Source organism: Apus apus, chromosome 3 (genome assembly GCF_020740795.1).
Source record: "Apus apus isolate bApuApu2 chromosome 3, bApuApu2.pri.cur, whole genome shotgun sequence".
Classification (NCBI taxonomy): Eukaryota; Metazoa; Chordata; class Aves; order Apodiformes; family Apodidae; genus Apus; species Apus apus.
In genome coordinates, this window is record NC_067284.1 from 68,681,820 (window position 1) to 68,801,649 (window position 119,830).

The 119,830-nt window shown below is 36.9% G+C and overlaps 1 protein-coding gene across 2 annotated transcripts; it reads right to left on the reverse strand.

Moving 5' to 3' along the window:
• Positions 1 to 16,652: 16,652 nt before the first annotated feature.
• SYT14 (synaptotagmin 14) lies at positions 16,653 to 76,532 on the reverse strand. Of its 2 annotated transcripts, none has more exons than XM_051614857.1 (6): positions 76,406 to 76,532; positions 69,583 to 69,801; positions 42,724 to 42,992; positions 40,540 to 40,989; positions 21,665 to 21,854; positions 16,653 to 17,422 (listed from the first exon to the last, which is right to left on the reverse strand). In XM_051614857.1, exons 1-6 carry the CDS (start codon positions 76,515 to 76,517, stop codon positions 17,109 to 17,111), a joined length of 1,554 nt encoding a protein of 517 aa, XP_051470817.1. In that variant the 5' UTR covers positions 76,518 to 76,532; the 3' UTR covers positions 16,653 to 17,108. The 2 variants fall into 2 exon arrangements, with proteins under 2 accessions (XP_051470817.1, XP_051470816.1); XM_051614856.1 differs by lacking the exon at positions 76,406 to 76,532 and adding an exon at positions 74,217 to 75,401.
• Positions 76,533 to 119,830: the final 43,298 nt, after the last annotated feature.

Here is a 119,830-nt window from a genome sequence, read left to right on the forward strand (position 1 = left end):
TTTACAGTATATTGATACTTCAGTGCCCATATTCTCTTTCACCTCAGATTTTGCAATGCACTCTGGAGATCAACAGTGACTCTTTTTGTCAAAAGGAGAGAGATTTTAAAACTTCACTATCACTTAATCCATCAAAACAGCATGAAAAACTGAATAATGATCAGCTTCAATTCAATTATTCAGACGATTCATTTTTGTCATTGCAATGAAATTGCAATATGAACTTGAAAATAAAATTTAGATCTCATGTTAAATCTCTGAAGTACTTTTTAGCTCTGGCTTAGGTGCTGCTCCAGGATAATGAATTAAAGATTAATTTCCTTCCCATGTCTACTCTTGCCTGACACATTCCTGTTCACCACCCCTCTCCATTACACCTGCTCTCTGCCTTTCATAAAAGGAGAAAAAGACTTTCTTCTCCTCTCTTCCAAGGACCAGACAGTGCCAGCTCAGCTCCCGTTGAACAGTTCCTCAAGCTCATCTCACTCCATGAATAGTTTATCTGAGCACAGCAGGACCACTCAGACTGAATAAAGTTGGCGAGAACCTGGCCTGGAGAAGAAAGATCCAGTCAGTCCAAAGGCAAAAACAAGCTTGCAGCAATGTTGCAGGGTACAGCTCTGAGAGTCTCCAGCCCAACTTGAGGATGGCCAGAAGCAAGGTGCCAGGTTTCTGCTGCAGCCTGGGAGAAGTTTGTGCAAGGTTACCAGAGGGTTACACAGAACTGGAAGGGAGATTGGCTGGCCATAGTCTGCTCAAGCAATTAATTATTATGAACTAGGGAAATACACCCCAGTTGTCTTAAAAAGGGGTACCTTTGAAGAATATATAATCTTAAAAAAGAAATCCCACCAGCTAAAAATCTAGATGCAGAGAAATTTCCCATTCAATTACAAAGTAAATTATATGAGCCTCCTGTGTGTGGTTCTGCTCTCAAAAAGCCTTAGCAACTTCCTAATAATTTACAGCAACAAGACTAATTTTTTTAGAGAAGCACAGTAAATCAGAAATAAAAGGCCATCAAGAAAAAAATCTAGGCAGCAGTTCCTAATCTGAGGGGCACAAAAGGAGTTAAAAAACAGCTGAGAATAGCCAAAGATTGGGAAATAAATTGGTAGGAGAAATTGTTCTGGGAGCCAGAGTGGGTCACAGTAAATTAAACCGTAGACTATGTTTGTTGTCTGAAATTATTCCAAAAACAAAAGTATTCCAAGAGAGAAGGATAAATATCTTTGAATAATCCAAACCAAAAATCAAATGTAAAAGCAAGAATATAATTTAGTTGGATTCCAAGTCCATGTCATCCTGAAAGAATTAACCACTCACCCAGGTTTTGCTCTCTATTTGTTTTTAAGTACAGAGGCTGGAGAGGAAAACATTAGGGCAACACAGGGAATCTCAGGCAGGACACTAAAATTAAGTTTCTTATTCAGTTTACATACAGTATATATTTTAAAATAAAGTTGGTTTTGCCTTCCCTCCAATCCGAGTAATATGGGTGAGGGAGGTGATTCTGCTCCACTGCTCTGGTGAGGCTGCACCTGGAGCCTGGAGGGCTCTGGAGCCCTCAGCACAGGAAAGACATGGAGCTGTTGGAGAGGGTCCAGAGAAGGGCCACCAAGATGATCAAAGGGCTGGAGCACCTCTGCTGTGAAGACAGGCCGAGAGAGTTGGGGCTGTTCAGCCTAGAGAAGAGAAGGCTCCGAGGAGACCTTGTAGCACCTTCCAGTACCTGAAGGGGCTACAGGAAAGCTGGGGAGGGGCTTTTCATCAGAGAGGGTAGTGATAGGACAAGGAGTAATGGTTTTAAACTGAAAGAGGGGAGATTCAGGTTAGACATCAGGACAAAATTCTTAACCATGAGGGTAGTAAGGTGCTGGAGTAGGTTGCCCAGGGAGGTTGTGGAAGCCCCCTCCCTGGAGGTGTTCAAGGCCAGGTTGGGTGAGGCTTGTGCAGCCTGGTCTAGTGTGAGGTGTCCCTGCTCATAGCAGGGAGGATGGAACCTGATGATCTTTAAGGTCCCTTCCAACCTTAACAATTCTGTGATTCTGTGTTTCAAAGTCTACTTGTACAAAGGAAGTAAACACTTTCATAAAAGCCCAAAGTTATATACTTAAATTTGAATGCAGATTTTAGAACTGGGGTTCACTCCTAGGGCCACTGTACCCTGCAGCAGGGTACCAGTCAGCCTGAGTCGGATTCACCTGGTACTGCTTTAGCAATTCCATACACAGGTATAAACATTAATGTGTAAACATTAAGGCTTTACTAATTCCAGAGTAGGTAATTAAACCACTTAAAGGTGATCTAGTATGTACAGTAACTTACAGTTTGGGGTTCAGCAGACTGACACAATTCTTTTCATCTGGAGAGCTTCAAAGGCAAACAATTCCAGAACCTGTAAACCATCAATTTTCTTTCATTTTTATGCTGCCAAGAACTCTTCCAGTTATGTTTGTGGGTTTTTTTAACTTTTTAAAATTTTTTTTCTTTCCCCCAACTATTAGTAGTATACAGAAATAAATATATAAGAAAGCCAAAAGAACAAACAGATATGGAAATAGCCATCTAAGGAAAGCAGGAAGTCTGGAGACCTTCCTTTTGTCCACTCTGAACAGCTTAATACACCTCTTTGAAATTATTCTACTAATCAGCAAGATTTTTGAGACAAAACCTTAATTGAATTCAGTTTAGTTCAGGATTTCTTTACTGGCTTAGTGGCTATTTCTCACAATTGGTGTGAGGGTTATTACTAAAATACATGACCCAGCTACTCCTCCTACAGGTCAACACATTGAGATCTTTGTTGAGAAGAAAAATGGTTCTGGTGTTTCAGAAGGTGGCATTTGTTTTCCACACTGATAGGATACAATGCTGCCTGTAATCAGGAGGGAAATGAGATCTTCTGCTATCCATAGCAGAAGAGATGAAACTGTGATCTCAACTGTTTGCATTCATTAAAGATCCTCAAACATATTTCATAAGAGTAGGTTCTTTAACCTCAAGGCTTTGGCCAAATTCCGACTCAATTGCTGTCTACCTGAAAGTTCTCCCATTAAATTAGGATTGATGCATTTGTCTCTTCCCTTAAACTGGTATTCAGCAGTGGCTTGAGCTAAGAGCTTTCTAGGATTCATCTCCAAAGTGGCTCATGTCAGGGTTATGTTAAGAATATCAATACATCAACTTGACACAGGACTAGATACTGCAATCAGTATTTGTTAAATCTTTCAATATCTACTGAGAAAAGGAAATACTGAAGTGAAAAACCCAGCTCCACATTGCATCCAGCAAAGAAACCAGGTAAGATCATGTGTAGTAACTTAAATAAGAGTCAGGGGATAGTTCAGGCTGAAGACCTAACTGCAGACCACCACGATGTGTTAATATTTTTCCAGATCCACCCCTTGCATAAACTACAACATTTCTACACTTGTACAAAGCAGAAATTGTCACCAGTGGTTACATGGACAAATAAATTCACTGAATCATTTTACAGCCTATGCTTGTTTGATTGCATCAGTCACTGGAGATGCTTAATTTGGATTGCCCAGGATGACAATGAACAGTTTAAGTATCTTCTGTGTTTCAGACTGGTGATGTAATAGATCTTACACCCCATGTCTACCTCTTGAGAAAGCTTTCAGTGAAATATTATGCATAATTAGAGAGTGTGGGATATGAACTCAGCAAACAATTCTTTGAAATATTTCTGGCAGTGAAATCCTTGCCCTATGGTGCATCACCCCATTCCACGGAAAAGCCAAGAAGGAAGTGGAGGAATGAATCTGTGAGTGAGATGTGGGGTGACTTGGGTACCAGCATCCTTGTGTCTTTACAGATTTCTGGAAACACCTGCTTTCGAGTTACCTTCAGCAGCTGTGCTCTCTCTAGTGGTGCTGGTGCTCCCACATGAGTTCTGCACCACCCCCCTTCCTCTCAAAGGGCTCCCCAGGGTCCAAGAACTGAAGAACTGGCAATCCTTCTACAGTGAGTCAGGTGTCAGATAACAAGGGCAACCTATGTCCTTGAAGGAGGTCCTGCTGTGGGATGTGCCCTCTGAGGGTGGAAGAAGGGTGGGGGGTGGAAAAGAGGGATTGTTGTTGGAGGTTTGGGAGAACCCCCGAAATAACATCAACCATATTAAATGTATATAATTTTAAATTATTACATTGCTATACAATTTCTAATGGGTCTTTTGAAAGGATGCATTATACCAGAACCAAGTAGCAATTTCTGTCCATCAAAATTACTTTCTATAGCTGTTCAAAAGTATTTAGAATGGTTTCTGCCTGCCCCTACGAGTTTATCTTCTAACAATTTTTACAAGATTATTTCAAAATAAGATGAGAACTCATTGGCTAGATTCCTCACAGGCAACAGTCAACCATGTCAGATGCCTCCATATTCATAACAGGTTTCTCAGGTAGTGGTTTCAGCATTGCATTTAGCTGAGCTAAGGGTGGGCTGCCAGGGAAAGGACAGCTCAGCGCTTCCAACTCCCCTCCTTGTGCTGGCACTGGCACTCATTTAGGCTGGAATTCAGGCACACTGGGCAACTGATCTCACAGAAAACTTTTAAAAAATATTTTTAAGACTTTATCCTGATCCTTCAGTTGACAGCAAGAATCACAAAAAGACCGTGTAATGTAGCTATTCAGCAGACATGCTTAGCATGTTTAAGCATAAGCAGAGAAGCAGTCTTCTGAAGATAGTGCCACGTGCAGCAGTTTCTATGCAGTATTGCTCTAGAGAGAGCACTCCGTGCTCTCCTTCCTCAGAAGAAAAGACAGGCATCTAAACTGATTAATTTAATAGTATGGCAGGCCATTTAGTGCCTACGTGTATCAGTAACATGGAGGAAACAGGAATTTTGGCAAAAAGGACCAAGTAAATCAGCTAAGCTACAAAACCAGTCTGCCTCAAACATGGAATTAAAGGGTATTCCCAGTCCCATGCTTAGACCAACGAATGCCACCACACCCTCATCCTGCTTTATTACCAGGTCTGCTCAAGAGTCTGGAAACAGCCTGATTGCCATTTCCCAATCAACACGACTCCTTAACAACGTATCTGGGTGCTGTCGCTGACAGTCACTTGTATTCCCTGGCAAGCCTTCTGTGAAGCACAGTTTAAAAGCCATGTGCTTGGAAATAAGGGAACATATAGAACGACTTCATCCCAACTGTCGGCTTGGCTGTGTGTGTAACAGATGGTGAAGGCTGAATGGTTAATGCTGTTCCTTAGCCTCTTGGCCTGGCTTGTGTGCTTCGGTGTTTTATACTGTCTCAGAAAACTGCAACAAGCTTGTGCGATGATCTCTCATTGAGGCTTAGACCTGCCTGCACTTATACGACCTTTAAGCCTGGGCTGACTGATTTGGGACTTTTAAAAATACCTGATCAAATGCCTTTTCTTTTTGCTGCCTTTTTTTTTTTTTTTTTAATATATAAAAATATGAACCATCTCTATGTTCTGTATCTCCCTGATTTCCTAAGAATGCCAGACATTTTCTGGTGAAGGCATTAATTAGCAAAGGCTTGTGTGACTGACATTTTAGTCTATTGGTACATTAGGTCTCTGCACAGGCAGAGGAAAATGCTGTGATTTCATGTAAAATGTGTACTTAACTCTTATAAACACATGGGGTACAAATCTGGTCTCCTTTGGCACGTTTGAGCCTGTTCCCTTTCTGAACTGTTGAACCACTGCAACAGGAACTGATACAACAGGATACAACTTAAGCTTTAATTATTGACTGAATATTCTATTTTTTTCTTTTATTTAGTTACATTTATAAAGCCAAGTTGGCCTGGTATTCTGAATTTCTGTTTGCAATTAAACTTTAGTTGTAAACAGTAGGCTATACAGATTGAACTATCTTTATCACAGTTCTTGAAACCTGGACTTTCTCATCCAGGAATGAAAGATGATTTGAAATTTATTTCTTTCACACTAGCAAAATTAAAGGCAGAGCATCATTTTGGTATAATCCAAAGAAATAATCAGATAGACTACGAGGGGAGGTTTTATTCTGCTTCTAAAATACACACATTAGTTTAACAAGATCTTACACAATTTGACAAGAGGATTTTCATTATTAATAAGATGAAATGTAAGGCTTCTAATTAAGTGGAAAACAAACCAGTGTAAACTACACTCAGGACACACAAACATATTAGGTTTTGAATTTAATAATAAATCATTTATCTAAAGCCCAACTGATTTGTTGCATGATCTTACTAGATGAGAGCTTATTTCATTTCTGCATTTTTTGCTTCCTTCTGTCCTTACTCTTCTTAATGCTGATACAACAGCAAATTTGGTTTATAGAATCCCTATGCCAAGATGTAGCTACTTAAATGATAAGCAGGTAAAAAAATGTCTTAGTAATAGTCTCATTAATTTTGGGGAAGCAGAGTAATTTACAAGTAAAATGAAATGGCTAATATGAATTGAACACTAAATTAGACCTGCACTGCTGGACTGGAAAAAACAAAAATATGGGAGAAAGAAAATGCATGCTACACATTTCAGAAGGAAAAATGCTAAATAGCCCTTACCTTTGGGAGCTTTTGGAAACAACTAACTAGTGAGTTCAAAGCCATTTTAAATACTATCTAATGTGGAATTTGCCACATGAAGACAACTAATCAGAGAAAACCTTTGACAGGCAAAGGTGTATCTGCACAGAAGTGATGTAACTTGGCTCTACCTGTCTGAAGCAATTACTGTTGCACAAAAAACCCTATTTAACAGCTATGAGCACTACATGTAATTCCGCTCAGCTACATGCATGAAACATGGGTGACTGAAAGGTGCCACGCATGCAGCTGGAAGATGAATTTCATTCACAAGTGTATTAACTCTTTTTTCTGTGATCTTGTGAGTAGAAAATGGCTGTTCATAAATGGTGAACAACTATCACCATACAGATAATGTATCCATTTCACTTATTCTGCCTTGTTTTCACAGCTTCATAAATCCTCATTCTTCAGACAAATATCTAGTAATTCATGTTATCACCTTTTAATAGATCTCACACGATCCAGAGAAAAACATTCGTGGTTTTGTTGTGGTTTTTTTTTCTGACAGACAAGGTTATCAAATGTCATGTGACACCTAAAGAATATGGACACAATGTAAGTGTTCCTCTCAAAGTTTCTCAAGTATCACATACGTACCAGTTTCCATATGGAATGACAAGTTATTTTTAAGTGTATAGCCTTTTGAAAATGCCAGACTTAACTACAGCAAGTACCACACTAGAAGTCCTAGGATTTGCAGAGATGATGAAGATGGGTCCAGATTATCAGGATCATATAGCAAAGAAATGCACCCCTCTCTCCACTTTGATTTGGTAAAAATCACTGGGCTATCCTCCTTTCATCTGCAGAAATGGGAATTTATACTGTCCCATGCTTCAGGATAGCAAAAATGTTTTAATTGTTGTACCAATTCTTTTTTTAATGTATGCTAATATGTATTAAAATGCACATATATCCAGGCACATCCGAAAGCAGAGCTTCCATGAGAGCCCTGAAAGCTTTTTTCTAGCATGTAACACAGAAATCATTAGATAGTACAGAAGACCTAAGCTGGGTCACAGTAAAATTATAATAATTCCTTATGGAACATGCCCTTTCATGTTTAAATAAAACCTCAATTATTTCAGCCTACTTATTTCTTAGAAAGTGGAAATTAAGCATAAATAGATTAGATCTTTTCTGAGATAAATACGTGGGATAAAGAAGCAGAAGGAATGGCAGATGACCCCAGAAGAAAACTGTATTAAGTCAATCAGAACAATCACCTGAGTGTCTCTTTATTTGCCAGTACACACATCATATTTGTCAGAATGTTACCACACTGATTAATTTAAAATTCTCTAAGCAGAAGATTCATGACATCAACAAAGACTGTGAGGAACAGAAAGGGAATTGGGGCAACTTAGGAAATTTGGAAATGGAGCCAGGAAGTGTGTAAGGGCTAGGATTAATTAGCTTGCCAAAATAAAAAAATAAAAATAAAATTTAAAAAGTTTTTCTTCTCTTTAAAGCAGACAGCAGTCCACATGGTTGACCAAGTGTTACTATCTTCTGAACAGTGAAGTCTACTACATTTGTTCACAGTCTAATGAATTCCAAAGGAAAGTGACAACAACTGGTTTTAAAAGTGATTTTTCCTTTTTTTGCAAACACTTTCCAGCAATTAAGTTCACATGTGAAAAGCTGGTTTCACGTACAGAAAATACTTTGAAATAACCAAAGGATACCCATTCCAGTTCTCAAATTGACAAAAATACATTTCACAGAGTAATCAATACAAATAGAGAGAGCAAACAAAATACAAATACACAGTTGCAAAGTTTCATGTACCCAAAATGACGCATGTCACTAATGCTGTGACAGATCCATGGTTTGAAAATATACTATAGTAGGTTTTAATCAAACTAACGTGGGATTAAAGTTACCTGTGCTGTACAGGTAAATATAACTAAAACCAGCAGAAGGCATTCTGCCTCTCCCTAAAATCAGAACAGTAACGGGATGCATATGCCTAAAGTCCAGCTTCTTTTACAAAAAGAGAACTGACAATGTTAAACTAATCACTGGAAAACCCAAGGTTAATACACAGTAGCACAAAAATGACAAAATGTTTTTTTGCTAGGTAATAATAGAGAAAGCAAAACAACAAGTGTCTGACAACACACAACTGGAGATACTGTAGATACAATGTGACACTTAATTATAAATCCCTCTGGGGATTTATAATCTGACATCCAAGATGCAGATCTGCACATTCATCGCCAGAACTCCTGTCTTCACCTGCTGTGGACTGAAATGCCACGAAATGTATGTCTTCATCTGGATTATAATGACAGTTTCAAAGTCCTCAGACTTTAGTAAGCTGCATAAACAGTTCCAAACAGTCATTAGCTCTAATTATGTTACTGTCAAAGTGTAAACAAAAAAATCAGAGAATTTTAGCTGGAGCTAATTCAACTTAAAACATAGCAGAAAAGAAAAGAAGCTCAAGGAATTCTGAAAACATGAAAACAAAATAAGCAAATTCAAGAAAGGAAATGAGCACTGGTGTTTCACCTTTAAAAACTTCAACAAAAATGCTTTTAAATAAATGCATATAATTAAAAGCACGGCTGATAACATGATTGCAATATACTCATTTTCTACAATCTTTGATTGTTATATAAAAATAATTCTCTGACTTCTGTGCCAAACCTGCAAATATAACCTGTTCCCTTTAAAACTGTGCTTGGTGTCTTAAACATTTAAGGCTACACATGCACTGAAATTTAAGGAATTTCAAGTTGAAACAGTAGTTGAAAACTATGTCCTATTAAATAAACTATACAATGAAAGGATACTGGTAGAAAATGCACCTACAAAGCAGCATAAGTCTGTTTCTGTAAGACCAGCATACACTAGACAGTTACTTTATTATATCAGGACTTCAGACACAGAAAAGTCAAATCTGTTTTCAAAGTTGCACACTTCAGATATAGGTATAAAAGGGGTAAAACAAGCTAACTTGACAGCACTCACTTACTTATATTTTTTGCTCATTATAGAATTTTGATAAAAATGCACAAAGAAATATAACTCAAACACTTTGCTACTGGCACAACAGTGCACAACCAGTCAGAAAAGAGGTATCTTGAATTCTCAGCTGTGAGTCACATTTACAGAAGCTTATTCTATATTTGTTCAAAGAGATCCATTATATCATTTCTGTCTTTAAGTAATAGCAAGTCCAAACATTGTTTGTCCAAAGAATTAGAAACAGACTTTGTTCTTTGGTTAACACCATGTGACTTACATCAGACACAGGAATCAATTAAGAATAAACAGTTGCATGAGGAGGTTTCTTGGGAAGGCAGGTGAGGAAGGAAAGGGGAAAACTTCAAATTCAAAGAAATTCATTGTGTTAGACTGAACTGCCACTTGAGACCCCCTGTACTAGGACTAAATAATCAGGGTAAGACATCTCTTCAGTTGCAGTGACATTGCTTGCACAGCATAACTTCACTTTCTCTACATATTAGTTTTATACAAAAGAAAGAAGGCACCGAGTGCATCGGTGGCATCCAGGCAGTATAAAAGTATGCAAGAAAATGCTACATCCTGTATATTCCACACACTTGTTAAAAATGCAACGAATGTGTGCTTCTCTGTGCAATATGGTGTTTCACAAATCCAATTCCTTATATCCCAATGAAAGAATGAATTAAGATGCAAAACACATTTTAATAACCTTGCTGATAACAGCATGATTCAATATTGGTATTCACTAAGATCAGTTATTAGCTTATAGTCACCAGAAAACAAGTTTGAAATTACTGAAGATCAAGGGAACTATTATCTATACTTTTGGGACAGAGCCAGCAGCTTTTACTCATGACAGATGTAGGAATGGAGAGGAAGCTGTTTTACCACTGTTATTCATGCTAATAGTGTCTTTCTCCAAGTCATGCTGGATAAATAGATGGAACTGCTTACAGGGAAAGGTACTACACATCATGAAATAGGCATGGTTAAACCAGGACCTGAGTAAAAGGCAGTAGGTTCAGGCCCTTAGTCATTATATTAGCACTTTAGATTGTGTAACAGTGATATAGCTTGCTCATAGAGCATTTAATTCTATATTGTTAAATCATCTTATATAAAAATAGGTAAGAAAGCTCTGTAAGAAAGTATATATACTATATAAGGAGAAATCTCTCCTTAAAAAAAGCAAAGAAAGGGAAAAATTGAATAAAAGGTTTCACTAATTACACTTTGTCATGAAAATCACATTAAAAACAGTTACCGTAAACGAAACAGTACTGAGCACTGATGAACCTTGTGGTTTACTGGAAAGGACAGCAAACTAGCTGTATAGTAAGAAAAGATCATCGCTCTATGTCCTTCTTTGTAAATATCCCTAATACATTCAACTGCTCAGAAATGTTCTTGAAATGTCTTAATAAGCCATTTGTAAAATTTACTATCAAAACTTGTTCAAAGCCCTGCTCCTTGCTCACGCTATGGCCTAGAGATTACATCTCAAAGCTCTGATTATGCTTCTAGGTTAATTCTGTAAGTTCATTCAAACTCATGCTTTGGAAATAAACCAAAAGTTAAAAAGCAATCCACTTTATATTCTTAGCATGCAGTGAATGTCCACAGGATTTGCAAAACACCGCCAAAAAATTAACTTGATACAATGGGCAAGACTCCCATCCTCAGACAAAGGAGAACAAAGGATGATATTAATTACATCCCTGCATGTCCATGAGGTATTCCTTCAATAGTATATTACTGCTTCTGCTCCTCTAAGTAGGACCCTCAGAGACAGGCAGCTTTTGGATGCTTTACACCAGCTCTACCAGGATATGCTTCCAAGGAAGTGAACAAATTCTTCTATTAGGCCACCCTCGCCCATTTTCTGGGCACAGTTGTTTCCTGGCCTTCATTCCTACAGGAGCAATACTACCTGCTTTCCTGTCTCCTGGCACATTCCTTTGCATAAAGGTCATATATCTGTATTATACCAGCATAAGCCTGCACAGCAAAACCTGATCCAGCACTTACCAGACCAATTTCTTAATTCAGCCACACCATGTTCCATATGAACTAAGCTTGTCAGCATTAATACAACTGTGTCATATTCAGGTAGGTATAATATAAGCAGATACACTGGGTGCATAAGATTTCTGCACAGGTGGAGAAAGAAACCCTGCTTGAAATTAAGGAGGGGCAGTGATAAGTTCTTAAGGCTAAACAAATCCATGTCACTGTAGGCTAGCTGGCACACACCCCACTCATCCTAGGCAAATAAACACTTTCTACCCTGCTTACAGCTGCAAAACACACTAAGTTGGAAGCCATGAAGTGCCCACGCAGACCTGTGCTGCTTTGAATGTATAAACTCTCACAGTCCATGTGACATCGTTCCTCTGAGTAGGGCTCTCTGAGAGCCACAAGGCTCCAAGAGTTGAATTTGAGTCACTGTTGCTGCCGCTGTCTGAAGCCATCTCTTATTTTAATGCTTCTGCTCTCAGATGACATCTCTTCATCAGTCACAGATACACTGAGAAGCAAACACTCCTGTGACTTTCCCCACAAAACCTACCATCAGAACAAAGTAGTCTGAAATCCAGCTGTGATGCAATACAAAATCTGGCCGTTGAGTTAAACAGACCGAAATACACAACATTCTCAATGGCTTGTTCTAACAATAAACTTTGCTGAATGTTCCAGTTAAAATGATCAAGATGTTTGGGGATTGCTTTACCATTTTTAATATTAAGTTTTAAAAACATTTCAGAAGATGAGGAAAAGAAGAACCAAAACCAAGAGATAATTATTAAATAACAAGTCTTTGACAGTATCTGGGTCCTTGCTTTTTTACTTCTGTTCATAGTTGAAATCATCTTTGACTCTGTTGTGGGTGCCATGCTGTATCTCTGCTCTAACCTACTGATCCTACTGCACTTCACACTTTGAGGGTCATGCTTACTCTCCTGCTGATGTCCATGGTGTCCCTCTCATTAACATTAATGGCAAGTAGAGGCATGCACATCAGTGAGAGAACTGAATGAATGTTTAGCTGATAATGAGAATTCAGCTTCAGGAGGAAGTCATTCTGCCTTACAAGTGACAAGCCATCATCATTTTAAAGACTGCTTTAGACAGGACAGCTTTTTTCCTCCCAAAAAGTGTGATGAGTAAGTAACGGGCTCAATACAACTCACAGCTAAATGAAAGGGCATTCTGTTAGTTTCAAGTTGCAACAGCTCAAACCAAAAGGTTTCCCCTCAAACCTCAGTCTCTGATTTTACCACAGATTTTTTGTTAGAACTTGTATGTGTAAGAGCACTCTGTATACAATTCCTACATCAAAATGCCCCCTTCAAAGAAAAAAGTCTTCTGCTTAACCATAATAGAACCAATGGTTTGCATTTCAGAAATCTTAGGAAGTTGGACAGGTCACAGAAATTTTGAACTAGTACCTTACTGTAAGAGGTGCAGAGTGCACTTGACTTCTAAGGCCCAGTGACTGTCACAGACAGCTTTTCAGGGTGTTGGGGAGTTTGCAGGAGGAAATCATTAGGGAGAAAAGAGAGTACATCAGTAACACAAACACAAATTTTAGACAAAAAAAAAACCCTACAAAGGTGTGAAAAATGGCCGGGTATTGATGCTGGCACTGCATTTGCCATCAGGAATAGTTGCAAAAATTTACAGGTGAAAATCTCTCATACAATAAATGCCAGTTCAGCTCAAGTATTCTCTTAATTGATACCCAATATCCAGCTTCACTGAAAGCACATACATTTATTCCAAGGGCTCACCATATTTTTAAATCTAATTCTTAATTATGTTAAAAGATTTTAATTGGATTTAGAAATGACATGGTATTTCTCCAGTAGCAGAATTTACACCTTGCCTAACTTCTGCCTTTGCAGTCAGACCCTGCAGTGTGGTTACGTGGCTGTCTCAACTCCTGACCACTACAGGGACCAACCTCCCAATCTTACCAGCACTATTCTCCTTCCCTGTGCTGCCTGACTGAACTGGAAACAAAAGCTGCTGACTCCCTGCCTCCACATATGTGGGAGATAGTGATGTCCAGCAGATGCTGTACAACCTCTCATCCTTCTTTGCAGTGATTTCATGCTTGCCTGTACTGCCTTTCACAACATTACTGTTATCACAGAAAGAAACTACCCAACTTTTCTCATATTTATAATGCTTTAGGAAGACCTATGTGAAATATTCTAAACATTAAACCAAACAGATCATATGCAGAAAGGATGCAGTGTTCTCAAGAATAGAACCTGTAAGAACGTCACTGTTCTGTAATTATTTAAGGCTACACTGTCAGAAAACAGATTCGGTTCAAGAATTGTAATCTCTACGTGGTATACTGGCACACAGAAAAGTAATCAAATAATTTTATAAACTCTTCCAAGTACTTCCTGTACTTCTGAACAAAGGTAAACAATAAAAAGCTATGGAAAAAAAAGCACAGGAAAACACAAATGCCCCTTGCTAATATGTTGTTCTTTAGAAATTCTGCTCCATGCTTAAGACTTAACTGAATGCACAAAAACACACTGTATGTATAAGCCCTTTTGTTGGGTTAAAAAAACTCCAATATCTAAAGGTAGATTTCAAATAAAAAAGTATAGGTTTGCAAAAAGCAGTAAGAAAAACAAAGTAATGAAAAAATAATAAGAGTGAGATCTAGGAAGAAAAAACATGGCAGCTATTGGTACTATAACGAATTTATAAAAACCCCAGGGTGAATCACATTATTTGTGTGACTGGTTTGGTATGGCATATCCATGTACCCATGCCTCTAAATTAAACATTCATTTCCATTCTTTATACAATCAGTTCCCAGCCTTTGTACAGTATAAATGCAAGTAAGTCAAATCTCCTTCTGTGAAGCACAGACTGGATCTGGTTACCTTGGGAAAAGTCACATCATCTAGAGGGAGATTCCTCTTCCCAAATGTGCCCAACAGCAACTACTATAAATCTGCTGCATCAAAATTAAGATTTCAGTGTTTTAGAAATCTAACTGGTTAGATATAAAACTGAAGTAATGCAACCCACAAACAGAAACCCAAGTCATAACACAGTTTAGTTAGTTTAGGTCTATAAGAGGTTATTTGCTTAATCTCCCAAACTGACTTCTTCATTTGTTCAATGGTGATGGTTCAGTATATTCTCCACTGGAATTATTTCTTCAGTTTTTGCTGTTAAATACTATGCATTCCTTTTTAAAGCAAAACTTATACAAGGGGACAATCATTATGAGACAAATTTCAACTTCAGGAAAGAGCACCAAAATATCCACAAACAGAATGAGTAAAACCACTTCCACATCCAGTAAAAAACTGCTTTTGGTCAGCTTTTAAGTCAATGTTTCTACTATAAGGAAATAGCTGGAAACGGGGAAAATTTGAGCATTTTCCTTATGCATATCAAATTAATATTGATTTTTTACTAAATTCTACATCAACATTACATTTCACAAACTGAGCAACAGCAAGGACTGAAAGAGACAACTTGTATTACTGCAAGACCACTCCTGTTTAAAGTTTTTGTATTATTTGTATTTAGTAAATAAAGCTTCTGTAAAGGAAGTATCACGCAATACTGGGAAAAAAAAGAGCTTGTAATAATGTTTTAAATCTTTGAATCAATTAAAATTGAAAGCCTGGCTCAGCAAATAAACCCCTCAAAAGGCACAAAATAAACCACAAAGTGGAATTACAATATCCTTTAAAAAGGACTTAATGAAATTGTTAAGTAGTGTGAGAATTTGAGAATCATGTGAAGTAACTTTATTATAGCATACTCACTGTCTCCTCACTGTACTTTGCTGTCTGTGTACCCTAAAGCCAGGATTGTTCAAAGGTATTATAAAGAAAGCAAAGAGAAAAACATTTGTTCTAATGAGAATGCTCTAGGCTACCACTAATTCAATCCTCAACAAAATCTGTAACTTCACTCTTCTACCCACCAAGTGCTACAACAGTCAGTGCGGTCTCGTACTTGTGAGAAACCACAACCATTTCTAAGAAAAAAAAAACCCTGCTTGTTTTCCATACAGCAACAAATAAAAGTAAATGAAACTTACAATTACAGGCAAAAAGAATATTTGAAGTGGGAAGCTTTTTAAAAAAATATGCTTACTCAATAATCCACAATATCAGTAACATAAATTTGATTCAGCAGTCAGCAAATTAGTGTGATTCCCATTAAAATATCTGGGACAAACAGGAACCTCAGAAGCACTGATATTTCCCTAATTTCCGTGGAAGCCATCGGTGTTTATCTGATGGCAAACTTTTTTGTGATGCTGTGGCTTCTCAATTATGTCACTAGAAGCTGTGTTTCCCAACCTGAACATAAGCAAAGCAAACTTCTTTTATGGGTGTGAACATACATTCAATTACTGGCAAATCACTAGAAAAATAACTTACTGATGTTCTCTTCTCCAAGAAGAAAAGTAAAAACTCCCAGTCTACTCTCTACTTCCAACAAATGGCATATGGTAATCCCTACAACAGCTCAGAAGAGACTCAAATGGATACCTGTTTCAACCAAAGTCACAGTATTTCACACTCATTCAAAGAAGTTCAGCTAATGCCACTTCCTTCACAGTTGTTCAACCTAACTTCCAACTGTGGACATTTTAAATAAATCTGTATCAATTTGTTTAATGAAAATATATTTTAGTAAAGTCATGCTCCATGAGCTTCCTACATTGGAATACGTGGATACAGGAAGTGCTTTCAACAGAAAGTTACATAGTTTTACAGTACAACCTGTCTAAGAAGATTTGGAAGGACCAAAGTAATGATCTGGTCTCTTTGGATTAGGCAGAAGTACAGGCAAGAGGGAAAAACCCAGTTTATGCCATATATAGAGCTTGTTCCTGTCACAGATTTAAGAAACATTAGTTTGATGTCAAAGCTCACCTGATGCCCAAATGCTAGTATTTTTCAAACCAACTGCATATCAAAAAATGCAAACTTACTTGTACTAAGCTCCTGGAAAGAAACTCAGTGTAAAACAACACTATATTAATATTTACTATATTACTAAGTGTTCTCCACCAGTGGATTTTTCTTTTCTTTTGCTCCATAGATCACTAACATTTTCTTGAAGTGCAAGCTATTGACCTTTAATCTGAATGCAGGCAGGTCAGAAGCTACAGTATTAGAGCAATACAAAAAGTAGACAAGAAGGAGTTTACATTAATTTGGAGAACCTTATATAAAATGTTTCTGAATTGAAAACCACAAAACAAACCCAAACAAATACAGCATCAGGTGGATGGGAGAGGGACCACTAACATATCTGTGTACAGCAAGGCTTCTCTGACACCAAGAAGTGCCTGACACTAACAAGTCAAGGTTATACATTAAATCCCACCATGTTGCATGTTGTGCATCCTTTACGATGGAATGTTGACTTCAGTTTTCATTTTTTACTTCCGCCAGAAATCTGCTGATTGTGACTGGGGACGATCATCTTCTTGAAGACCAAACACCCTTAAAACCATCACTTTACCATTCTAGTCCATTACGATTCTAGTAAAGTATGCCATCTACATACTTGCTGTCCTTTAGATTCTTTCATTTCAGTCCAGTGATTGAGTTCATCTTCTCCTGAGCTGTTGAGACCCAAGGAAATCCACCCTATCATCTCTTTTCGTTTCATGCTGCGCTTATTATATACAGATAATATGAGTGTCACATCTGAGAGCTGAAACAGTGCCACTTGGAAAACGAAGGTTTCTTTGTATACTGGATTTGGCTGTCCTCGGCGGACCGAAGTTTTGCATTTGGACATCTCTTGCCCCATCGAGTTCAGCAGTGTTAACTTAACATATGTATCTACAAAATAAATCATATTTTGGAATGTCAGATATCTTGAAGTTTTTGAGAAGGAGGTATTTATAAGATACAAGGATATGGTGTATACCAGGCTGACTGAACACAGCTTAGTTTAGACACATGGAAAGATGACAAGTAAGCAAAATATTACAAACACACTAATAAATTAACTAGCTTTAGTACTATATAAATGGGTTAAGCTAAAGGTATACCGCATAATCCTTTTCCCATTGACCCCCCTTATTTGGTCTAAACAAACTTAAATTGCATTAACACTCAGCAAGCTCCAACTAGCCAGGACACTGTAAAGCATACCACTGAATTTTCAGAGAATAAGAATAAACGAAGTAGAATGAAGGCAAATAATGAAACAGAAAAAAAAAACAAACAGTTGATCTGCAGTGACGATATCAAAACAGCCAGAATGAAATGCTTAAGAGTAATCTCTGCATGGATGTGGTTCTCACTTTGGGTTTTTAAATTTTTATTTTAAAGGCCAAAATGTAGCAAAGTGCATCCAAAGGTGGAAGTTTACACAACATAAAAAACAACTTAATCCCTAGATTCATAAAGAAATAAATTTAATGCACCTTTCGAGAGAAGTAGGTTTTTGCATGATTCCAGATGGGTATTTAAAACATAGCTTGTACAGTGTGCTTAGGAAGTACATTTAAGAAGCTGATGGAAGTAAATACGGTTAGCACACACTGGCTGTTAGTGTTTGGGAATAAACCCTTATTTTTGAAGCTCTGTTTTCATTTGGCTAGAAGCAATAAGCCATGCTCCTGCAGAAGGACATTTAATGAAGTTACTGATTTTAAGAAATATGAAGTGTATATATAAAACAATCTGGCATTTCATTCTTTATTCCTGTCATATTCATGTTAATGAATAATATTATTAAAAGACTGGAGTTTATGTAAACAGAAACACATTGAATATTTTCACTTTGCAGGTGCACTGAAATTTCCACATCCATAATCAGAGATAAATGCAACTTTTGCATTAGAGAGTGACACAAATAATAAACATATACTTTTATAAACCAATATGGTAGGCAGCCGTGGATAGCTTTACTGCTGGCAAGTTTTCTTTTGCATGAAAAAGACAACATCCAATTAGTTTCTACAGGAACTCACCTCGGATTATATAAACCTGTCCACCTATCAAGTGTTTTAGACAACAGAACAGTCCGTCTGACAACAGGGGGTGGAAAGCAGTAAAAGAAATAACGACCAGATGTCAATAGTTGGGTGAGAGAGGATCAAAGGTTAAAGTTTAAGAGGAAACACTAGTCACTGGAGTGGAAGAACACAAAACCTTAGCAGCACAGGTCAGAAAAAGGATTGAACAAAAGGATTGTTGGGTAAAATTTACTGAAACGAAAATTTTGTGCAGTTTTTATGTAATCTTTTACACCACTTACATAATGGATTGTCTTAGCTCTTCTAGCTACGGGGTTCAGAAGCACACTCAACATGGAAAGAATCATGCAAACGATTAGGTTATAGAAGACTGGGTAGAAATCACTGTCTCCTTTTTATCAAACCTAATGCTTTTTCATGCAAACTCCAGCATATTAAGAAAAATTGTGCACAGTAATTATACTTCATATATTACAAGCAATAAAATGAAAAATCACTGAACTGAAAACTAAGCTGGTTTTGCCCTTAGCTTTTAGAGATGCAAATATTTGATTGTAATACTTGAGTTCTCAGCAGTGATGGACTTGGGCATGAGAATGACTGATTTTATCTCTAAAAATAGCTGAGGGATGCTTACATCTGAAATTCAACCATGGGCCTCTATTTAAAGTTTAAAGATCTCACTTGTTAAAATCCATGGATTTATGGATTTAATGTGTGTGTGCATGCATCCACACACATGCATTTAATGTGCAAAAGCTCATACCTCATTTCAACAAAATTTTGAAGGATACTATGAAGCACCTTTTTTTTTCAGACAAAGTATTAACTCACACAGAGAAATGAAGGCACATTCTAACATCAGCTGTTATTACCTGCAGGATTTGGTCTAATTTGCCTGTACTCAGTTGCTAAATTAGTTACTATATAACACAAAAAAATGCAGCAGAGGAGTATATACATACTACCATGTAGCAGAGATGTAGAACTTAATCCATATCATTTCACAAAAATTGCATAGGTTCATAACCCCTAAACTACAGAAAGTATTGCATGTAGGAAAGAATAATTGCTTCCCTTTCTATTATAGTATCTCAAGACCTGAATGAAAACCAGCCTGTGCATGTACACTGCAGCACTTCTCAGGATTTTGGACCACTGGTGGTCCAAACAACAAATCTGATCAGAGCATTTCATCATCAACCCTATGTGCCTTAGTTTTCATTTCATTTTGTGGAAATCATGGCACAGAGAGCAGCAGGTGTGTCCTACAATGTACTTGAGAGGAAGTTAGGAAAGGGCAGTGGTAAGCACCTGGGTCCAGGAGTTTACAAGAAGGTGCTACCAATGTCAGTGGGGAGGGAGATGGCACTAAACCGCCCACAGGAGAAATCTGGATTCCACAATATTCTGTACATGCTCTTACCAGACCCAGAAAGTGCATTAGTTTCCAGATTTCTAGAAACAAGAGAACTGCAAATCCATATTTGACTAAACACAACTGGACAATAATTAAGAATATCAAAACTTCCCCCTGTCCTTCATAGGGGATGACAAAAGGTAACACACAGGATCTTCCCTCCAACAAGTTCAGACAGACCAAGGCTATGTGCCACATTCTATGCTGCTTTCTTGCAATCTGAAAGTGATTTTTTTACCTCAGTGACACACACAGCTGTTAGCCAGACACCACGGGCCGACAGAGCACATTTTGGGAATTAACATACCAGGGAATGAACATACCTGTCTTCAAAACAAGTACTGGACCCCCACCTAATTTGTATATTCTAAATACTAAGAAAAACTTGCCTTTCTCTAAAGACTCCAGAAAGGTAAGCATAAGCCACCTACTGTTTTTTGCTCTATGGGAACACATGGTCTCAGCTCTCCATGATCTGTCTCCTGCTCATTCCTCTCCCATTCCAGTGTCCTTGGGCCTTCTTGGCTTTCCCCATCTAATTCTACACTTTGTCTCCCAATAGGTGACTCTGCGGCAGCTACCTCATTAGACAGAAGTGTAAGAGATTCTTCGTTTGCGTTCCTTCTCTGTGCACATTAACAAAGTCTGGCTCCATCAGTATGAAAAGTACAGAGAAAGCAAAGCAGAGTAAGGCTGAGCCAAATGTGATTAACAAATGGAATAAAACATCGGTCAAGAAAAAAAGAGGAGAGCATTATTCTCAAGTTGTTTGGCTTACTTCCTAAACTCTGAAGACAAAGTGAAATGTGCAAACCACTTATAAAATGTTGGCAGCCTGATACATAATCTAGTAGTGCCAGATAATCTGCTATGCCATACAAATCTGGGGATTAATAAACAGAAAACGGGGCTAAAACGTGAGCCTCCAGACAAAATCAAGAACAGGTAGGTATGACTGGCTACAATTTATGTAAATCAGACTTGTAATCTAAAAAACAATAAAAAATAATTAAAAAAAAAGTTAATTACTGAAACTTCTCAAGCTATATCAAAGAATTCTGTGTGTGTGACATTCCATCTGGCTTCAATTTAGAAGTATATAACATTCACAGATATTTCCGACAAATGTATTTTTGAACAAATGCTTGAGCACACAGTTCAAGTCCTTTCCAATGGTGAACAGTCCTGCACAGTAAATATGCCAAAGGTCTTGATTTGTTTCTCCATTGTCTTCACTGACATTCCCAAGTTACTACCACATATACACAGACATGTAGGCAATTAAAGACCACAGTATCAACCCCACTAGGAAAGCAGTAACTGCCGAGTGTTTATATTAATATTAGCTGGCATGTACTTTCTCTTTAAACACTAACTTAATTCTTGGCCTATGATGTGAGGCATTAGTAATTTAGCAATTAATCATTATGAGAAAGGTAATTTATTAGTCAGTCATCATGAAAAATTAAAACAGTCTTGTCAACTTACAATTAATATTTTGAATTTTAGATTTTTGCTATTCCCCAACTGACGAGAAATATAAAACATGAAACAGATTAGTTGATGATTGCTCTATTTCATTTTGATTGGGTAAGACTAAATGATAGGTTTGAAGTCCTTGCTACTGAGAGCCCCACCAGTACAGAAGCATTAGGATGAAAAAAGATTTTCACTCACTGGGTGGTCTGTTTGCTGCCAAATTTTTGAAGTGGCTGCCTTTTATCACTTCTGCTGATAATCTTCCAGTCGTAGCGTTATAAAGGAGGCCAATGAGGATTTCTGGAGCTGAGCCATGTACCAGAGACTGACAAGAGGAGGTACTTCCACTGCAGGACACTTCTGACGTGCTCATTTGAGAGTCACAACCCTATAAAACAGATCAAAAGCTTTGTCTATTTTATGGAGTGATGTTACTGGGAAGTCCATTTTTAGCATAACACATAGAAAATTAGGAAAGCAACTTACTGACAATAACAGAAAGTCCATTCAATCACTCAATAAGCAATGTACATCCTTAATATATACTCAGTTTGCACATATTAGAGGCAACAAATACTAAAGCGGTCTAGAATTAAAATAATTCTTAATTTTGTGTTTCAGTTACTTCATAATTCAGGAGAAATAATAGCAGAAGAGGAAAAGCAGCCTATTTACTTCAATTGCTAAAATAAGAACTGCAACATAGTTTGTCAGCATCCTGGAGAACTTTGGATCTTTTACTTTCCAAAAATGGAAAATACTAGTGGAACTTTGAAGGTAATAAAATGCAGGAAATTCTTATTCATGTTTTGTAAAGGTTATTCTCTAGACTGAGAATTTATGAGCAGCAAAATAACAGAACACATGCAAGTAGAAAAACGCACTCTGACTAGAATAAATTAGCTTACAAGGAATTTAACTGATCCAGGGATAGAGAACTGCAATAGACCCTTCTTCTTGGATAGGAAAGGAATAATGCCATCCTAAGGCTCAGCAAGTGACACTTTAATTTCCACCCTAGAAGCTGCCAAAAAATTCAGATCTCTCATGCATTTTCACCATGTCATATCTTTGACAGGAGTTTCTAATATTCATTTTTATCATTTTAACTCCTCATTACTGGCTTTAAAAAAAAATAAATATTAAAAAAATATAGTAATGCTTATCATACCCTAGTTGTTTCTACTTTGACTTCTTGATTTCATGCACTGGCACAGAAAAGTTGTAGCACTGAGAACAAGAAACTGGATGGAACCTAGTTTCCTAGTTCCCTGCCAATGGCAAAGGAATTTTATTGGTACCCAAGAAAATATCTGTGAATTACCAGTACATCCCTTCAGGATTCTCTCAGAAAAAAAAAAACATAAATTGGATCCAGAGATTTTTCAAGCATGGCTTGACTCATATGGGAATCTGGCAGCACTCTTTCAAGGAGTCATGATGGTTTTGTGAAGTTGATTCTTCCAGATTCCAAATGTCTCTATCAGTTCCAGCAAGAGCTGACATAGGCACAAGATCAGTCCTAAAACCTAAATAGCACAAATCCTCATCAAGATGAAAGTTAACTTTAAAAGCAAGGAACTTAATCTGACATATAAACCCAAATGCATTACAGAATCTCAAATTATAGAATACACAATACCTACAGGAATAAATTATGAACCTACAATAATATCCTTCATATTGACATTTTAATTAGTACTTCTCAAAAGAACATTTCCAAGAAATCTGGCAGAAGTTGCAAGTAGCAATCCAGTTCCTCATTAATAAACACTCACTCTTGTTAGCAAATATGTTCTTACTACTCAAGAAGGAGCTCAACAAAATTCTGACTTCTATACCTCAAGCGGTAAATTCTGAATTTTAAAACTCTGGTTATTTCTGCGAAAGTTCTTCATTCAATTTTGAGAATAAATTTCAAATGGGTTGCAACTTGTGAATTGCTGGAAATGAATGACATTTACAATTATACATTCATTCTCTGGATCTTGGCATTCACAAAACAGAATTTTTTAGTCCTAACTTCAACATTCAAAAGCAAAATGGACAATTTAAAAGAAAGATGACTTCGTTCAGCAGTCAAAAGTACATACTGTACACCTGAAAGCTTCAGCCTGTGACAACTGCATATATTACTTCAGTTTTCTGGTTTTATAAAATTGTAATACATTATCCTTATGGTGCTTATTCACCTTATTATTTCTGGGGGGCAGGAAATTGACCAGAGTCAACCTGATACCATTCAAAAGCTTAGGTCTCAAATTTCATTGTGGTCATGCTGCAAGTCTACAAGAAAGACTTAACCAAGTGAGCAGCTAGGTAACACTCCCTTACAAACCATCGGTACTGAGAGGGGTGATGATACCACTTTTTCCCAATTGTGACTTATTTGTACAGTTTACAGATGTTCTAATAGGGACTCAGTCTAAATCACTTTTTGACAGAGTTGAACTGATTACAGTGGGTATCACAATAAGGTTTAGAATGCTAGAAGTAGTAAACAGTAAATGAGTGATGATGGAGAAGGAGTGAGTCCAGAGGTATCTTGAAAGGGAAGACAAGTAGCTTCTGTGTGATAAAACAGAGAAGGGGGAAAACAACTGAAAATGCAATGAGTGTGACATTACAAAGTTACGTAAGGAAGGGCTAGAAATATCATTCCTTTATAGCAGAATCCTGAGTGGATGTGAGAAGGACAAGACTGCATTTGTGAAGGCTGGCAAAAAGGATCTCACATTCTCAGTTGAATGGTGAGATAAGAAGACCTAGGTGATGCTTCAAATCTATAAGTGGACAGAAATGCGACTAAGTGGCTGTACCTTAGAACTGTTTCACAGAAAGAACTGGTAGATCTAGCCTTGAAGAAATTCTGGAGAGAGGGTCTAACTTAATGCTTTGCTACAATATTTTCTAACAAAAAATATTTGCCTCTTGTTACAAGACAGGTGGCAGGTTTGAAATGAACAAAAACATATTGTTTAATCCTTAGTGTATAATAAATTTACAAATCTCCTTCCTACAAAATCTTGTGGCTACAGAATCTTAACGACATTAAAACAAGGTAACCAAATTCACTGAAGAAACAATCTTAACTTTTTTTTTCCATTTCACAAAAAAAATACTCCAAGAAATTTTGTTTCATGCTGACTCAAATATATTTTTAAAAATACTCTCTTTTTCAGTTATGAATTGAAAAATACCAATATAAAAGAAAGTGAGACATTAAGAAGAAGAAAAATAAAAAGGAGTAAGGTGTGAGGCAGATCAGAGGACAGACTTATATTACTGGGTAAAAGCGACATTAAATTACACAAGCCACAGTATAATTTCTGTGTGTATGATAAGGGAGAAAAGAGAGAATTCAGGGGCAAATTATGTTTACATGAGAAAAAGGGGAAGGTGAAGTTGTATGTTGTCAGTTTTCTTTTGAAAGAAAACAGGAAGACCCTATGAGGAAGAGAAGAAGAAACAGGAATCAGGGAAGGTAAAGACACAGCTGAGATCAATAGGGCTCAGATCAACAACAGAATAAAGACTTTTCACTGCAGGACAAAATTAAAATCAGAGATACTGAGTATTACATGTCTTCTTAAATGTACTTTCTCCAGAACAGTTTATTGTTCACATTGTGGAAATTCATTAATTGCTTTAAGTGAGATATTCTGCGATAATCACGTCTGCTGGTAGGTATCCTGACTTTGCATTAAGTTCGTAAGATGAACTAGAATTGAAAATAACCTCTCTGATTAGAGGGTTTTTCTGTGTACACAGTCAAAATTGAAGAAGAGTGCTAACAAACCCACCATGAAAAAAGCAAGACAAGAAGTTACATTTTTACCTGCTCAAAATATAACCTTCATGATCATGTGCCAAATTCTAATATATTAACACTGAAATTGCTAATTGCTACAACATGAATATAAACTTAGCTAGAATGAAGCTTTCAACTCACAACAACATTATAGTGCTACCAGATGCTTTTCATCTCTATACAGATCTGCATTCAATCTATCTGTAGGCCACTTTGATACTGCAGCTTCACTGGGGGAAACATAATATTTAGACCAAAAGATACTATTTGTTTGAAATAATCTGTCTACATAAGTTTATTTTTATAACTCTTTCCTCTCTTCCCCTATAAACACTGTGTATATTTTAATAAGCCGGGGGGAAAAGGGCTAAGGTTCAATAATAGCAAAAGCCTTTCAAGGTCAGTGAAACACCAGAACAACCCAGTAAGAACTGTTGCAAAACCTAATGGCAGATTATTAAGAACTTAGATGAACTGTCAAGGTATTGATGATCTGGCCACAGTGCAAAGACCTGTCTCTTGAGGTTGTCTCCAGAGATTAATGCTAAATCTCTAACCTATTTTTGTCAATTTAGCCATAACAAAAATTATTAACAGTAAACACAAGCAAAAAAAAATAAAATCAAGTAAAGTCTACTCCAAATACATGGTTCAAGGATCAGTCTTACTACAGTAAATTATAATTTTTCAGCTTTTCAATTCTATAACACAGAGTTTTTAGCAAATGGCTTAAAACTTTCCCATATATTATAAATAATATATGGGAATATATTTTTTATAATAAAGTTAGGTGGATTTTTTTTTGTCAACACTTCACAGAATAACTGCTTTTCACTGGATTATAAGATGATTGTGTTATATTCTACAAAAATGTAATTCCTAATTCTCCAAACTATTGTCATTGATGAATTCTTTGCATATGATATCTGAGAAAGAAACATAATTTTTTAATAAGTATGTAATAAAAATATTCCCATTAAGTTGTACATGAATTTCACATCTTCCTACTGTACAAAAGTTGGCCATCAAAAAAAGAATACTCTTTTTTTCTTAGTGCAAATGGAAGTGAAAACCTGTAATGCATGACACCAGACTGGAATGCCTATGAAGTATTTTCAATAATATTTTTCTCTGTTCTCTGACAACATACAGAATCCTCTATTTGAAACAATGATAATATATGTAAAATGTATTTATTTGTCTTTCTTCACCATAATTCCATGGAAACTGGGTATTTGCTATTTACATATTCATCTCCTACTGTTATTTTTCTATACCCTGAAGTTCTGCTTAGAAAATCTGTTCTTAAGCCAACTGGAGTTAACCACAGGGAATAATGTGGTCATGCTCTGAGGGCAGTTAAAAGTTCTTTTTCCTCATTGCACAGGTTAAAATCATGCCTCCATAGGCTTATGAAACAAGAACATCTGATTCTCTTGCCTTTTCAAAATATACACAGGAAAAGATGAAACCTTGCTGACAATCCTTCAGCAACAAAAATCAGATTCACAGCATGTTACTTGTCAAAATGTCTCTCTCAAATTTTAAATGTTAATGTTATAACACTAATCTCTTAAAGGACTTTTTTGCACATTACTTTCTTCTACTTCTATATCAATGCAACTGAAAGGTTAGGGAAGTAAATTTGAATCTTAGTAGGCAAAAGGGAACTGAATCCAAGTATCCTGTATTTTAGATAAAAGTATTCTTCTCTCTTTATCACCAGTCCAGTCCTGAACCCTGAAGCTACTGCTCCACTTTGAGACAAATGCTTGCTGAGGTGATGAGAGCACTCAGGCATCAAACAGGCTCCAGACCAGCTCTTTAGCCTGGAGCCTAGTCCCTACTTCTGCTCTGAGAGGCAGAGAGGAGGAGAAAACTGAACCTTGAGGCTCCACATCCTTCATTATTGGCTTAAGCACTAGATAATTTATAAACACATGTTTCAAAGCTAAAATACTTTTGAAAAAATATCAAGATCATTCCTGGGAAAGAGAAATCAAACCACCTAAAGAACTCAGTCTTGAAAACAGAAGGATGCAATATAATTAGGAATGTCAAAGAATGTAACTTTATAATTTTGAATTCTGTTAGCTAAATCTCACTTACGTGCTATACTGGGTACTCTGATGCTTTTGCATAGTTGTTTGCCTCAGTTCTTCGTCACTTTGGCTTCTTCTTCCCCTGACTCATGGAAGAACTGTGAGAACCAACATACTTGAAAAAAGGGAAATACTCATAACAATAAAGTTCCTGAAACTAAACAATTCATACTCTTTCTGTCTACTAATACCTGCAGGAAGTATCAACTTTTTGTTTCTAAAGGTAACTCAAGTATTACACGATGCTCAAAACACTATTAAATGTTTGAAATAATAAGACTCATTATTAAGATTAATACTGAAATTTAGCAAAGATATTGCAAAATAAGACTTAAATGAAGAAGCAAGTGTCAAAAAAAAAGTTCTTTATTTTTGTGTATGTTGTCATTTTGAGTCTTTGGTGATTTTAAAAAATACTTGAATTTAAATGGTGTCAATGTGGTTCTAGGGGGGTTTTATTGTTTGTGTTTGCTTTAGTGTGAGTTTTTTTAAAAAAAACAAACACTTTAGAAATTGTACAAAGCTACCTATCATCACAACATGTTAGGTAGGAAATTCCAATTCCTATTGGTTAGTGGTCCTGTATAGTAAAACGAAGAGAACACGCAGTTATCCATGTATCATGTATCAGTATATGCTTTTAGCTAATAACCTGAACTTGCAAACACTGAAACATCTCTTTAGGCACCTCACAAAGATTCAAGTTTAGGAAAGCATCATTATTTATGACAGGTAATTATTTGGTTGTTCTGCTTAATAGCTTCCTTGAAGAGCATGCCAATTAAGTATAATGTGCATTTTTATTCATGTAGTTCACACCTTACAATATTAATATCGAAGTCAACCTAAATAACAAACACGAAAGTTAACATTCTAATAATATTTCCAGCATGTGACTTGATTTTAGGAGAAAAAAACACTCTTATTTGGGGTAGGATGGCATGTTTTAAAAGTTACCAGGATTTCCTATTCACAAATTCCAATTGAAAAATCTTGGGCAAAAACCCACATCCAACATTGATAGTATTCGCGTAAAATATGGAATTGTTTTGGTTATTAAGCTACTATTAATGTAGCTGAAAATCAGATTATCTGAAGTGATAAAACTCACATTTCTCATCAAAAGCTTCTGCTCAACCTCAGTTTTTATTCTCAAGAGAAAAAAAAACTTCTGGACGATAATTTTACAAACACACCATTTTCTCACAGAGGAAACACTGGAAAATGGAGATCAAATAAAAAATAATAGTTCTTTCATTCACTGCAGTCAAGGGACTAAAACCTTCAAAATTAGATGTACAACTTTAATTTATCTTATATAATAATGTACAGAACTATAAAAACCTCCTTAGATACCTGATGATACTAAGCAAATTTCTATTTTAAAGTAATTTAAAATGAATTTTTATTCTATGACTTCTATTTGTCTGCATTAAAATTCTACCTTTGGCTTCCTTGTCACATTATGGAAAGTCCTAGTTGTTTCATAGACTAAACTGGCCTAAAATTTGCACAGCAAACCTGAGCAGCAGTGGAGGCAATTGAAAATGAATGTACATTGGAATTTACAGCATTTACAAAAGTGCTGTGTTTTCATATTACCAGCTTTTTATACTGCCACAGGCAAGGGGAGGAAAAGAGGCAAGAGGCCTTTTATTATTGAATTCTGTTTTCTGAGATAACACATGTAGCATAAAGAAACATTCAAGCACTAAAAGCTGTTAAGATGTTTGTGCTAGCAATTTTGTTAAGAACATCTGACACAAAAAGAAGACATTCTACCTGCACTCCTGATGAAGATACGCTAACAGCTCCTACTGAGACTCACTCACACCTCTCCCTCTCTTTACTCCTGTCAGACCTGTAAGACCATGGAGATGTTACTGCAGGACAGCTTCCATGACCACAGACTTCTTTAAATTACAATGCTCTGTCCAGATGGAGTTACCCTTTATGTGTGTTGGAGTGACCAATAGCAAGTAATTTAATTTTTCTCTTTTCTCTCTTGATTACACTCTTTTAAAGTGGGAAATGAGAAAAAGATTCAATGATCTAAACAATAAGCATAATTTATGAGTAGTTGATCTATGGACCAATATTTGATTGCATAAAAATTAATGCAATTATTTTTGACAATGAACAAATCCCTAACATTAAGGGTATGTTTATAATGCATTTGTCAGCTATACTATTTGCAATAAACAGTTCGGCTCTAATTTAAACTGCTAGTGGTACCCCTTTTGATTTGTTCAGGTCACATTTAATCTCAAGATTGGAGGACCACCAGGTGGAAGTTGGAAGGGATCTGCATGAAGTGAATTCTTAGAGCTATCATACACACCACAAAGAAGGGCAAGAAGTGGACATACCCTGGATTCTCCTGGGGCCACCTGACAGCTGATTAGCCCAGCAGAAACACAGAAGCTGTGAAAGCTGCAGCTCAAGGTCAGACAGTAAGAAGGCCAAGCCTGACAAGAGGCTAATGCACTAAGACTAAAAGGATCCCTTGCTAAAGGCACCCTATGAACAGATGTTTGTCTGATACCAAATACTGGCTGCTTGAATACACAAAAGAAGTGATTACTGCATGATCCTCAAGTCTGAAATGAAGAACACTAATGAACACTTACTGCAAAGCCCAGGAGAATAAGAATCACCCAGTAAGTAAACCAGAAATCAAAATGACAAGTTCCCTAACTGTGTAAGTTACAAAACTGCAGACTAGGTAACTTCATTTGTTTGTGTAACATCTCTGATTTGGATTTCCCCCAATGGAAAGAAATTAGAGGAAAACTGTGCACATGCTTTTGCTGCAGGGTGTTCAAACCTGCCAAAAGAACTTGTTTTGTGTTTTTCCTTTTTGTTGTTTCCTTGAAAGACAGGAATAAAAGTGAGATGATACAAGCAAACAATAAAGAATTCAAATTATAAGAAAATAAAATAGTTGGGAAACTTGGTATCTCTAAGGGAAACCGAAAATTAACTTGGATTCATAAGTTAAAGAATATATCACCAAAGAAAGAGTTGCTTGAGGAAGATTTAAGCAGCAGCTTGTAAACTTCAAAAGTGGAAATTTCATGCCAGTAACAATCTTGATAATCTTTACTTGAAACTCCTACAAAGCCACTTCTGGGAAATTTACAATATGTTTTTACAGCATGATTATTTTCCTTACTGCTCTTTGAAATTGCAGTCCAGGTTGGGAAATCATACTTATTCCACAGAAAATGATCATCTGAGTATCTCACAGATACCTGACAAAATTCTCATTTTTCTAGCTTTATGTATTGATGAGCTTCTTCCATTTTATTTTTTTAAAAGATTATCAAAACTAGACATACAATTTGAGGCAATCTGTTTGTCACTGATGGACTGGCTTTCTGAGGAAAATATTGCTCAAGAGGATTACTTTCATTTAATCTAAAACAAAAATTCACAACTTGTCATTTGACTGGAGGCTTTGTAGAGACTGAAAAGCATCATCATACACTTAAAATAGTCTGAAACACAGTTTTCAATATTTGCTGATCCTAATGCCAAAGGTTGTGGTGATCAAATTGAGTAAATAACTTTTTTCAAGGAATTCATTCATTAAACACAAAAGATGACAGTTTTTAATTGTTATTTTACTCAGTGCACAGATAATGAGACAACACACAACCTTTATTCTGGCTATGTGACCAACCAATGATTTAGAGAAATAGATTAAATTATTTACATTGCTGACATCAAAGAATTTTCCCTGTATCCTACATTGAGGGTCATGGTAACAGATCTAGTTACCAAATTAGGAACTTGCCTCCTATCTGGGTATCAGCAAGGTAGTTGAAACCTAAAGTTGAATTGAAGTTCTAGTTTTGCAAATGCTTTTAAGAAAGCCCTGGTGTTATGCTGGCAGGTGGTTTTTTTAAAAAAAAAAACCCTGTAAAAACTTGAAGGCCAGGTGGACTATATTAACTCTGTCTTGGCAGTGGCATCTATATTCAGAATGCTTTGACTGTCCCCATTGGCCAGTATATCTCAAGAAAGGTATACAAGTACTACTTTGAGAGCATTTTTATTAACTCTGTTTTCAATGACTGTCAGCAAGAATTGGAATCAAACTGTTCGCCTTGTATCTTAGAAAAAAAGTCCAGCAATGAAGGCTAGAAATGCAACCTAACTGAGAATTGTGGTGGATGTACAACATTCAAATAAGGGCTCTCAGAACCTCATAAGAAGTCAGAAGCTTGTTTCCAGAGAATTAGGATTTTTCATTAGAAAAAGCTTTATACTTTAATTTAAAGAAATTACTGACAAAACAGGAGTCACAATCCTAGCTAGCCTAGACATGGCAAAATTACAAACTCTGAATTGTTGCTCTGTGGAAAGCTTTCTGAACTGATCTTGAACTTGATTTTCAATGGATGAATAGCAGCAATATGGCCTATGCCTAAGGTGGTATCAGACAGAGTATTCTGATGACAAAGATCCTTCTCTTGATCACAGTGGAGATAGCAAATAACCCACAAAAGAGCTGAAGTAGTGCATTTAGTTACAGAGTTTAAAGCCACTTGCAAGGACTATTGCCTCTTACTGTGGATTCAGAGTAAGACTGAAATAGTATCACAGCTTCAATGCCTAGTTCAGTGCTTTGCCATGACTTATTAGATGTGTTTATGTAAGAAAAAAATCAGGAGTAAATAGTCCTGATTTGGAAAGCCAATTTTTAAACTGTGACAACTGAACTGAACTTATCTAGTCAGAGATTCTTATCTCATCAGATTCTGAGTTCTTGAAACTTGCACCTGCCAGAACAGTACAGACACACCACTGGCTTTGGAGCATAGCAGCTACAGTAGTCTTTGTGTTCTCCACCCCCCATATCCTCATGAACACCTGAGCCAAGAGAGCCATGGGCTAGAGCTTATCTGCTCAGCTGCCAGGAGCAGTGCTTGGGGAACACCACACAAAGGTGCCCAAGTTGAAGCATGACACCATGAAGACAATGGCTGCTGCTTGCCAATACTGCTGGCAAAGCCTGTGCAACCAGTCAAATACAGGAAGGCCAATTCCTCTGCCCAGTACTGTCAAGTTCACCTGCAGCCTCAGTAACATAATCTCCGTTTTCCAATCACCTTATAATTTTTTTCAAAGAAATCACAAGTCATCTTTCTTTTTGTGTCAAAGGACTAATTCTGATCTTCCACTAACTCAAATGAATTCAGCTAGCTATTCCCAAGATAAGAACTTGCTCAGAGTTTAAAGATAATTGCCCCTTATTTTGATGGACATAATTTTTACAAGCTAACTGAAAGCATTTATGCACCATCACATGGGAAGTGATCCTTTTAGTTAGAATTCTAGTTAAATAAAATAATGTGAGCAAAATTTTTTTAGTTTGTTTTTTTTTTTCTCCTCTCTAGACAAGTCTTAGTAATTTTTTCATTAGCTGTTCTAAATTATCATACTGGTAGCTACTACTTACTAAAGATATGTTTACAGATATTAATTTTAGTGTTCAGCCTTCCAAATAGGATCCTGAATAGGCCACAGCATAAGAACACAGTAGTAAATTCAACAATAGGCCCAAAATATTAGGATTGGCACAAAACCTGAGAGCTCGGCTCTGTAACAGCCACAAATTCCCAAGAAAGGAATGCCACCCTGACAGCTTTTCCCCCAAATATTATAAATGAATAAACATCCATTAGAAAGAATACTGCAGGTATGCCACACAAAGGGCAATACGGAACAAATGCCTTAAGCACAGTACATACACCAGTGTATACCAGATGATTAACCACTGTCCTCGAAGTGGACAGAGCAGGCAGATGAATGAGCAGGAACAGGCATTCTTAAACACTGAATGTATGATACATGCCTTCACTCAAAAAATTACAACTAAAATAATTCTCAAACACTGGATATTTACAGTAAACATACACAAAATAATATTTTACACATGAATGAATGTCTACACCATTCTTTATCATAGGGATCATATCGGGAGTTCAGTAAGTTTGAAATGGAGAACATTACAGAAAGAAAGTAAAAGCAATTTAATCCTCCACAGCAAACAACTTGTTATTCACAGCACACAATGAACAATTACTAGATTTGCTTAGCAGGAAGAGGTGTGTTTCAGTTGTCAAAATTGTACTTCAAAAATAATAATAATAAAAAAAATCTAAAATGTGAATGTTTTTTGTTATTCTATACCAAAAAGCAACCTGTAGGACAGTGAAGAGGTTTACACTTGTGTTGGTATTTTTTTCCAAACAAATTTCAATCAATGAACCTCTTGTATGTTTTTCTAATCGCATCATACTGGAGGTTGTTGTTCACTGTCAGGAAAATTTATTTCCTTGAGAAGAACGAAGAGCAACTAAAAACACATCCACAGGGATTTCCTGAAGAAATATAAACAACACCACAATGGAAACCAAACCCAAGGCAGGTGAACAAAAATTTGTCTAGCATTGTAGACTAAAAGGAGAATTTCTCCAAAAGGATCAGCAAAGGTCACAGAATCACAGAATCTTAAGGGTTGGAAGGGACCTCGAAAGATCATCCAATCCAACCCCCCTGCCTAGAGCACATCACACAGGAACGTGTCCAGGCGGGTTTTGAATGTCTCCAGAGAAGGAGAATCCACAGCCTCTCTGGGCAGCCTGTCCCAGTGCTCTGTCACTCTCATAGTAAAGAAGTTTTTTCTGATGTTTACATGGAACCTCTTATGTTCCAGTTTGCACCCATTGCCCCTTGTCCTATCACTGGCTCCATCCTCCTGACACTCCCCCTTAACATATTTGTAAACATTGATGAGGTCGCCCCTCAGTCTCCTCTTCTCCAAGCTAAGGAGACCCAGCTCCCTCAACCTTTCCTCATAAAGGAGATGTTCCACTCCCTTAACCAGTTTTGTGGCTCTGTGCTGGACTCTTTCAAGCAGTTCCCTGTCCTTGAACTGAGGGGCCCAGAACTGGACACAATATTCCAGATGCGGCCTCACCAAGGCAGAATAGAGGGGGAGGAGAACCTCCCTTGACCTACTAACCACACCCCTTCAAATGCACACCAGGATGCCATTGGCCTTCTTGGCCACAAGGGCACATTGCTGGCTCATGGTCATCCTCCTGTCCACCAGGACCCCCAGGTCCCTTTCTCCTGCACTGCTCTCCAGCAGTACCAACCTGTACTGGTACATGGGGTTGTTCTTCCCCAGATGCAAGACTCCACACTTGCCCTTGTTGAATTTCATCAAGTTTCTCTCCACCCAACTCTCCAGCCTGTCCAGGTCTCATTGAATGGCAGCACAGCCTTCTGGTGTGTCAGCCACTCCTCCCAGTTTAATGTCATCAGCAAACTTGCTGAGGGCACACTCTGTTCCCTCATCCAGGTCGTTGATGAAAATATTGAATAGTACTGGTCCCAGTACTGACCCCTGAGGGACTCCACTAGTCACAGGCCTCCAACGAGGTTCCGTCCCACTGACCACAACTCTCTGACTTCTTCCTCTCCACCAGTTCATGATCCACCTCACCACCTGGTCATCAAGAGCACACTTCCTCAGTTTATCTATGAGGATGCTGTGGGAGACAGTGTCAAATGTTTGACTGAAATCAAGATAAAACACATCTACTGCCCTAACATCATCTATCCACCTAGTTACTTCCTCACAGAAGGCTGTACGGTTGGTCAAACAAGACTTCCCCTTGGTAAAACCATGTTGACTGCTCTTAATGACCCCCTCATCCTTGATATGCCTAGAGACAGTGCCAGCAAGAAGTTGTTCCATCACCTTTCCAGGAATGGAGGTGAGGCTGACCAGTCTATAGTTCCCTGGGTCCTCCTTCTTGCCACTTTTGTAGACTGGAGTGACATTTGCTATCCTCCAGTCCTCAGGCACCTCTCCTGCTGCCCACGACTTATCCTCAGCACCCGCAGGTGTATTCCATCTGGACCCATGGATTTATGAATGTCCAGATTGCTTAACTGATCCCTAACCCAATCCTCATCTATCACAGCAAACTCCTCCTTTATCCTGACTTCTTCTGGGGCTTCAGGGATCTGGGGCTCCTGGGGAGTGTCTGCAGCAGTAAAGACAGAGGCATAGAAGGCATCAGCACCTCTGCCTTCTTTATATCCTCTGTCACCAGGGCTCCCACCTCATTCAGCAGGGGGCCTATAGTGCCTCTAGTGTTTTGTTCTATCTGCAATGTATTTGAAGAAGCCTTTTCTATTGTCTTTGACCTCCCTAGCAAGGTTTAGTTCCAAGGAGGCCTTAGCTTTCCTTATTGCCTCCTTACATCCTCTGACAACAGTCCTATATTGCTTCCAAGTGGCCAGCCCCTCCTTCCATGAACCATAGATTCTCTTTTTCCACTTGAGTTTGCCCAGCAGTTCCTTGTTGAACCATGTGGGTCTCCTGGCTCCTTTACTTGATTTCCTACCCATTGGGATGCTCTGACCCTGAGCTTGTAAGAAGTAGTCCTTGAATGCTTACCAGATATCTTGAGCTCCTTTACCATCTAGCACCCTGTCCCATGGGACTTCTCTTAATAACTGATGGAAGAGGCCAAAGTTGGCCCTGCCGAAGTCCAGGGTTCTGGTCCTGCTGGGTGTTCTGTTCCTCCCACACAGGATCCTGCACTCCACCATCTCATGGTCACTGCAGCCAAGGCTGCCATTGACCGTCACCGCTTCAACCAGACCCTCCTTGTTGGTGAGTACAAGATCCAGCAGTGCTCCTCTCCTAGTTGGTTTGTCCACCATCTGTATCAAGAAGTTATCATCGATGCATTGGAGGAACCTCCTAGACTGGGAATGGCTGGCTGTGTAGGCCTTCCAGCAAATATCTGGGTAGTTAAAATCCCCCATGAGGACCAAGGCCTGTAGTTGCAAGGCTGTTTTCAGCTGCCTGTAGAAAGCCTCATCAACTCCCTCGTCCTGATCAGGTCTGTAACAGACCCCCACAACTGTATCACTCATGCTAGTCTGCCCCTTAATTCATACCCTCAGACTTTCCACTTGCTCGTCATCAGCCCCTGGACAGAACTCAATACATTCTAGCTGCTCTCTCACATAAAGAGCAACTCCACCACCTCACTTTGCGGACCTGTCTTTCCTAAAAATGACATAGCCATCCATGACCACATTCCAGTCATGTGAGCTGTCCCACCATGTCTCTGTAATTGCCACCAGATCATAACCCTTAGAGCACACACAGACTTCTAACTCCTCCTGTTTATTCCCCGTGCTGCCTGCATTGGTGTGCAGGCATTTCAGGGAGCAAGCTGAGCAAGCTGGTGGCACCCTTGGGAGGCGGGAGGCCTTCTGGTCTTCATTAATACTAGAACAATGCCCCACTAGTTCAAACCCAGTTACAACCCCCTCCCACTTCAAATCTAGTTTAAAGCTCTGTGAATGAGCCCTGCTAACTCCTGCCCTAGGACCCTTTGTTCCTTGCGGCACAGGGTCTTCCCATCCAATGCCAGCAGGCCCGATGTCCTTTAAATCAAGCCATCCAGGAGTTTTGTCCCCTACCCCCATCAAGTCTAGTTTAAAGCTCTCTCAATGAGCCCCACTAACTCCTGGCCAAGAATCCTTTTCCCCCTTGTTGACAGCTCTATGCCATTGATTGCTAGCATACCTATCATCTCCGTGATAAAAAACCCAAAGTTCATCCAGCAGCACCAGCCTCTAAGCCATTCATTAATCACTTGTGTTTTCCTAGTCCTTTCAGCTTTTCCTGCCACTGAAGGAACTGAGGAAAAGACCACCTGTGCTCCTGATCCTGCAAGCATTCAACCTAGTTCTCTGAAATCCCTTTTCATTGCCCTGGGACTTGCCTTGGCAACCTCATCAGTGCCCACCTGCATGACCACTAGTGGGTAGTGATCAGAGGGCTGCACCAGGCCTGGGAGTTTCATGGTAACATCCCTGACCCGGGCCCCAGAGAGGCAGCAGAACTCCCTGAGGGTTGGGTCTGGCCAGTATATAGGGGCCTCAGTTCCCCTCAAAAGAGAATCTCCTACAACAATTACTTTCCTTTTGTTCTGAGCAGAGGCAGTCCTAATGCATGAGACAGATTGCCTCGGCAACTCCCTGGACAGACCTTTGTCAGTAACCTCAGTTACCAGATTTTCCTGATCCAGGGCCATATACCTGTTCTGTAAGGGCACACATGAAGGTGAGGGAAGCCGGGAGCAGGTTTGCCTGTTGCCCCGAGCAGGGACCCGCTTCCAGTTCCCCTCTTCTCTCAGGTCCCCTACCTCTGCCAGGTCTTCCTAAGCAAACAATACTCAGACAAAATCACAATGTACAGCCCTGTTACTAAGTTTTGATGCAATGATCACTTTCTATTAAATCTGGAAGGGACAGTCTCAGATTACAGTGACAACCACATGGGTTCTGTTGCTTCTTCCTCACTCAAACATACACTGATCTTGGAAGAAAGGGTGTGATAAATAAGGAGGGTGAGGATACTGCCTGAGAAGGAATTCCCTGTTATGTGGGAGAACTGCAACAACACAACACTGTTAAAGACTAACAGACTTAGGACTGTGGATAGTAACTGCTAATGTAAGACGTTATATACAATATAGGAACCATTCTTATACAATCAGAAGGCAGACAATTAGCTAATCAAATACATAACTATAAGATTAGCAACAGATAGAAGCAAGCAAATTGTTTCAGCAGAAGAGATTAGCATAGACCTTTCAATGGATCAGGAATTTTCCGTGACAGAAGGTATATTTAATACATAAAATCCATATAATGAGAAGCACTGTAAAAAAATAGGGCAACTGTCATGTGCCCAAGAAATATCTTTGTAAAAATGCTGTCAAATATAAGCACTTCATAGCAACAAAACACTCTGAAGCTGAATAATGCAAATTTAATTCAGAATTTACCATGTACCTCATCACAGATTTTATAATTACAATTATTCCTGAACAGCTGGATCTCTCCAAGTTGAAATAACACTTACCTTCTTCTGTTTAATAACTCCTGCCTGGTATTTATGCCTAGTTGGACACAGAGATTGTTGTTGGTCTACTCCAGCAAAAGAACAATTAAGAAGGAGTACGACCAATGTGTATAAGTAGAACCAGAGGCAAACACTGGAGAAGGGTAAGAACTAATGAAGCTCACGGACCACGTGGGCATAAGAACAAATGGTTATAAACTGGTCATGAAAAAATTTGAATTGGAAATTAAACAACCCTATGTTTTCAGATGAAAATTCACAAATGTGTGATCAGGATGACCTGGCTGTTTAGCAATAACAAGGTCTTGGACTCAAGTGACCCAGGATACCCCCCATTTCCAGTCATAAATCCTAAAAACAAAGTAAAATTTAACACTCTTGCAAAACAACTAGATGTTAAATCCTGTAATAGATCTGCTCGCTGTTAAAATATGATACATGCTTTTAAATTAAAACATAAAAATACCTATAATCTCAGATGTGAAAGAATTTCCAAAGCTTTAAAAATTCATTTGTATAGTTCCAAAAAACATGGATCCTCATTCAAGCTATAGACTATGAAGGTTCTTTTCCAGCAACAGGTAGGTCTGAGATAAATCTGCCTAAACCTCATTACAGCAACAAATTTAAGAAGATACTTTCACTTCCTTCCTATTTTCCTTGTTTCTTTCCCCCCAAAATGAGACCCTTTACCATCACATAAAATAAATAACAATGTCAAGAAAACAATAGAGAAGAATAACCAACGAACATATGGTATATACCAATCAATCAAAAGCCTGGCCCTTTCATTTGCCTCTTCCACTGACTTTGATAAATTTTATACTAGAACCTATTGATAGCACACAAAAATTTAGCAAGTTCATTTAGAATAGTCAATGTTTTGTTTCATAGGGTGCTTTTTGCACTAGCTGTGTAGCTAGGAAACTCTGCATTAGTGAAGTTCACACTGGTAAGCGAACCACTTCCATCCTTGGAATAGACTGATTTGTACTTCTTAAGGAATCATAAAAAAAGATGTTCTAATGCTAATTGATCCTTCATGAGAGCCAAGTTTTAGTCTCCGCTTTTACTAAGTCTAATTAATATCTTTTTAGTAATTAAATAACAATTTAGTAATTAAATACAATGGCATCTTATTTTGAGTGTATTTCATAATACTCAAGTTCAAAAGAAACGGAATTTCAATTGACCTAAAACTTTTCTGAAAATGCAGAACAAATTAATGACTTTGTTACACATAAAAAATATTTTCCTTTCTTTCTCCTCTTTTTCTTTTATTGATAGTATTTTCTTTTATTGATAGTTTAAAAACAAACAAACACATATGAAATAAGGATGTCCTTGCTAAATCACCTTCTCTTTCCCCAAGAGCAAATATGCAGCTCTAAAGCAACATTCAAGCACTCCTAGTGTAGGAAACTGTGACCACAACAACACAAACATTCTTTTTCTAGACAAAAGCAGACTTAAATACTTACAAAATAGAAAAAGGAGAAGCTGATTACTGCCTATACAGTGATTTGTGCTATTTCATAGTGATACCTAGATTTACACTTAACTACTGTTGCTCTGGTTTATTAAAAATATTAAATTATTTTGGGGGACAAGCAGGTGTCTTTTTTAGCAGAGAAAGATCCTTTTCAGTTTGAACTACTTTTCACACTATTTTTCACTTCAGACTCAACCAGAAATCAATTATTTACAAGGTTCTAACCTGAAGTTACTAAAAATGGCCTTGTGCTTTCAAAACTCCTCTTTCTTCTTTCTTGAAAGAAAAAAAAGAGTATTGCAACCAAGATTTAATTGCAACAGAGGGAGGGCATTCACCAGTGTAGTGGTTTTTTTTTAATTGAAATGCTGGGGGTAGCAGAGTAAAAACTACACTATCAAATATATATATATATTGGCATGTATACATATGTACAAATATTCACCACTATATCCCTATTTATAAGCCGGACATTTCTCAATAATTGGAAAGAAAAATATGGGCAGCTTTTGCAGGTAGAAAATGAATGTACTTACAGAAGCTATAAGGAAATTATCATTGTGCTAATATGGGGCTGTGACTGTTGAAAAAAATCGAGTGGATGTGATGACTCTATAAATATACACACTATTCTTACAAAATTCACGCCATTGTACATCACTGTATTCTTATTCCGCCTCATTTAATACTCACAGACAGACTGTAAGAAGGTTCCAGTATCACTGGCACTGACATCTTCCCTTGAAGGTTCAATTTTGTTAAGTAAAAAATCTTTTCTCCCACAATCCTCTCTTTTTTCATACGACGTATGCTGTACAGTCTAAAGCGAACTGCATAATTCCCAATCATCTCAGACTCAACGTGATTAAATTTGAATGTCTCTGTGAAGACAGGGCACGGTCCCCGCTGGATGCTGGTTTTTGCTTTCTGCTTCTTTATAGGAAGAAGAACTAGGTGTACTTGCCATGAGCTTCCACCTGTCCTGCTGTATGTGGGAATGTCTGTGACAGCTGTCACTGTCACCAAAAGCTTCTGTTCCTGTGAGTCATAGTCAAAAGTCACATCCAGTGTGCCATATTTAGCTACTGGCTCAGGATCAAAAGGTTTAGGAAGCTGTGAAGATGATCCTCGAGCTGACATATCCTGAAGAAGAAAAAGCAGCTTTGAATTTATTTATTTATTTATCATATTCTATTATTAAATCTAGCCTGCAAATACATAGCTTTCTCTAAGCAATATGAAGCGACTATGATCTTACTGTTCATTCCATAAACAAGGTAATTAAACATCGAAAGCCTGAGGAGATGGCTGACTAGCAGCCAAGAAATCAAAAGACTTTACCTGGCCAATACTGCCAAAAGCCAGGAGCCATTCAGACAGAGATCAGACTAAATTAGGCTGCATTCATGATCTCTGCTTCTGTGCCCCACATGTTAAAACACATACACATTTGTTAAGATATAACTGCCTTATTTCACTGTGAGCATATGCACATTTTTACGTTAACATTATTACAGTGCTTTAAGATCTGGATACTGATTGAGAGCACAGTGAGATACCAGCAAATATAGGCATTAAAACACATGCAGCTCTTCCATACTTCTATAAATATCCCACAAATTATCATGGCTTTACTAAACCATGTATTTTTAAAACAGCTAGTTTGATAAGTGACATTGAAACACTAAATATTTACAAGTACAGGTCAACCCACTGTTCATATAATAAATTATTCCAAGTCAGTAAAACATTACTTTCCAGGGTACTTCCGTATAATCAAAGATATGCTTGTTCATGTACATGAATAAATGCTGTAAGAGAGCCTTTTGGATTAAAAAAAGTTACACTTTTGTTTTAAACTGGTTGCTACATGGCCATGGGAATTCATTCCTCTGAAAGCTTCATTCTTCAAGTCGTTAAGTAGCTGTAAAAAGGTTGGCAATATTCTCACTTCTTATTGGGTACACAAAGAGGAAGAACCAGGATTAGATTTGCTGCCATCCGTTAGAATTTGAGGACCACATGTACAGACTGTGTCTTTACCAGCAATGAAGTTCATACAGATTGTGGTCCTACCTGATCATCAGGTAACATGCAGACAGGTACTGGAACACCTTGCATTCACCTAGCAGGTGGGTCTTCCAGATGTTGCACCAACCCGCCAGGTATTCTAAATCAACTTACCAAGAGGTCTACCAAGACAGAAACAGCTGCTGACACATCAGGACTAAGCCCTAATATGCACTTCAAAACTTCAGATAGAGTCAAAAGACAAATCTATACCAAAAAGACTCTCATGCACATGACATCACTAATGTAGACTTATCCACAGATATTAGTGCACTAAGTGTTTGTTAAAGACATTTCAGAAAATACATGTCAGAAAATATTATTTCTACATAGTAAAAATAAATAGCTATCATTACAGTTGATAGCAGAAAAGGAAAATTAAATTGAACAAATCACTATATCAACAATTTTTAAAAATTATTCGGCTTGGTTTTTTTTCATAAAAGATTTTTTACATTATGGAGTGTTCAGTTTGAAAAGTTTTAATAGCTTTTCTTTTTTTTTCTGGCTGTTCAAAAAGCTATGTGAAAGAAAAACAATTTTAACTTCAGTTCTTATAGTGTGACAAGTTTTCTAAATTGTTAAAAAAAAAACAACACTCTTATTAGGAGCTTGTTTGAAAGTTAAGGGGCCATAAAGGACAATCTGAAATCCTATTGTAATATTTTCTGACAAAGTTTGTTGTTTTTTTTAATGAATGAGCTGCAAGATTAGTGTACATATATCTTTAAATGGATTTTAAAAAAAAAGATCTCTCAGACAATTGCACTGCAATATGCTTCAGAACACTCAACCGTTTTCATTTACCTCTGGACTAAGGACAGCTGTGCTGTCACTTGGTACATCCTCTTCGTATCCTTTGTTATGAAAGCTTTCTATTTCATGTCCCGTGCTTCCCTCACTTGGGCACTTATATGAACATCTTGGGCTGTTGCTACACTGGGAATATTCACATTTACTGTCTCCGACTTCAGAAGGTGTACATGAAAGATGAGGAGAACCACTATCATCATGGTATGGAGGCGGCTGCAGTTCGTCTAGTGGAGGTGTTCTTCTCATCCTCTGAATGCAGTTTGCTGAGAATTAAGTGAAAATTCTTTACTTACTTTCTGATTATTTACTGCTGAATGGTTCATTGGAAAATGCAAAGTCCAAGTACATGGACAGAGTATTTAAAATCTACAAGTGTCCTTTTTTTTCTACTTTACATTTTAAATTATATAATAAATACTACTGAAAAATATTGATTTTAAAAGGAAGACAAATGCTCTCTCAGATGAAAGAGATGTGGGAAAAAGCAAAGTATTAGAAATACAGTCAGAATGGGGTGTGTGAACCATATATATAATAAATACAGTACGAATATGACATGACAAAAATTCTAGGCTTGAATTTCAGGGATGCTTACCTTGCAAAAATCTGTGGGTATCTTAAGTCAGATTCTGTGCAGGTGCTAAGGAAACAAAACGCCTAATGCCACAGTATCAAACTTCTGATTACCGCCCATGCTGTTGCTCACCCACAGAAATATGAAATTGAACTTTGAAGACAAATAAGGCACTAATAAAGACGGGCACAAGCCTTTTCACACAAGTGAACTCTGCTCACCAGTGAATTTAACATGGGAAGCAGTGTCTCAGTTTCCTTATTAAGGACCAGCATCTGTAAGTTAGACATTAGGTCCAGTCACTGAAGACAGTGGAAAAAGGACAATGAGCAATCTTGTGCTTGGGATGTGTAACTGATGCTGACCATCTTTGCTTCTCACTTACACTAGCTAGATAGAAAGAAATGTAGCTATATATCTACAAGGATGTAGATCCTTGTATCCATACAAGGATGCATGGCTATGGATACATATAGTTAATTCAAAATAATTACATTCCAATTTTTTATCTCATATTTTACTATGCAGCATTATACAATTGACTGGAGTTGAGAAAAGACAGCAATGTGTGCAGTAGTTGAAAGGAGTATCCAGCATCGGTAAAACCTTTTCACATTTTTTTTACATCTTCCGTAGAGATTTTAATGAAGACTTCGACGTCCCTTCACATGTAGAATTAACTTATACACAAAAATTTCAAAGTAACAGTTTTCTGGTGTCAGACTTTCACTCACAGAAAAAAACCTACCAAACAAGGAAGTTAACAAAAGTATTAATATTCAAACTATTTAGGCTTGGGTTTCAGAATTTTTTTTTCCCACATGATAAAGATGGTACATTTGAGTTTCACCACCAAATTTTTCTATACAGGATTTCCCTGCCTGTGTCCTATATTCTCACCAGGTACATCCATCTTCTAACTGCTTCAGAGGTAATACCAGTTGTTCAACCTATCACATAAACAGATTATGCATAAGGGTTACTCATTACACAGCAAGGCTGAAAACACAGTAATGTGGCTCTACTGGGAAATAAAGTATTCACAACAGGCTCTCTTTTGCTTTCCTTTCCATTGGAAGTCTGGGAATGACTGTGGAATGCAGGAACATTTCACAGCTTCTGGGACTTGATGTAAGCCCAAACCACCACAGCTGCAGTGCACACCTTCCATGGGAAGCAAAGCCAGACGTGTTGGCAAGGAGGGAGGCAATGTGCACTGCAGATCCCCAAAGCTGGGAAGAACATGGACACGGTATCTCCTGCACAGATAAATACAGGCTGCAAAGATAACTGGGGCTCTTCTCTAGTTGGCTGCTCACTGGGCTCCTAAAGGAACTGCTTGTAGCTTTAGTTAAGGCAAATGAGTAATTAAAACAATGCAAAGCACTCCTACCAGAGGATACCATGGCCAGGAATCTTCTCTTCTCTGATAAACCCATCAGAGTCAGTCTACCACTCAGAGTGATCCCAAGGCTCTCTTACAGTACTCATGCAAAAGGTCTACTGTTGTTAGCTAGCCCAGTGCCACTAACTCTTGAAGCTCCAAGTTCCATAGGGCTGAAAAGGAAACAGCAGGCAGGGAATCCTATACTTGAAACAGTCATCAGTCTGGCAGATACACATAAAACCTTACATATAAAATGGAATTATGTGGGATAGTCAGAATCCTGAAATTGCCACACAGGAATAGTGAGAAAGCTGTATTTGCAGAACATGGAGAGATCTGGGAAAGCAGCTTATATACATATACACACACACACACATTAGATAACCTGAAGACAGGACTTCCTTTTCATAATGTATATAATTGAATATTCTAGCAAATTTAGAGCAACAGCCCTTCAGCTTGTTGTTGCTAAAATGCTACAAACAGCCTTAAACGAGACAGTAACGATCACATAGCTATCACTTAATTTCTTTCTTTCCACTTGTAGTCTAGTCTGCAAGGACTTTTTAACTCCCAGCTTTTCCACAATCAAAAGAAATGAAAGCATGTCTGGGTAACTATCAACACCATTATTGTCTTACATGAGTAAATAAATGACTGTGTGACTCACTTTTTTCACTTTCATTAACTCCATTATATGTTCCTATGGGAAAACTGCACAGGCTGTGTGACACAAAAGATACTTTTAATGTAGGTGGGGAAGAAGTGAAGAAAATAAAATTCTTATTAACCAGCTGTGATTAAAAAAAAAAACTCAGAAAAAGCTAAAACACTGGGGCTGGTTTTAACTATTTATTTCTGAAAGTTTATTTTACCAAACAGAAATAGCATGTAGATTCTTAAAATAACTAAGTGGGTTTAAAAAACCTACAGAGATCTCTGCCTAAACAGGCATAAACTGTTTATGAACACAAGACTTCTTTAAATAAAAGTATCAAAGTTTTCGAATTAATTGTTAAAGTGAAAATGCCTGATTTTTAATAATTTCCCCCTCCCCTCAGTAAATGATCCAATAAAATGATCATTTCACGTTAGGATTCTCTGAAAATACTGCAAATTTGAATGACATGAAAACATTCTGATGACTGACAATATCAAAGACAAATGATAACACAGACAGAAGTGAATACTGATACTAGGTATTTTCCTTAAAAATACATAGAAGTAACAACAAACATAAATAATTCATTCGTTAACAATATTTTGCGTATGTATCAGTTTAAAATGAAAAAAACCTGCTAAGGCATGCTGGTCTATCACTAATTGTACTGGAGAAAAAGATTTGGAACCGAAAGGAAAGCCTTGCTCTCAAGTGCTGCATATTTACGTACAGAACCACTATCTATAACACACCTTGTACCTTTAACTTAAGGTGTAAACTTCCAAAGTTACACTTGTGCATATCTGTATACCACGGCAAAGCCAAAGGACACCTTCTGAAGACCACTGAACATGGCTAAGAACATCTGCTAAAGAGTTACTTTTATCAAGCAAATGTTTACTCTGAAAATCTAAAATGAATTGTTGTGTCAATTCTATGCAAGCTTCCCAAGAAACTTTCTGCTCCCAAACCAGACAGAAAATAAATGTTGCCAGTTTCCCCAGTGAAAATTAATCATATTAAATTACCATACAATTTTGGACAAGACAGGGTGAACAACAAGCCAACACATATCACAAACCTGAAAGAAAGGAATAATCAGATAAACCAAATCAGGTCTATCCTGAGGTTCTTACCAGCTACAAAACCACACAAAGAAAGTTAACGGGATGAAGATCCCACATTCAGTTTTCTACCTAAAATATGTGAGATAATGGTGCATTCTCAGAGCACAAGTGAAACCAAGTTATTAACAGATACTTAGTAAACTCTAAATGGAGAACACAGTGCATTGTTGTCAACAGGCAGATCGGAAAAGTCAATCTTTGGGTTAACTGCTTTAATTAAAATTTTCAGCCTTCTGTCAGGGGCTGGGAAAACACTCATACTGTAGTAACAGTAAAGTCCTTGCTCAACAGCTGAAGAAGCCTGAATTATAAGTGAAATACCTGGCAAAAACAGATTAGCATTCTGCTGGTACACTCAGAAATTACAGCATGTAAACAGTCATTAGCACATTTTAGTCTGAAGTAAATAAAGATCGTATTTTTAATACTGTTTGTGAAACAATGAAGGTTCATCTGTTTTCATAAGTCCCTTTACAGGGTACTGACCAAAAGCCAAGGGGTGAGGGTACATATTCTTGCCACCAACTCAAGGGACTGTTAGTAAAACATGACACAGTAATCATGGTCAAAATGAGTATTTTTCCTGGAACGTACTATTGGTAACTATGAGAAAATACAGAAACTTTGCAGTCATTTGTCCAGTTTAAAGATACATGAACTTACTTGAAGAAAGTATTTTTCTTTAGATTTTCTGTTACTATTTGAACTTTCTGCTCCCAATGCTCCTCACTTCTCCTCTCTGTCCTGGCACCTTGTGGACCATGCTAGACTGTACAACATTTCACCATGAAGCTGGTGATGTTCCTTTCCATGTTTACAATGTTTAGACTTTGCTATCTTAATTAATTTTCCCAAAGGGTGTCAGCAGCAGCAGCACGAACTTAAGCTTTCTTAGCCCATATTTTCTGAGTAATTGCAAGAACATTCAACTCTTATTATATGAGAAAGGAAACTACACTTGTGGTTTTAATTCCACTGTCTCCTAAGCAGTAATTAACTACACTTTTGCCACTTGGAGTTTCTCATATATACTACTTCTTTAAATATTCATACTATTGTGGGAGACAGCATTAATGCAAAACTTCTTTGGGAATCTAATTTCCAGTTCCTTTAAAACAAATAATCACTATCGATATTAATAAATTTTCTTAGTCATATTTTGTAATTGTCGCGATATCTTCATACTGAAACAGTAGCTTTTCTTCCCCTAATATGTCTCCACATACACTATGCTTCATAATTACTTTTTTTTTAATCTAATGTAAATCTCAAGTTTTCAACCCTTCAAGGGTTTCTATGTAAATGTTAAGATAATTTAAATAAAACATAAAATTAAAAAATTTAAAAAACCTTTCTTATTCTGAATTATTAAATATCCTTAGAGATTTCTGGTATGCAGCACAGACAGTCCAAATGGAATTTCCATGTTTGAACTTTTCTACCACCCAAAAATATTACGTTGACTGAATTAACCCACATTATGAGGAGTATAAAATATGAACATTAAATATTGAATGAAACCTCAGGGCTCCCCTTCCTTTAAAATGAAAAGCTTACATGCATTTCTGTGAGGAAAAAAATACATTCTTTCACAACAAAATAAATTATCTTAGCATTATTCTGTGTCTTTTCCAAAAGAGTTATGGCATGAGTCTTGCTTACTGAAAAAAGGGGAATACAGGATTAGTATGGGGTCACTATGGACAACTGGAAAAAACCCAACAGTTTTCTTTTTGTATTTGCCACATTTTTTACTTTTATTCACAGTTAAATTTTATTCCACATTAAGCAACTCATTGGCAAACAAAAAAAAGTAATCATATCTGTTTGGGTTTCTTTTTTTCCTTCCTTAGTAAAAAAATAGTTCTCCTTTGTTACCTAATATTTAGAAAAATCCATGCACTATGAGCCTCATCCCAGACTAGCAGAAATCAAAACAGCATTGCTGACATTTATATTTGATATCACATTAAGTTCTTAGCACTGCATTTTCCTCACCTTCTAAGGCTAATTCTACTGGTCATTCATGCAATAAAAAGGTTGTCTTCTGTGTTTTAATAAAACTAATCCAAAATTGCTGAATTATCTTTAAATTCAATCCTTAACACTTCAATTTTCTTCCTCAGGAAAGGCTGAAGACTAACTGAAGCTACTGATACTCACATAGTAGTTTTTAAAATTTTATTTATCTGTTTACGTAATGAGCCTGCAGATCTACAGCTTGGTTTTGTTTCCTGACAATAGAAATGTGCTCTTTTCTGCACCTATTAGAGCACTTCTGATTTCTACAATTTTTCATTCTATTTTACAGAGCAATACAGAAAAGTGATGCACTGCTGAAAAACTGCAAGCTTTCTCTTTCCAAAATTAGCCCAAATTAGAATATTTGAACTACAAATACATTATTAAAGCATTATAGTGAACTAACTGTCAAAGACATTCTTTTGTTTCCTTCCCAAATATTTTGGTCGTCTTTCAATGAAAATTATATATTAGCATCTCTTGAACTAATTTTCTTTCAATTTAAGTATCATTCTATGACTCCTTATACAGTATTCCATGAATTTGACTAGGAAGGAGTTCTGCTACCTGGTTCTGTATTTATACTTTCCAGCTGTCCAAAATACAGCTAAATACTGATTAATCCTATTGGTTCAATATCTTAATCTCTTATTGATGCAAATATATCCATAAATCAAGGTTTCTGGAAGTTATTTTTTATGTGTGTTTATTTTATTTTTTAAATTTATTTTTTTTTACTCTTCTTTTCTGAGATCTACATCCAGCTCTAAAGCTTTTCTGGAGCAGTCATCTTTAAAATTGAAATTGTAAATTTATTTGCCTTCCTTTCCATAATTACATTTCCTTAGGTAAAGCATAACTTCTACTAAGCATATTCATTCACCTTCTTAGGTACAAAAACTTAATTTCAGTTTTGTTAAGATGGTGGTTTCACTTTTACTGTTTATGTAAGCAGCCAACTTTCCTTTATACTACCTCTCAGATCACTATATTGGCTAACTCCTTTGCACCTCTGTTCACTTTTCCTAAGTTATCAAAATTGTTAGAAAAATACCACTTTCAAAAATAAAGTAAGTTCAATAAATTCATAGCATCTTCCTTTTTTTTTTTTCTTTCCACCATTTTAAAATACACAAGAGGTTCTCCTTGCTGAAGGTGATTGACAACTGGCTTTGAAATCTTAAAGAGCGCCTTAGTGACAAGGAAATGCTTTTTATAATTTCTGGGAAAATTCACCCAAATTTGGCTATCTCACCAGCATTTACAGATGCTTAACAGAAATTCAGAGCATGTAAGATATAAGTTTTGAAACCTGTACCCACTGTACACCATGTCAGGGCTCTGAGAATCCCCATTTCTGAACAGTGTGTGCATACTAGCATCCCCTTCATACCTCTGGACCATAGCAGCTGGATGTGGGCTCAGAACGTACATTCCTGTCATTTCTATGCTTCATTTGAGTACATTTTTAACTTTAAATTATAGTTCAAAATTCAGTCCAGTTTAATACTTCTACAGCTGCAGTATAAGGTACAGAAGTCGAGTAGCAGAATAAAGTGCTGAAAAGGTGAAAAAGATCCCACAGATGGCTAAAATCAATTCCCAGCAAAGCATTGCAACTAACAGCTAATATTCCTGTAATGTTTCTGCTCTCATTCCCAAATTAGGAAAGAAAGCATGATTAGAAAGTAAGATCAATGTGTTACGTGTAGCATTTTCTCAAATATTTTAATATTTTTGCAGCTCATTTTGGGCACATTCATTTTTTTATTTGAAAAAAAAACAACAAAGTTTTCAAAGCAACACAGGAACACCCTCTAAGTTCTCAATAATTATTCATTTGATTATATACACAAGATCCATTCAGCAGGATATACTGCACTTGTGTGTTACATAATTATTAGAATAATTCTTTTTTCCATGCTTCTACTTTAAGTAAGACTACTTCTTTCACTAAGAACCCCTTCTGCAATTTAAAAGGCACTAACTTAATAGTTTCTTAAAACCGCATTTTATAATTCTTTCAAAAAAACTTTGATAAGTTTCCTAGTATTTCAACTCTGTTCGTTACTAACCTAACTGGTGAAAATGTACCAGGAAAGATATCTTCTATCCACAACTGCTTCCAGAATAGGAATACAAAGCCTGCTTTGATTTTATAGCAATTTTGAGAGCAAAGGATGCTCTGTTAGAGTGAATCACTAACACACAGCAGCATTACAATGATTCTGAATGAGCCATTTCAGTAGGGCATGAGTTAAATTTTCTGCCAACCTACTTAAGATATGTATATGCTCCCAATTTGGATATCACATAACTGTTAATAGATATTATGGTAAATACCAGTACTACTATAACAGCAGAAGTTAAAGTGTTTGGTACTTTATAGATGGAGAACTAAAGTACGGGTTTAAATAAGACATAATAAAGATGGCTGTGAATCTAGCTCAGAAGTGCTTATAATCATGGAGAGCTTCCAATGAAGTGTGGAACTGAAACCAAGCCTTTTAAGACTAGTATTCCAGCTGTTTCACCTAGGGTTTTTTGTTGTGTTTTTTTATTACTTCAAGCATTCTATATTATTATCCTAAAATTCACCTGAATTGTGTACCAACAACAACAGGGAAACCTCCAAGCCAATAGCTTCTTAAGAGATTTAACCCCACAGAATTTTCTGTTATCATCAGCTCTGCAGTGGAAGAGAAGGAAGAGAAACAAAAAATATAATATAAATATTAAATTAGGGTGGGGAAAAAACTAAAGGCAAGAGGAAATTTTTTTAAAAGGCAAAAGGAGGAAGTAGCTGCAATGATTCAGAAAAAAGTGATAGGTTGTTGGTAATGAACAAAGGAAAGAAATAAAGGGAGAGAAGTTTCATAGATCTGTATAGAAAATGAGAAAAAGGGCAGAGAGAGAAATAAAGAGCAGACAAGATGCAAACAGGAATGAAAAATTAAAAAATGCAAAAATAACGAAAGTAAAAATGATAGAAAAAGAAAGGTGAAAGAATCAGGAAAACAAAACAACACATGACATGTAAAAAAGCAGTTCAGATCTGAGAAAAAAGCAATGTCAACAAAGCAAAGAGATAAAAGAGAAACTGGTGATGTCTGATGGGTGGGAATATCTGTAGTTGTAGGTGAAAATGTGCACAACCTTGAGAACACAGCTAGTTTCATTCCAGGCAAGAAGTTTCGCAGAATAAGCCCTTTTAGATGTATTTTTTAGATTTATTATTATTTTGCCTTTTGAGTAGGGAGATGGTAGCAATCATTTATTTAGAACCTGAAAATCGAAAGGACCTTGATTTCTCTTATTTCTCCAGGAACTTTTCACCCTTCTTTCCTTGACACACTGGCTCAGTGACTTACTTTAGTAAAATGGACTGTATTTCCTGCAGTATGTTAAGAGTATTCCTGCAAAAAGGATTCTAGAAAACTCAGAAGTTTTTCCTGCTTTTGAAATAGGTCTTGTAAGTTATTGACCTAATAGGTCAAAATTAGAAGAAATTGTCTAAATATGTTCAAGAACTCTTCTAAAACCTTTTCGATATTAGTGCCCATAGAAAGTATGTTTAGGAATAATGGCACTAGTACCACTTTTGGGGCCAACTGTTCAGATAAAGAATGGCAAAATAGACACTGTGAAATCACAGGAAATGAATGTGCTTTGAAACTAAGGTATCCTCCCTTCACACACAGTGAGAGGGCTACAAATTCACAGAAAAGGCAAGGATTAAGCAGCAGGGAGCATGTCAGGCTGTTCCACTCACTCCAGCAAGACCTCAAACAAATTTCTCCAGGCATAAAGAAACACAATTACTCAAAACTAAATTCCTTGCACTTATTTGCAGTGCTTCTGAGACCTCCCACTGTCACAGACAAGCTGCTTTACTGGGCTTATATGTAATATATGATGTAGTTGCTGTTATGTTTCCACAGTTGTCATATAACTCACAAAACAGGCAATCTTCTACATTTTGGAAGGAGTTGATGAATATGAGTCTGGCTGCTGAAGATACTTTCATTCAGTCATAGCACGAGTCATAAGAGCTATGCAAGAGCTTCTGAGGATGAGAGAACAGTGGCCAATGAGCATACTGCATCGAGGGCATAGGGCCTACAGAAAACGTAGGGTATTCACCCTCAAAAACCAGTAGGAGAGGAACTGTCTTCCATGTTATTCATCCAAAGAAACCACAGTGCTGCACAATCAGGGATGAGAGTGCAGGATACCATTCACAAACCATTTCACTTCCCACAACACTAACTGGAAAACCGTGTTGTCGTGAACATGGTGTTATACCTACAGTATTAAACTTTCTAGCCACTGTGACAGAGTAAAAACATGCATATCAACAAATTTTTTTTTTTCTCCTGGACTTATGCTAGCAAAAAATTGTACCTAATTTGAAACTACTGTTTGATGCTGCTTGTTGAATAAGAGACTTAAAGGTGGTGCACAACAGTCAATTAGCAATCAAAGTCTGATAGCTACAGCTGCAAAATATTTGTATGATAATTTCAAAACTGAAAATTATTTATTTTACTCTCGATGAAATTAGTGTACCTTCATTAGAAAGTCAGTGATTATCTTGAGAAGTACTACTGGAACATTACAGGAGCTTTGCTGCAATGTCAGAAAGAATACAACATACCTCCAGACCTATTACCATCCTCCTCTTTCTCATAATTTGGTGTCAGCAAAGTTTTTAAGAGTATAATTGAAAACGTACTCAGCGGAATGATGTTTCACATGGTTCATAACCAGAATGCTGATTTTTTTCAAACCTCAGCATCAAGAATTTTAACTACTTTATTAATAAACTACTTTTTTAAGCTATATGTAAAGCAAATACATGACTGATCTATATGCAACAAAGGAAATTCTGATTAAGTATAAGGAAAAAATAAATAAATCAGAGAGGCTATAGATTGGAAGAGGTTACCCAGAGAGGTAATCAACGGCCTCGCAAGTTTTATAAACTCTCCCGGCTAGGGTCCTCAGCAACCTGGTCTAACTTTGAAGTTAACTCTCTCTCAATTAGGAGATCAGACTAGATGACCACCACAGGTCCCCTTCAACCCGTTATTCACTGTTTCTACAATACATATTGAAAACTTCAATTTGATTGTATTAGGATTATAATACTTCAGGATTGGGATAATCTCAAATACAGGTATCTCAAATATCTATAAAGCTCCTTCTATAATAGAACAGTTCAACAATTCACTCTGCACATACTAATTACATTACTGCAACCTGCATTAATACATCTACCAGCACACTACCTTCATTGCTAAAAATGAACAAACAAACAAAAAAAAAACACTCAACCATCACCACCACAAAATAACCAACCAGACTCAACAAATAATACAAGAAGGAAGAGATTCAGAATACTTTGTTAACTGGTGACATTCCGCTGCAGTATACCTTGCAGCTGACTAGTTTTAGACAGTGTAGTATCACTGAAATGTTTATTTTGATAAAATGAACAAGTCAAGACTTTTAAGTTAAAAAAATCCTAACAGTAGTTTACACACCAAAACACAGACATATACAGAAACACACATATATACATACACTCTCTGCCCCCCCCCCCCACGGCTATGTATCAGTGATAGGAACAACTTCAGTTTTATGAAATATTAAATATAATTAAGATTACACTGAGGAAGTGATATTCATTACAAAATGCTGATGTTGCTAGACAGCAAATATTGACCTTTATAATTTATCAAGTGAAAAAGCCTTAAATTGCCCGTTATTCAAACTTTAACAATAAGTAAGATAGCCTAGATGGCAGAAGGAAAAAAAAAAACACCACACACAATTTGCTATCACTTTGCACTAACATTTTGACCAGTCAACAATTCAGCAGTGATGAAATGTGCAGTTTGATTTAAAGACAAGGCTATTTACATAACTCAAAATAAGAAATGGCTATTGAAACATTAGAATTTTGATAAGCGATCACAGCTGCACTAGAATTAGTTTCTATAGCAACAGAGGAAATAATGTGAATTGCACTGCAATACAAGATGGATTCCTTACTAACGCTGCTATTGAAATAGAAAACTTTACAATCATTCACTGTATTCAAATATTTCTATTAAAATGGTTATTCAAATATCCTATACTTTGTATTTCATACATTGTTCTATTTTTATTCTCCAGGATTCAATTCTCATCCATCCATTCAAGTTCCATAGCACATTTTCACACTTTCCCCCATTCCTTACCTTCCTATTTTAAAATTAATTAAAGTGACTTTATCTGAAGAATACTGTATCTTCAATCTCAAACTCATCTGCATTTTCAGTTTTGTGGGTTTTTTTATTTATTATTCCTACATGGAAGCAGTTCATTGCATTTCTTTTTCTAGCAATGCACTTGTAAGACATAAGAGAATGCTTTGCATGTGCTATTCATAAGAAGCTGCATCACAGCCAGAAGAATTAACATCACTATGGAACTTCTGAAACTCGTAGTCATATGAGACTTGCACTAGCTTTTATCAGTGTGCGCTCTCATGTCCTAAGCATGATTAAGAAACCATAGCAAATCTATTAGTATTCATGGACTGAATAGCCATAAGATGGTAAGATAAAAGCCTTTCGGTTGAGAACATCTTTAGATTTCAAATGTTGCCCATTTCTAACACTAAGAGTTATTGTTTCATTGCATCGTCTCTGATTCGAGCTATTTTTGTCGACTAATTAAAAGCATATGCCTGAACCTTTTATGTATTTTGTCCTTATAATGAGACCTATTACTCTGGCTTATTCTATCCCTTTGAGTTCCAAAGTATCTTTCGAGTTTCCATGGATACAAGCGATATGCTTTCTCCCACAACTGCTTTGTGTGCCTTATCAAACACCAGAAAACTGACACCATAGGAATCTGAGCCACCTATGCAGGATGAATACCTAACCTCTTGGAAGTGTTCCTCTTCCCGGCGCCACCTCCCTCCTCCCCACCAAAAAAAAAAATAATTAAAAAAAAAAATTGAGGTATGCCATACAGTAACATTTGTAATGAAACAGACACGCAGGTTCTTTTCTATTTAAAATCTAGCACTTTTTTCTCAAGGGAAACAAAATGAAAGAAGGCGCAAGTATAAAACAATTTAATCTGATGAGCCCTGAAACAGTGTTAAAAAGAAAATGAGAGTACACAGCTTTCTGAGTTTGCTGTTTATTTTGAATCAATTGAAACAATAGTTTAAGCGTTTCTAGATATAGAATATATCCACTGAAGACGTAAAACAGAAAACGGTAGCGAGCATTTCTGAAAAGAGTTGCAAAAACATCATATGCAACTCCAAGATTACGCATAAACTAGAGTAAATAAAACTCCCTTAAACAGAAATTGTTAGGCCTCTTTATACGAGTTTATTATGGGCATTTTCAAATGCAAATTGCATTCTAACAAGCTGGGAATAATTTGTACTAATCAGTGAAGGAGAGGGCAGTTAGTAAACTGATTTTCCCATTATGTTTCTGTATTCTGACCTCTTCTTAAAAACAAAAGACCCTCCCACTCAGGCAGCAAAATTTACACAGGATTCAAAAACCAAGTGCTGATACTAACATAATCTGAATTAATGTATGAGAAGTAGAATAACTAGAAGTAAAAATAGATTACTGTAATATGAACTTGATATAGATTCATTCAGATCCATCTCTCAACACTCATTCCACTGAATCTATGAAAAAGCATCAGCTACATAAATGAGTGCCACAAAGGGAACTAAGAGAGAGAGAAGAATGGGTAGGCAAATGTTCTTGCTCCTTATTCTCCGTTACCTAAACTTCTCTCAGCATTACAGCAAACCACTCAACAAAAAACTTAATTGCCTTGTTCATATCCATAAGCTCAGCCTTGCTCTAAAATACGGAGATTCTGAAGAATAGTATCTGAGCCAGAGACACTGAAGCATAAAACCCAGACACTTACCCTTGTTTGTATTAACATTATGAAATAACTTTCACCTTCTGCTAAGTTTTCTACATATGAAATAAAGACATTATTAAATGGTTTCATTTTTCTATCAGTGTCACTGTAGACTAGACTTAGATTTGCATGGATTTCTTAAGATGTAATTCTTTTAACTTTAAAATGTAACTTTGAACTGTCTCAGATTCTGATACTCTCTTTTGGAGCCAAAATACATGCACATAATTTTTACTGTGAACATTCAATTATTATTAATATAACTAACTCCTCCCCCCCCAAAAAAAATTTAGAAGTCATTGAAAACTAGAGAACAATGAAGACGAATTAAAAATTGATTGCTACATTGTGGTATTTATAGTAATTCATTTGCATTATCAAAATATTGCTAGTTATGCAGTTTAATGTTGAAACCACTCACAAAAGTATTAGCATCTGGAACAGCAGAGGTATTTACACAACAGCTGTGTACTCACACTCACCTTTACACATGCTACAGACACATCTTCTCTGTGTAACACTCCTGGATTACCTACACTGTGCACAAAAAAAGCACCGAAGAGATCCCTCATCTCTCTCTGAGTAGAAAGAGTAAAAACTAGTATTTTTAAAGAAATAACTACCATTGTTACCACTCTTCATAAGCATGGCTATGTTATAAACACAATCTCAAAGTTGTCTGGAAACAGCCGCTGTTGCTGCCTGTACCTCTGAGGCAGACAGGGTGCCTCTAACACTAAGGAAAACTAATGTTTTTATTTCCACATATTTCTTCTTTTAAAGCCCCTTTCTGTTAACAGGAAGGAAAATAGCACCAGTAAGAGCAGATTATTCAAATCAGTGGTTCTCACTCCCAAGGAAAGGAATCTCGCTCGGAAAACAGTCAAAGATAACAGCAATTATCAAGTAGGATAAGTTTCTCTGAGGCAGAGCATTAGACACCAGCCTCTAAACAGAGAAAGTATTCCTCAGATATAAGGAAGAATGACCATCAATTTCAAATATCTTTTCAAATTTTACCAGACCTACACAAGAGTTATCTTTTGGCCAAATTTTGTGTGTATATACAATTCATGATTCAAGATTTGACAGGAAAAGAAAAAAAAAAAAGTCAGAGCAGTACAATCAACATCTTCAATAAGAGCTTTTAAGTCATGTATATACTTGTAATTTTTTTATAAATTCTATGCTAAAATGTAAGCAAATACTGTATAGTTTGAGGAAAATGCATTATTCTTTCCCATTATTGTCACAATCTAAAAAAATAGTTCCATTCTGGCACCATGTGCAGAATTTAACATGGCCAAATCTGAAGCACTCCAAGCAAAATAATTTTGAGAAGGCAGTTATAAATTAATGCAAAATTAAGACTAGTTTTCCAGTTGGTATCTGTAAGATCTTGAAAGTGCAATAGATTTTTTTTAATTTTTACTCAACTCACCAAATTGCCACAAATGCTACATATGCAACAGAAACACTTCAAAGTATAATAAATCCTTAAAAATGCGACATAGATGGCATTGTACTTTTAATTTCACAGTTGTCTTTTTCTTCTATTACAATTCACAGGTAATTGGACAACATTTGAACAAGATACTGGTTTGAATTGTATTAATGCAGTGTTTTTAGGGCCAAGTATTTAAAAATAAAGTTTCAGAAGTCAATATACATATCACCAAACTACAGATTGCTAAAATACACGGCTAAACAACGAGATCAGATATAACAAAAACAGGAACTATGAGATACTGAAAGCCACAGAAAGTTTGAGTAAAATACAGTAACATTCTAAACAAGATTTCTTGAAGATAGGAAGAAATTAGTTGAATCACTAGTGTTAATCTTGACCAATTTTAACAAGAATAGATGCTGCCTCTCTTTTTTTTGCATAAACATGCAGTGCTGGCCCTGACCTTTCAGTTATGAGTGTGTTTTCTGGTACAGATGTCAGCTCTTAGCAGTAAACAACAGCAATCATGTCACCTGTTCAAGTCATATACATAAGGTGTATTTGCTCACGCTGAGCATTTTCAAAGAAAAGAAAATCACACCTGAAGTCAGCTTCTCGAAGAGATGAACCTTTTGTAGTTTCATTCGCCAAGATTCGGATTTTTCAGATACACATGCTCTTATCAGCTCTATTTTTAACCTGCCGCTCATATAGGATACTTAAAATTCTGAACATGTTTACATTATCCATCCAGCAGGCTAATGGAACTGCATACCAGACAGTCATGCATAATTCAAATCAATATCCTCAGGCTTGCAACTCTAAGTCAAAGCTGCCTTTAAATAAGCTGGGTGTGACTTTAACATGAAAAAAATGTATCTAATTTTTAACCTTCGTTTGACAAATTGATATATTTGTGAAGGAATGTCATAAATCTTCCCTAAAATTGAAACAAATAAAAAAATCACAGTAACTGAAAATATTTTTAAAAAACACTTTTAAGGCCAAAACTTAGAATGGTTCAACAAAACTGAGCACAAAGGTTTCAAATAGAGAGCCAAGTTATTTTTATGCTGGGTTTTTTTTTAAAGCAAAATGTACAAATATATACGTAAAATACACGCTAACAGAATCTTAAGTAGTATAGAAGGTGAATGTAACAGGATTTCCTCTTTACAAATTTAAAGATCAAATGTTAATTGAATTGGGCATAGGTGACTCCACACACAAAATCTTATACCCACTTAAGCATGTCTGCTAGCTCCTCTCCAAGGAACAGAATCAGAATTTCCATAATAAATAATTTTCCCTTTGAGTTTTCCTATGTGCTTTCATGAGACCATGATTCCGTCATAGAAGATAACATTCAGCCTCACTGAAATGACCAGAGGCATGGTAATTACACTAGCTAAAGATCTATTTTCAGGTTAATTGTACACAGAGAGGAAGAAAAGTAACTACCAACAAAGAACTCGCCCCCCCCAAAAAAAAAAACCCCACCCCAAACCAAAGGAATACACACACAAAAAAGACTTCAAGTTACACTATTTATCATGCTTTCCCTTTTACTCGAGGAAAATACTCCAATAATTTGTAAAATTTAGGACAACTTTATAACACAGAAGAGTTTTAAATAGCACATAGGAGCTTATTTTAACAAGGAAAAAAAAAAAAAAGGCAGATCTTTGCTTCTACAGAAGTTACAGACACAATTTCATGTTGTTTACTTAGCTATGATACAGTCCCAATATATAATATACACAATTAAAGTAGCTATGAAAATAGTAATCCTAACAATAAAATGCATGTTATTAGATGAAAACTGTAACATTTTTCATCTTGTACAAAGTAGTTACTAAATAATTCCAAGAGAATACTCATGATATAGTTCTAGCATGTCTATGAAATTTTTACCTATGCATACAGAAAAATCATAGAATGGTTTGGAAGAGACCTTAAAGATCATCTTGTTCCAAACCCCCTGCCATGGGCAGGGACACCTCCCACTAGACCAGGTTGCTTAAAGCCCCATCCAACCTGACCGTAAACACGTCCAGGGATGAGACATCCACAGCTTACCTGGACGTGCTGTGCCAGTGACACACCACTCTCATAGTGAAGATAATCTACACTGAGAATAACATACATTGACTAGATAAAAAACCAAAAATAATTCTGTTATTAAAATAACCCATTGTTCTTCTTTTACGAAAGAGATGGATAACAGATAATTTGATCAGATTTTTAAAGAGAGTCCTAATGGTAACTGGTCTTTAATCTAGGGAGAAAAAGCACAGCTAGGAGGCAGACATGAGTCTCAGGCTAGAGTTAAAAATCTTTTGATTTTAACATTTAAAGGTAAGAACAATCCATTTACCCATGGGTGCAGTGGAGGAAGAACAGATAATATTTTGTAATATTTTTAAGTAAAGTTGTAATGACATTTTTAGTTCTTATATTTATATAACAAGTGCAACATTCTGCTGATCAGGTAACATGACTGTTCTCAGAAGGCAAGTAGAGTACTGGGTAAAATTCCTTCTTCCAATGCACCTAATAAATGTCTACTCGGAGATTTCCCATCTTCTGTTCAAACCTGTTTCTTAGGCACTCATTCCATGATGCAGCCATGGGATCTCTGCAGTTAGGGTTAAGACTAATGAAAACCTTATCTTCTTTTGTCTATTCTGTGAAAGCATTTCAGAAGAAATGCCTTACAGTATACACACATAAAGCTCAAAGAACCTGCTCCCCTATATCACTAGGTGTTACCGTAATACCATGAAGGCTGCCCCATAGCCAATAGCTTTAAATCACATTAGTACAAGAAAATACGGAGTTTTCAGTGTGAACTCTCTGGATCGGCAAACTCACCAGGATCATCAAGGAAGTTATCTTCTTTGCTCTGATCTGTACTATTTCTTGTGTTTGTATCATGTTTTATTCATGTAGAACATCTATAACACATACAATGCCACAAGGAACTACTTCAGCCACAAATATGTATGCTAACTTTACCAGTTAACAGACAGATCTTGAACCTTTCATAAATTCCAGATTTAAACAGATGAGAGACTCTTGAAAATAATAAGTTTACAATAAAATGGAAACTTTCCTGTAATTATTAATGTATCATTTACATTGCTTCAGAGACATCACATTGCTAAGGGTGACTTTCTTCAAAGCCTTCACATCAACACAGAGGGTATTTCTTCAAAGACTTCAAAACGCTGGCAGGAGGAACCTAATTTGTGAGATTGCTTTGCTCACTTGTGCACATCAGGAAAAAAAGCCCTTTCCCATTGGAGGTCGGTTTTTCCTCATCTTTGGAGTTGGTCTAGTTGGAAAAATAATTTTCTTGTTGAAAATCTTACCATCACCACCGACTTTGTGTTTTGTCGCTAGTTTTCTCCACTCAGCAGTGGATGACATGCAGGCTTTAACAACGTATTTTTCCAGTATCTCTGCTGTTAATCACAGGGTAAATCCATAATTCCAGAATTATTCAAATTAATTCATTCGAGCACTCTCATGTCTTTACTTTAGTTGACAAGATGTTTACTGTCCACAACTTTTATATGGTCTGCCTTAACTTTTCAACTCAAAAGTTTTCAGACACAAATCTTTGCATTTAAGTCTGACATTTACTTCTTGCCATCTCTGTAAAATTTCTCATAAAATTACGAGAATAATAATTGGATTACATGTGTACTTTCTACCCATTTCAGTGTATTCTGCCCATTCCAGATGTCCAGACACTGTAAACACTATGCTTGTCTGCCTTTCATACTGGTAAAGAATGATAACCTCAAGATGATCACAGCCTAATACGTGAATTACTTACATGAAACGTTTCTTATTATCAGGAACCTTTCAAATGACAAAGGGCAACACTTGCATTGCATGGCAAGGTTTTGGTAGTGGGAGGGGCTAGAGGGGTGGGTTCTGTGAGAAGCTGCTAGAAGCTTCCCCAGTGTCCAAGTGAGCCAATGCCAGGTGGCTTCAAGATGGACCCACCACTAGCTGAGGCCAAGCCCATCAGCGATGGGATAACATATTTTAGAAGGGGGAAAGGAAAAAAAACCTGCACAAATGCAGCTGGAGGCAGAAGTGGGAATATGCAAGAGAAACAACTCTGCAGACACCAAGGTCAGTGAAGAAGGAGGGGGAGGAGGAGCTTCAGGTGCCAGAGCAAAGATTCCCTGTGGCCTGTGAAGATCATGGTGAGGCAGACCGTGCCCCTGCAGTCCATGAAGGTCCATGGTGGAGCAGATATCCACCTGCATGCAGAGGACCCCACCCTGGAGCAGGTGGATGCCCCAAATGAGGCTGTGACCCTGTGGGAAGCATGTGCTGAAGTAGGGTCTTGGCAGGACCTGTGGACCCATGGAGAGAGAAGCCTATGCTGGAGCGGGTTTGCTGGCAGGACTTGTGGCCCAGTGGGGGACCCACACTGGATCAACCTGTTCCCCAAGGACTGCACCCTGTGGAAGTGACCCACAGTGAAGCAGTTTATGAAGAACTGCAGCCTGTGGAAAAAGACTCACCTCACAAAAATTTGTGGACAACTGTCTCCCTTGGAAGGTACCCCACAATGCAGCAGGCGAAAAGTGCAAGGAATCCTCCCCCTGAGGAGGAATGAAGGGCAAAAATAATTTGTGATTAACTGACAACAACTTCTATTCTGCAACCCCCTGTCCCTGTACCCCTGCACCACTGCAGGAGAGGAGGTAGAGAATTTGGGAGCAAAGTAATTTGAGCCCAGGAAAAAGAGAGGGGCGGGAACTAAGGTGTTTTTAAGACTTGGATTTCATTCTCATTACCCTATTCTGATTTGATTGGTAATAAATTAAATTAATTCTTCCTCAAGTCAAGTGTGTTTTGCCCGTGATGGTAACTGATTAAAGATCTCTCCCTGTCCTTATCTTGACCAACCTGCCATTCATTATGTTTTCTCTCCCCTGTCCACCTGGGGAACAGGAGTGATAAGCAGCTTTGGTAGGCATCTGGTCTCCAGCCAGGGTCAACCCACCACAACTTCCTTGGAAAGCTAAAAAGATCTGAATTCTGTAAAACTGAATGAAGAGCAAAAGTTTGTCTTTAAATTAACCTAAAGTCTCTGCAATGCCCCCCTGACTACATTTTTAAGAAAAAGGCATCAGAATCTCAAATACTTATCAGATTTACTGTCTTCTACTATTATAGAAGAATAAAAGACTAGCATAATGCACTAGGAAGATATTTTGAAACTCTTAAAAAAAAAAAAAAAAACAGCATCAGAGCAATTAAATATCAAGCAAGGCAAATCAAATTAGGTCTGGACAGTACAGATCCTTGAATTACAGTTACCTTTGGCACTACAGAAAAGCATCCCTACAACATTCTCTTGATATAGATACAGACTAAAACTGCCACACTGCCCAGGGGCTTTAAAATCACAAATTCTTTTTCTCCAGTTTTTAATGGCTTGGAGCCAATGAAGACTCACTCCAACTTATGAGTAAATAGGAGGCAGAGACACAATCAAGGATCAAACCTTTGTATCATTATTTTTGCACTGTCACATTTTTTCCTTTATTACATTAAGATTTTGAATTATTATTAAAATTAAAAGTGTAAAGAGTAGATGATAACATAATAGAAAAGAAGCATAAGGAAGCTGGATCAACTCAAGAAATGTTGTAAATAAATAAAGAAAATAATATCTTCTTTTTTTCTCCCAAAAATCTCTAAAAAGTGCATCAAGAATTATAGCAACTGATAGTACACATGTACTATCAGCTGATATACATGTATGAATATCTAGAAGCTCTCATGCCTGTAATACTACTCAGCCTTCAAAACTCATTGGAATTCTTGAGAAACACTGCTCTAAAGATTGCTTAAGACCTGTCTTTACTGTAGACAGTTTGGAAAGCATCGTTACGAACACACTATTTGAAGAACTAGGTCTCTCAAAAGCTGCAGGCCAAAAAGAGTATTTTCTTTCAATAGGTAATGGAGAAATCTCACAGGTAATCTGACAGAGACACGTGAGAGAAAGATGGGTAACCACCTTCTTCCTAAACAATCTAATTAATTTCTTTAAAGCACAATAGAGGAAAAAGAAGACAAATATTTACTTATTATATAACTTATGGTTAAGTTATATTTAAATTATGATTTAACTGAGTTTTCAGTCTCCCAGTCTGAATAACAGTTCATCATTCTTATTCCACATAAACCATCTTTGCCTTTAATCCTCAGCAATGTACAGACAGATAGACCAAATTTAAAAGAGCCTTGTGGCTTTATTTTGCTGAACATGATACAACCATACTGAGGCCCTCATTCCATGATTTTGAAACAATAAGTCTTCACTCACACTTGGCTTGAAGACAGATAAATGCAAGGAATTATGACAGAAACTAAACTGAAAAATATATGTTTATCAGGTATTCACTGGGGAATCCATTCTTCCTCTCAGTCTGTCCAGTGGCTTTCACGTTAACCTGACAAGGCTGAAGATGTAGGATCCTTCTTTACAGAAAGCACTTACTGAGGAAAACTCCTGCAGATTGCTTAAACAAAGTGGGAAGAATCACCTGCATACCAGTTTGGAGGTGCTTAAGAAACAGCTGTTGCTGTTCATGATGGGAAGATAATGAACAAAAATCCCTGTATACTCCAAATAGTTCAGTTAAGAGACTTTCTCCAAGACATGAAAACTAAGAAGAAAAAAAGGCAAAAAGCTGCATAAAGAATCAGATCCAAGAGATTCCAGAAGAACAGTCGCCTTCACGTGCAAAGATTGACACTGAGGAGCAAGGCAAACATATGTCCAACAGACACATCAACATAAAGTGCTGAAAGCCTAGAGAAGAATAAAAGTAGAAAAGATAAACTACAAAAATAACATCATACTCTACCTTCACAATATGGAAAAGATGGATAAAATCCAGTAGCATATGCCTGCTAGAGCAGCAGATTCTCATTTAATAGAACTTATGTTTTCTCACTGCAGTCTTTTAGTGCTTCCATATGTTTCCAAAAAACCTTGTGAAATGTAAGGCACTTGGGCCAATCTCAGAAATTGAGCCCCTGAACAAACATGTCTTCGGCCACAGGGCTTTATCAATTAAGAAGTTCGCTAAGACTTCAAAATAGGCTGCAGTTGGAACCTGTAGTGTTACTGAGCCGGTAAACTACAGCTAAATAAAGTATACCTAAACATACTAAGTAAGCAAGTGAGCTTACTACTTTTTCCATCATTATGTCACTTACTTTTCCTCAGAATTGAGATCAAGCCCCCTTGCTTGCTTGCTAATCTAGAATTTTGCACTGCTGTTAAAGCAAATAAGATTTCAAACTTTGAGCTGACTCTAGAAGTCTAGGTCTAAGCAGAAAGACTGGGTGAAGTCCACACATAGTTATCACAAAATGCTGTAACTATATACAGAGATAGATTTTCTGTGATTAAGAGTTATGAGCCATTTGTGCAAAAGTTGGAAACTTCAGGTGTAAATATATCTTCTGCACCATTTTACTTTGCCATTTGTACCATTTTACCATGATTGTACCATGTTATTTGATTTTCTAATGAACTTGATTTTCATTTAGAGGTACTCTGGAATCAAGCCTTCTGGGAAGCGCTCACTGTAAATGTTATATATTTACAACAACTTGGAGTCTGTAGAAATACTTGCATCTAAGCACAATATTATTCTTTTTTTCATTTAAATATATATATATTAAAACTCATCAACATCTAAGTGCATCAAATGTTCTACACAAATATATGGAGTAGATCAGATACTGGTCATAAGCAGCTATTTTTTGAATCAAAATTTTAAAATCTAAATTTCATAGAATGAACTTAAGTCCTACTAGAACATTCCCTCATCAAAATACACCAACAAATCCCCACAAATTATCTTGCTTTCTTCATTTAACTATTAAAAACATTACGCAAAATTCCATGTCAGTTCCATATAAATATGTTGAAAAGAAAGATTAACATGGCCATCTAGAGGAGAAAAGAATGATGTGAAAACATGCCACACACATTTTCAGGCTTCAGAATAAAAGATTATTAGTGGTGTATAGCCAGAAAATAGATGTAATAAATTCGCTACGCAATTGATAACATGTGAACCTTAATATAATATCTTCATGTTGGTGGTCTTAGTAATGCAAACATATTAATATTATTCATGTTTTTAGCAATGCAAGCAAAGCCTACAGGGTGAATCAATAAAGACAAGATATTTTGTCTCATTGTGAAATATTGTGTGTGCACTGTTAACCGCAGACACACCTAAACAGACAGATTTTAGAAGTGAAGATCAAAGTGCATAGTAAACAATTATTAGTCGACTGTTTACTGACTCCTTTGAAAACACACAGCACACAGTTGCAAGATATAACATGCGATAGAAATTAACCGCTGAAGAGAAACATAAAATTTTAAAAGAAAAAAAAAAAAAAAGTGATTTTCATTGCTCATATTACTCTACCACTGATGGAATTTTTAATTATATCATCAGAGGGTGGTTTACTAGCAACGAGCTGGAGGGAAAGAGAGATGAGACAAAAATATATTTTCTCCTGTCATCACTTTACTGTAACACTACCAGGTCCCTGGTCAACATATGGACTGATTGGTGCCTTAAGCTCAAAGTACAGCTCCAATGTTTAAGTCTTAGAAGTAGAAATGATAGAAAGCATATGAGGAAACAGAAGCACACAAAGTTAAATACATTGTCAGTTGTTTCATAAAGTACATAGGAACACTGCTTGTTCCCTCTCCACTATAAACAATCAAGAAATGGTTCTATCATTTACCTTTACAATTCTAAAAATATAATTCTACATTCATAAAAAAACCACAAGTATTTAATTAAACACTTCAGGATTCCTATGGCATCACATATTCTATAAATTCATTTTGTGAATTTTAAGACCAGTAAACTTTGAATTTTTAAAAATTACACTGAGACATCTAGAAAGCTGATGCTCTCCACTTCTAACCAAAGATTTTTAAACTCATCTGTTCAGTGAAGTAATTTGCTGAACACATATAAACCAGTAGCAACAGCTAGTCTCATTTATTTTTGACTGCAGGCTTCTTCATGAGGTTTCCATCTTCTTGTCAAAGTTCCAGTCTAGGCATCTTTCCCTCTGTAATGATCATAACATACAAGGAGTACTCTATCTTTTTCTCTATTCTGACACATTTTTATCATTGTGCAAAGCTTCTTTCTTTTATGTTTTAAATAATTAAGGAAGAACATAAAAAGTAGCACCTCTAATTATTCTAGTGTGCCACCTTCAGGTCGCTGAAAAGTGAAAAACACTAGGTTGTTAATCTGTTGCTATGTCCAATACCACAGAATTCTACTGAACTTCTTTTTTTTTTTTTTAGATTAATGGATTACAAAAATGAGACAAAATAATCACTGAATTTGGCAAGTATTTTGCAGAAAACTGTTGTATGACTGCAGGCTGCCATGTGATAACATTACTGATTCTCCACTCCATGTAAAATACGAGAAGAAAAGGCTCTCTCACAAGCAGCAGCAAGAGCGGAACACTGACAGCATTAAAGCTTTTTTGCAACTACAAGTATGTAGTTGAAAACTTACCATTTTCTAAGTTAGGATATCTTCTGTTTTTTTTGCTTTAATTTTTTTTTCCAAACCCTGAATGTTCTTTTATTGTAATAAAGTCAATTTGCATATTAATTTTAGAGTATGTGTGTGCATGTATATAAATAGCTCTTACATCCAGCCAGCTCTCTGAATGGAAAGACCATTGACAAGGGACAGCAGATGGTGACAGGTATCTTTAGCAATAGAAGAAAAAACAAAAAAGGAGGAGAGGAGAAACAATAACTTTCTTGATGCAGTTTTGAACTTGCCAATAGGGTTCTTTTGTCTTAGATTCTGACCGTGATGTAGATTTCCGCACGGGAGTTCTCATTCCCCAGGAGAGGTTAAAAGTCAGTGACTATGAATTTTGATGATCTGAGAGGATGATACGGACAATTATTGAACAAACAAACAAAACTTGATACAGACTAGCACAATGCCTTTGCAGTTTAAGTCTTACAGGGACAAAGTGAAAAGCTCAGATGACCTGGGAACTTTTCACAGACAAGATTAACTAAGGAGGATAAAAAATGTGAACTGTGAAATAGAAAGAGGAATGTCAAATGTTCCTTTCAACATTAACTATTTTACGACTGTTTCAACAACTGGCCTCAATAGTTTGAAGAGAGACAAATACATTTTTTATGTATCTGGAAGTGGTCTCCTTGTATAAGTTGTATCTGGTACTATTTGCTAGCAAATACAATTGAGTTTTCCATCACCTGTTAATATACATCACCGTTCTTTCCCAACATTGACAAAAGTCATCCAAAGTATCAGTATCTTGGCTTTCATATTGCACCCACCAATGCTGTTGATAGATCTCAGTAGATACAAAAAACCAAACATGATACTTTCACTATCTCTTTTCTTTGTTGTCATCCTCCACCACAGTGTCCAAGGATTGTTTCTCACCACCTAACATCACCTCTGCATCTCCTTCTCTATTAGCTGGAACTCAGAGTCCCAACCAGTCCTACAGTTTAACAGCAGAGGAAAGAAACAACATTTCTGATTATTAATGAAGACTTCTTACTTTGCAACTATATTCAAACATGGTTTTCATGTCCCTTGTGTCTCAATTTGGAATGACAAATGAAAATCCACTATTTTCAAACTTCAGTGGTAAACACAGTTTTGTATAATTTAAATACATCACACAGCAGAAAATTTAAAAATTTTCAAGCCTTTCTGGACTGTATATAACATTTAAGGACAGATATGTTCTAATTACATGTATCCACTTTTTATAAGAAAATATCAATCTTTAAAAACCTTCGCATTTTAACAGATCAAAGGGAGACCAACTAATAGCATACTATAGCACAGCACCTATATTAGAATTAGACTTCCATGTAACTTCAATCAGAGTTCACTTTTCATGTTAAAAAACGACTACACAGTTCTCACATAGAGCTATTTTCAAGCACAAAAAGCACATTCACAAAATATTGACAGCAGAATACTTAGCCTCTGTGTCAGGCTGTGCCTCTAACTTTCACCACAAAAGAAAACATCCATTGTTCAAGTGCAACTTCTAACACCATGGAAATATTATATTAATCTCATATTTTTAATAATTTCTTGGTGATTTCAAGACAAGAAAAGATACAGAACATTCCAGTAATGCACACAACAATGATCATACACACCATAACCACTAATCAATTCTATGTACTTTGCTGTTATGACAGCTTGCCAATGGAGGAATAACAGGTCTTCTTTCTATTTATAATACCATAGAATTCGTCAAGACTGCCATTTTTTCTTCTTCAATCAAAACAGTTTAAATTTCCTCCAATATAAAATAATGATAAAGTTATATTAAATCTAATATAAAGAGATATATAATTTGCATTATTTACAGAAGAAACTGCACAAGTCTGTGCCATTTTTTTGAGCATGCACATATATAAAAAGATATCTGGATATTTCTTGCAGACATTGACTATTTACAAGTCAAGCTGTCCTTGTCTAGGACTTATTTATCCAGAACACAATTCTGAAATTTAGAATAAATGGAATGCTTTTAAATCACTCTTACCTTCATCTATTGAGGCTTCACTACTGTATCCATCATATTCTGCAGACAGGGGACTATATTTTTGTCTGGTTTCCCACACATAGTTTTTTTGCTGTCTGCCATCCACCACTGGCAGCCTTGAACTCTGGGTTCTAGACAAGGCCTCATGATATTTACCCAATGCTTCATCTTCACTCTCAGATGATGAACCATGCTGGTCTTTATTCATATATGAGTTGTCTGTTTGAATAAAATAAAGCAAATCAACTACAGCTCAAAATAAAATACATGAAAATAACCATAAAGGGTTATAATTGAAGATGTTTAAGCTGTTTAAATTAAAATGTCAGCAATATTTTAAAAGTATACTCTTGTTCCAATTTTAAGTATTATGTGGTTTGGTAATTGGTGAGAGCTATTTTTATTTTCTAGAAAAACTGAAAGATCATTGAGCCCCCCAAAATCATACTAAAACTTATTCAACAGAAAACGGATCTATTTAAGTACAGTAGCACACATGGAGGATCTTTAAACCTTTCATTAGGTAAGAAAATGCACAAAATAATTTATGTCAAGTAAACCCAGCACTGCTGCAATATTATATTTGGATAGCAAAAATCAGCTTTTATTTGAATCTGATCTGAAGCTGATTTTTGCTGTGAGTATGCAGTATAACATAGAAATTAAAATTATTTATAAAGAGATGCCTATAACAAAATCATTTTAAGATCTCTACATCAGTAGTACTTAAACTCACCAAAACAAATGGCAAAATGTTACTGAAAGATGTTTGCATGCATAATTTTGTTTAACTTACAATAAACAGCCCCTTGTTCAATAACTGAAATTAATGCAGATTCTCACTGCAGACATCTGGCAACAGCAAAAAATTGCACAGAAGAATCCATCTAGTTAATTCTTTTATAAGAGTTCCTCTGTAACGCCCACTCCTTTGGCTAACTTTTCCAACCAAGTATAAGTCCCTCTCACAAGCCAAAGATTCAGCTGCATTTTTATTACTGTAAAATGAAATCTTCCTCCTCCCTTTTCCAAACTTCAAATGGATTCTGTCCAAATGTAACACGCCGTGCATTCTATAGATCTCAACCTCTAGCAGGCATTGGAAGTGTTCATGTAAACTCAATAGTCAGCATTACCACCACTCTGCGAGCGAGCCTATGGTCTATGATTAATCAATGGATTTCCATTACCAGCAGAGCTCTGAGATGCCCTTAATAGCATTTTTCAGATCCTGATTCTGTAAGGAAATATTGTCTAACACATGCTACCTAGCCATGCTCAACCACTTCTCCCTTCCTTGCTTTTCTGCTCTCCTTCCAGTCCCTGTCCTAACTCTAATTCTGCATTTCTGCTCACATTAGTCTCTGTCTTCATGCCCAGACAGTCTCACTTCTCCATCTGGGTATTGTGACTAAAGGAGGGATTCAGCATACCCACAATTCAGCCATTTAAAATTAAAGTAACTCAACCTATGCTAGCCATCTAGGCCACTTCTATAGTCAAGTGTTTGCCTCTTCCTACTATAGCAGTCATTCCGTCCCACTTTCAGGTAAGCTTCTCGAGTAGATGAGTGAAATCACTTTTCCTTGAGCTCTGTTTCTCCTTGGTACTCATACAAAAACCTTATGCTTCAAGTTCACATGAAACATCTTCTGCAAAGCTACATTTATACAGAATCTTATTCTATGTTCCTATCTCCCAGTCCCATACTCCAGGTTCCTGCTCTAAGTACCCAGTTTTGGTCTCTTATGGGGATTTCCTCTTTATTCTCTTTGTCTATTAAATTCCAAATTCTCTTTACAGGCACCTAACTAACTACTCATGTAACCTTAGTGTTCCATCCTTAGTCTCTCCACCTTCTATACTATCAGTTCTCCCCATAGCTGTCACCCACCCTATTTCACATCCCAGTCTACCACTTGCATTGTGTCACATTTCTTCAGGAAGTTTATGTCCTCACATAAGTAATCTTTATTCTCAATTCTTCTTTTCAATTTTTCAGTGTCCTTCAGTAACCATTACTACCAAAAGCAGAAGATCTGCTCTGTTCTTCAGCCCCTACAAAGAAGCATGAGTGCAAAGGGGATGGTCAGCGAATTTAAAAAACAAGCAATAAGAAATGTTTATTATGCCTTTTCCAAAGGCAAAGTTTCCAAGGATTTGCAATTTGGTCAAACTTACATATTTTTTTCATTGAAAAACATAGAATCATAGAATGTATTGGGTTGGAAGGGTCCTACAAAGGTATCTAGTCCAACCCCCCTACAATAAGCAGGGACATCTCCAACTATACCAGATTGCTCAGAGCCCCATCAAACCTGATCTTGAATATCTGCAGGGGTGGGGCCTCCACCACCTCTCTAGGCAACCCATTCCAGTGATCCATAACTTTTTCCTAATGTCCAACCTAAATCTACCCTTTCCTAACTTAAAATGATTACCCTTTGTCCTATTGTTACATGCTCTTGTGAACAGTTCTTCCTCAGCCTTCTTACAGGCCTCTTTCAGGTATTGGAAGGTCCCTCCAGAGTCTTCTCTTCTTCAGGCTGAAAAACCCCAATTCCCTCAGCCTGTCTTCATAAGAGAGGTGCTCCAGCCCTCTGATCATTTTCATGGCCCTAAGAATCACAGAATGGTTTGGGTTGGAAGGGACCTTAAGGATCATCTAGTTCCAACCCCTCCTGCCATGGGCAGGGACACCTCCCACTAGACCAGGTTGCTCAAAGCCCCATCCAACCTGGCCTTGAACACTTCCAGGGAAGGGGGCATCCAAATCTTCTCTGGGCAATCAACATGGGCATTTCTTGACAGAGAAAAATTGCTCTCCCGCACCTCAAGCACATACTCCAATATAAAAAGGTGACAAAGCATCTTAGTGAAGCAGATGTGAAATCTACTTATTTTTTGCACAGATAACAAGCATGTTTTTTGCATACTCAGTTCTTGGAAGCAGCTAAAAATTTTAAACTACTGTTTAAAAAAAAAAATCTCAGACATAAAGCATGCCCAACTTTTATCTCAAATACTTCAAATCTGGCACACAGTTGTACACAACTGTAAGTAAGGCAGGGGATACCAGAACTAACATATACTGCCAGACTTCAGTATTAGATGCATAAATGATCATTAAAAGAAATGTATTCACAAATATGAAATCAGGCTCATTAACCAGTCTGCATACAGAATAAGAAATGAAATAGTATAAAAGACAGTAGGAACATGTTTGAAAGAAGTGTCGGAAGTTATGTCTCTAATTATACACTGATGTTTGTAAGCATCCGGAAGTTCTCAGTCATACCAGCTATTTTTTAGCCTGGTTTCTAGCATAAGAGAAAAAGAATGAGGATGTATGCTATTATTACAAGTCATGAAACAAGACTTCTTCAGAGGACTTAAAAACCTCATTGAAGTTAAAACACAAGTTATCCATGCAAACATTTTTTTAAATTAACAATACAAATCTGTTTCAGTTTCTTAAGAAAAAATAGCTTCCTGCACATTAAAAAAAAAAAATAAAAAATCCTCAGGGCTTTATGCTTCTTCTTGCCACTTCTTTTTGTTTCTTATATGTTAGATGGAAACTTGCCTAAGAAAATGAATATTCTTATTAAAAACTTTGCTTTATTTGGCTAACACAGGTCCTACTCAAAGTTATTTTTTTGCTTATTAAAATGCCATTTTTTATAAAGAATATACTTTACAAATATTGTATTACAAGAAGAAATAACATATAGGACCACAGAAACATGGTAACCACCTCCTAAATCAAAGTTAAAAAAAAAAAACAAACAAATAAAACCCAAAAAACCCACAAAAGCCAACAAAATGAATAACAGGAATTTTCAGATAAACCACACACACTAAAAAAAAAGACAAACTGGTTTCTATTATGAAATCATTCATTTCTCCACAGATACAGAATCTCTAGAAAAGCCTGTGCTGCTTCCTAAATACTCACTACACAGGCTGCAAAACCGTTGTGCAAAGGTTTACTTCTTATTCAAAAACTATTATTGCACTCCCATTGTGATACTGTTTGAGATTGGATATTGAAGATGGCACACACAGCATCCATAACAACACATATGTTTTCTTTGTAAGACTTCAACTAGGACAAGCCTCATTCAGTTCCTTCTATACTTAAAATCCCTTAATTGCCACTTGTCATTACATTTTGTTTTGAAATTACTATCTTACGTATCCTAGAAATACATTCTGAAGGTTTACTAAAATGTAACAGAAGTTATTTTTTTCTTTATCATCTTATCACATTTTATGCTTTTTAAATACATAAAAAACATTTTCACAGAACAAGTGTTAATTTCCAGTATTAATTAGTTCATAGCTTTCAACAGAAACCACACAAGGCACATTAGAAAAGGTAAGAAAATCCGTATATAGAAAAAGTCAGAACATAGGAAAGGCATTTATTAATCAGTTCCTTTAATTAATACTTTAAAAAGTAATTAACTTCCAAGAAATATCAACATAGTTAGAGAATAAAGCACTGACAACACAGACCTACTTTCAACCACAGGAAACACTATTATTAAATGTGTAAATTAGGTGAAAAAAGTAGGAAGTATAAGTTTCAGGAAAGGCTGAAGAATGCAGTTTGCTGATGGACTCCTCACCTTTTCCTGCTGTCTTCTTATTACATAGTTCTCTTGAATTCTTTTCTGATTCCTTTGAGTTTTTCCTTTTACCTACTTTTGCAATTGTGGTTGACACATTGTCTTCACCCTTTGACAGAGATTTTCCTTTTCTGTCAAAAAAGGCTTTAGATTTCTTTTCTTTGCCTTCATTAATACAATTGTGATGGTCGTGTGTCTTCTTCAAGCTGGAGTCTGATAATCTTTGTTTCTGTATTTCAAGTTTTGTTTCTAAATCTTGGGGAACCTTCATACTGTGCACTTCTCGAGAATTCTCAAAATCAACTCCAGGTGACTGTGGTTTAATTTTTCTATGCAAGCGATTCTTAGAATTATCTGATACTGCATATAGGGAATTATCTTGTTCTTCAACAGATTGCTCCATTGTAAATTTACTACTTTTCAGGTTACTACCCCTCAAGAACTCATAATTTACAAAACACTCATTTCTTCCTACTGCTTCCCTTTGAAAATGTCCTCCTACATTCTTCAAATCCTGAGGTACTTCTGTATGACTTAAATTATTATTACTCCCTCTGCCTTTTAACTGGTGCTGCTTTTTGTCCACAACACGGTCAGGTGCTCCATCTTGACTTGTATCTTTTCTTACAAAATCTAATGAATTAGAATGAGTCTCCTTATGTTCTGCAATACCTCTCTTTGCTTCCATACTAATTTCCTGAGAATGAGTTAATGATGTTGTATGTTCCTCTCTCCCTTGCACAGGATTATCACTCTGTATTTTGGAGCTATCATCTTCTGCACGAAGGCCATTTATCATGCTAGTTACTTGTTCTGTTACTGTATCAGCTACATTGTAGCCGACTTCTCCAACAACACTGGTCAGCTCATCCACAGCACTGCTAAGTGTGTCAACCAAAGACGACACAGAGGGAAGGCTCAGATTTTGTTGGAGGTTTCTGAAAAACGCCATTTGTCCAGCCTATCCAGTGACAACCTTTAATATGGAACTATCCTGCGCTTCGCAAACATATCAGCTCTGTTGCTCCAAGTTCAATTTCAGACCTGTTTGCTTTTGCTGCCTCAAACTCAGCACACTTAACCCACAGAAGCTGCAGCTTTGCTCTTCCATTCAATACGCATTGAAAATAGTAAGAAAGCAGCTAAGTAAATATCTTGATATGAAACCAGCAAAATCATAGTCTTTCATTAACTGCAACATCAACTAGCCATAATAAAATTCATCATTTTCAAAAATACGGTAACTGTGTGAGTTGAAAATATGGGGGGTTTATTCTAACCTGCAAAGAAGAAGTTGTAAGACATTTAAATTACATACTTTCATCAATGTCACACAAGCTTTTAAGATAATAGCTGCACAAAAGTCTTCTTCACCCCAAAGTAGTTGTTGTCTTTTACATAAGCTAAGACATTCTGAAACATGAAGACCTGTTTTGCAGCAAAAAGGAAGTTAAGATGACAGACCTAATTTCCAGGGGGCACACAACCTTTTCTGTCTCCAAGAAAACAGAAAATAAAAATTTAGCTACCTTTAGCTACCTTTTCAAGAGGTAGGAGGTAAGAAAACCTCTGAAATTTCCCATTCTGCTTTCTGGTGTCTGTCTCTTCCTCTCAAGTCAGCTAATAAAGCCCATTTGCTTTGCACAGCCCGAAAGCAGAAAGAGGTTTTTTTACCAACCCTCAATATCTTTTGGAGGTCTTTTTTTTTTTTTTTTTTTTCATTTGACAGTATCCTTAAAGACCTTGTTGTATTAAAAAAATATAGAAATAATTTCTTAGTCAGAGATAAGATGTCTTCAGCTTCTAAAGTTTTACTTCTTTACAATTATTTTCCCAGTTGAGTAAATGCATGACCTTCTTCCAAAGGCAGCTGAAGGCTTTTTATAGGATGAGTGAAAACTCAATAATCCCATTCACAAATTTACTTGAGAAGATTTAATTATAAACAATTATGGAATGTTTAAAATATGTTTCAAGAGTATTCTCACAGTGAAAGAGAAATATCTTCACTTAAATAAATGTCAACTTCTTGCTTATATAGCTGTTGAATTTCTGCACAGTCAGGGGAAAATTCAATATTGTGTGTTTTCATCACGTGAGTCAAGTGATCATTTGTGTATTTCTAGACATCCTTGCAAAAATGTGCATTCTTATAATTAACTTTAGTACATTGTATTTCAGATACTTACAAAGTTTATCTTGTGAATTTTTTCTTGTAGTATATCCTGAATCAAGATCTGGGAAACCACTAACATTTTCAAAACACATCTTCTTATTAATATATAGGAATAGTAGCAACATGAGAACAATGAACACTCCAACAGCAGACAGGAATCCAATTGCTTCAGGAGATACTAAAAGAAACAGAAAGAAACACATTCTAATAAGTCTTGTGGAAGTTTAACTCATAATAGTTACAATATTTATCAGAAGTAATCACTAATAAATACAACTAAAGTTTTAAATATATGCAAGATATAATTGAAAAAACACTATTTAAATTTTATTTAATGTTAAATACTGTTAAATGTAATGAGTTTTTCCTCTTCCAATCATCTTTTTCAAGTACAGAAAAATATCTGGTCCTAATCTAAGGGAGGACTGACACTGTGAGCAAGGGGTTGTGCCCATAATGAGACAAGGTCTCTGCAGAAAATAGGGAGATTATCAGCAGATGCCAGGGCTGACAGCTTTTGATGGAACATCTGAGAAAGAGTACTGGAATGGAGCTACAAACATCCTCCCCTCCTGAAAGAGGCTGGTGGTTTGGCTACCTGGACTGAGGGCCAACACAGACTGCTGCTGGGGAAGGACTGAGCTCTAGCTGGCGAGACCACTGCCTCTGTCAGCCTTGTTATACTCAGCTCCTGGCTTCTCTTCCTTTAGGCACCAACCGGCCCTTGCTGCTCCCTGACCAGTAATATACTGAGTAAACATAAAACAGAATGAGAAAAAGCACATTAAGGGTACGTTTCTTGCCCTGGTACATGTGCTACTTGCATATAAACCAAGAGCAAAGTGAAAAAGAGATAAAACACACTTAATAAAAAACAGGTAGAGGACAAAAAAAACCCCACAACATAATTGCTATTAAGCAGATAACTTAAAAGGAGTATTGGGCAGCTTTTGCAGTGTTAGAATCTTGCAAGTCCATCAGTACCTAACAATATCAGTAAAACTATTTAAGGCCAAGATTACCTGGAAAATTGTTTTAGAAATAAGAAACCTGGGAATGAAAGTAGCAAATTGGACCAACTGGGAAAGAGGAATCAAAGGCAGCTTGTTTACTTAAATAGAGACTAAGCAGAGAAGATATAGAAGTTCATAATTCTCATGAGGGTCTAGAAACCTAAGAATTAATGAAAAAGCTATAAAAGCAGTTAAAGAAAAAGAGAGGGCAGATCTTTTGACAGAAAGAATGCAGATGCCCATAGACTATAATGAAGCTGACCTGCTTCATTAAGCAAGGCTGCCAGTGTCAGAAGGAAGCCTGTTGGGCAACCCACTGGACTCTTCACTGGGTCTACATCTGAAAGGCCTGATGTGATAAGTTAAAGAGTGACACAATTACAAGTTTGTTAATAAGTAGTGTGGGAAGTTTAAGTGAATTCTATAATTCAATAATATTTGGGTGCCATTTATAAGAATAAAGTGATAGAACTCAGTAATTGCCTGCAATGAACAATGCAGTAAAAACTGTTCTAGAACTGCCAGTGATTCATAGTGGTATGTTTATTAGTTCATTAATCTGTTAATTGGCTTATTAGTAGTGTGCTGATGAATTAATAAACATTATAGCCTCTTATACATTCTAAAGAGGGAAAGTAAGACCTTCAGTTAAGAGACACCTTAACACTCAGAGTATTTTAGTGGCACCAACACTGAGACAGATCTTTCAGGACTGAACAGGGCTGCATTCATATGGATGAAAGCTAGGTTTTCCCATATCCCTTTCTTCCTGCTGTTTTTGTTAGACCCTCTACTTTCTACCATAAATCTTAATCTTGGGGGTTGAATTTTTTTCTATTATGTAAGATTTATGAAGATTTATAAGATTTATCAATTCTGTTTGCCAAGATCTTGGCACTTCACTTCAGGAGTATAATGCGGTGTGGCAACATCTTTCCCTATGTAAAAAGTAGTAGGATTAAAGAAAAACTGGCAACATACTCTCTGTTCTCAGAGATGCAATACAAAAGACAAGAGGCTACAGTCCAAAGTAGCGACAAGGAAAAATACAACTGGGAGGTGAGGGGAAAAAAAATCCAGATTATGAGGGGTTAATCACTGGAACAGATTGCCAGTTATAGAACCTAACTTTAATGTTAGCCCTGATTTGAGCAGGGGGCTGAACTGCGAATTACTTTCCCAGGAGCTTTCCAAATTAAATTCTCTGAGTCTACATATGTCCTTTGTAAATCTGGGCTCATACATTTACATAAAAGTGCTGACTGAGAAACACACACAGTTCCACAACCTCCTCAATTTGTTTTGAGGGGTGTTAGGGAACATTTGTATTTGTGGTGCTGTTCCCAGATAATTATATGTTGCATTTTAAAAAACAGAAAAGAAAGATAAAAAGAAATTCACCTTCCACCATCTAAAAGGAATTGGTGAGATTTGCACTTGTGTTTTGAGCTGAACATCCAGACCTATCTGAAACTGGGAATAAATTTTTGCTTCACTTTTTATCTCTGACCAGAAGAGATCATGTAACATTGTGCCAAGAACCCTGAAAATTTTCACACAAAAAGGAAACTGCCCATAACTTTGAAATACCCATTCGGACAAAATAACTAAATACCAAATGGCAACCAAAAAAGATGAACAAAACAAAATGAAAAGGAAACACCAATTACACACAAACCTCTATTTAAACAATATCAAACTCGTGTAAAAAATTTTGGTTCATTAGATCATACCAAAAGAGTTTGGAAAAAAACCCAGCAACTCCCAACTAAGTTAAGTTGTGAACACTGTCTTCTGAAGAACTCAAGCCAAAGCTAGAAATATTTGGAAACCTTCAAAATCTGACCATCACCTTCCAGCCCACTTAAATCCTAGAAAGAGTAAGAAACATAAGAACACAGTATAACTGTGTAATAGGGCCAGAATAAAAGAGACAGTGCAAGAGGGAGGAGCAGTCATGTGGTATCTTCAATTTCAGACAGTACAACAAACACAACCAACCAAAGAATTAGAGTTCCCCATCAGTCCTTTGGAATGAGACACCCTGCTGCATAAAGCAGACCAAGAAGGTGATAAAAGTGGAATTCTATTCTGAATTCACGAGAAAAATAAGCTAAAACATTTTTAAAAAAATATTTTCATTATCATGAAAAAAAGAGAAAAAAATATCCCTTTGTTCACAGAAGACTTTGGTTGCACATCCTAAGTTTCCCTCATATTCCCTTCAGAAGTCTGTTTGGAGTTGCTTCTCATTTAATTAAAACCACTTGTTAGAGCTGAAGTTTATGCCAACTTTGCCTCACACTGATGGGTTTTTGTTTATTTTGAAGTTTAAAAAAATAGACCAAGCATGAGCTAAAGAAATAAAATTACTGCTACAGTGGTGACTCATTTATTTAAAAAAAAAAAGCTCTAGTGTTCCCTGATTTAGAGCAAGGAAATTCCAGCATGTGTCAGGTGCACATTTACCGTTTGTTTGGAAACTTTCTAAACATGGGAAAGCTCTGAGATTCCACAAAAGCCTTGGTTTGTGCATATTCTTTTTTCACCTCAAAGTTTAACAGATAAAATCTCCTAAGGTTTTCCTAGCAGTAGGCATGCTCCCTCTTCCCAAGACTGCATATGGATAACGAAGAATGTCTGGGGCTACTGGAACAACATCCAGCTTTCTTTGCATTATTGACCCTGACCTGAATGAGACTACTCACTATGCCAAGAGCAGAAAATGTTCATTCTTCAATAACTTCCAGTTCTAATACGTATTAAACACAGAGAGGCAGTGTAAGAAAAGGCAGGAAGAAGGAAATGCGATTCACCAGGACATGGGAACCAACAGAAGTCATAGTAAAGTAGGTGGTCACAATTAGGCACAAGTGAATGATGTCCAGTGAGAAAATGGGAAGTAAAATTTACGAAGGTTTAACATTGGAATGGAGTACATAGAACAAGTTGGCAAATGAAGAGAAGGCAGAAAAAGCAGGTAAGATTAGGAAGACTAGACAGATAGAGATAATGGAATAATAGAAATGTATCTATAAAAATACTTGCTTTATTATTGCAGAAAGCTGTTGTAAGCAACTTTGCATGAATTCAGTGTCAACAATGCTTTCAGCAGGAGACTGAATTCAAATCATTCTATGATTCACAATAAAGGACAGTGAATGCTTTCTTTTAATAGGATAGATTAACTGTACATCTTCAGAGAGATATGCACTTTCAAATACTTCACATTTGATCTTTTCAAACAATAGGTTTAAATTTATTTATTATTTTTTTACTTATGCTTATACTGTTCAGCAATCAAAGCTGCTTTGATCCATCAAAATATGTGCTTAAGGAAGTTCATCACAACCTAAAAGTAACTTGAAAACATAATACATTTGTTTTTTTCTTGAGTAATTCCTGGATACTAACTAGTTAAAAAAGGTACTGTATGCAAACTACGTTGTTCTCTACAGAAACACTGTATCTGATTACATGTTTCTGCAGTGAAGAAAAAAAAACATTGGCTGATACCTTACAAAAAGAATGAAACCTTAGCTTCAGCAAGACTAATTAATTATTTATGTAATTCAGTGTGAACATAGGACTTGAAAATTATATTTCCATATCAATTTGTATCCATGTAAACAATCTTAGAATGCTTGTTCACAGATTAAGCATATTATCAAGTTAAATTCCTTTAATGTACACCATTATTATGCCAGAAAAAAACCTAAATAAAATTATGCTTCAATTTTCCACACACAAATGTGTACAGATTCCCATCTAGGAATAAAGGTTTTTATACATCACATTAATCCTTCAATTAGTTTCTCACAGTTGAAGTATCAAGCAGCTAAACTTCATAGACAGAAAAAGAAATATCCTTTTAAAAATAAAAACATATCCATGCCACATTCAGCACCAGAATTAGTTTCATTCAACACACTGCCATAAATCCTGACTGGTTTGAGCATTAATTGTACCATGAAAGGCATTTGTAAACTCTCAGAGGTTCCCAGTGGTTTCTACAACGATCACAAGATAGAATGGAGGCAATAGTGTCTCACATTCATGTTTCAAATTCATACGTCCTATTTTTATAAATTACATAATTATCCTCAGTTCTTAAGAAAACAAATAATGAATTACTGAAATTCGTAACAGTACAACACAGTTTTAGAAATAATAGAACAAATGTCTTACTACGAAGTTATTAAGCCTAATTGAATTTCTGGTTATGGAAATGGCATAGAAAGTTATACTCATTACAGACCTATTACATTAACCTCCCTTTAATTCACATTTATTATTACTAGAGCTCAGAAACTTACCATCTCTTCATCTTAAATACCAAATTAGCATCTCTCTCTCAAGGAACTTCCCTGTTATTGAAGACTTTTTACTATTTGAAAGATGTTTCAAACTCTTCCGCATATAATGCATCTTTAAATATCACCAAAACAACAAAAATTCTCACATGTTACAAAACATTTATTGTTTTGAATATATAACTAAAATAATTTAAAAGTATTTCATCTTTTCACTATGTACCTACGCCCCCCCAAGTTAATTATTTTTTGAGTTCTCACACTCCACATCGTACTGCTCACTTACCTAGTAATGTACGAAGCCACATAGTGACTTTTTAATTATTCATTTACAAATGCAATACTATCTCTTCCGTGCACAAATTAAGTAAGGAGGGGTATGATAAAAAGAAACTCAATTACCTTTAAGATTCTAGCACAAAACCATTTGAAATTAAAAATGTAAACTTGCATTTAATTTACAATATATTTTATTTGGTTTAATTTTTTTACAACTTGATCTAAGATAGTTTAGCCTTTTAAGTTATTTTAAATAAAGAGACCTGTGGTTTTGTCTTTAGTGCTGGAGAAGAATTATTCTTTGTTATTAGCTTTTACATCATTACATCTTGACAGTACATGAAAATCACCTGTGCTTTCCAGCTCTAAAATATTTTCATTCAAATTCTATTCACTGCTGCTTGCCACTTCATACCAACCTTCCAGCCTTCACAAGAAATGAATACAGGCTCAGAAAGCTGAACAGGTTACTGAACCACAAAATAAGATTCGTGCCTTGGTTGCTTTTCTCCATGCTTGAATTATGTATCTCCAAACAGCACATAATTATTTCTCACAGACAACTCATGTCATAACGGTAAACAAACAAACTAACAAAACCCTCTATACTTCAGGGTCAGCCTGGAAGTAAAATACTTTGGTCTGACTGATTATTCAACAATACCAAGAACTGTACTTCGGTATGTGTCAGTTTACATTCAAATATTTTTCTCTTTTATGACTAATTACACAGCATGGTCTCTTATCTAAAGGCCACCTAAGATTTTGTGCTCCCTCTAAACAGCTTTTATTTGATGAAGTAAAAGCAATACACAAAGTTCCACAATAATTTAGCAGAATAATTAATCTTCCTGTGTGCTGGAGTAGTTTAAGAACCAATCGCAAGTGAATACAACCTAGTTTACCTAGACAAAATGCTACACCTACAGGGAGCAATATTTTATCCAGTGTTGCATTAGAAGACTTAAAAAATTAAGCTCTTGAATACTATGTGACAGCTCACATTACTATTAGAATGTGGCAGATTTACCACAAAAATTGACTAGTTGATGTTTCTACCAAAAATTAATTACAATGAACTTAGAATTCCCTCTGAAAATATTAAATGTGCCAAAAGATAAAATTAAAAATATATTTCCTATGCTTCCATTTTTACTTTGTATTCACCTTTCTACTTTTTCTCATATAAAACATTGGAAATATGTAATTCCTTTCTACAAATTTACCTATTTATGTTTTGCCAAAGCAAGTAACAAGAAAAGTATTTTAACTCAATGTAAAAAATGCAAATTAAATCTCCTCTATTAATGATTATAATTCTTTAGCGTTGGTACAAATTAGAAGCACATGCAACTTGAGCTACCTACATTTCAACACCTTAGATGTCTATATCCAGTTTATTACCCTTAGTGGCATGCAATTTCAAATGAACATAAACATGAAAAGACAATTGAATTTCAACACAAGTGAAAAGAGGATTTCCTAAATGAGAAAATTATTAACAATTTTTAGTAGCATGAACCTTTTAGAAGTTTTGAAAGACTGACAGAATGAAATCAGGATGAAAGTGATTATTTATCTTTTTTATTTAAAATAACATTGCCCTTTAAAAATTCTATTCATAAACCTTTCAAAATTCCGGGGAAACCAAAAAACTTCCACTATCTGAGGTGACACATGATGCAGTTTAAAGGTTAATTGATAAAAAATGTCATACATACAACAGTAGTGTAAAATAAATACATGTGCTTGTTTACACAAAAAAAATTACTGGAACTACTGTATCACAAGAGATACACTATTCTAATTCCAGTGTCACTTTTATTCTAGTGTAAAGTTATCAGGAATAATAGCAACTTTTTCCATCATTTGATTTACATCAATTCACACTGGCTGAAGGATAATCTGCACTGCTACAGAGATAAATTCTACTCTCGTTTTCTTAACATCTAATTACAAGACCTATAAGAAAAAACTACATTTTAAGATCTAGATTCCAGGACTTCCTTCACACAGGAAGAAAGTCTAGAATGTATTTAGATTTAAAAATTCAATTTTTTAATTTTATTATGAGCAATTAAATTACTTGACTAAATATTTACATCAAATAGAGTTCAATATACTTCATAAATTATACTTTGTGTTAAAAAACTCTTGGTTCAGCAAGTCAACTAATCACATACATAACTGCATAATAATACTTGTATTAACTCTAGCACTAACTCTGCTGTTTATCATTTACAGGATTCTTTTAAAATACCATGCTGAAACTGTCTTTTGGAGATAAATTTAATTACAGGAAGAAGAGGACCCTGGGCTCCAAAATATCACTGATCCAAGAAAGAATTTAGGAATAATCGAAACCATCCTCTGAGGTGAAGATTTAAACTTCTGACAGAAATCTTTTAATTCCAAAACCCTTATAGACTGTGGAAGTTGTCAGCCTGCCACCCCCTGCTAAGTTATGAGTCCCTCAGTGTTTTTCTCTGTAGTATGGAATTAATCTCCTATGAAGTAGTGTCTCACAACAGAAATCTCTGAAAAGATACTGCAAAGGAAACATTGTGTTGCTACTTGGAAAAACCACAGATCATGGAATCATCTTGCTTACCTACAAATCCTAATAATCTGTTGCAATTACATAGCATATTACATGACTGTATTCTCCACACACTGGGTAAGATAACATCAGTAATTACAGACTTTTTAATGGCACTCAAATAATACACCCAGTGCAAAGTGTAAAATGCCTGTGGGGGTCTAGAGGCTTGCAGCTTAAAAGTTCATAGCTACCTATCAAGCGACTCTCTAAGAAAAAAATCTATGCAATGAAAATCTTTCAAAACCACATCTTTCCTATCAGCCACTGCAATTAACAACGAAGTGTGAGACAATCCAGGATCTAGATTTCTGAACAGCACAGTCATTAAAGAGGCTACATAACAAAGTACTGTGCAGTAAAAATTATTATAAGCACATAACTGAATAAATGCCAGGGTTTGGATATAGCAAAGTTCTTATACACAAAACTTGCTAGAGAAGAAAAGATAGTGCAATAGTGGAGTTAAGTTACCCCAGTAGATGCTGCTGTCCAGAAGATTCCAAATATAGGAGAACACACAGACCACATAACTTTGCTTCCTGTATGGGCTTCCTGTATCTCAAAGAAAAATATTTACTTCATATTAAATTTTCTCTAGTCCAAAATGTATAAATACATATTAGCTTTCAATCAGAGTGCAAAATTCAGTACATAATCCCGTGTTGTTAATTCTAACATTATTACTTTCCTTTTTTTAAAAATATGTAGCCATACTTTTACAGTATCTCCCATATCTATTAAGTTCAGTATTCATGGGATAAAGGACATAAAATTTCTTCTTTCCTGGAAAAAAATGTATTTGTCTATATAAAATTAACTAGTGCACATTTATGAACAGATTAGTTTTCTGTGTATATTATAAAAGCAGCTTTGTGTATTATTTTTAATGAAGAGTTTTTATTCCTACCTCTGTAAAAAGAGACAATGAACTCTACTTTGTACTGTCCACACCTGAATAACTGAGTAGAAACAACATATATTTATGATGGTTTACATTAATGTGAGGTTTTCTAATTCAAAGAAATTTGCTACCATCTGTGGTATCTCCTTCCTCTTGAGGAAGAACAAGAAGTTCTACCAACTGGATGACAGGAGAGAGAAAGGGAAGATCTTCTTTTCTTTTTCAGAAGTGTGTACTTAGTGTAGACTATCATAAAAACTGTAATATAACTTGAATAGCAGACATAGTTGACTACAATAAAATAATGTTTCTACTTGTAAAATGAAACTCATGAATAAAGATGATTTTTTTTCCATTTGAATTAAAAGCAGTTACCAACTTAACTTTCAGACATGTAAACAGATAAGAACAGTTGACCAGAACATTAAAGAGGACATAGTTCTGCTCAAAGTATACTTCTGACAGAACAAAAATTCATACCTTCTCATCTTTTAAAAAATATTAAAAGTTACGTTCTTCATTGTCAGCCAAAAAACATTGTCTTTTTGTAACTTCTTTCTTTTGCATATTAAAAAGCACTTCTGTTCCATTATTAGTCACAAAGGTAGTTTTCTGAATAATTTCCTTTGTTTGGGAGACTGCCACAACAGCAGGAAGAAAAGAACATCTTGCAAAAGAAAAAGGGGCTTACATTTTTTTAAAACAATTCTTCATAATTCAGACTTTACTCAGATACTCCATCTACATTTCCATGAATTAAATACAAAATACATTGCTGAGTTAGATGTATCACTTTGCATTACTTCAAAAATACATAAATGAACAATGAAAGGTGAAAGACCTAAAATAATATGACCATGCATTTTCTGCTTTTATGACACTTCCATTTGGTACAGTATTATACATATCAAAATATATTAAAGAGGGTTTTTCTTCAGTTACAGCTCTGTAATATAAAACACTCACCACAAGTCTAGCTGGTCTGTACAAACAAACCCTGAAAACAGCCTTAATTAAAATATTAGTACACTTAAACACAGCCAATTCCAGCCTACCTACACTGCACTAGAGCAAAAAAAATATTTTATGACATCTGACCTTAAGTTACCTCCATTTTTTAATGTCCATAGCAAATAATCAAAAGAAAAACTTAACTCTCATGACTCTCAAAAGCATATGTGTTAAGTAAACAGCAAAAATGGCAAACCTTGAACTGAGTAATTTCAGAAAAACCCTGTCACCTTCTTTTGCAGTGAAGAACCCTATAAGGGTTAATGAAACTACTCAGCCAGTACTAACTAACTAAACTAAGCAGGACTCTTCTTTCCTTGGCCAGATCTTCAATTTGCATTGTCAGACAAGAGGTAAGAATTTGAATATGTGTGTGTGTGTAAAATAAACTTCCATTAAATAATAGAGATAAACATGAAGTTCAATCATAATAAAAGCAAATATGTATTTTTCCTTTTTCCAGTTTCCAGAGTTCAACAAAGTGTAAATAAAAACCTACACAAACACTGTAACCACTTAGCTATGTTGAACACAGGAGTCACAATCTCAGTGCTGTATCACCAAACTTTTGTAATAATTCATCATACTACTTTGAAGTTCTTTTCTATAGCTGGAAAGTGACCTGTTCTGTATTTTGCAGCTATTAGATGCTATTTAACAGCCATAAAATATGCACATTTTTAGTACACACACCCCTATATTTACACATTTTGAATAAACTTCTATTCAGAAACACATACAAACTAGTTTTCCAAGCTTTCCAGAAAAATCTTTAAGTCTTCTTACTCCTGATCAGCTCCTTGCAGATTCTTCTCAAAAAATGTGTGAATCTGCTAAAGCTGAACAAGCAGAACACTAAAAAGTACTGTCATCATTCTGGTGTAGACTAGAAATGGACCCACCAGAGCCTATCTTGCACAACTATGAAGATGTGACATTAGGCCCTGTGCTACGGCTTTGGTTAGCAAGTCTGAGTTCTGTATTGACACTGCAATGGTACTGTATTTACATTAGAATTCAGATAATTTCAATATTCAATAAGCATCATAACTGGTTGCAAATCTTTGAGTTTTATAAAGCTAAAAATAAATCTATAAACCAAATAGTTTATTTCAGTGGAACAACTGTTAACATCAAAGATGCTTTAATGATGCTTCTAAATGAAAATGCAACTGTTTGCAGTCCCAGTACTGCAGTCTAGAGTATGTAATAAATTGAAGATAACAAATGTATAAAATCCTTACTGGTTTTGGCTAATTTGAGAAATTCCAAACTTAAAAAAAAAATTACAAGTCAGGTTTAAAATTATTTTCATTTTAACTGCTGAATATTCTTAGAGCAGACACGTCCTTTTTAAGCTCTGGGTTTTGACTTTTAAAAGCTGTGCTTTCATGTGTAAATAAGAAGTTTTTATTAAATAATTTGAACTAAATGATGTGGTCACATGTAGGCTTGCAGACCTTTCTGGTCTCTTTCCACATTTCATCATCTGATATTTCAAGGTTCCTATTTTCCTCACAAAAATGAATAGGTAGGCAAGTAAAAGACAATACAGACGTGTCACTTTGCTAACTACAAAGAAAAAATAATCACCAGCAACTAGTGCTCTTTAAGTCATATAATGCCCATATAAATACTAATTACACTCTATCACTTGCAACTGGGAAGTTTTCCTTTGCATTATTCATAGAAGACACATGCTTGCTTACTTGCTTTTCCATTTTCCCTATTCAGTACAGGACAAATATGATGGAACATCGCTGTTCATCATACTAGTTGCTTTTCGACAACAAAGTACTTTGCAGGACTATGAGAAAGACAGAAAGACATGCAAAGTGCAAATGTACACTGGACATCTTGAAGAACTGCAGTTACTTACACTGGCTATTTACTACTAATCTTTCTTTCAGAGGCTCTAAATGGGCACTCTAACTACAGTCACCTGGCAGTCACAGTTACCTACCATCACCTGGCAGAAAGCTTTGGATGTTTTCAGGCCAATAGCAAATGCAGAACCATTCTGTCAAACATTGCACCAACTTTCAAAGCCTTATAGACAGCATTCAATGAAAATGAGTGAGTGAATGAATGCTAGAAGTGCCAGGGTGCACTCTCAGAGTTACACAGACAGCAGTGAAAAAGGCAACAATGCAAACTACCCAGCAACAGACAGGACTACATGTGTTAATGTGAATACTTAGTTTGTACATCAATCCATAGAGAGCTCACAGACCAAAAAAGTCTTTGCTTTCATAACACAGTCAAGACATGGTGAAGGAAAAGACGTCTATGCCATAAAACTTTTCAGCTTAGGCCTGTATAAGCTTGAAGTGAGTAGCCAGTGGCAGTAAGGACAGAGCTGAAAGGTCTGATTAAATAAGCTCCAGACTGCTGGCAGCCAGGAATTCAGATCTTGAGCACGCACTCTGATTCAGGCAAACAAGCTGACCTGGACAACTGGCTATTAAAGTAATCCTTGGAACCTGGCCATTGGTCAGACAATAAAACCATCTTGAATGCATATCAGGAAATGTAAAGTCTTAAATAAAGTAACCAAAATACTACACAACTGGAAGATCTGTAATAAGATGGCAAGCACCTTCTGCTTTATATGTACACCTGAAGTAGGGAGAGAGGACAAACAAGAATGCACCCACTCCACACAATACAAGGAGAAATTTGTCAGTAACATGGCTAAGCACAGGGGCATGCAAAGTTAGACACATGGAAAACCATCTGAAGAAAAAAGGAACTCCACAGATTGCAGGTAGAAATGGAACTAAGAGGATACTCCTCTTTCAACCATACTTATCTCTAGGCTAATTTATAACTCACTGATGCTCAAACACAGGTTCCATGCAACTGTTTTTAAAAAAAGTTTATCACATCAATGACAGAGCTCAGAATCTCATGCTCAAACTTACCATAAAATCTTTTTAAAAGTTAACGTTTTTTTCAATTAAGCTTCCCTGCAATAATATTAAAAACCATCTAGCACTGCCTCCAAAAACACAGAAAAACTGTTTTCCTTAAAATTACTACAATATCCTGAAATAAATAGGAATTAGCAAGATTAACAGGTTTTGAAATGATCAGTAGACTTCTTGAACTTCTGTTAGTTTCATAACTCAGAGATAACTAGAGCCTATTCAGAAGGAATACAGACAGCACTGTCTGCACTGACTTACTCATCCATAGGAAACCAGAGACAACAATGCAGAAGTTTTAAAAAGCAAACACAACAAAACCCCCACCTCCAAAGCATAAAAAGGAGAAAGTAACTTACCCCCTAAAATGAGAAAGTTAAAAAAGCAAAAATGAAATTATTCACAGTTTTTAAAAGCAGAAAATTGTTTTTAATTACAATACTGTCAAACCACATACAACAATCAAGTAATATTTTAATCATTATTTGGAAAAGATGACTTGTGACTATAAAGCTATTTTTCACATTAAGTGGTAGACTTAATTCTCAGGTTAGGAGATACGAAGTAAATGTTTCAAAAATAACTGATCTGATTTTACTAAAAACTTGAACTGAATGCAATGAAGACTAAAATCTATTCAGAGGCCAAACAAAATTTCTTCCTACAAAGTATGATTTGGTTTGGCAATGCTACTGAGTCAGTCTAACACTTGGTTGTCAAAAGAGTCTTACAGTCTTCCTCCTTTCTTGCCACACCTTCTTACTCCTTTGCTTTTGAAAACACTGAGACTCTTCTGACATAATGGTTACTCAACTCAAGGAACTAATCCTTAAAGAAACTTGTTTGTTTGTTAATATTAGTTTTCAGATAGGAACACAGAGACTCAGTAACAGTGCCACAGAAAGGAGCACAGGGTTGGCAAATGATCTTCTGAACAAAAAAGTTCACAAATCAGAGCTGTATCTAGTAATTACATCAGCTGAGCTGTCAAACTCCAACTTCAATAGTTGAAACACCTTTTAAAGTCCTTTCTTAAGCACCGCTCTATCAATTACCGGTTTCATTACTGTTATAGTTGTTTCCAAAGAAGTTTGAGTCATTAGGATTTCAACTGAAAACACAGGCAGATATTACCAGTCTATTACATCAGTTATTTAAAAAAATCTTCAAAACCTTCTATTACTACTAAGAATCAAATCATAGTACAAATATCTGGACAAGCCAAAGTTTTTGTGGTTTCCTATCACAGATGAACAACATTAACAACTTCCATGTAACTCATTGAATACTGGAAGAGCACGTTTTTGATCCTAGTAAAAAATAATGTTTTGGGGGGAAATTTCACATATTATTTCATTAGTTTTTTCTTTTCCTCACTGGCAGCGTCCACATCAAAAGATTTTGCAACATAAAAATACTAAGATCCAGATAATGTAAGGTTGTAACATTAGGTAGCAGGTCTCTCACCAGTACCATATACAAGGGAAGAAGTTAAAGTTCCCAAATCATTGCTTACCTTTTCTAATGCAGATTAGCTCATGTACACCACAAGTTCGTTCTCCACCTATGTGGAAATAAATAATTAGAAAATATTAACAAACAAAATTGACTTGGCTTCTTAGTAAGACTTATAAACAGTGTAAAAGAAAATTATATACAACCATGTCATTTACTAAAAATGCAAAAGATTGATCTAACACGTTTTCAATTTATACTTTATATTCTTTGGAGAAAACAATAAATGTATCTTTGGCTTTATAATGCTAGTGATGGTGCAGTTTGAAAAATTTTACATAGAATTTATACAGGTAAAATTATAAACACAAGGAAATTAACTGAAGCCACACTAACATTTCCCAAGTATAAAACCATTTTCCATTCTACAAAAGAATTCTCAAAATACCCAAAATATTTGTAACATAACAGACTGCCAAAATAATGTTATTATTATCTTCCACGGTAAAAAAAAGAAAACGAAAAAGAAAAAATCTGTTACTAAAGGCTGGCTGTACCCAGAATTTCTCCTTAATTAAAAAAACAGCTTTACAAAATTTGAGACATTTATATGAGAATAACAAAATTGTTGCTAGAAATATTAAGCTTTAGTCTACATTTCAATATAAAACATTTTAATGTTTGAATTCAGCTAGTAAACAAAACATCAACACATAATATACCTAGTTAGGACAATGAAGGAATCCACGAAGAAAGGAAAACACATTCAGTCAACCATGTTAAAAAGAGGACAGTGTGAATCAGGGATGGGACGTGGAACAAGCTATTGCTAAGCAGGAGGAGGAGGAACAGGCAGTTACAAACTGCTGAAGAGATTCTTTTAATGGTATCTAGAAATTATTGGAAGAGCTGATTTATTTATTTTTAATTACAACAATTTTATACTGAATATAATTACAGTATTCATGATCCTCTTCTCTTTCAAATTAATGTATTTTTGAATTATAAGCCCCGTGGTCAAACCTTAGAATATCAAGCTACACCAAACTATGGCCTATATCCTAGTGCCCACTAAGTCTTTTTCTACTGACAACAAAAGCCCGCATGTATATGAATACAGACCTTATAGGGAACTGCCATCATTTCCACACCCAGTTCTCTGCAGACTCATGCAAACACAAAACAGACAGTTCCAAAAATTCACAAAGCATCTATTCTGTATGCATGAATCACTAAAGAGCTACAAACACTTCACAACACACTAAAATAAGCTTTAGATAACAAAATTCTGGACTTGATGATCTTAACGGTCTTTTCCAGCCTTGGTGATTCTGTGATTCTGTAAATTCTTTCCATCTCAAAAATATGGAAATACATTATATAGCATTTATTACTCTCCTCCATTCCCTAATAGAGGAATTATGGCAGGATACAGGATATTATGATATAGTATCAACTAGTATTTGAAACACACAAATAATTGTAACACTAACAGGTGGTGGTGTAAAAGATTTGATACCTGTTTTTGTAGTTAAATTTACATTTTAATGAAATAACTGTGGGAGAAGCATATTTTAGAGGAGGAAAAGGATAAAAGGGATCAAAAAATGGAGTAAAACATAACTCTTCCAAAATAAAATCAAAGTGTCTGGGACGTATGAAGTTAAAAAGAATCCTCATTCTATGTCACCACACTTTTTTTTTTCATGTTCATTAACATGAAATAGAAGCCTCAAATATACTCTTGAATGGGAAATGAAGTACCAATGAGTATGATGATTCCATGAGTTTTGTATAGTTATCACAATTACAAAACCTAGTTGTAACAGCAATGTAATAACTCACTCTTTCAGTACATTATAGAAGCTGACCAATACTGTTTTAATTGAGAAAACACTTTGGAAGGAAAACGTAACAAAAACTAAGTAAAAAAGAAATCCAAGGCACTTTAAAAAACAAATTTTGGGTGAAGATTACAATCTTTAAAGTCATTGCAATCATCTTCAGTCTACAAAAGAGAAACTGTAAGAGCGATTGAAACTCTTCTCCCTAGATTTTCTTCCCCCAATAGACTTAAATTCAGTAGTGAAGAAAGAATAAAAATTACTGGGGAAAAAAAAAAAAATAATTACATAGATGCTAGTTCGTTAATGATTCACCTTGAAATTACTGAGAGAGGACCAGTGAGCAGCATTAGAGCCCTCAGTGAAATCAACCAGCTTGAAATCTCATCATAAGATACTACATTTAGAATCATAGAATCATCAAGGTTGGAAAAGATCTTCAAGATCATCAAGTTCAACCATCCACCCTGCAACCCCTAACCACTAAACCATCTTATGATACACCATGTTGACCCCTTTGGATTTTGCATTACTACCAGTTGTTTTCTAAAGAAACTTATCTTTTTTCAAACATCTAGATGCTAAAACATGATGGTGCTCCACCAAATAAAGCCTTTACATTAATCCTTGTTAAGTTTGGCTTAGATAGAAATTATTAGGAATTCTATTTCATCTTGACTATGAACATGAACTCCTATAAAACAGTTCAAAGTTTTAAGTGAGTTTGCATATAAAACTACAAAATACTTTGTCCAAAATGTAATCTAAGAATATAAAAAACCCACCTGGGTACATAAAGCTTTTCATAATTTCAGACAATTACAAATAAAATGAGGAATAATAAAAGATGAAGTACTTTTAGAATAGCACATTTGACAAAGCATTTTAATGATCTTTAGCAAGATGGACCACCTTGTGGCCCTAAAATCTAAATCATTCAAACTTTCAGAACAAAAAGAATGGTGAGATATTTTAGAGGCAGCTGAAACACCTGATGAAGTTAAATTTTCCTCGATTTAAGAGAGAAGTTTTGTATACCAAGTCTCTATTTGCTAAGATCACTGTCACACCAAAAAGATGGAAAGTTGTACATCAAAGATGATAAAGCACCACCTGAATTTTGTATTGATTAAATTGTAAAATGTTGTGTCTTTCTAAGACCACTATAATTCAAAATTCAAAGTTCTACTAAGTTTCAACTTTAGCTGAAAGTCCACTACTGCAAATAACTGGTTAGGAATTTAACACAGGCATTATAGAGTGATTTAGGTTGGGCATGACCTCTAGAGCTCTGAGAGACTTCAGAGTTGTACACTTTACAGAAGATTTCTCTGGGCATCAACCAACCAAGTTCTGCAAGGACCACGATTCCATTACCTCCAGGCACCACCAGCTCCAAGAGGAAGGCACGGAAAGTGCCACCTCCTTATTGTGAGCATTTCTCCCTTACATGCAGTCAGGATTTCCCTTGATATAGCTCATGTGTGTTGTGTCATGAGCTTTCCTATGAACCTGAAGAACCCATCTCCACTTCTTAGGCCCCTTTATATAGTGGAAGGCTGCAACATAAGTCCCCTTCAGGTTTTCCAGACTACACAAGCATACTTCCAAAGCCTCTCCTTATGTGCCATGTAGTCCATTTCCTCAACCAGCTTAGCATTGCTCTGCTGAAGTCTCTCCAGGTCATCAGTCTCTCTCATACTGGGTTAACACAGCTGGATACAGAGTCAGTCTACGTAGCTGTAAGAGGCACATGGATGCTCCACATTCAACTTGCTGTTCACCAGGACCCTCAGATTCTTTTGTGTAGTTGCTCCTACAGCTTGTAGTGCTGCAGGGGCTTGGACTTCTCATTTCTCCTTGCTGAAGTTTATGAGGTTCCCTTCAGTCCATTCTTTCAGTTTGCTGAGCACCTGCCAGAGAAAAGCCCTACCCTCCAGGATATTAACTGCTCCCTGATCTGGCATCACCCACAAAATCAGGAAGGGTGCATTCCATCCCTTCACCAAACGTGCCACACAGCCTCAGCTCCAGCATCAATACTGCTGTGCAAATTAGGGTAATGCACGTGAAGTACATTATTCTTCAGTTTGGAAACAAATCCATGTTAGTAGCTTCAGCAGAACTTTACACCATATCACAGAAGTCTTTGTCATCAGGTGTAACTTGGGACCTTCTATATGATAAATTACTTTCCTGCTGAGGACTGTATTTTAATTAGCACTTTCATAAGTTTGGACTACATTCAACAAATACTCACTTAACATTTTATTCAACATTAGGTAACTGTTTTTTCCCCTAAGAAATCTGTGAAATTCCAGTGCAGAATGACAATACCACACAAGTTGAGTAGCACATACACGGTAAGGAGCACAGCATTCATTAGGGCCCTTGAGAGTCCACCTCATAAAATTATAAAGGAGTAGCTGCTGCTCACACACAGCAAAGGCAAGGAACATGCATTTCAGGAGAGCTCCTTCGCTCCTCTCTGACCTCTCATCAAACACAGCCATACAGTCAACCTACATATCACAGGTAAGGCTGGCCACCTGCCTCAAGCATGTGGGATTGGCAAACAAGGAAACAACAGTGTTGTGCAGCAAATGCATAAAAGACAGGTGCAATGGTGCAGAAACATAAAATGGGATACAGGTGAAAAGGCCTACCACACTCTGCATGTGGAAATACTAATGCTTTTGCTATGACTGCAAGATACTTAGGAATCCCGTTCTTACACTAAGCTGTTTCGTAAAACACATATCAAATTTATTCTAAAAGACAACTATAATGAAAGTGTTCTGGCTTACATACACCAACAAACCTACTCTTTGAAAAACTGCCTCATACCATTAACTGATTTTAAGGAATAATCTGGCTTTAGGTGAACAGACAGTTAACTTTAAAGGAAAATAAAGCCAAAGAGACTTCCACAGAACAGCAGCTCTACAGCTGGCATTGGTATGGTATTCTTCCTAGACAGGTTACATACAGTCATTAGCCCATCCTCACCTATGGTGTAAAATCACCTCTGCGTTACCTTAGTATGCTTTTTTTAAAAACTTTAGTCTACAAATAATATTGCATATGTAAGGAATTAAAGGTTTAAAGTTGAATGCTTGTAAGTAGTCAAAAAGCAAACTAAAAAGCTAACATTTGCTTTTTATTGGGAAAGAGATAGCACGTTAAAAGAAAAACCAAATTTGCCATTTTATATGGTTATGTGCCCACATCTTGTATATTTTGTGCAGTTTTGGTCTCCTCTCTATCCCACCATCTCAAAGAATAAAATAGAACCTCAGAGGTCACAGAGAAAGGCAAAAAAAGTCAATAAAAATAGATAAAACATGAATGGCTTCCATATGAGGAGTGATTTAATAGACTACGACTCTTGGACCTGGAAAAAAGACACAACAGATGGTGGACATAAGCAGGTGAATAAGGTACAATTATTTACCCACTAATAAAAGAAATAAGAATCAGATGAACTTAGCAGCAGATGTGCTCAAGACCAGACATTTTCAAGAGCAATACTCAGAAATCAAAGTTCTGGTTGTATATATAGAAACTCCTACTGTAAATACTATCTCCTCTGCTAGCACCATTTAAAATGATTGCTACCTATTCATTTTTTAGCCTAAGAAGAGGGTCATCTGCCTGTCCTGACATAGGAATGTTTTGTTTATTGTTATCTGACCTTAAAAGTAGTGACAGACATTAAACTTCTTTCACATGGAAAATATTTCTTTTTTAATTACATTTGTAACCAACAATAATGATCAATGAATTATCAATAAACGACAATCAATCAAGAATAGCATAGCTGTTTCTGTTTATCAGACAAATTTTGCATCTGATCCTAGCCACACTGAAATAAATGGAAGTATCTCAATTGACTTACAAAAGACAAAAAGAGAGATACCACAGATTTTCTAAGATGACTGTGTAATCAAGCAGAAAGGCTCCTGGGGACCCTCTCCCCCCACGAGGAAAATAGTATTTTCTCAGCTTCCTTTCTACCCAGAATGACCAGACACTTCTCTACCCCTACTCTTCTGACGACTGAAATACAACTACCAGTAAAAAAATATTACTAGGGCCTTTATTTTACCTTGTTCTCAAATACTTCTTCAGATAAGTCTTAGTAGTGGAAGTGAAGATACAGGGTAAATATAACTAGCACAGAAATATTCAGTATAAATGGTTTGAATCTGACCTGATATAAAACCTGCAGATAATTTTTAAATATGAACAGAAAGAGAACCAGCAGCTACAAGAAAAATTGTTACTTTGCTGCAAATGACAAGGTTAAATGTACATTGTAAAATAATGTATGCTACTACCAAATGTTCTGAAAATAAAAATAAGTCAACAACAAAATTTGGTAGAAAAAAGGGGTAAAAAATTAGTACGACTTCTTGCCAATTCCTACAGTTTTTAGTTAACACCACTGAGTCACCATTCTAGAGCAAAGTTTTATGACAGAAAGTAAACTGAGAAATAAATTTTTTAAATTATTAATGATGTATAGACTTGTGTGTATAATTAATTCTAAATGTTTATATTAAAATAATTTTAGTTACACAAATAAATTGTGAGAAAAACATGCTCACAGAAATATTATCAGTAACTGGATTTCTCATATTTCAGGTAAAAAGTAAGTCTACCATACAAAGGGAAATTACTACTAAGAATTTATGTTTCCAAAGATCCTGGTTAGTAGGAAAACAAACTACAAAACAAAAGTACCTGTAAGATGTGTTATTACTTATACTGAACCTGTAACTTTTCACATGGAAGAATATGTTCCTCTACAGAATATGACCTCGTAGTTCACAAACTCAACACCCACTTACTGTCTTACAATTAACTTTCAAAGTTTCTCCATCCCATTCTAGAGACACACCCGTCTCTAGACAGATTTTACACAGAAATTAGAAAACATCTCCACCCTCAAGAGTTGTAAGCTCAAAAATTAGGAAGTCCAAGAATTAAATGCTGAGCTGAAATCCTCACTTCAAGCCCCAGGTGCACACTTAGTTTTATATATAAGACCTTTGCTTCATGCAGTCCAAACCTGACAATATTCAGGAAAAGGCCCGAGATCAACAGCTGTGGATCCCTCACATGATACATTATAAAAGCTGGAAGAGTGTAATTGAATCAGGCTGGGAATAAGGTGAAGATAAAATATGATCTAGTGGTTAAAGCAGTTGAAAGTTCTCTGGAAGCCAGCAACTTTCCTCTCTTTCCTCTCCAACAGATGCCCCGTATGTTGATGGGCAGTAACATAAGCCAACATTTTTAATCAGGTAGCTACTGTGCATTTCGTTTCCTATGTCTCTCCAACACAGAGAGTTCTAATTTGCAAAAGCGCTAAGCATTAAAAATGTACAGAATTCAAGAAGAATTTCAGCCTGAATACATCAACTGTTCTTGTATCAAGTATGATAGCTGCATCTCAGCCCACAAGGAGCTTGATAAAAAGAAGCCCATAGAGCACTAGAGGTTAGATTTTTTTTTTTTTTTTTTTTTTTTTTTAAAGGTAGCCCACACTATCACCTAAAAGGCCACAGAGACCTAATGGCTTTTCTTTATTTCAACAGATCCATAACACTACAGTGATGAAGTTGTAACACATATCCAACCAGAAAACTGGTAATAATACATATGGAACAAGGTTTTACTGTCATCAGAAAATAATGCATGGAATCATCCTTACAATGAAAATAAAAAGAAATAATACCAGGCAACACTCACTGTATAGTTTCCACTACAGAGAGTGAATGAGCATAAGACAACATGAAACAGAGTCTGTGTGGCTGATCAAATCTGATACCCTGACATTTGATCCACCCCACATTTAAGAAATGTGTTTAAAAGTGGGCCTAAGTATAAAATATGGCTTCTTACCTTTAGGCTTTATTTAATACTGCTGCCGCTGTTAAACCCCTGCCTTGGCTGCACCAACCTGGGTTCAGAAGCACTATGGCCAATTCAGGTCAGCGCTAACTTGAGGATGCCTGTGTCATCTTACACCCTTCTCATACATGCTGCTGTGACACCTGAATATCCCAGGTTAATCGAAAGTCAAGATAAAACTGTTCCCTTGGCCAGATTCAACCTATAAGCCACACACGATACCCTAATCCAAAAACTGTACACATCTCATTGCTCTTTTGTTTCCTTTTCTGGATTCTGGAAATTTGCAACTAGGCATAGTTTTTATGTAACCTTTATGAAGCAGTGTTCTAAACCCTCTCCTTACATCCATAAACAAAAAGTAGGTTCATTCAGTAATTTTTGTCTTTGTTTCCCAAGGAAAGGAGGGTTATATAACTAAACAGTTCATTTCCTACCTCATCCTTCTATTGCTTACAAAATCACTGGCTAATTTAAGCCAAAACTGGTAGAAAATTTTAAGAACTCAATACCTTCAGGATTCTATGTTTCGTTTAAAAATTAGCTGTCACACACAGCACCAACACAAACTGCATCAAACAAAGGGACTCCGAACCAGATGAAAAATCCTTGCAAAGAATAAACAGCTGCAGCTGCCAGCTTGCAACCAAACAGCTGGCAGAGCTACCTGTCTGGGCTTACTACCGCTTTCACTTTGGCAATTCTCTCTACCTCCCTTCCTGTTGATACTCTCAGTATTAGATAAACTTAACCTTTCCCTATAAAAAAGTGGAAATATTAGGCAATAAATAATCTTGTGTCTTAAAACAGAGCTCCTACTTAATACTAACACTAGCTATGTTTTGGAAAAGAAATACAATTTTCCAACTGGGTTGCCCTCTGCTGTTTCCTTGCAAATCTGAGATTGCCTGACCTATGCAAACTATACACCTGACATCTTTATAAAGAAATAAAATTGAAAAATGTTTTAAGATTACATGAACTTTCTAAAGAAAAAGCTGTAATTGTTCCTACAATCACTACACTGGGGCTTTGAACTTGGTCACATGGAGAATACTTGTCTTTTAAAAGACTGTCAGTGATAAGAACATAAAAAACTAACAAAGTCTTGTCACTTACCAAAATGACAACAGTCATTAAAGAATCATAGACTAGTTTAGGTTGGAAGGGACCTTAAAGATAGATCATCTAGTTCCAACCCCCTTGCCATGGCCAATGACTCCCTAGTTCTCTATAACACTTGATACAAAATGCTGCAACACTACAAGCTTAGGGAAGAATGGCTAGAAAGCTGCTTGGAGGAAAAAGACTTGGGTGTGCTGATGATCAACAGCCAGCTGAACATGAGCCAGCAGTATGCCCAGGTGGCCAAGAAGGCCAACAGCATCCTGGCTTGTATCAGAAATAGCATGGCCAGCAGGACTAGGGAAGTGATGGTCCCCCTGTCCTTGGCACCGGTGAGGCTGCACCCTGGATACTGTGTTTGGTTTTGGCCCCTCACTACAAGGACATCAAGGTGGTACAACGTGCCCAAAGATGAGCAACAAAGCCGGTGAAGCGTCTGGAATGCAAGTTTTACAAGGAGCAGCTGAGGGAACTGGGACTGTTTCACCTGGAGAAAGTGAGGCTGAGGGAAGACCTTATTAGTCTCTACAACTACCTGAAAGGTGGCTGTGGCATGGTGGGGGTAGGTCTCTTCTCCTAAGTAACAAACAATAGAATAAGAGGAAAGAGCTTCAAGTTGTGCCAGGGGAGGTTTAGACTGGATATTAGGAAAAATTTCTTCACTGAAAGGGTTGTCAGGCACTGGAACAGGCTGCCCAAGGAGGTGGTTAAGTCACCATCACTGGAGATATTTAAAATATGTGGTGCTTAAGGACATGGCTTAATGGTGGAGTTGGAAGTGCAAGGTTAACAGTTGGACTTCAGGATCCCAAACGTCTTATTCAAACCAAAATGATTCTATGAAAAAAAACCCTCAGTTTAACAAAAACCTGTTATTGTTAGAACTGATGTGAGCTGGCATGCTGACAAAGAGACACTGGAAATGCTACTTACAGATTTTTAAGAACAGCCAAAAGCACTTAATTTCTTGCAGCTAACAAACCCTTTTTTAATTTGAGCTCTCTTAATTTTGTGCACGCCAGGTATAACTGTATACGTCCTGCTTTGAAAGAAGCTTTGAACTATTTTATATTTATCCTTCAAATAGTTTTCAGTCTTGCTTTTTTCCCATGCCTTTACCAAAAAAATTTAAAAAAAATCTGGACAACCACAAGGCCTTTAAAACTGAGCAAAGTATTTTCTCTGTTTACTTAAACATATTTACAAATGTAATTGGACACAATGTAAATTTTGTATTTTGACAGTTCAGTCTTGAAGTCCTCTGGTTTGATCCTGACTTCATGACTTAGTATTCACCCAAATCAAACTCATATTTTTTTTAACACTCCTGGCGAATACTGCTGAACAGTAGAGTCAAGGGAAGGTACTACTGCACAAACAGCAGGGAAAGAACACCAAGATGAGGAATAAAAATTGTAACACCTACTAATAAATCTACAGCAATCAGCTATTCCATTAAAAGCAAAGCAGATGCTGCCTGCCTGCTACAGACTACAGCAAAAAAATACATTGAATTTTCTGTCTTTAGGAAGAGTACTACATCAAAACCTAGCAAATAGCTTTCATTATCAGATTTATTTATTTTTTATCCCACCTCATATTTAACTGTAAACTATGCACCCAATTATCTCAAGAGCTTAAGTCTCATTTTGGCAATTTCACTTAAGTGTCTACAAGACAGCTGGGCTGTTTCTGAAGTCTGGCCCTACTGAGAAGTGTTGCATTCTTTTCAAAGGCTACGTTGCTTAATTCATAAAGGAGTATTTGCTTTAACTTTTAAGAAGTAACACCTTAAATCCTCTGAAAATGTTAAAGATTAATTTTGTATTTTGTTAGTATTTTCAGATCTAACAAATTCTCACAGATTTCTGGAATAATGAAGCCTAAAATGAATAAAGAAACAGCTTTGAAGGACTGGTAATACTTTTTCCTCAGCTCGAGCTACGTAAAAAGTCCAGACCCAGCAGAAATTTTTGCTATCTTCTTGATAATATTAAGAGGGTTTTTCAGCAGAAACAAACTTAGCCAACTTAAGGCTGGCCAACTAGGCTCCTGGTGCGCACAGCTTCCAAGACCGGGTGAACACGCAATGCGCAGTGCAACCTCTTACATAGGCCTGAAATAGTAACTCAAAGAAACTGACAACTCAGAAGCATCCCACATGCAAAACAAACAAGAACATTGTGTTTTCCGCCCCCCCCCGCTCAGTTTTCCTGTTCTTTAAGTTATAACAGCAGATGTTTTCAGAAAGAAACACCACGGTGGAGGAAGAAGCATACCTTAAGAACCTTATTTTGCTGAAAATAAAAGTTCTGGGGTTGGTTTGTTTTTTTAAAGGATTTTTAACGAGGTGTAAAGTTACTCTGAGAATCGAAAAGGAAGGTTTGAAAACAAATCTCAGGAGCCCAGCCTTTTCAGATTACCATCTCCAAACAAACCCAACAAGTGTCCAGTACATCTCACTCCTCTGTTGTTGTTTGTAAGTGATGACTAGAAAGATCCGAGGACACAAGCCTCCACACTGCCTGTTATCTCTCAGGACCTGGGCAATCGGCAGTGAGTAGGGAACCTCTCTCGCCTGGGAAGTCAATTTTCAGAGACTTTAGGGCCAGGAGGGACGATTAGTCTTAAAGCAGCCGGCAAAGGCCCTCCAGAGAGGATGGATAAGGCAATCGGCGACTGACATTTACAGTCAGGGTGCGGGTTGTTCTGCTACACCCCCTCCCCGCTCCAGCGGTCAGAGACCCAGCGGCGAGCAGAGACAGCACGGCCCCGGCCCCAGAGCCGGTCCCCACCTCCCCAGCACAGCAAGGGCGGCTGGCGGCACCCAGAGGATGGCTCCGTCCTTCCCAGGTCCCCTCCGCGGCGCCCACAGCCGCACGCCCGGCATCCCTGGGGCAGGCAGCGGCGGAGGAAGGATGCCGGCCGCCGTGCCAGGGAGGATTTACCCCTTCGCAGCTCTCCGGTACAGAGACGGGAGAGACGGGAGCGGCGACACTCCTCCCCCCCCCCCCCAGCCTCAGGAAACAGCCCCTTCCCTGTAGCAGCTGGGCCGGAGCGTGCGGGCGGTGGGGGTGGAGGGGAGAGAAACGCGGCGGCGGCGGCGGCGCCCCCCCTGCGCGGGGCTTCCCGGGGGCGCCGCTCGGCTCCGGTGCGCCCCTCACCTCGCCCTCCCCCCCTCCCCTGCGCCCGGGGGAGGAGAGCGAGAGGAGCGGGCTGGCGGGAGGGGGTGGGGGTGGGGGGGGGGCGGCTCGGGGCGAGAGGAGCCGGTTATTGGCCTACTTACCATCAATCGCCATGATCGTCGCCGGGCTGGGCTGGGCCGTGCCAAGCGAGGCGCTGCCGGGCGCCGCGGCCGCGAGACGGGAGCGCGGGGCCGGGCGGGGGCGGGGCCCGCGGCGCGGGCTGGGGCGCGTGACTCCTCCCCCTGCCGCCCACCGGCCCCGTCGTTCGTCCCCCCCCCCCCACATCCCCATCCCTCCTCCCCCCGCCCCCTGCGCGCGCGCGGCGGCCGTTGGAGCGGCGGCCGTTGGAGCGGCGGGGCTTTGCCCCCCCCCCCCCCCCCCCCAGCCCCACCCAGCCTGCCCTTGGACGCTGCCAAGGGACGGGGCGCCCGCAGCCCCTCGGGGGAACGGCTTGGGTGTCCCAGCACCCCTCACACTAAAGGATTATCTTCCCGCTGTCTGGACCTGGTCTCCTTCGGCTTAAAACCGTTACCCCTCGTCCTATTGCTACGAGCCCTTGGGAAAAGTCCCTCCCCAGCTTTGCTGTAGCCCCTTCAGGTAGTGAGTGGGTAGAAAGCTGCTAAAAGGTCTCTCTGGAGCCTTCTCCAGGCTGAACAGCCCCAACTCTCTCAGCCTGTCTTCACAGCAGAGGTGCTCCAGCCCTCTGATCATCTCCGTCACCCTCCTCTGGACCTATTCCGACCGCTCCGTCTCCCTCATGCAGCACTCTTCCCAAAGCTACTGGTTGACACAGAAAACAAAGCTACTGAACTGCTAGTTTCAGTCAGACTGTGGTTCCATAAACATTTCCAGAACTTCACGTACCTGGCACCTGCAGCCAAGTATGCAGACCTTCCTCCACGGAGTGGCCGTGCAGCCCCATAAAAACGTGGAAGAGGAAGCCTTACTTTTGCTAGGTAAAGCATCTGAAAGAGAGGAAATGTCAGAATTTACTTTGCCTGTGCAGGCTCGGCTTGCGTGCATCACGCCATTGTGCGCGACGTGACCACGGGACTTTTTTTGACTGACTTGGTACACAAGACAGTGACATCTGAGAGTGAACCAGGATCCTGAGGTGAACAGAGGTGCTGTAACTATTGGGTTTGATGGCTTCCATTTCTAACTGTAACGTTCTGTAGCTGTAGTGCCTGATTTCCCATAGATTGTGGGAGTAATACAGAATTAACATTCCGTCATGTGGAGCCATGTTCACAAGCACACTCTGTCTTCAGAAAGGCTTGACAGCTTCTAATTTATAGCAACGTTCAACAATTGCTTGAGGTGAATCTGACGGTATAAGGGATTCAAAGAAATGAGAAAGGATTAATAGATCTGCAGTACTTTACACAGGGTTTTGTGGTGGGTTTTTGTGGGGGTTTTGGGTTTTTTTGGGGGAGGAGAGGGTTTCTCATTGAAACTTGGCTATAGCAGGCACTTTTCTGTGGCACAGAGTCTGTTCACTCCTTCTCACACCTCAGGTTCTGACTCTGTTGCTATTCTCTCCTCTGTCCCACCTGCCACAGGTCCTTTCGTTCCCTTTCATGCGTTTTCCTCAGCTCCCTTGTGCTTGGATCAGCCTCTCTTCCTCTGGGGGCCTGCATTTTTTGTCCCATTCAGGATATCCTTCTTCTATGCTCTCCGTTTTGCCCTCTAGAAGCTCCACACAAAAAAACCAGCATGGTGAGCAAAGGGGACAGGGATCTCCACAGCCAGGACACCTGAGTCACCCCACACATGGCTCCCACAACTATCAGAGAAAAGAGCCAAGCAGATTGTTTGTGTGATGGGCTTTATATTGTGAAATACAGTGGTGTGCACATAAAACTGTTGCTGTGCACGTAAGTCCTGCTAGTGTTTGGAGCTGTAAGGAAACAGACCACCTTAGTGCATGCAAACAGGTTTTCTAGACATGTATGGACTGGTCAAACCTAGAAAAATTTTCACAAGATTGTCTGGAGGAATATTTTTGGTACCAACATAGTCTTTCTGCCAAATATTAACTCACTGTTCAAATCCTGGAAGCATTAATCTCCTTCAGCCTAGCATTCTTCAGAAATGTTTTGTCATATGGAAAAATCAATGTGTTTTCTCAATCTCATTGTTCATGTCAGTTAGAAAAAGCAACTTAAAAATGAGGAGTTTACAAGCAAAGTAAGCCTGAACAAAATGGCCATTTTGGAAAACAGGAGCCCCAAATGACAGACATTTTTCCAGACAAGAAGCAGCTGTAAAAATGATCCTAAAAGAGAAAATGTCAGCAGAGGTTAATGGTAAATAGATTTCTCTGCACCAGAACTGACATTTACCTCTGATACCCCAATGATTCCCTATGCTTTCCTAGAAAGTGTTCCAGCCCTGAAGTTGTCTGTACAATTTGTCTTGATGCCATCTTTCTAATGGTATTACTGTATTGAGCACAGGAATGAAGACTCCTGTGGGATCAAGTACAGAGTCAGAGTTATTATTATTCTCTTTTTTGTTTTTGTTTTTGTTTTTTTTTACTTCTCCCCCTGCTTTAGGCAACAGCCCCATATGACGTAACTACCGATCACTGATATCAGCAAAACCTCCCAGGGGGCACAAATGTCCCCCCATACAGAATCCAGGATTCAGTTTGTGAGTTGTTTAAAAAGTAATCTAAAATTTTTCGAGAGCCTCACGTGTCATCACATTTCTGTGATTCATGTATGCAATTAACATAGTGGGATGCAGAAGTTTGTATCATTGGACAAACTCTTTTTGAGGGTGAGAAATGAATACATGTTTGTAAATGAGTAACATTATGGAACTCTTAGTCCACACTTCTGGTTTTCAAAACACAAAAGAAACACGTAATTTCTACCAAACTAGTGATGTGCTCAGTTAAAAACAGTTTCGGGACATGAGGAGCAAACATGATTCCGCATCAACAAAGAGATGGTATCAAAAGTATGTGTGAGGAAATAAAACATGACTTTCCAGAGCTATGCTGAATCAAATCTGTTCTATTTGTGCTTTAACTTCACAAGCACATGTTTAAAATTTCTAAGCTTTTCTCAAACATCAGATATTCCTGCCCACCACCATAAGAGTCTCATTTTTCAGCATTATCGGGAGGGACAAATCTTGAACAAACTTCCAAAATTCAACTATTTTTGTTTCGTTCCAATGAGGTAATTGCAACAGTATAAGCCATAGCTCCATCCATTCCCTGCGTAAAAGGAGCACAGCTAGTCCGCTTGGATGTGTCAAAGGCTTTCTCCTAAATGCAATGGGCAATTCATTCTGCTGGAAGCATTTGCATGTGGTGCTACAAGTCTGCCATTTGCTGAAAAGGGCAGCTATGCACAAACGTGACTACAGCTCGACGCATGACCTTAATAATGGTGACAAATCAGTAACGTACAAATGATTCACAGGTTATCAGGAATCTCCTATCAAAGGGAAAGAGTAGCAACAACAAATTTGCCATCAGCAAGACAACTAACTGGCATTATGGGATAAATTTTCTAGCATAAGCCCCAACACTTTCAACAAACTACCTATACAGGAGAAACTTCTCCCACTGCACTGATGTGAAATGACTTTGACAATTAAGATTGAAAGCTGCTGGAAACTTTGGCATGAGGACCATAGGAGGATAAATACATTAAAGAAAATAAAGATCTCAGTTACTGGGAAAACTAGTAGAGTAATACAATATTATATAAGTATATATTATATAAGTATATGTAGTGTATGTATGAGATACAGTATAGTTTAGGTATCCATGTATGTATGTAGGTAGGTAGGTACTTAGATAGATAGATAGATAGATAGATAGATAGATAGATAGATAGATAGATAGATAGATAGATAGATAGATAGATAGCTGGCATGGAGACACAATTCCATCTTAAGACCAAGCCCATTTAACATATCTTAGTGCCATACATTTTTTGTGTGTGTCTGTTACATAAAAACATTTGCTTTTTCTAAGTAGAACTCTGCACTGAAAGCAGAAAATATTTTATGGGAGATTACCTCAGAATTTTAAGTTAACTGATCCTTGTTCTAAACTGATTCTTTGGATGTTGAAGGCATGATCCATCCCAGGCCTACTTTGATCTTCTCTTCTGCCTTAGTGATATGATTAAAGAGCCTATGCTTAATGAAGACACAAAATATATTAAAACCATAGCAAATATGAATGAAAATACTAACTGCAGGGTTAGAAAACACAGGTTATCAATAACCAGAAAGGCTGAAGTCCTAGATCAATAATCTGCTAATTAAGATGCCAGACAGATATGGTATCAGTCATTCTCATTATGTGAAAAAATGGGTTCACAATTAAATGAACAGTGGAAGAATGCTTCAAACAGCTGGATGTAAATTTTCGAGTGGAATGTTGCCATTTCATTCAGATGTAGGTGCTTTGCAGAAACAGAATTATTTCACTGAAATGCCATTGCAGAGGGGTGTGCAATTAAGAGCATATGCAAAGTCTTTCATTTCAGAAAAAAAACCACTTTTCATCTCAAGCCTGTTTACTTCATAGTACATCTTTACATAATATTGACATTTAAATGAGCCATCTTGATTTTATAACTATAAAATTGTTCAGTTAGAAAACTTAATCCTTCATTAAAATTTCACTGAACTGATTGTTTCAAAAGCGTGTGTGCACCTGCACCTCTCTGTGAGTGTGTGCCTTTTCCTTTGTTGTATTTCCATCTGGAATGAAAACAGATTTTGAAACAATAGATCAAAATTCCCACAAAAATGAAATTCTGTTGTTGCTTTTTTTTTTAACCAGGAGCCTTACAAAAGTCCCAGCAAGAAGTGGAATGATATGCAGTTCTAGGATATTCTACTATTGCAGATTATTTATAGGAATGAAAAAAAAAATCTGCAGCAATGTTAAAACAAACAGACAAACTCAAAAACTCTAACCCATAATGTTAAAGTTAAAACATGTCCTCTGAAACATCTTCCAAATATATTATTGCTCTAGCAGATGAAAAGATGGCTGAGAATTATAATACAGTGCTGTGCCCTGATTGATCTGGGATATCAGTTTACATCTTTCCTTAAGAATTTTTTGGCAACAATTTTGTGAACACTGCCAATCAGATTTGCAATTTATGTCCATCCAGATTAGTTTCTCACACAAAATGTTCTTTATTAGGACGTTAAATACCTGACCTTTCGATATTCATTATCAGATTGTTGGCACTAAGTAAATAATCTGTGACTCTTCATCTTAATTTCTCATAGTTTTTGAAAGCTAGGAAAGACAGCCTGGGCCCTCTGACAGAAATTGCATAGCTACATTTGGTAAGGGTGATCTGCCAGACATCCTCAAGTCTGCAACTGTTGGAAAAGGATCACCTGACTCTTGAAGCAAATGATTTGGCCAAATACCACTCAGTGTATAACTTCATAATCATGAATAAATGATTGAGAAACTGGAAAAGGATATTTCTGACAGGACCTTCCTTCTACCAAGTCTGGGACTCCACAAGGTCAGATTTCCAACTAGGATACAGTTGGAAAAGGTCCTACAAGACAAGGCAAAGAGCAAAGATTTTTGTTCAGTTCCACATTGTTAATCTATGTGCAGTGCCTCTGCTACAGAAATAAAAACTGAAAACATAAATACAAATAAGGTATCTGGTGCCTTATTGTTCTCACTGATGTTCAGTTAGCCATGAGTCACATGCAAACTTCAGAGCTGGATCAATTAGATAATGACTCTTATTGACACAATCGGAAAAGAAACTTAACTGGCTCAAGTTGCTACATTATTCCACTGCGTTGCCTTGCACTGTTCCAAAAGAAAAGCATCGTGAAGATACAGCTTGGACTGTTAATTGCAGTTTCAAAGAAATGTGCTTATCAATGAGCACATGTGCTCATACACACCACAGAAATTATAGAACAAAAGTGCCAAAAACTCCTGTGCCAAATTAACCCAAAATCAATGTGAACATGCCAGATTTTCCAAGAGAAGCTGAACTAACAAAATGAATTTCCTGCAAACAAAGTTCTCCACCATTTGTCTCCATCCCTCCTCAGTGGGTTGTCCCTAGCTCACCCTCATGACATCCTCCTGCAAAAACAGCACGTTGCAATTATTCCAGAGGTTTGCACATGCTGTTTGAACAGTCAAGAAGCTGCCAAACAAAACCTAACGATTAATTGTCAAGATAGATTAATTCTCCTTGCCTTTTCTTCAGTGGGGGGCACTAATTTAATTTGCTGTCCTCTACACAGAAGTGAGCTTCCATGAAACTAGAAGGAACCTAATTACTTCTGCCATCTTGATGAATTTGACCAACCATTTCAAAGCTGACAGGCAGAAACATTTGACAAATCAGATCTCAAAGCCCAGCGAATGACCTAAACAACTCCAGCAAAACATGAAAAACAAGCTAGTCAGCTACACTTCCAGGTTAATACATACGATTTAATACAAGTGAAGAATAACAACAATCCCTTGCGTTTTCAAAGACAGGTATCATATGGACCTCTCAACATAAAAGTGCATGGGAATTATGGTGCTCTCTTGCAGAACACTTCTATGGACTTCTAATTGGAGAAACCATAGCACACAATTATAATGTGAAACATATAGTATGAACAAACAACCATTTAGAAAGTCAAGTTTTTGGGTTTTTTGGGTTTTTTTGTTAATTAATGGAATAAATCTTCTTCATCAAAAAGCCATCAAAGGTAATATTATGGAACAAAGCCAAATTCAATTTCTGTTATTCACACTTAAAATATTAAAACAGGATGGGAAGATATGACCCAGCTCTCCTGGAGGGCTATATTTAGAAAGAACAAGATTCTGGATGCTAACAGAGCCTACCACTCTGGTTCATGCCAACACAAAATGACCTTGTTCTCACGACCTGATCTGACAGCACAGTGAGAGGCTGCAAATGGTTTGAATGGACTCTGAGCTGTGTTGAGCTGTAAAACCACAGCATACACCAAGGCAGAGCTAAAGTTGTCGCAATATTGGTTACTAAAGCATTTTAATCTCAAATTGCTTTGAATGGTACTAAGGTTTTTCTGTCAGGGTGTTCATAAAGCTGATTGCTCACCAGCTGGCACTAAGAAGGTGGAGGGTGGGAGAGATTCAGCTCCCTGTGGCCCAGGTAGCTCATAGAAGTGGTGCATGCATGGGCAGTGGTGGCAGCACAGGGAGTTAATTGCTCTCCGTGATAACAGAATCAGTAAGTGGTTTATGGTGTTAGTTACTTACAGCAAGTATGCCAGTCCTGTTTTATTGACTAGCCCTGGCCAAATCTACCCACGGTTACAATTCTTGGCTAACCTTGACAAAGTCATTCTCGTTGCCATGAAACAGCTTCCATTGCTCTCACTCTTCATTCTCCCTTTAATTGCCTTTATTGCACTCTCTGATCCTCTGCTTTGTTTCTCTTCACTCCTACCTGTAACCTGGTTAGCTTGAAGCTACCACTTACGCACTGCACAGAGTACTTCTCTGTAGCTGCCCTGCACATAAGGAGGAGAAACTGGTCTCTGCAGAGAAGGATGACAGTATCCATTAACAAAAGAAAGTGCTTGACAAAAACTGTCCCCTTAGCAACCAAACAAGGCTGTAGCTGCAGCGAGACCTCTTAGGGTCTCTCTTGAACAAGCTGGTATCCTTAACCATTCCTACTGGGAGGCTTGTTCAGGGTATATAATCTGCGTTTAATTTCTTTTTAATTGCAGTGACTTATTTCATGTATGCTCCTGCACAGCTGAGAGCTCAAGCCTGCAGAGTACTCAGTACTTTCCCTTTCCATTGGAGTAAGCCCCTAGAAGCAGTATTGTAAGAGGTATTTTAAAAGCAATAAGGGTTCAAAAGACTGAATCCATCTAATGTCTTCTTTTTACTGACCTAATCTTTAGCTTGCCTTTTAATTATTTCAGATATTCCTAAGGTATACAGCAACATATGATCTACTCGGATTTGTGGACTTAGCAGAGCTGTTCTTAACGCTGTTTCTGAACATATGCTCTGCTCTTACTTTTAAAATAACTACCAGAATGTGTCATTCATTCTGATGGCACCACAGATATTCTATTGATGCATTAATGACACAACTGAATCTAAAGAAACACTTTTGCTAAGAATGTATACAATGTGCAGAACTGTTAAAATCACTGTTAAAAGCACGAACCTATTTAAATATATATATTTGTATTAACATTTCTATTGCCATATTAAAAGTGCTCCTTCCATGAAAAAAACCCACATAATATTTAAATTGAAACTACAGCCCTTCTTATTTTAAAGATTGCTACACAATCACAGCAAGATTTAGAATTCTACAAAAGAGCTGTAGAATCACAAGGTTGAAGTATTATTTGCATGAAGTACTCAGACTTTATCTACATCTTTTAAGGTAATTAATAATAAGTGATCAAAATAGTTCATTAAAACCATTTTATATTTTCTACCTTAAGCACGTGATTTTGAAAATTGCCCAACTTCCAGCTTAGCTGTTACTTAGCAGAAGCTTCTTCAAGGATTAAATGCAAATACCAATGGGGAACTTCACTGAGGCAAAAATTATGATTTTTTTTTGTAAAAAAATTCAGTAAGTAAGTAATCTGACTTTAGTTTGCAACTGAAGTACATAAAACAAGCTGCTTAAAAGCCAATCAACTAACCTGCTTCCTCCCCAAGACTCAGCTTCTTCTATTAGGAGAAATAAAGTGATATATATGATAGTCTGATCTCCTTACTTCCCTTTAAGCCAGAATTATCCTATGATCTTACTGATACCCCATCATAATAAAGAATTTGAATACTGCAAATGTGTATATTTAACTGAGGAGGTTGTCTGTGGAGAAATAGCTCCAACCCCTAAAACAGCAGGTAAATAAATATGATTGCCCCAGAGATGCTGGCACTAGATCAGGATTTGTTTGGTATGAAGCTTTAAAAATAAGTTACTGTGCTGGGGATTTTTTATTACAATATTGCTAAAACTCTGAGGCAACTGCTGTCTAGTATGGTGCTTTCTAACTTTCTGCTCCCTTTGTCCCTTTCCAGTATTAAACTTATTTTTCATTGTTTCCAGCTACATGTTACCTCTGCAACTGGAACCTCTCCACTACTGATCTCAATCTACACAATTTTTTTGCTTTACCCTGGCAGTTCTTGTTAGCTCCCAAAATTGTTTCCAGTCCAAGAGGTGGAATAAGTGAAAGCTGTATTTTCCACCACCATTTTCTTTGCCAGTTCTCCCAAAGTCATTGGTCCTTGTTGCTGGTCATTATCTGTATACTTCATTCCCTCTCCTCTACACACATTTAGCATCTTTGGTAGGTCATTCTTTGGTTCTGGATTTCATTTGAACCAGCTCCCAAGCCTCACCTTTCATGTTCTTCCAGTTGCAGACTCTCCAAAAGGGAAAAGTACTCCACTGGAAATATATCACTATAGTTTAAGACAGCATCTGGCCCTCCTTTAAATTATTTAATGAGATTAATAATTTGTTGCATAATAGAATATTTTAGTTGAAGATAAATCAAGTTACTTTGGTTATAATCTCATTTAGAGCTCCTTTGACTTGTAGTAAATGAAGACCTAGAATGAAGGTTTTTCACAATAGCTAAATTGCATTAATTTCTTAGTACTGTATAATTATTTTATTTTTTATCTCAAAGTCAGCATTTATTGTCATCAAAATGTTAAATGACTATTCAACCTGTGTACATTGCATTGTGCATAATCCAAATGAGGCACAGAAGTTGTTTTTGTCAGCATTTCCTTAGATTTTTCATTAGTTACAAAAGAAAAGTATAAGTGATGGCCATCCCAAAAAATATCTTGGACTATCCAGGCTTTTGTGTCTGGGAAGATTTAATTTTATTAAATAACTAAAAAAATAGAAAACACAGTAGGAAGGAATTACATGGCAAAATATTGGAGAAAAATCAGATAATGTCTAGACTAGAAACATGTCATGAGGAATTAAACCAGGTGGGACAATAATGAGCATGGGTATATGTGCATCAGACAAACTGAACCTTAAACATAGGTGGTAGCTGCATGAAGAAACATAGTGTAATTTGCACTAATTTTTTATTACATCTGCAGTACCCTGTGGTTTGCTGTCTTCATTGTGTTGATCCCTACAATACTATTGCAAGGTAAAGAAATGAAATTTCCTGTATTTCACAGATAAATAACAGTGACATAGAAGCTCTAACCACATTGCTCAACAAAACAGGGCCAGGGACCACACTGTGGCTCTGGGGTCAGTTGGCACAGCCTGAATGTCTCCACAAATGGCCCTCTGTTCTTCTTTGGGTTCCTGAAGTTCCTCTGTGGTCTGAAGACATTATTATTTGTTACAGGGTTTCTTTTCTATTCAAGAACTATGTGCAGTCCATCAGAGTGTACATTCATGGCATTTATTGATATGTGTGTAGGTGTTGTATGCCATTGGGCATGTTTTGATGGTACAAAGAGGTAGTTAAGGGTGAAAAGTCTGCTGGGAACATGTTAGAGAACTAGGTAGGGTACATGGGCCTGGTATAGTTTTTTCTGTACCACCCACTGGCAAGAATTTTGGTGTGACACATGACTTACAAGCTTTTTGTGATGCTAAGGAGCAGTCTCCTCTGAAGCAGGGACCTGCATCCCTTAAAATAAATTTACTGGGTGGTCTAGAATTACTATGGTCACTTTGCCCAGCCATGAAAATCCAATGGAGTGGATTTTTTCCTCACACTAATTATATGCAAGGCACATCTCTAGGATGTAAACTTAAACGTTACAAGTTGTATTTCAGGGTTTGGATAACACAGTGACATTGATACTAGGCAATTTATAACAAGGAGGATGACACCACTGTAAAGCAATTTGGCTTTGTTCATTCTCTCTATGGAAAAGTTGTTTCCATAATCCATCAGGGATTTTATTTTCAAACAGAGCTCATCTTCAGCAGTGTTCCTCTGGTGGCTGAGTTCCCTTGGGTTGGTGTGCTGTTATGGAACGTGCACTGGTATTTCTACTACATATCTCTGACCTAAAAAATTGGTTGAAACAGAAACAAGTACTTACTCATTTAGCTGTTAAAGTAAGTTGATAAGATTAATAATTTATGAACTGTAAATTAATATACAAACTGAATTAATGAACTTACACTAATTCATAGGCTTACATTAAATTAATTAATATACAAACTGTAATAGAATATAATGTATGGGCTCTGATGTTGCATTGAAACACTCTGCCACTCAACTACATGTTAACATTGTTATCAGAAACAGACAAACAGAAATCCAACATATTCAATCTAGCAGACCAGTACCATAATTTAATCCATCCAAATGCTTAGTACTACTAGACCTTTTCCTTGGCACAGAGTGCAATTCTCTTAGTGAGGGCGAATCTGTGTAAGTCTGGACAGCCAATATTCAAGTGGGAGCTTTTTGCTTACATTATAAAACATTATAAAATCCATGAGGATTATTTCTTCCCATTGGTGACCAGCTTCATAAAACCTACACGGCTTCATTTTATCAGCATACCAAAACTACAGCTCACTGAAGTAATTGCTGTTGCGCCAAAGGACAATTAAGAAACTAATTGCCTTTTGTGATAGTGACACAACAGAGGACAACCGGTCACAACAAAATCACGACACACCCTCCTGCCACTCATAATTAAATTTTACTTGGGATAAAAAGAACATGCTCTCTGGTTGCAAAAAAACAGTACATTTGGTTGTGAGCCAGAGTTCGTGATAAATACATTTCTGACTACAGACAGAAACTTAATTTACAAAGATCTCATTAAAAATAAAAATAAATTAAAAAACAACAACAACAAAACCAAACCAAACCAAACCAAACCAAAACAAAAACACAACCCACCTTTCAGGAAATTCAGTGATAAAAATAAGACAATTATGATTTAATGTACTGAGCACAAGATTGGAGTCATAAGACTTGGTATTCTCACTGCTGCCACTAACCTGCAGGATGACAATGAGCAAGTCATTGGGCGTCTCTATCTCAGCTACTTTGAGCTGGTAATTAGATACCTTCAGACGTAGCTTAGGGGCCAACGCTTTAGCTGTGATCTATGGATAAAATGTCCTGTTTATACAGAAAAAGTTTCCATAATTTTAAGGCGAGTTTTACAGTTTCAGCACTTGAAATTCCTTGAGTGAACCATGCCGCATCTGCAAGTATTTATAATGAGGAATTTTCATAGAATTATGTGCCCGTGTGATATGATTAGGGCCAAAGGAGTAGAGATAATCCAGCTTTATGGAAAATAAGATTCATGCTGTTCAAGTTCCACTTACGGGTTTTGCCACAAAATACACTGGTCTTCTAAAAGTCTGCATTTTTTCAAGCCAGAGTTCACCTGTATCAGACCAGTCAAATCAGCAAAATTAATATATCTTCTGAGTTAATGATCAGACAGTTGTTTTTTTCTTAAGATAATGTACTGCTCTGTGTCCTGGATGAGCCAGCAATACATGATTGAACAAAAGTATGCAATTACGTGCTGATAATCAGTAGGCAGAGTGGCTCCAGTTCAGCAGGCAGTGATCAGAGTGACTGATGTTCAGCACACAGTCCTGAGTGACTCTACAGATAAATGTATCATTGTATAGAAAAACATACGGAGCCATAACATTGAAGTGAAATGCCAACCCTGTAAAATTTCTGCTTCTGGAAAGGAAATAAGCAAACATTTGCCATCACTGCTTGCAAATGACCATGTAGCCTTTTTCGTAGTAACTCTAATGGGGTGAGCCTTTTAGAACTCCATTATTTTGGCTGCCCAACTTCCCTTACAGTATCTTGTTTTCAAATGCCTGTAGAGCTGCCAAATTTAAAACATTTGCCCAATGTTTTCCATCTTTAGTCTCAGCTTTAAGAGTAACATTTTGAAAAGTTCAGGCAAACTTTTTGCTCTTTGTGAGAGCTTGCTTAGGGGAAAAAATTGATTCAATCTTTGCTGACCTGTTAACGCTTATCTTTCTCCTGTCTATTAGCTCTACTCCTTCCCTGGTTCAGTACACGGATCTGTAACATGAAAAAGTCTAAATCCAACATAGTTTATGGAAGCCACAGCAAACTGTAATTTCTACAGAAGCCACAGAATCTGGAAGTTTGCTCTGAAACTGTGAATGTATTTCATTCAACGTGCCCGGAAGAAACCAAAGACACCAAAACACGCGAGGAATGTGTATCTTTGCTTTCCTGTTGCCTGCTCATTTTCACTGGAGCCTTCTTTGATTCAGAACACAGACTGAACAGAGATCTTAAATCAGAATCACTCTTATTTTCTAAGGAAAGTCTCCTCTGTAAAACTAATCTCCTTTATTTTAGAAACTGTAAGATCTTTACAGTAATAGATGAGGAGCTGTAGAGAAAGAAAGAATTGTTTTCTTCGTAAAGAACTGGGCAGGCATTGAAGAGCTGTTTTTTTAATGCCAGCTCTGCTACACTCTGCTCATGCTGTGCTAGACAAATCAACATTTTTTAGACAGATATTCCTTATACAGCTTATAAGGGAAAGAAAAAATAAAGCTCATGTTTTGTTTTAAAAATGTTTGTCGGAACAGGTTTTCACAGGTTATCTTTCCCAATTTTTTCAATTTAAAAAACAATTTTTAAAACATTATTGGAAAACCTTCTGGGTTTTTGATGTTTTGGATAGGAAAGAGACAAGGCGAGAAAGAAAAAAACACGTTTCATAAGTGCATAAATTATAATTCAAAAAAATTTCAAAGGATCTGACTTTAAAGCTTTCAAACACATTATCCCATCTGGCTTACATTTTGCCCAGAGAAAAAGATTCTGGTGTCTGGGGACAGGGAGAGAACAGCACTTAGGCAGCATGCTCTGCAGAGTCTAACCAGGCTTTGACCTGTGGAGCTGTGCTGCTGCACTGATCCATGGTGACAGTACAAAAGAGTACGTAGGAAGTGAGAGGAGGCGTATGGTTTATGAATCCATGCCAGTGTCATTCCACTGGCAAAATCCCCTCTCAGGAGAGCGAAGCTGATGCAGAAGCTCCTGCACACTGAAGGCTGCAGCTGTGTGCATGGCATACTTATGCTAATTTTGCCCAACCTGGGAAAGGATTGGGGTGGTTTTGACACCAACACAGTATACCTCTGCTAAACACTCTCGTTCTTGCTTGGGGCAGTAAACAGCATTAAGCTCCAAAACCAGAATCTATTAATATGAATGGAGAGAAATAATCAGTTTATTTGCTACCACACAACTGGCAGATGTCAAGAGTTTTTCCACTGCATTTGAAGGTCCTGTTGTCATAGTAGGCACAGAAATTCAGAACAGTGGAACTGCTGTTCACAGAAAGGACTGGCTCTGAGGAGTTACAGAGCAGCAGTTCAAAAAAGGACACAAAAGGAATTACTGGAACTGCAGGGAAATGAAGTAATTTTTCTTTTATCACAATGCTTGCAGTTTCTGTTTTGACACTGATGGCACAAGAAGAAATGCCAAGAAAAGAAATTTAACCTACAGTCAAAGAAATGTGATTTTCAAAAGACAAATCAAACCATATTCTCAATACACAGTGACAGTATTCTCAAAATCAAGAAGTGCTTCATGTAAAAATAGTCATGGAGTAGACCTGCCTCCTGAATTTTATCCTAGGATCAATATTTGATAGAACTACTAAAGCTGATGTTTTTTAATCTAAAAAAAAATGAATGCATTATATTTACCTGATAGTTCGTGCTGGAGACAAGACACTAAGTCTTTAGATACTGCTTTGTTTTGAATCATCTGTTACATAGCTTCATAGAGTTAATTTCAATGCCTGACAAGCTGAAAGAAGTTGCTATTATGGGACCCCTTTGCAGCTTGGGGAGAGAAAGTTAACAAACATATAACTTCCAAGTACTTACACAGGGAATTCGTTTGGAAAAAAAAAATTACATAATGCTACATTTGACTGCAGTCACTCTTAATAGCTGGGGGGGGCAATCTTCAACAGAAGCAAGATGGGATCATTACTATAAAACAGTACAAAAACATACAGAGCTTTGATTCCAGATACATTCCATTTCTTGTCACTGAAGGTGAATCTGTTTTGCAAACACAGAATAAATATGTCTTTATATGTCTGCCACCCCCCCTTGTTTACTGCTGCTAACAGAGAGGCTATCACAAACGCTGTGGTTTGTAATATAAGAACAAAAACCTCCTGTGTCTCTGGGGTGAGGAACTATAGTAACAATTATCAGCTTCCAGTCTTTGTTCTTATGAATTGATGTGGTGACACATATTTGCATTTTTCTGATAGCAAATGATAGGGCATGCTAATAGCTATTTAATAGTTGAACAATTATTTAAATTCAGGTTAACCCTAATTGTACTTTGTATTAAATCCAGAGAGTGATTTCTCCACCTCCAATGGAAAGAACTGTGTGACGAGGCTACATGCAAAGAAGAGTCTCTAAAGCTTTTCTCACACCATTTCTGGGGGGCAGGGGGAAACCTAAGGGAGCTGTGGCTTTTGAGTTCTTGCCTCTTTCCCCAGTCCTAGGAAGCTGGAGGGTCAGAAAGGATCAGGACATGAACTGTCCTAAAGCAACAGTATTTAGGTTTGCAGATCCTCTTTGGCCTGAAGTCCCAGTGGACATATCCACCTGATCCAACAACAACAAAAATATAACCTGGGGCCCAAAATCTGCTGTAAAAGCTGCTAATTGTGGAGCAATTAGCAAGGCTGCAGGAGGGGGCACAAAAATTTATATTTTTTGTGGAAACTGATATAACCCTTCAGTACAGGGCTGCCCAGGCAACAACACAGCCCCAGCTGCAGAAAACATCTCTAAAGTACTATCTCCTATATGGCACAAGAAAACAAGCAGACCCAGAGGACCTCTTTTGCTGAGAACAGATGAGAGGAGTTTGCTCTTCAGACTCACTTGCTTATTCTTGTTCAGCAAATAAGAAACAAATGTGTTTAAGTAAAAACTCTTTCTACATCCCCCAAAAAGGTTAAATTATTCCCTCACATCTTCTGGAATGTTATCCCTGGTTCTTCTTTGTTCTGTAGTTAGTTTATTACCAATGGAGAGTTACTGAAACACACAAGCGGTCCTTCTCTGTCATGTAAGTGAAGGTTTTATTTGGGAAATGTTGGGATATTGTAATCAGAAATGCGGCCATTGTTCATTCTCACTCTTGACTTGTTTAAATGTGGCTCATTTTAATACTATGGGAAATTAATTATGTTTGTGTTCTAATGATCAGAATTAACCTAATTAGTGACCATGAAAATTCACAAGCAAAACACTTAATTATATTAGAATTAAGATTGTAAATATTTTCCTAATGTAAAACCTCCAGTAAAACGTTAATGCACTCAACGGCTACAGCCGCAAGAAAACCTGCATTCAAATTACTTCCATAATGAGTTTCTGATTGCTAACTGCTGCACAAGGTAACAGTGTTTGTAAAATGATGTCAGAAATGTATTCATACATTACAAATAAGCTATGCAGTACTTATATCAATGCTTTTAAGCTTCAGTTCACCAGATGTAGTAGTAGAGCAGTATTTTCAATAATCTCATTCTTTAATTCCCAGATAGAAGTGGTGCCCTGTCCCCAAGGCCGCTGAAAACTGTTTTTGGGACAGGAATAATCTTTCCCTCAACCTGGTTGTCCTCCATGTGCAAACATTTTCCTGGTGATAACCCCTGGGTGCTCTCTTCCAGCCCCCTTCCCATTGACTTCTCTGTTTTCTACTCTTCACGTTTTCTGTAGCATTTTTATGCACAGCAAGTAACTCAGAAGGGAGCTGCTGCACCCAGGAAAATGTGGAC

Bases quoted from the DNA above. Each gene is read 5' to 3' on its own strand.
- SYT14 (XM_051614856.1), bottom strand. From the start codon at position 75,168: ATGGCGTTTTTCAGAAACCTCCAACAAAATCTGAGCCTTCCCTCTGTG. The intron at 21,855-40,539 runs GTGAGTATTAAA...TCTGTTTTATAG, and splicing joins AACCTTCTTACAGTCTGTCT to GGTTGTGACTCTCAAATGAG. The intron at 17,423-21,664 runs GTGAGTGAAAAT...TTTATTTTGTAG, and splicing joins GGCAGCAAACAGACCACCCA to ATACATATGTTAAGTTAACA.